This window comes from Mytilus galloprovincialis, chromosome 4 (assembly GCF_965363235.1).
Source record: "Mytilus galloprovincialis chromosome 4, xbMytGall1.hap1.1, whole genome shotgun sequence".
Lineage (NCBI taxonomy): Eukaryota > Metazoa > Mollusca > Bivalvia > Mytilida > Mytilidae > Mytilus > Mytilus galloprovincialis.
In genome coordinates, this window is record NC_134841.1 from 65,902,008 (window position 1) to 66,046,186 (window position 144,179).

The 144,179-nt window shown below is 33.3% G+C and overlaps 7 protein-coding genes and 1 long non-coding RNA gene across 9 annotated transcripts in view; 3 read left to right on the forward strand and 5 right to left on the reverse strand.

The window, feature by feature from the left end:
* The window catches only part of LOC143072717 (multiple inositol polyphosphate phosphatase 1-like), a 6,898-nt gene extending 4,727 nt beyond the window's left edge, over positions 1–2,171 (reverse strand). Inside the window, exon 1 of the mRNA XM_076247810.1 lies at positions 1,347–2,171. Within this exon, the coding sequence (XP_076103925.1) occupies positions 1,347–2,061 (715 nt within the window). The 5' untranslated portion in view covers positions 2,062–2,171. The remainder of the gene's footprint in view (positions 1–1,346) is intronic.
* Positions 2,172–5,737: 3,566 nt separating this feature from the next.
* On the reverse strand, positions 5,738–11,562 carry LOC143072718 (multiple inositol polyphosphate phosphatase 1-like). Its single transcript, XM_076247811.1, has 4 exons — positions 10,695–11,562; positions 9,936–10,057; positions 7,779–7,894; positions 5,738–6,293 (listed from the first exon to the last, which is right to left on the reverse strand). The coding sequence occupies exons 1-4, from the start codon at positions 11,428–11,430 to the stop codon at positions 5,885–5,887; spliced, it is 1,383 nt and encodes a 460-aa protein (XP_076103926.1). The 5' UTR covers positions 11,431–11,562; the 3' UTR covers positions 5,738–5,884.
* Positions 11,563–15,960: 4,398 nt separating this feature from the next.
* LOC143072719 (multiple inositol polyphosphate phosphatase 1-like) lies at positions 15,961–19,866 on the reverse strand. Its single transcript, XM_076247813.1, has 4 exons — positions 19,089–19,866; positions 18,573–18,694; positions 17,655–17,773; positions 15,961–16,467 (listed from the first exon to the last, which is right to left on the reverse strand). Exons 1-4 carry the CDS (start codon positions 19,798–19,800, stop codon positions 16,104–16,106), a joined length of 1,317 nt encoding a protein of 438 aa, XP_076103928.1. The 5' UTR covers positions 19,801–19,866; the 3' UTR covers positions 15,961–16,103.
* Positions 19,867–21,555: 1,689 nt separating this feature from the next.
* On the reverse strand, positions 21,556–31,074 carry LOC143072720 (multiple inositol polyphosphate phosphatase 1-like). Of its 2 annotated transcripts, XM_076247814.1 has the most exons (4): positions 29,941–31,030; positions 27,511–27,632; positions 26,237–26,346; positions 21,556–22,902 (listed from the first exon to the last, which is right to left on the reverse strand). In XM_076247814.1, the coding sequence occupies exons 1-4, from the start codon at positions 30,758–30,760 to the stop codon at positions 22,458–22,460; spliced, it is 1,497 nt and encodes a 498-aa protein (XP_076103929.1). In that variant the 5' UTR covers positions 30,761–31,030; the 3' UTR covers positions 21,556–22,457. The 2 variants fall into 2 exon arrangements, with proteins under 2 accessions (XP_076103929.1, XP_076103930.1); XM_076247815.1 differs by lacking the exon at positions 26,237–26,346 and having other exon boundaries at positions 22,772–22,902; positions 29,941–31,074.
* A 2,555-nt stretch (positions 31,075–33,629) lies between these two features.
* LOC143072721 (prelamin-A/C-like) lies at positions 33,630–48,054 on the forward strand. Its single transcript, XM_076247816.1, has 11 exons — positions 33,630–34,147; positions 36,624–36,756; positions 37,334–37,483; positions 38,404–38,574; positions 39,075–39,200; positions 41,135–41,355; positions 43,291–43,498; positions 44,069–44,188; positions 44,788–44,907; positions 46,189–46,278; positions 47,346–48,054. Exons 1-11 carry the CDS (start codon positions 33,735–33,737, stop codon positions 47,373–47,375), a joined length of 1,782 nt encoding a protein of 593 aa, XP_076103931.1. The 5' UTR covers positions 33,630–33,734; the 3' UTR covers positions 47,376–48,054.
* A 7,719-nt stretch (positions 48,055–55,773) lies between these two features.
* Positions 55,774–71,947, reverse strand: LOC143072722 (uncharacterized). Its single transcript, XM_076247817.1, has 12 exons — positions 71,788–71,947; positions 68,991–69,147; positions 67,882–67,950; positions 66,167–66,243; positions 65,298–65,348; positions 64,174–64,247; positions 63,049–63,168; positions 62,074–62,154; positions 58,915–59,053; positions 58,264–58,346; positions 57,120–57,216; positions 55,774–55,963 (listed from the first exon to the last, which is right to left on the reverse strand). The coding sequence occupies exons 1-12, from the start codon at positions 71,875–71,877 to the stop codon at positions 55,790–55,792; spliced, it is 1,212 nt and encodes a 403-aa protein (XP_076103932.1). The 5' UTR covers positions 71,878–71,947; the 3' UTR covers positions 55,774–55,789.
* Positions 71,948–73,459: 1,512 nt separating this feature from the next.
* On the forward strand, positions 73,460–78,191 carry LOC143072723 (neuroplastin-like). Its single transcript, XM_076247818.1, has 4 exons — positions 73,460–73,639; positions 75,281–75,577; positions 76,260–76,532; positions 77,442–78,191. The coding sequence occupies exons 1-4, from the start codon at positions 73,579–73,581 to the stop codon at positions 77,555–77,557; spliced, it is 747 nt and encodes a 248-aa protein (XP_076103933.1). The 5' UTR covers positions 73,460–73,578; the 3' UTR covers positions 77,558–78,191.
* A 4,106-nt stretch (positions 78,192–82,297) lies between these two features.
* Positions 82,298–96,583, forward strand: LOC143072724 (uncharacterized). The gene is made up of 2 exons (XR_012977284.1): positions 82,298–82,384; positions 94,936–96,583. It is a non-coding gene; the product is annotated as an uncharacterized LOC143072724 (long non-coding RNA).
* The last annotated feature ends 47,596 nt before the right edge of the window (positions 96,584–144,179 follow it).

The following is a 144,179-nucleotide window of genomic DNA, read 5'->3' on the forward strand; positions in this document are numbered from 1 at the left end:
AATGTACTATATATGAATGTTTAATGTTGAGGCAACATTGCCACAGTTTTCATAATTACGGTTGCCTTGGTTTTTGGTTAACTGCCTTCAGCGCTTACAGCGCTTTGATTTGGTTTTCTATCAATTTCAATATGAACATACATTTAGTATGTTATGAACATTCAGTGGTTGTTGTTTGTTTATGTGTTACATATTTGTTTTTCGTTCATTTTTTTGTACATAAATAAGGCCGCTAGTTTTCTGGTTTGAATTGTTTTACATTGTCAGTTCGGGGCCTTTTAAAGCTGAGTATGCGGTATGGGTTGTTGAAGGTCGTACGGTAACCTATAATTGTTAATATCTGTGTCATATTGGTCTCTTCTGGAGAGTTGTCTCAACATGGCAATCATACCACATCTTTTTTTGTAATCAATGAATTTTATAAAAGATTTAATGAGTGGAGAATTTCAGAAAAGGTATCAAAAGTTCACATGAATATTTTTTGCGCTTATCTGTATATTATGAACATTCATTACTATATAAATATAGTGTATTTACTTTCAATTCTAAGTTTACTAATCGATCCATAGCGGTCATTGATATAGTATACAGACCCTCTCTATTTAATAAACTCTGTGACTGCCGTGGATAGTAAACTTGAAAATGATAGCAGATAGAATTCTGAAAATACACTTTATTCTTTGTATATGTATGTTCAAAGTATACAGAAAAAAGTATACAGAAAAACGCAAACCGGAAGTCTAATCAGACTTAAAATTTCGTCCAATGACGGGACAATATCCGGATGCCTTTTTTCTCGTTTTTCTCCAAAAATAACTCAATCTGAATAATCATATGAATGGATGACAAATGGCACTATGCACTGTACCTATAGGACACAGAGGTGTGTTGATCAAATAATTGTGGAAAGAAGAGAAGCGACACCCAAAATGAGGTCTTCTCGTTTAATAGTATAGAATACTGACAGAAGGTGTATATCTTAAGTTTATATTAAGTTAGAAACTAGTGAGCGTCGATATATCAAATACAAAGGATATATCTGAGAGAAAAACGGATGCATTCAACAAATCCATGAATTAAGTCGAGGAACAAATAAGTTTGCAGGATTGTTATTATAACGTATATATTTTAATATTTATATTTTGTCTCTGTTGTGTCCTTTGGAATATGTGTAATTATTTACATTTGTGCATAGAACCTTAATTATAGATTTTTTAATAGAAAAAAGAAGAAGATGTGGTATGATTGCCAATGAGATAACTCTCCATAAGAAACCAAAACGACAGAAATTAACAACTATTATAGTTGACCGAACGGCCTTCAACACGTGAATGAACAATAAGTACCTGTCTTTAAGTTTTTCACCCCGAGTAGTTTCTTTATCTTATCAACTACTGTTCTCATCTTTGTTCCACCAACAAATGAATCATATTCCACATTTGATTTGTCACTGTACGTTCTATACTTCTTACATTTTGAATAAAAACGGAGCCTTTCGTCGTCCACCGTTGGAATTGGCATAGGTGCATCAGCTAGGATGGTTCCATTCAAACTTTTGTGGAAAGCATGAAAACTTTGCTGAGTAACTTCCTTGCTTGTAATGGTATAATCTATAAGGTCCATTTTCCCTTCAAATAACTGTTTGAATTTCTCTCCGAATGTTCTACCTAGAGTTGCCGCTTCTTCATTTCCAAGTGCGGACATGGAATATGCATTTTCTTCTGCAAACGGGATTATCCACGTCTTTAAGAATTTGTGTTTCTTAACTACATCCGGGTTATTATTCATCATTTTATGCAAATTTTTCATTCTTCGTATCCAATAGAGGGATGGATATCTGGCAACATGTCTCATCAGCAGATTTAAGTTTACAATCTGACACACTTCACCATTGTACATGACATTACTTTCGTCAGTTACTGTGTCATTGACGTATCTGTCTTTTGCCCATGAATATGGTGTCATAACATTGAATACTGGTTTCATGAAATTAGTCCCACACTCACTGAGTTCTACCACAACAGTTGCTAAAACTACGATCGACAAAATATAAGATAGCATTGTCTTACTATCCTTGTACGAAAGTAAGCGTCTAACACTATTTTATGAACAACATATTTCTGTGTTGTAATATGACAAGGTAAAGTACTGACAACAGTCATTAATAATCTGCTGTTTTTATAGTTTGTGTTTATTTACTATTTTAAAACTGATGATTTTTAACATGAACTTTAAGGGTTTTTTTTATGAAAAACTTAAGAAACCAATGACGTATAAAGAAAAATAGTCAACACCTATAGCGTTATGCAAAGTGTTATTTTTTTGTATAAAGTAAAGTGATTAATATCTGTAGAAGAAGTATTTAGTTTAGATTTTATACACATATTATAGTTTTTTTACCCTACACGATAGTAAACCTTTCATTTTCATTTTTATTGCTGTTTTGCCATTAGTCTACAAATACAGTGTTATTATTTGAATAGAACTTAATGTCATTTGTCCCAAATTCATTTTTGATTACTGCAACACACACAACCTTTTTTTTCCCACAAAAAAATCAGTAAAATTGACGATAAACATGTTTAACCGATCAATTTACTTAACAAATGTATAGATTAGCGCGGAACGACTTATTTCTGTGTTACAAATCTCAGTATATTGCAATGTACATACAAGTCATTAATAAAATTGCTGGTTTTATAGTTCGTGTTTATTTATGACTTAACATGGAACTACATCATTCTTATGTAAAATTATTTCGAAGTACATGGTTCGGGAATAAATGTTGATCCTTGTTGGATTTATTGAGAATTTAAAATATTTTTTTCTTACAGCTGATTTCAATGAGTATGTAGCTAATATCTTTGCATGATTATCTTGCTTGATAGCTGAACCGTGAAGTCATTGTTAGGTACTATCCTTCTTTCGAATAGCCTAGTCCTACAGACAGATAGATTGGTTATCTGTCGGATTTGTCTACTCCGAAGTTAAAGGAGGTCATAATAAGCTAACCAAGGATATTATCTTTAGCTATATACTCATTGAAATCAGCTGTAAATGTATACATACATGTATGTTATCTTATGTCATCCTGATATTTGTGAATAACTCATATATATGTATACACATCAATCATTTCAATATTTCATATCATTGAAAATTATTGTATCGGTACACATGAAGTAGGTGTCTCACAGTACTAACAGTGCTCACACGGTACAAGTCGTCGTCAAACTGTTTTTTTCTGGAGTAATTTTTTTCAAAAATACTCGAGAAATGCACGACGAAAAAAAGTCAAACTCACTAAGTGTTTGCCAGATTATCATTCGTCGCTGTCAGACTGCTGCCAAAATATGAAGTTCATGCAGTTTATTTTGTCTTGATATCAAAATAAAATCTGTACAAATAACTCTTAACGTGTATAAGTTCTATCTTTTTTATTATTGAGGGGTGAGGGCAAACAAAAATCTAACACATTTACTAAACGTAATCACTTGTTCGTTCGTTCGTTCCTTCCTGATAAAAAAAAAGTATGACAAGATTTTTTGTTGGACGGACAGACCATAATTAAGAAAAAGCAAAGGGTCGCAATCTAATTAAAATAAAGATCTCTGATTCCATTTGAAATTGTTTACCATCTCATCATTTCATTTCCCTTAACCAAAAACAAAAAGTAAAACAAAAGTTGAAGCCCTGTATTATGGGAAATGTTAAAAATATTGGGTCCCGTTTATAAAACAGTCATTAGAACTTTGGACAGAAGTTTTATGTTTTTTTAAATATGATTGTTATTTCTATCTCCGTTTGTTTTTGTTTTTGATTTGTGTCACAAATTAATTATGTGTATATGACAACAAAGAGTGCATTTCTTTCTAACCAATATTTTGTAAACGTTTTGTGGCGTTTGTTGTAGATTTATAAACGCTACAAAAGTAGAAACAAATACATCGTTTTATTAGTGTGTACTGACCCTGTTTGAATATAAATAAACTCATCATAGATACCAGGACTAAATTTAGTATACACGCCAGACGCTCGTTTCGTCTACAAAAGACTCATCAGTGACGCTTGAATCCAAAAAAGTTAAAAAGGCCAAATAAAGTACGAAGTTGAAGAGCATTGAGGACCAAAATTCCTTAAAGTTTTGCCAAATACAGCTAAGGTAATCTTTGCCTGAGGTAGAAAAGCCTACGTATTTCTTACAATAATGCATGTACATGTTGTTGGTAAACAGACTTTTTACAAACGTAAAAACAAATACATTGTTTAATCAGGGTGAAGTTAGAAACAAATGTAGCGTTTGTTCTAACAAACGATGAACGACAAACTATTTTAGCGAGTGCATAGTTTGTCAAAGTTTATGTAAACTTTGCACACACATGTCAGAAACAAATGATCAAAACATGTGCGCGCGCGCATCGTTTGTGTTAGAAAGAAATTATCATATATTGAATCATTGCAATTAGCTCCAGACTCAACTCTTATCATTTACAACCATTAGAGAAAAGCTTGAAAGCGATTAACTGTTCATTCAGTGTTTTGTGGAATTGTTAGTCTTTCATAGTTGTTTTTTTTGCCTTGTCGGTTGTCACTTTCTCCTGGACGTACGAATTTTTAATGTCCTCTTGATTTTTTCTTTTCTTTTAGGCGTAAGTATTATCAGACGTATAATACATTGTAATTGGTGGTGCAATTTGATCTAAAGTGTATTATATCCCGTTCCTGCGTACATCTAAAATAAAAATAATGTCCATATGTATTGCCTGTAAAAGTGTAATTGTCTTTGCCTCGGACCGCATGACTTTTGAGGACTCCTGGACTTAACTCATCAGTATTGCTTACTAGAGTGGGGTGCTCATTTTCGCCACATCTTTCCATGTTTTCTACAGTTTATGTTCAGGTCTAAATGTTTTTGAGGTATACTGATATTTCTATATGAAGATAACTTCAAATGCAAAATATACATAAGCTTGAAAACCGGTTTGTTTTAAGAAAATCATCTGAAAAGTTAGATTAAAGGGTGTTTGAAATTTCCGGATGTTTTGTCAATGGGGGACACATATTCGCCGTTTTTTTACATCTATTTAAAACCAAATAACCGCAGCTTTTAACATTTTTTATCAAATCAATTGCATTATAGATGAAAAGTAGACATTTCAAAGGTATAAAGAATTCAAAATTAGGGCATTCAGTCAATTATTTACTTAGAAATACTTCTTTGAAATCGTGTTTATATTCAAGAAATTGTCCGAAAATCGTTGTCCTTTTTTCGGTCATTTTCGGTAGGAGCCGCAATTTTGTCTCAGTTTAAAAAAATATTATATTTGTTATAAAAATACAATTTACGGGTACATTTCTTCCATTTCAGCCATCCTTTGAAGTTTTTACACCTCAAAATCCTTAAACGGCGAAATTGTGTCCCCGGCGAAAATGAGCATCCCACTCTATTCATTAAACAAAGTTTTAGTATTAATCGTTTTGATACGTTCTTTGCTATTGTATGTTTGCTCGGTTTTGTACTTGAGGCTTCGTTACATATTTCAGTTGTATTTATTAAACTCGAGAGTTATTTTCATATTAAAAAAATGAAGAAAAATATGTTTAATCAAATTTTAATTGTTCATGGACAAATTATTGCTATAAATATAAATTATTGCTATAAATATACAGCAGTAATAGCGGCTTTTACAAGTATATGGTATACTGATTTAAGGCTTACGTGATTAGCCATGATTATAATAACCTTATTTAATATAATACATGTGTGTCATATGTATCACATTACATACTTATGATTTGAGACATTATACAAGTTATACTATTGCGGTAATCAGAGACATTGTACAAAATATACTATTGCTGTAAATGTGTGACATTGTGCAGATTAAATCATCACTGTTATCAGAACTAAGACAATTGACAAAATAGTATACCCTCTGAATCGCACAGCAGAACTGGTATCACAAATCTTATCAAAGTCACATTGTGCTAGCTCTTTATAGTAAGACTTCACGTCGGAGTATGCACATACCGTTCCACCGCAAGCTGGTATATTTACTGGATCTTCATTAACAAATATTTTAAATGCATGTTTTTGATTTGCTCCACATCTGTATAAACTAAATGCAATATTTGCAGAAAACGGCGTTATTTCACTGGAACTGAATTTTCGATTGATATTAGCATCATAGTTTGTTGCTGTGAATGATCCAGAATCCTTGAACAATCCAAATGCAGTGAAGATAGGTAAAATCGTATCTTGATGCCCAAAGAAAATATCTATTGGTGGGATGCTGAAATTTAAAAGATAAAATATTAAAAAATATCATAAAGTCAAATACTAACATTAAAGTTTAATAAACAAATTTATATTTTCATACGTAAAAGAATAGACAATTTTAAAAACTTGAACACTGAAAGATTATCATGTGACATAGTAAATTAACACCGTGCCTCGTATTAGCTAATCAAAATATGGCATTTTAAAGTGAAGTTTAATAAATAAAAAATGGCGCTGTCGCTTGTTACACCATAACAACTATCAGAGCATGAAAAGTGAAATTATGAAGCTCGTAACAGCAGTGTCGTAAATTCTCATAATCTAGTTTTTACATTGTCTTATCGGGGCCTTTTATAGCTGACTATGCGGCATGGGCTTTGCTCATTGTTGAAGGCCGTACGGTGACCTATAGTTGTTTTAAATGTCTGTGTCATTTTGGTCTTTTGTGGATAGTTGTCTCATTGGCAATCATACCACAACTTCTTTTTTATATTAGCTATATTATTGACGTCTTTTGGAGTTTTATGAAGAAGTGCCAACGTGGTCGTCTCTTTTTCAAGTACTAGATTATCTACTTGCCTGCCGATTTGTTTTCAATTGACTATAGTCTTCAAACGATTTCAGGCCATCGAACATATTCAATGCGTTCATGACTCTACGTTCAACTGAATGCGTTAATGACATCCTTACCCTATAAGGTGTAATACATTGATTTTCCCCTATTATATAGTCTTTGCTAAATTTGTTGGGGTTCGTGTTGTTTATTCTTTAGTTTTCTATGTTGTGTCATGTGTACTATTGTTTTTCTGTTTGTCTTTTTCGTTTTTAGCCATGGTGTTGTCAGTTTGTTTTAGATTTATGAGTTTGACTGTCCCTTTGGTATCTTTCGTCCCTCTTTTTGCACTTTTCAAAAAAATGTGTAGAGTTAATCTTTGTTTCAAATAAAGAAATACTTGGCATGAGTAAAGTTTTATCCTGTCCAGTACTATAGAAAAAAATTCACATAACATTTCATTGCATATTATATTTATTCATGAAATGCACATATTTACCCCTGGGGGGTTGAAGGCATATACAAACAATACAATACAATATACACAATGGAAAAATTAACATATTAACATTATAAGAAAATAACCATCACTGGAAGTTAACCAATCAAATGTCTCCCCTTATTCTATCTGTGTGTAAGGTTTAGTCACTATGTAACCTCAAGATTACAAAATATTCTATAGAAATTAATCCCAAATAAAAAAATAATGGTGCTTTAGAATACCCAAGACATATGTTTATGACACAGAAATCTTTTACTACAATAAAATGTAATTACCTACATTCAACTGTCAAATTCAAGGGAATATTTTTTTCGACCTATTTTTGTGTACAACCGGATGTGACATACCATGATATGACACATATACACATAAGCTATCATATGATAAACGTAGTTTTTGTTTCTGTTGGTTGTTTCTAAGTGCGTTTAATGTACAGTACTTGCCTGTTTGGTTTTTCAGAGTTCGTTACAGCGTCTTCGAATCGTTCAAAAACATAAGACGTATAAGGGCATGTCTGCTGCCAGTTGATGGGGTAGCCATATCCCGTTTTATAGTATTCCTGGAAAATTGAGATAAATAAAAGTGTTATTTGTGTGAGAAGTGTGCTTCTAAACTGAAACTTAATTTTGGTTGAATATTTTCCAAATAAGTTTATGCTGAGTTCACACGTAATTCGAATTCGATTCGCATTCGTGCTATAAATTCGAATTAGTTTAATTCGCATTCGAAACGTTTAAGGGCATACGATACAGTTGTATCCCGTATTTACAGTTTGATGAAAATATCCATATAGGCTATTTTTTGCCTGATTAAATCAAATATGTAATAAAAAATATACCTTCATGTGCTACTTTTCAGTTGAGTTAAATGAGGTCGAAATTTTGTATATTTGCTCAAAATTCGGATTTGTGACCGTATTTTCCCTTTCGAAAGAAAGCCATTACTTTTTTGTTTTAAAAGATAAATTACGATAGGAGCTAGGGACCTTCAAATGTTTAGAAGAGACCTTGATCTGGGATACCAAAATAGTATTGTTGTCTAATATTTGCTTTTCTAGACAGCAAAAGGCTTTACACACATGATCTTTTGGCTTTGGTCAAATGATAAATGAAACTTATTCTCTATATATTTTTTGCGACCGAAATGATTTTCTAGATTTATAATCATCTGGAACGCTCATATCCAAATATGTGAATGTATAAATAACTTTACGCGCTTTATGTACAAATTCTATGCAATTGATTAAATGTGTTTAGTGCATTCTTTCATTTTTAACCGGATTTTTGTGACAAAAATGTCGGTTATTGATTTGGGGATGTACGGCGGGCGGGCGGTCGGGCGGGCGGGCGGGCGGTCGGTCGGGCGGGCGGGCGGGAATCAAATGTTGTCCGTGCATTAACTCATGAACCGTTCAACCAAAGCTTTTAAAATTTTAATATGTTGTTACTGACAACTAAATGAAGGTCAAGTTCAATAATGGCGATTTTGACTTTTACCGTTCAGGAGTTATGGTTCTTGAAAGATTGAAAAATGGAGTTTCCAGTCGTGTGCGTGCATTTACCCATGAACTGTTCTACCTAAGCTTCCCAAATTTTAATATGTTGTTACTGATGACAAAATGGAGGTCAAGTTCAATAATGGCGATTTTGACTTTTACCGTTCAGGAGTTATGGTTCTTGAAAGATTGAAAAATGGAGTTTCCAGTCGTGTCCGTGCAGTTACGCATGAACTGTTCTACCTAAGCTTCCCAAATTTTAATATGTTGTTACTGATGACAAAATGGAGGTCAAGTTCAATAATGACGATTTTGACTTTTACCGTTCAGGAGTTATGGTTCTTGAAAGATTGAAAAATGGTGTTTCCAGTCGTGTCCGTGCATTTACGCATGAACTGTTTTACCAAAGCTTCCCAAATTTTAATATGTTGTTACTGATGACAAAATAGAGGTCAAGTTAAATAATGACGATTTTGACTTTTACCATTCAGGAGTTATGGTTCTTGAATGATTGAAAAATGGTGTTTCCAGTCGTGTCCGTGCATTTTCTCATGAACCATTCAACCAAAGCTTTTGAAATTTTTATATGTTGTTACTGATGGCAAATTAGAGGTCAAGTTCAATAATGACGATTTTGACTTTTACCGTTCAGGAGTTATGGTTCCTGAAAGATTGTGAAATGGCGTTTCCATTCACGTTGTTGCATTTACTCATGAACCATTCAATCTAAGCTTTTCAAATTTTAAGATGTTGATACTGATGACAAAATGGAGGTCAAATTTGATATTGACGATTTTCACTTTCACCATTCATCGGTAATGGTTCTTGTGATATTGCCAGGACACAAATAAATATTAATAAATCCGGTTTGCTGTCGTTGTGACAGCCTCTTGTTAAGTCTTTTAATACAACTGGTATTTACGATATTTGGGGCTAGTATATGCAGGGAGTGTATACGCCTTTTTCATAAAATCAATTGGCGTTTTTTATGGCATTTATTTTAAATAGAGCTAAATCGATGCTAATCTTCAATTCGGTAATTATTAAATATGAGATTGCAAACATTGTCGACTAAATAATTAAATGCATATTATACATGTATTACCTCTAAGTCGTCCCAATAAGATATTACTCGCAAATCATCAATATTAAAAAATTGGCACCAATCAGACTGTCCATTCAGACCAAGCTCAAAGGCACATATTTGGTGAATCACAAATATGTCATCTGAAGAAATACAATTCAAATTGAAGAATTTATAATACAAATTTTATGATAAATCTGATATTAGATTCTGTTTGTTTGCTGGAGTGTCCTTATTATATATACTAGTATATTAATTTTTAAGGCGGTCAGTTTAATTGGATATGATACCCGTCGATATAAACAATTGGTAATTATGTAAAAGAAAGTTACACGCGAGCATCACAAACAAAGTCGAATAGTTACCAAGACAACCTGAAAATATGAGTCTGAAATGACAAGAATTTCATCATACTTTAAGTTACAAGAGAACAATTGATTCAATGGAAACAACTTGTCTTAGAGTTGCTCTTTCTAAATTAAACACGTGCCGCTAGAACTAAAGCTAACAATAACCAACCAATATCAAAGTGCCAGTCCTCGTATTCTTTTCTATTAAAAGACCCTTTTTTTCGACCTAATGTCTCATTTTTTATGTATGATGGAAACAAAATCAATTATGTGTTTCCTCGTGTAGTGTAGTTTGATAAGTTGTCAAACATTACAATTACATGTATATGTCATTGATATATGAACGTTAAAATAATACATAAACAAGGAAATTATCAGTAACAATTATAAATCATGGTCTATTCGTTCACCTTAGATGGTCTTTACTTACCAAAATCTATCGATATATTCGAGGTTCCAAGTTTTGTCTGTACTTTCTGGACAATATTACTTATCTTCGAACCAGCTTCAAATAAATTAGCTTCTTTCAATATCTCGTCGTTATCATCAACTTCTTTCATGTATTTTGAACATCTTTCATAAAATCTGGTTTTCGTATTATCTACTTTTGCCTCAGGTGTGGGTCCACTGCTTGGAGATGCTTCATTTAATCCGTTGTAAAAGTTTTTAAAACTTGATTTCGTTCGATCTCTGAAAGATGTTGCGAATTTCACTTGATTAAGTTTTCCGTCCAATAATACTTTAAACCTGGTTCCGAATCGTTTACCTAATATCTTCATTTCTTCAACTCCAAGGGTACTGAGAAGGCCCTGTTGGTTCTCAGGGAATGGATTAGTCCACTTATTCATAAACGGGTATTTCGAGAGAATAGCTGCGTTAGCTGTAAGCTTAGAATGCAAAGCTGTCATTCGTTTGATCCATTTCAAGGTAGGAAATCGAGAACCATGCCTAAGTAATATATTCAGGCCTTCCAGTTGACAAGTTTCCCCATTGAGAATTGCTGTACTGAATTCGTTTTCTTGAATAACGTCCGATATATTCCTTACCCAAAAATAAGGAGTTTTGGTGTTGAATAATGGTTTCTTAAACAGATTATCACTAAGCACAATTGCAAAAAGAAAGCTAAAAATGAATGTTGAAATAATAATTTGCAACAAACAAGCCATCCTTCAGTAAACAAAGGCACTTCACTGACGCATAATATAATTATTTAACATTTGACATATCTCAATTTAATTTTCTTTACTGTATGTTATTGAGACTTTACAATGTAATGTGTCACCATACATCTTGCCTCGAGCATTGTACAAGAAGTTGTAAAAATTACCTTGACCCTCATATATTATTTTGACATGGTGATGGTTAGGCTACTTATGGTTTGCAATGTCTCTTTCATTTTTATGACATCAGCACAGGCCAGTTGTAATAGAAATATTCTATTACGTACATCTGGGTTAATGTCATGATTTGAAAACTAGCATATGCTCGAATACAATCAAATTGCACACCTTTTCCGTTCTCTATCGTCCAATACTGGTCTTACTAACTACTAACATACAGAAATAAGATGTTATATGATTGCCAAATAGACAACTCTCCGCAAATGACAGAGGAACCGATTAACAACCATGGGTCACTGTACGGTCTTTAACAATGAACAAAACAAAACCATACCGAATGATAAGCTGCAAAATGCTCCGAAATGACAAAAGTATATCAATTCAAACGAGAAAACCAATGGCTTGATTTATGTACAAAAACAAAAAAGAAAATAAAAATATACAGAAATAAACGACAACCACTCAATAACAGGATAATGTAGAATTTGGCGGATTTAAACATGTTGGCTGGCACCAAACCCGCCCCTAGCCTGGGACAGTGGTGTTACACTACAACATAAGAAAGTAAACTATTATATTCAGTTCAAAAGGAATAAACTCATCAGATCGATGCATTTAACACCAAAAAAAACAAAACACAAAAGACACATGCACAGAGTTTGAGATTGTATCGAGATTACTCACAGTTACTGTAAACTTGTTCAAAGCCATTAACAACGTGTGAACAATAACTAATTAATATACCTGCAAGGTTCTTATTTTATCGATGTTCGTTAGAATTATGTGCTCTGACGTAGATGTCTGAATATTTTAGACGCCCGCATCTATCTTCCCTATTCGCAACATGGAAAATTCACAGTCTAGTCAATTGCCATATTTAAGAGAATGCCGACATATTCTCTAGTCAGTTGCATATTTAAGAGAATGTCAAAATATTCTCTAGTCAATTGCCATATTTAAGAGAATGTCGACACATTCTCTAGTCAATTGCCCTATTTAGAAAAATGCCAACATATTCTCTAGTCAATTGCCATATTTAGAAAATCCCAACACATTCTCTAGTCAATTGCCTTATCTAGAAAAATGCCAACATATTCTCTAGTCAATTGCCATATTTAGAAAAATGCCAGCATACATGTATTCTCAATAAAGAGATTTCCTTCAATGATATGTGACTGCTAACTGTTTCAATTTCCATTAATTATAATTTTGATCCAAACTTTCACAAAAATGAGAATTTTCTTAGCAACCTTAACTGTAGCATGTGATTTCGTGAAAATACAATATTTATCAAGCATATGCAGCGCTGTTGTGTTACATTAAATTAAGAAGAGAAAAAATAACTCTAGCTATTTTTTTTCTTTTTTGGGGAAATTGTACATATTTGGATTGCTTAATTATTGTTTATTTGTGTTTAGTAGTTATACGATATTTTTTATTTTACACTCTTCTACCAGACTTTAAAGTTCCCTACAAATAGATATCTATATTCCAGACGGTCCAGATCGAGAGCCCAAAGAAATGATTTTATGTACATGAACAAATTCCAAGACAGAAATTGATAAGATAAGATAAGAAAACTTTATTTTGATTTGGCATAGGTACAAATAAGCAACACAAGCTCTAAGGAGCTTTTGACCGAATATAAAAACATATAAATAATATAAAAACAGTGCATTTTGACATATAAAAACAACCTGTAATATGAAGATGTAATCTCACATACATAGCATGCAATAAAAATATGCAAAAAATTCGAATGAAGTAAAAACATGCTTGACCAGAGCAACCTAAAGCACAAACATAATAAACAGCTCAAGAATTATCTGCAAGCAGAACAGCGACATTCCAAACCGTTCCAGGACTGAACAAGACTTTTAAAATGTGAAAAACTGTTTTCAGTCCTGAAATGGTTTGGAAGGCTGTTCCATAAAGTAGCAGCAGCAAATTTGAACGATTTTTTACCGTAACGGGTTGACTTTACCTGTGGAATTTCAAAAATATTTACATACCTGAAAGAATATTTAGATTTTTTTACATTCACCAAATTGTGTAAGCACACAGGAGCTATGTTGTTTATAATTTTAAAAGTTTCTAGAGCCATTGTTCTTATCCGTCTGATCTGCAAGGAGGGCACCTTAGCTTTAAGTAAGAGGTCCTCGTAGGAGCTGGTAAAATCCTCATACACAAAACGGAGTGCTCTTTCCTGCACCTTTTCTAGTTTTTTTGAATTTTTCTCAGTGCAAAAATGCCATGCCAAAGGGCAAAAATTAAAATTACTAAGAATAAAAGTATGAAATATAGTAAGTTTACTAAGTCTATCTAAAACTGAGCCTAAACGTTTTAAAACATTTAATTGCTGTGATGCCTTCCTACAGATTGAGCTGATATGAACATCAAAATTTAGCTGGTAGTCTATTTCAATGCCTAATAATTTTACTGTTTTTTCACAAGTGAGGTTCGAATTTTGAATATGTATAGATGGGTTCTTTTCAAAGGTCTTTTTGCCAACAGCCAAAACTTGAAATTTGTCAGGATTTGCTTGCATTTTATTCACCCTGAACCACTCAATAAGTATTTTTGAATCCGATTCCAGGGTTGAAATTAATAAATCGAAATCTGGAGTACAAAAAGACAAAGTATTGTCATCTGCATAGTTATATAAACTACAATTTTTAACAAAATGAAAAATATCATTTATAAATATGTTAAACAACAATGGCCCTAGTATCGAACCCTGTGGTACGCCTTTATGGATGTCAGCCCAACCACTCAGAACATTGTTGACTTTAATTTGCTGTTTACGATTTGATAAATAGGACTTTAAAAGAGCAACTGCATTGGGGGTTAAATGATCACAGGTAATTCTTAAAAGTTCAAACAATATCAAATATTTTCTCGTAAGGATGTTTTTTTTTCAATCAGCCAGAAAATAAAAAAGTAGGTAGAAGATGTAAATGTATGTTTTCTGTCGATTATTTTAAGATAGAATGAAATTCAAAACAGTGTGGCTGTGGCCATTTATTGACACATTAAATTCATCCATTGACTGGGACAATTTACGTGAACGTTTGTCTGTAACGACCACTGTTCACGACGTACCTACGATAGACATTTAAACTGTGGGGTCACCAAAGGTTTCTTAACGCCTTTAATTATAAAATAATTCGAACAAGAGGCTGTCACAACGACAGCAAACCGGATTTATTAACATTTATTTGTGTCCTGGCAATATCACAAGAACCATTACTGATGAATGGCGAAAGTCAAAATCGTCATTATTGAACTTGACCTCTATTTTGTCATCAGTAACAACATATTAAAATTTCAAAAGCTTTGGTTGAATGGTTCATGAGAAAATGCACGGACACGACGGGAAACACCATTTTTCAATCTTTCAAGAACCATAACTCCTGAACGGTAAAAGGCAAAATCGTCATTATTGAACTTGACCACCATTTTGTCATCAGTAACAGCATATTAAAATTTCAGAAGCTTTGGTAGAACAGTTCATGCATAAATGCACGGACACGACTGGAAACTCCATTTTTCAATCTTTCAAGAACCATAACTCCTGAACGGTAAAAGTCAAAATCGTCATTATTGAACTTGACCTCCATTTTGTAATCAGTAACAACAAGTTAAAATTTTGGAAGCTTTAGTAGAACAGTTCATGCGTAAATGCACGGACACGACTGGAAACTCCATTTTTCAATCTTTCAAGAACCATAACTCCTGAACGGTAAAAGTCAAAATCGCCATTATTGAACTTGACCTTCGTATAGTTGTCAGTAATAACATATTAAAATTTTAAAAGCTTTGGTTGAACGGTTCATGAGTTAATGCACGGACAACATTTGATTGCCGCCCGCCCGGCCGCCCGGCCGCCCGCCGTACATCCCCAAATCAATAACCGACATTTTTGTCACAAAAATCCGGTTAAAAATTAATCAGGAATAACCTTTATGTTTTGATTTATATAATTGATATAAATCAAAACATCGTGTTATTTCTGATTAATTTTTCGAATTACTTTAACAAGGTGTTGAGAACCTTTGGTGACCCCATAGTTTAAGTGTCTTTAAAAAGTACATAGTGAGCAGTGGTCGTTACATACAAACGTTCACCTAAATTGTCCCAGTCAATGGATGAATTTAATGTGTCAATCAATGGCCACAGCCACACTTGTTTTGAATTTCATTCTATTAAGAACTTTCGTTGTATTCAATAGAAACGTGTTTACAGTTATCATGTTCATTAAACCTGAAAGTCCCTGGCAGACTGTAATTGTCTAAACCATTGCTATCGATGGTCCATTCAGCAATCCTCGGTAAAATCCGCTACTATCGGTTAGATAAGGGTACGGATTCGGCCGAGTTGAGACGAATGATCGATGGTCCTTGAAAAAGACGATGAATGTTAATTGTTTGGCAATACTAATAACTACTGAGTACTCATATCCAAGCTGTAATGAATTTAAACCTATGCTGTGTTCTTTCCTATCCAAACGCTGGTTTGTTGGGATCATTTTGACATATCTGAGCAAAATTACAGTCTGCCAGTTTACTGTAGTAATTCTTGAAATCACCGTAACTGCAAACTGTCTTCCCACAAGCTGGTATAATTACTGGATCTTCGTTGACGAACATTTTAATCACGTGGTCACTGTTTGCGTCACATTTGTACAAAGCGACTGCTAAATTCGCCGAAAATGGACCAATGACAGCACCGTGAAATGTTCGGTTTTTATTAACATCGAAGTTGTCTGCTCTAAGCGGTTCAGCATCGTGAAATAAACCAAATGCGGTATAAACTGGAACTATTGTCTCGCTGTGACCAAATGAGATATCTAACTGTGGAACTCTAGAATTAACAATATAAAGTCATAATAAGAAAGTTGCGTAGAAATTAACAAGAGGCTCCCAGGAGCTTGTATCGCTTAAAGGCTTTTCTACCTCAGGCATAGATCACATGAGCTGTATTTGGCAAAACTTTTAGGAATTTTGGTTCTCAATGCTCTTCAACTTCGTACTTTATTTGGCCTTTTTAACTTTTTTTGATTCGAGCGTCACTAATGAGTCTTTTGTAGACGAAACGCGCGTCTGGTGTATTTACTAAATTTAGTCCTGGTATTTATGATGAGTTTATTTACAAGACATGTTTTGTCAAAATTAAATATATACAATTTAAATGCAACAATATTACTTGGTAAATATGTGATGAATCAAGTTATATCATAATATTTTGAGCATTTTGATTCTTGTCAGATTGCAAGATGTAAGACAATTTAAGTTATGCACTTAAATTCTGTGTTCTATTTGAAGCAATGGCTGCCCTTTTTCTCTCTTGGAAATCACAAACTTTATACTAGATACCATAAACATGAATCCCCCAAATCTGGTTGAAATAGTTTCACGAGTTTCAAAGAAAAGGATTTTTTTAAAGTTTAAGATGACGACGGACACCAAGTGATGACTATAGCTCACGTAGCCTAGACAGTAACCAGATGAGCTAAAAGAAATAACTTGACAAGAATCTCTAACTTCGACCTGTTTTATAATTACAAAACATAAATACGTATTTTTTCCTGGTGAAGATAAATACAAAAAAGTGCCTCGGACGCATACAATCTATAATGTGGTTTCTGAATTTTTGAATGGCTATTAAAGGACCTTCAATAAAGAAGTATGAAATTGTCAATTTCAAATAGAACTATAGACAAAATGTCTTTTATAAAAGACTTATTTAAAATAATTCTTCTATAAAGTTGTCAATTTCAAATAGAACCATACACAAATGTCTTTTATAAAAGACTTCCTTAAAATAAATTTACCTGAAGAATAGTGTGTTCCTCCAATTCTAATAAAACATAAATATTTCACTTTCAATCTTGATTCCGATAAAATTCATTAGAATTTTTTACGTGAAATAAACGTGAATTTCTAATTTATGTGAAATCAAAATGTGCGTTCGTCGAAGTTTTATTATAATATATAACGCAGACATATATTTTAAAACAGTTATACAATAATAGACTATTTATTACTTACTTATTATGTTGCAGACTGGCAGTTGAGACGGTATGGTCGTACCTTTTAAACATGTACGAAGTAAATGGACAACTTTGTTTCCAGTTGATAGGGTAAGCATATCCTTTCTCATAATAATCCTACAATAATCAACATTGTTTGAAATCATATATTTTCGTGAAATTAATAATATTTCAAAACAAGTATCTTATTGATTGAAAAGAAGTTATTCATACTGAGGACATGAATGTCCCCAACCAAGCTTGCCTTTCGAACGAAAATGGGACGGACGGAACGACGGATGATAAAGTGTAACACTAAATGCCCTTGAGGCGAGGGGATAACAAGAGTATTCAAATTTCCGACTCAAGAAAGATAAAATATTATACATGTATTTCCCGTTCCTGAGGGAGATATGAAGATTTGTTCACCCAAGAATATTCATATTTCACGAGGGCTTTGCCCGAGGGAAATGTGATTTTTCTAGGGTGAACAAATCTTCATATTTCTCGAAGCTAAGGGAAATGAATGTTTTATTCCACTGCCTATGCTTCGTATACTCACTGGATATACTATATTAATTTGTATACGTTAGTTTTCTTATCTGCTTGTTTAAATAGCTAAACACGGCATAAACAGTACGGATCAAAAGTAAATTAATAGTCTTTTTATTTTAACGCTTGAATAAATTACAGTAATGACTTATCTAACGCTATTTTAATTAAACGAATTTCAAAACGGTATACACATTAACCGCGCGTAACGTCATACTACGAGGTCCCGATCTACAGAGGGGAATATGATGTTCAGAGGAGAATATGATACTCAGAGGGGAATATGTTGTTTTGTTCGACGTCACGTGTGATAGTTTCAACCAATCAAAATATTGATTTCACCATCAAAATCAACATGCAGTGGAATAATATTATAAGTACTTACCTCTATATTTTGCAGGTAGTCAATGACGATGAGGTCATCTACGTCAAACAGTTTACACCAATCGGAATTGTTGAACATCCCTAACTCTAACGCACAAATTTGGTTAATAACAACCACTTCAACTAAAAATGTAGGAAAGGCAAAATCTATAACCTTATTATATATTATCTACAGAAACACGCGGTATAATGACAAAGGGATGTACACATTATAGATATATAATATATATTTTGTTCACACATCTTTGTCAATATAATGGAATTTGATGCGACTGGCATACAAGTAATAGGTTTAGCTACTTTAAAACCAGGTTTAATCCACCATTTTCTACATAAGAAAATGCATAAACAAAGTCATTAATATGACAGTTGTTATCCATTCGTTGATGTGTTTGGGCTTTTGAGTTTGCGATTTTGATTAAGGTCTTTCCTTTTGAATTTTCAAAAAAAGTTCAGTGTTTTGGGTTTTTTAAGCATTTTATACTCAAACCTAATGACTAAATTAACAATTTTTTACCTGCAGACAAGTTGTAAAATCCTAGCTTAGTCTCAACTTTTCTAATCACGTTTGTCATCTTCTTGCCACGAAGAAAGGCTTCATACTCTGTGGTAGTGTTACGGTTGCCTTCCACCTCTACATTGTATTTGTGACAGTTGTCGTAGAATCGAAGTTGTTCGTCGTCCACTTTAGCGTTTGGTTCCTGTGTGTTAGTTTGTAAAGTTTCGTTAAGACCTTCATAGAAATATTTGTAACTGTTCTGTGTTCGGTTTTTGTGAGTATATGAAAAGTTGATATGATTCAAGTTTCCTTGTAAGGAAGATTTAAATCGTCTTGCAAATCGATTAGCAAGTCTTAACATTTCGTATTCACCGACACGACTAAGGGTCCCTTCTTTAGTTTCCGGGAACGGATTGGACCACTGCTTAATAAATGGATACCGGGAAATCACTTTCGAGTCGCTTGCTAATTTTATTTGCAATGCTGTCATCCACTTAATCCATTTTATTGTAGGGTATCTGGCGCCGTGTCTGAATAAAACATTCAGTCCTTCTAGTTGGCAAGTCTGGCCGTTATGGTTTAACGTATTATGTTGATTGTCTGGTATACTTTCAGCTGGATCCTTCAACCAGAAATATAGAGTTTTTGTATTAAACAACGGTTTCATGAATGATTCATTTCCAAGCACAGTTGTACAAAATAAATAAGCAAAATAAGTACACAGCTTCATATTGAAAGGAGATCTTTGTAAGGATATAAATGGCAACGACTGTGCAAAATGGGTTCAATCTGGGACTATTATACTGTCTAGTATAATATTAGTAGTCCTAGGTTAAATATTATCTTCACTATAGTTTTAACTACAATTTAGGATAATAAGCAATATGGGTTCACTTGTGATTCAGTCAATATACTTGTATCTATGGACCATATCTCTAACCAAACATACCGTTTAGTCGATCTTGATTTTTCAAGGTCAATAGCGATTCATATTTATCACGACTATCATTTTATTGAAATTTTAAAACATCATACCTCGGAAACCTAAAATTATTTAAATGTTTGGTGGCTTTTTTACAAAATAGTGGCTATTTGAAATAATAGATTAGAATACTGTGAATGCTTAATATAGCATTCAGTCTAGTTCACACGTATTTCTAACACCTTTGATTATTTTTGAATGATATGTAACGCACCATAAGTTTTTTATCCTGACAAGATTTAGTACTTATTTCAAAAGATCGTTTCTAACAAGTATTCCGCCTCCGGTGCGGGAGTTTCTCGCTACATTGAAGACCCATTGGTGGCCTTTGGTTGTTGTCTGCTCTATGGTCGGGTTGTTGTCGCCTTGATACATTCCCCATTTCATTTCTCAATTTTATTTTGTTTTGGTTTTACCTTTTGTTTGATTTTTCAATTGACTTCACGTTCTCAAGCTTAAAAGAAACTTATCTGATTTGCTTTGGAGAATAAATATGAGTTACCACAGTTCCGACCTTTTTCGATTGTGAATCACCGAATTGTACTTGCCATGAACAACACGATGGGTGTCCATTGGAGTAGGTCTGCTTTCACATTTTGAGTACACGAGATCACCCCCATGCATGTACAGTTGATCCGTTTCGTGCTGTTCCGTATTTAGTTTTCTAAGTAGTATTTTGTGGACTTATTTGTGGCCTTTCGCCGACTATCCCATAGTGTTTTAGGTTTCACTTCCACTTATGAATTTTAGTGTCCCTTGGTAAGATCCACATCTTTAATTTTCTGTATCCGCCATACGAGTTCTAAATCAGGTGCAAGTCCTTATAATGTCTTACAGCAGCTAACATATTTAATGCAACACAATTTCTGAATCGGTCTATTAGAGAATCGTAGGAATTTTATAGAAGGTATATTTTTTATTTTCAACTGATATTTATAGTTTGCTCATATGTTTTGTTGTTACACCACTGCCCTAGATTAGGGGAGGGTTAGGTGCCAGCAAACATGTTAAACTCGCCACAGTATGTATGTGCCTGTCCAAAGTCAGGAGCCGGTTAGTCATTGGTTGTCGTTTGTTACTGTGTATCACATTTGTCTTTTATAGCTTATTATGCGGTATGGGCTTTGCTCATTGTTGAAGGCTGTACGGTGACTTGTGGTTGTTGACTTATATGTCCTGAGGGAGAGTGTCTCAACGGCAATCATACCACATCATCTTATTTATTGGAAGATGCAGTAGTTCTTGGTCTGGGGAATTTGTGATATATAGTTATCATTCACAAGATAATAAGTTGAGAAATTTAGATACTTTAAAAAATCAACCAGTCGAAATCGAATTTGACTGTTATTCCATTCTAAAACACTTGAATATTGTAAAAATCAACAAGTTCTTGATGGCATCCATAGAAATCGTGTATTTATCTGTCGGTTTATTCAATTTCATTTTTTAAATTTTGTATTCGATTTGCAATTATATGTTTAATGAACAATAAATAGCCATTGATTATTTTTTCAGTTTTTAATTTGTATTATTTTATCAATAGTTCCGATCTAATATAATAATGTGCAATAAAATCCTCATGCCATTGTTTGGAAAAATAAAAACTGAATAATGGCCGTACTTCAGCGAGGTGGTTAATGTGGTCATAAAAGCGATATTGATCATTGTTAAAGTCATCCGAACATGTTATGAATAGGAGGACATGAGATGTGGAATATTGAATTACAAAAAAATGCTCTAGAACATTTTTATCATTGGAATATGCATAGAAAAAAACAGATTGTATTACTATAAATCCTATAATAGTGTTTTGAATCAACACTTAAAGGGAGAAAAATACTTTTCATCAAGATCGTTTTCGGTTTTGAGCTAGCATACTACTATAAATCAAACAGGATGTCCACTTTATAGACAATCTCACTGCTACTTGGTTTTGTTATAACCTTTTCCGCGATTATGATATCGCTGATTACCATTTGTCACCGAATGTTTACTTGTAAACGGCAACACGATTGGTGCAAGTTCCTATAGTGAAGCAGGAAATGTTGGATCTTCCGGGGCACTTGAAATTATAAATGTATATTTGTTCCGCCCAACAAAAACTCCTCTGGAAAGCTATAAAAAAAGCAACAATATCCTTATTGAAATAGGGAAATCTGGTGTAAACTAAGATCGCTAATAAAACAAATAAACGTTATTTTGGTGATTATATTGACCATGACTTGTAACCTTTTTTTTTCTTTCTTTTGGAACAAACACTGTAACATTTCTTGTGTTTTGAAGATTTAATGCCACATGCAAAGATTGTATATATGTCTCGGACTGTCTTTATAGTTCTTTTTTCAATATTGCAAAATATATATTTTGCATTACTTTTTTTGTAAAATCAATGATAACTAGAAATATCATTTTAACAGTAGCATTATACAAGATAAATAAGTCAATAGCAATACCAGCAACAAGTCTGAACTCATAATGAAACTGTTACCGGTCATGTTGGTATTAATTTCACATATCTGTTTAACATTGCACTTCGCAAGATGATGGTAATACGTTTCAAATTCTGAAAACAGACAACTGGTCTGTCCACATGCCGGAATAACTACTGGTTCCTCGTTTACAAATAATCGAATAACGTAAGCCATGGTTGTGTCACATTTGTACAATCCAAAACCAAGATTGGCTGAAAATGGACCAATCAAACTTGTTCTAAATGTTCTGTTCTTGTTCATCAGGTAATTGTCTGCTAAAAGTTTCTGTGAGTCGTTGAACAACCCAAAAGCTGTATACAGTGGAATAATAGTATCAGTATGTCCAAACTGTATAACAAAGGGTTCTGGGTATGTCTCACTGAAATGTATCAAGTATAAGTAAAATAGATTTAATTTTAAATATCAGCACTGTTTGACGCAGATAGACAAAAATGTTAGATTTAGGAAATGACAAGATTTCTGTATTATAACAGGCCAGAAATAATCAATTTTCAATGTCAATTTAAAGTCATACAGATAACTGCCAAGTAAGATTTAGTAGAAAGTAAGCATAAACATAATACAAGGCAATAGCAAAATCTAGTATACGGATTTATTTTTCCCATTTTAGAGTTAAGGATGTACATAGGTGAGGTTAGGTAAAAATTAATAAATTAAGAATTTGAAATTGATACTATAAGCTGGAAAAGCATTCGTTAAGGATAAAAATAAGCTTAAAATATTGATAGGTCATGGACCTCTTTTTCGAGATATTTAAGATTTAAAATATGGCGGGAAAAGGCTGACTCGGTTTTTTACCTTATATTTGCATTGGTATTATTTGGGTCTCAAAACAAAAGAAAGAAAATTAAGAATCTTCTAAAATTTTGGTAAATGACCTTTCATAAGCTATTAAGACTTATATGAAAAAATAAATGGGTGTTATGGGGCAAAATATTTTACCTTGCATTATATGGAAAAATCCCAAGGAGTCCGAACATTCGACACGAATTCCAAAACCTCACCTAAGTACATCCTTAATTCCCTTATAGTAGTCATTTTGATGCAAACAAATGAAACAATCACTCATTTTTGTTAAAGTTCCCGTTTATGATTATCTTACTCAAAGTGCTAGTGGATTACTTGCTCATTTCCACATTTATGCAAAAAGTTTACTTGTTTGCCGGATCGTTAACTGTTGAGGAAAACAGTACTCTTTTTGTATTGTTTCAAAATTATATATTGAAAAGTAAAAGATTCACATCATAATATGGAAGCTTTCATCTAATACTTTCCTTGCATTTCATACAGATTTTTACTTTGTATATTTTGCACGTTTTCCCGGCATTTTTAATAATAAATGTTTTAAAATGTTGGTTTTCTTACAGACCCTTGCATATATAAAATGGCAAACAATTACAAAGAATTCTGCAAAATGATGAAACTAAGATCTTTCACTCTGATCATTTAGATTTGTTTCAATAAGTCTAACAGAGTTTGTTAAAAGATCTGATTTTAATTAGATTAAATATGTTTGGACGTCTGTCAGTTTTGACATTTACTTACTAATTTAAAGACGATCGCTTTATTTTTCTGTCTACGACAAATGCCTATTTCAGTGCATTCTGAAATATGACAGAATATTGGAACACCGAAGAGAAATTCATTATAGTGGTAATATGCAACGACCGATTACGCCTAATGTCCATGTGCAAATTACTTGATGGGTGGATTGGTGTAACGTCCAGTTATACAAACCTTACATGTATATAAGATGATAAACTGTAAATGTGGTACCAAAGAGTATGAATGCTGCTTTGTACTAGGCTTAGATTCTGAACTGGATTTTCAATTGCTACGTATTATGTAGTAAACGCCAATGATTAATTCTTTGTATTAACCAAGGCTTCGGATCGAACCCGCACGTACTCCCACACTCGAGTCGATGCGCAATGCGAGGCAATTTACTTGACAAAAGCGTTTCATAATGGTACGCACAATTTCCAATCGCAGGTTTTAGAAAACTTAAAAGACCAAACTCGATATTGAACTTTTCACCTAATATCATTTTTTATTTATATAACAACAAGGCACTGGACGGTATAACTCATAAACCGTGTCCTAAAGGAAATGTCAGCTTTAAATTAAAACCCGTTTGGCAATTTTTTTCATTTCGGGCACTTTTTAACAGAAGCCATTAATCATTCTTACTTTTAAGATTAAAGTGTTTAGCAGTGAAACCGTTTGTTAAAAATGTAGTTGCTTGATGTAGACAAATTTAATTGTTTTCTGAATGCCGTTCCGAGACCTTTTCTCTCTGACAAACATTTAATAAGATGTAATATATTAAGGTTCAAAATGTTTAAGAGTTTCATTTCCTTAATACCGGCGTCACACATTGGCGTATAGACCGACGTGCACCAGACGTACATAGAAAATTGACTAAATCCGTATACGTTAGGTGCAACAAGAGGAACGCTAAACAATCGTTAGACGCGCGCTGCATAAGTTTGAAGTACTTCGAAATGCAAAGGTATACGCTTGGTAAACGCTATAACAGCAGAAAATTTTTATGCAGCATAAAAATTTTCATCTAGCTCTAGCGTTTGCCAAGTGTATGTATACCTGTTCGCTACACGCACGTAATACATACACTACAAGCGCGTTGGAAAACGCTACAGATAAGTTTGAGACACGTTTAGGGCAGAAGGAGTATTATTTACCAGAAAAAAAACTTAGAACGTATAGAATATATTGTGTAACTGATGACAGAAGTCTAAAAACCTTCAGACGTGATTTTATTTTTCTTTTATGTCTTTGGTGGCTGTAAGAAGATTGGTGGTAAAGAAATAATAGTCATATTTCTCTCAACAACAAAAAGTCATTACATACTGACGCATATTAAAAACGCAACACACATTTTGGAGATTTTGTTTTACCATGTGATTGATTCTCACTTTTCCCCATTTATAATTTCCACATCCAAAGCGCCTTAGATAACTGCTTCGTTTAATATAAACACGAGAAAAACAATGATGTTTCATATTTTTGGATACTGTCTGGTGAATTGGGCTGATCAGGCTTCAATTTAGCAGCGGCCCACTCTCCAATGGCCCCTTAAATTTGGTGTGGCCTCACAAAGTTTCTGCTTTTCTTGTATAGAACTATATAAATTGTTTTTAAGCTGTGGGGTACCATTGCCAAATCTTAACTTCAATTCCTGGCTGATATTTTTATTGCAATTCAACACTTTGAAAGACAATAACACACTTACACACATTCATTTATACGCTTGTTATTGACTTTAAGTTAGCTGCCAGTAACTGCAAGTACTCTCAGATATTTACTTATTTGTCTTTTTTGTTGGTGAGATAATTTGTCATCGTGACCACGATAAATCATAAATATGTTAAACACTACAAAGGAAATATAGTGGGTGATGATTGATTGTATAATGCCATGTAGGTATTTACGACCATTGCATATCCATATAATGAACACATGTAGGCCGTTAGTTTTCTCGTTTGAATTGTTTTACATTGTCATTTCGGGGACTTTTATAGCTGACTATGCGGTATGGGCTTTGCTTGTTGTTGAAGGTCGTACAGTGACCTATAGTTGTTAGTGTCTGTGTCTTTTGGAGAGTTGTCTCATTGGCAATCATATCACATCTTCTTTTTCACATTACTAAATTACCTATAGCATATACTCACTTGTGTTGTTTTCCATTCATAACATTTCTGAACATTTTAAACAGCCGTGACGTGTATGCACAAGATGTCTGCCAATTAATATTGTAGCCATATCCCATCTCCCAATAGTTCTAAAGAAGAAATTAGTTTCCATAAAATAATCACTTACTATAGTATTGATAAATTGGTTGGTGTTTAACGCCATTTACAGCACTATCGTGTTATTTCGAGCTGGTCCATTTTCATTAATGGGGGAAGCTGGAGTGCCAGATGAAAACTACCAACCCCCATTTTAAAGGGGTTATAACATATGTCCCTATCCTAAAACATTAGTTGTAAAACACAAAGTGGGTTCCAATCCCGAGACACGTCTGTTTGCAACCGCCACTGTATACTCTGTATATATGTACTTTCAAATCTTATGGTCATACTGTTTTCCTATGTCTTTTTTGGTCAATATGTAAAAAAAATGTGGTATAATTGCCAGTCACACCCACTAACCAAAATGCTGTAGAAGTTGAAACTATAGGTCAACGCGCGGCTTCCGTCAATGAATATAAAAACATACCGCATAGCAAGCTAGAAAAGACAAATGTAAAACAAATCGAACGAAAGAACGTCTTTTTTGTCGCAATTTTTACAATTTTTTCAAGACGGCAAGCGTTAGTTCAATTTATCATGTAAACGGAATTTAGACGGTTCTTTACTGAGTTTGGCAATGATAGCATAGTACGATACAGGAACAAGTCTGCTCTAAAAGGGGCACTATTGGTGGTCTTAAGAATACCTACAATCTGTCGATACATTTTATTACTAAAAAGTAAATCTGATCAGTTTATCATCTCGCACGTTTAGTATTATAAAAATAAGGAGATGTGGTATGATTGCCAAGGAAAAAAGTTTCCACAAAAGTTCAAATGAAGTCGATGTAAGCAATTGTAGGTAACCGTACGGCCTTCACAACAATGAGAAAAAGTAAATATACATCTACCATATTTACCTAAAACTAATTGCTTTATGTATGAGGTACAGCAGATAAATTTCCAGTCAGATTTTAAAACGACCAATAATTTTAATTGAAACCAAATCTGTTATTCTTGAAGAAAAAAAATGTGTGGAAGTGTAGTGAAAAGAGTTGAAACGTCAAAACATTAAATCGAATTAAAAGGACCACCAAAAGCACGAAAAATAGTTAATTTCGCAATTTTTATATGCTTTACTTTAAAGTAAAAATAAGTTCTTTTGTAGTAGTTTGCATTACTATTATAATTACATGTATCATGATAAGTACTTACACGAATGTCAATAAGATAGTCAATGATCAGTAGATCTTCCATGTCAAAGAATTGGCACCAATTTGATTTTTCAAACATACCAAGTTCAAACGCACATATTTGTTGAATGGTAACAACTTCCTCTGTAAAAAAAAAGACATATAATAAAAACGGTCATAAGTGTCGAAATAGTCAAGTAATATATAGTCATTTCAAAACAACACATTAGGGAAAATGAAAAGTTCAGTGTCATGACATATGCATTACTGCGTGTAAAATTAAGGTCTGCTTAAGGTAGATCATAAGTAAATATTTTTTGAGACAGAATTTATACTTAGCCAGAATGAAGATTTTAATATGCTCTTTTCAAAAATATAATAAAAAGTAGTGGTCACCGTGCTATTTTTCAAGCTATGAGTCGTTCAAAATTGCCTAAATTTGGTTAGATTGTTCATGGAAAAACTCATTTGTGTGCGTAAAAAAAAATCTATGAGATAGAATTTTGAAATAAATTGTGAAAAGATAGGTTTTGTAATATGTTTTAAGAAAATAAAAAGAAAAAATGGTGTCACCGAACTCGTTTTCTTGCTACAAGTAAAAAGAAAAAATTCCCTATCTGTCCAGTATAATTTTTTTACTAAAAGAGTTATCTTCCCTTAAATGGCTCGTTTGAAAAAAATGATTTTAAAAGCAAGAAAAATTATATTTGTTTAAATATTTTGAATTATACAATAAATTGCCAATTCTTATTGAACAGTCTAACCATTAAATTGCAAATCTGTCTCCAAATTTGCAGATTTAGGTAAATAACTAGACCGATTTTTTTACTGTGATTGTTCAATCCAAGATGGCGGTATACCATGAATCTAGCTTAACAGCAGCAATTGCAACGTTGTTTCTTCGCCAAATACGAACATGAAGGGACTTTGTGTCATTAAATTATATAACTTAACTCTTCTTTCGCAGTGAACCTGTTCTATTCAGAGTCTGGAATACTTAACGTATATTTCATTTCACATTGGATGTTTAGTTTGGAGGGATACATTTTTGTATGAGAGGGAAAAAAAGAAAAGCCGAAAAAAGTGCTATCTCATTTCTATTTTGTCCGATAGTTTTGATAAATATCCGGTTTCCGATAAATATCTGTTTTAGATTCATCTCTTTACTAAATTAACGAAAACATTTACAATTGCAATGATCTTTGCAACGTCTCCACCTGGTTTCAAATAAATAGTACATGTTGTAAAACACATTGCATTTTTTTCTTTTAAAATTATCGTTCTTTAGTTTGATCATGTTAACTAATAAGAATTATGGTATATATAGTTCTCAACCAATGGTTAGCTGGACATCACATGACGTGTTTGCTTTTTGCAAATTTTTCGAACAAAATCCGACGTCTGACAAAAAGCACTTTATTGGCCACGAGCATCACTGAAGAGACATGTATTGTCGAAATGCGCATCTGGTGCAAGAAAATTGGTACCGTTTATTTTATTACTACCACTGGGTCGATGCCTCTGCTGGTGGACTATTAGTCCCCGAGGGTATCACCAGCCCAGTAGCCAGTACTTCGGTATTGGCATGAAAATACGGATTTTTTTGTGTTATTAAAAGGAGTAGGTCCGGTAAGGACCGATTTTGGCCTCAAATTTCAGGTTCATCTTACGAAAGATTTTGACGACTTTTTAAACACTTAAGTGTCTATTTCATTTGAATCAATTAATTTATGTGAAAGATTTTAACTGATTTAGTCATTAAAAACAACCCGATTCAAGCTCAAATATGAAAAATCTACCAAATATGCCGAAAAATGTCACTTTTCAGATGATTTTTGTCAAAAATGAAAGTGGCCGCATCCGTGTTCATCCTCAACCTTTATATATGTTATGTATTATCATAAAATACAACTTACATTTCAATATTAAGGATGAACATGAATGCGGCCACTTTCGTTTCACACGAAAACTGTCTAAAATTTAGCTAAAATGCTAGAATTGTGAAGATTTCAGTAATTTAGCATGACTTAATGGTGCTAGTACCCGATATATGTGCATTGTGTTGTCAAAAACAGCCCATATTTATGTAGCAGAAGCATTCTACTGTCCAATAAAAAAAAACTAAAAGTTTACGTTTTGACAATTTTGTAAAACTGCTATATTTTGGGGCCAAAAAGGGGTCTTACTGGACCTACTCCTTTGCTGTTACAAAATGAAAGAAGTTATTATAAATTAAGGAATGTATCTCCCTCATGCAAAGCTCTGATTCCTTTCACGGATTTGGCTATACTTTTTGGACCTTTTGGATTATAGCTCTTCATCTTTTATATAAGCTTTGAATTTCAAATATTTTGGCCACGAGCATCATTGAAGAGACATGTATTGTCGAAATGCGCATCTGGTGCAAGAAAATTGGTACCGTTAATTTTATTATCATAATATACAAAATTACCTGGTTCGATTTCAGAAGTTCCAATTTTCTGTCTTACTTTGTTGACGACAGATTTAATTTCAACTCCATTTAAGAATTTGTAAAATTCAGTTAAAGTGTCATTGTTTTGGTCAATCTCTTGTATGTATTTACCACAGTAGTCGTAATACCTCAGTAATCTATCGTCTGTAGATGTTGTATTTGACTGTTTACCAATCACATTCTCTAAACCCAGACAAAACTTGCTTTTGCTTTGCTTTGTCCTATTTTTCGAAGTCGTTTCAAATATAATCTTGCCAGCATTTTTACGTACATTGTTTCTAAATCGTTTTCCGAATCTTTCCCCGAGCTGAAGCATTTCTTTATCTCCAACGGCAGACTGTTGATACTGTTTGCTTTTTGGAAATGGGGTTCTCCAGTTACCTATAAACGGATATTTTGTAACAACAAATGGATCCTCTCTTAGAATTGTGGAGATGTTATCCATTTTTTGTATCCATGGTAGAGATGGGTATCTGGCAGCGTGTCTGAATAAGTAATGAACATTTGTAATTTGACACGAATGTCCTCCATACATAAGTGATCCATCTCTATCCTCCGGAATAGTTTCATTGATATTTTTTACCCAAAAATACGGAGTCATAGCATTAAAAATAGGTTTCTTTAAATTGTCTTGAGGAATCACTTTGGTAATTGAAAATAACATAACTGTCAAAATAATGATATATTCCATTTCTAGAAAATGTTGAATATACACATTAAATTCCAATGAAAGACTGCACTTACCTACCTGATGCCGAGCACATATAAATGTGTAAACTGTAAACATGAACTGTAACATGTGCTGTCGGCAGTTTTAAAGTTGTTGTTTTCAATTAATGTCCCATTAATTTTGTATCATTGTTTATCATAAGTCAGGGATTTTGATACCATATTACTTAAAATATCTCACAGAATGAGATTGTTTCAAAGATAGAAAGATTTTGGCAGAAGTTTGGCTTTAAGTACAGATAATTAATTCTTTGTCTCATTTGCAATCTTACACCAATGATAAATTTACTCACAAAGTGGTACCCCAACCCCAAATATATCTCTTTTAAAATTACTTCGATAAAGATAATCCTATATTTTCAAATGGTGTGATGACTGAAATTAGAAGTAATCCTTCTAAATCTTCAAATCTACATAAATTTAAAAATTCCGTTTCCACGCTTTAACTTAAGTTTTCCTTTTCAAACTGTATAAAACTCAAACATAATGCTAAGCGTGACAGGGTTAGAATTTGGGCTGTGAGTCACTGGCCGTTCTAACGTTATGCCCCTTTAGACTTTGTTCTCTAACTTAAGTTTGCTTTATGTTAACAGTGGCGGATCCAGCCATTTTAAAAAGGGGGGTGTCCTAACACAGAGTAAAAGGGGGGGGTCCAACTATATGCTCCCATTCAAATGCATTGATCTGCCAAAAAAAAGGGGGGTTCCAACCCCCGGACCCCCCCCCCTTGGCCTGATCCGCCACTGGTAAATTTTATGAAACGCAGACAGAGCTCAAATTATAATTTGGGTCGTGTTACTGTCCTAAAGTTATGCATAGGTTATTATACATTTATAAATGAAAACATTTCTGAATTGCACGTTTCCGATTATTTACAGGAAATAAAAATATGTTATTATGACGAACTAGTATAAATATAAAAAATAAATCAGTGCCCATTGAGTTCAAACAAACGTGTCACCTGTAAACCATAAAAAACATAAAACTTAATTTTTTACTTGTCAACTGAAAAAAATATATACGCATATATCTCTTTAAAACAACTTTGATAAAGATATAAATCCTATATTTTCAAATATTTTCAATACTGAAATTTAGCAATCCTTCTAAATCCCTACTTTATATATATATATATAAGACCCTCTCCTCAAGTAATGAAATATATCCTTTTGCATTAATCATAATATCTCGACTTGGTGTTAATTAGAAACACACTATCGGGCTGACGCCCTCGTGAACTAAGCATCTAATACTTTCATCGTATGATGTGCATTGCTACATTGACTCATAACCACGCTCATAACTCTTTGCATTTATAACAATTAAACAGACGAAGTATTTCTTAAATTGCAATTCCGGTGATTCATTTCCTGATATATAGTCAATTCTTACACAATGCAGATTTTGTATGTATATCTATGAATCTCTGTTCCTGTCCTTGTATAGCTGAAGACTGGGAAACAATTTAGAAAAAAAGCCCACCATCTCTTTTAAATAAGTCTTTGTATTATGCGCGAGCGGCGAAAACAGTTTTAGTTTCATTACAATTCGGTCCGTCCGTCCGTCTGTCCATCAGAAAGATCTAGTGTATGAAAGGGAATGATGTGAAATATGGTTTCAGAATGATAAGATGCAATTATTTTTTACATCTGCTGTGCAGTCTCTTCTGGTTTACAGCAGATTTAAATTTTACAACACACATCATTCAAGCATTATCATTATTTGTAAAATAGATCTTTTCCGTTTACATTTTTGGTGTAATTTAGAGCCCCAGCAACTATTATTTTTGTTCGTCAGTTCAACAATAGCCAAATTCTTACACGATTATTGATATACATTTTAAAATGCAAATGAAGGATTTATTTATTAGTTATGGGTGTTTAATGCCCCAGCAGTACAACCTAGAGTACAACAGGTGATATCGAGGGCAGGGAATAGTGTAATGTCAGACCACTGTACCGAAAAATGTTCCAGACCTAGTCAACAAATAACAATACTACAAGATCATACCTCATCTCAAGTTCCTAAAGACTTTAATATAGTTATTCAGTCATGGTTTGGTCTTATCATAGAGACCCTCAAGGGTAATGTCAATGTCGTTGAACGCCCCCGTTTAAATAAAATTTGGTCACGGTTGGAAATTGCACAATAAATCAAATTGTAGTCCGAGTTTGATATAAAATATGCTTATTATAAATACTTGCGGCTAATAAAACAAAACATATTAAGTTGTAATCTCAACAGACGACCATATACAAAAACCAAGAAACTATCTTTTATATCAATAAAGCCAAGTACAAAAGTTTAAACCGTTTATAGCTCCAAGTTAACCGACGGATTATTATTGTGTTGGATTAAAAGTTATTAAAAACTAGTTTGTGACGAGAATTAAGAGATCCATATTGTAAATATATTACCGACCACAATAACTATGCTATCTTAGTAACATCATGACAAAAAGACTGGCCGCTGTGATGGGAGCACTAACTTAGTGTGGACAAATATCTAACGAAATATCAGACTTTTAATTTATACCAAGGATTTGTATAGCCTAAGACTATACAAATTTTTGTTCATTATAATATACTTAATAAAAAAAAAAAAATGCTAAACAATTAAATCGAGCGTTTAAAAAAATCGAATGCAGTTGATCAATGTTCATTTGCATCATCTTTATTTTTTTATCAAAAAAACCTCTTAGTATTAACATGATTAAATTTAACGATCCCCCCTTTTTTTACAATTTCAATTTTCATTATCATTTATTTATAAATAATGAAGGAATTTGTATATTAGAGTATCTTACTATACAAATCCTTGGTCGGGAACTGGTTTTGATTTTTATGGTTGACAAGAGAATGTATAAACCAGAAAGTGTTTCGGTTAATGAGGCGTTAAAATATAGAATGTGAAAGGTCTCGATCACGTGATCGAAAAGGCGCGTAACCCACGCTAACTCGCCATCTTTTCCAGGTGACTTCCGGTTCTACATCTCTGCAACTTTGGAATCGCCTTTTACATTTGTTTTGACAAATTAAATAGCGATGGCAACCAAAACCCCTAAAAGCAGTAAGAAAACCATCATTACAACCACTACAACACAACGGACGTCAACCCCGTCCACATCTGCAGCATCTTCACCCGGCCGGCGTGCGAGGTCTCCATCACCAGCACGCATCTCCCGTCAAGCAGAAAAGGAGGAGCTCTCAAGTTTGAACGATCGGCTAGCAGCTTATATCGACAGAGTTAGATATCTAGAAAATGAGAATAGCCGCTTACAAGTTGCTGTCAAATCAACAGAAGAGACCGTCACCCGTGAAGTATCCAGTGTGAAACACTTGTACGAACAAGAGTTGGAAGATGCAAGAAAACTGCTTGATGACACTGCAAAGGAGAAAGCAAGATTGCAAATTGAGGCATCTAAACTGAAAGCTGAAACAGATGAATGGAGATCTAAGTAAGAATTTGTAAATAAAACATATATTGGTAGATTTTTGAACTGCATAAAACAATATCTGAAGCTTGTTGATGACAGTTCTCCCCAACAAAAATTATTATATGGCACTGCGCTAAGTTTTTGCGGGACAATAAACGTATTTACACTTTTGGTATTTAGCTGAATCTTGCCTCTGAATGACCTTAGATCTACTCCAAATCACCTTTTGACGTCAAGAAACGATCACTTTTAAATTGTGACATCAAATATTTTAAATTATGATGTCAAAGTTTACGGGAACCTGTGTGATTTTACGTAATGGTGGACAAATTTGCATACAAGTGTAAATACGTCTATACACATTCAATATGAATTCGGTAACTTACTCGGAGGAAGAAGAAGAACAAGTTTCTCGTTCAGACAGACTATAGGCTATAGCTAACATGTACTGGACTAGCTGAGGAACCTTAGCTCTTAGGTCCTTATGTTATTTTTTGACTATTTGCGGACCATAGTCTGAAAGTAAAAAATATTTAAAAAAAGGCCCATAAGAGTTACAGTTCTGTCAGGTTAAAATTTTACTGTGATTCGTCAAAATATCCTTATCGTGATTCGTCAGATGTCTCAAATAATTATCGTTAGTTTTGAAAAAAAATAGAGTGATTCGTCAAAAAGGGCTCTTCACGGTTAGTTCGGCCATATTGGATAGGGGGCAGATTTTTAGAAAGAGGTGGAAATAGTATGAAAGTACTTGACTAGCTGTGATCCAAATCTCTAAGGTACTTTGCATGAAGTTCTGATAACTTTTAACTATTTGCCAACCATATAAATAGTCTAAAAATAACATAAGGACCTAAGAGCTACTTTTCCGCAGCTAGAATAGGACATGCTAATTTATGTATCTGTGCACACATTATTGTACAAATCATATGCTGAACATGTCAATTAATTACACTACATGTAGATTGTAGCTGAATATTGTCATTGAGTTGAACATTCAGCTAACCAAACTTTTAAGTCAAAGCATCTGGAAATAATATTTTTGAACCATAAAATGGCCATTTAAAACATTAATGGTGCACTTATAACCATGTGATTGACTTGAGTTATATAAGCTAGCAAGTATGCGATAAAACCCAAGCATCAAAATTTGTTTAGGCCTAAAAAAAAAAGATATGTGTTTCCGGTAACATCATTTTGAAAAATAGGGTCGGTAGGTCGGATTTTTTTTTTTTGACATCGTAAATGAAATCCGGAAAATTATCATGTTTTTTCCAAGTCCGGATCCGTAATTAGTTTCAAAAACCGATCCGTAATTAGTTTCAAAAACCGGAAGTGTGCCATTTGCAATGTTTTTGAAGCACTTGCTGTGCAAATTTATTGGATTTTAACCTATTTGGAATACCTTTTGACATTAATAAAATGTTTTACTGGCTTTCTATGCAAGAAGAAGCAAGAGAGAAAAAATATTATGTCATCTATCAGAAGCCTGTGTCAAAAACAGGGTCGGTTGATAAATTTTTTTTTTTTTTTTTGGAAGATCCAATAAAAAGGTTAGGGTCGGTCGGGTTACCGGAAACACGGATCTTTTTTTTCTCGGCCTTACGGTTGCAGCTGGGTATTTTTGCAATAAACTTGTCACTAAATAATTAATTGTTAAATAATTGCAAACATATTTAAATGGATAATTAAATTATGTAACATATGAAACATTGTCTACAATAGTTTGAAGAGAAATAAGGAATTAGTTCTAGTTTAGGTACTCACAGGAGAAATGAATAGATGAAACCAAAGAAAGAAAAAATATATCAAGAAAAGTTTCAAAATGTTTTCTTATATGTTAAAAACTGACAAAATCTAAATCATTTAGCATATGAGCTATTGACTATGCAAGTATGGACTTTAAATCACTTGCAAAAATCAGCTGGGACTTGCCACTTTAATAAAAAACCACCCAAGTCTCAGGTCTCACCATAAAAATATCTGTTATACAATGTACTAAAAAACACAGAAAATGGAGGAATGAAAATGTAATAGAAGTGAAAATCAAAATTTATATTCCTCCCAAAATATCAACAGTTGCTCCAAAAGTCAGAAAGTCTCCTAAAACATTTCAAAAGAGATTGTTATTTTACTTAAGGTGGTACCTAACACTACAGGGAGATAACTCAATTAAGTCAGCTAAACGTTTTAATTACGTTGTGTTGTTATGCTTCTCAATGATCAAAATTAGTGTTTGTCAAACTACTATGTAACCAGTGTAATTTTTCTTATAAATTGGTTGGTTCAAATTTTTTGAAATTTATATATTTTTGTGAAAGGGTTAATAAAGTAAATACTTTGTCAAAATTTTATGAAAATTAAACGAGCCAAATTAATTTAAGTAAAGGTGTTGGGTACCACCTTAAACATTTTTCTAGATTCCAATTCAAGGTCTCAAAACTCCGTTGAAGTTATCATATCATGGCATATTTCTTACTTTGTGTTTTATTAACAGATATTATAAAAGGGACAAAGAAGCTAAGGATGCAGAAGGACAACTACTTGGTTTACAAAAGGAATTGGCAGACTTGGAAGGTAAACTGGCTGTATCTGAACAACAAAGAAAACATTGGGAAAAGGAATATAATGTACGTAATGGTAACAATGATAATGTATATATATATGAAAATTTGTTTTAAAAAAATATTGTGCACCAGCTAACATGGCTAAACATATGTTCTTTAAGCATAGATATTGTCTAGGGTTGTAATTATATTTCGTTATATCAATGTGAAGATACTACACATCATCTCTAAATTTCTTGAATCTTGAAAAGAGGTGGTTTTGACTACCAAAAATAGCAAAGTACAATTATACATACATGTTTGTAATACAGGTTCCATTGAACCTCTAGATTAATCCTCTTTTTCTTACCAGTTCAATGATTTGATTAGTTAACTCTGCAAATCTAGAGCATGATGTTGCATCAGAACATGTTCCAATCTTAGTAGAATTACTTATATTTGTGTGCCTTTTTCTGCAATATTTGGAGGGACTTAAAAAAAAATCCTTGATTTTAAAGTTTTGAATGCCCATCTTGCTTTTTTTCACGTTTGAAAGAAATGACTGTTAAAAAAATGTGGTTCTCTCTTTTCAGATTCTAAGAAAAAAAATTGTAGTTTTATGTAAATCAAAAGATGAAGTTTGATTTTTTTCCTTTTGCAGAAAATTAAAGGTGATATTGCAATGTTGGAAAGACAGCTTGCAACCAGTAAAAAGCAGCTGGAAGAGGAAACCTTAGCTAGGGTAGACCTACAGAACAGATTACAGACAATGAAGGAGGAACTGACCTTTAAATCACAAATGCATGAACAGGTATATCAAAAGGATTTTATCCAATGTTCACTCAGAGCTAAGACATGAATTTGTCTAATTTTTGCTTTTGACTTTTTGCTTTCGACTCCGAGGTCTCTTTTTTTTCGTGGATTGTCTCCCTTTTATCAAAATTTAAAAAGTTAAGTTTAATAGGCCCCCCCCCCCCCAAAAAAAAACCCCAAAAAACCAATGATCTTCTTTCAGTTGATATTGAACCAAAATTTGTAAATGTCAAGACCACTATACAAATATAAAAAGGTGGAGCATCAACATGACATTGTGACAGCGTTAGTAGTTCTCTTTTACTTTGAAGAAACATATCAGCAAGAATCTAAAGTATAATGTAGACAGTTTCGATTGACTTACTAATGCTACCATTTATAACAACTTCAAAATGAAAGAAAAACCTGCATGTGGTAAAAACAGTTTATTCATCTGGTTATTGCTACTAGAAACATGCAGCCTAGTTCTTTATAGAATCAAACATTTATTTCGGCATAGGTGACATAATGTGGCCATGAAGTCAAATAAAGTGTTCCTATCCTGTTTAATTAAATAAAGATTGGCCTTATCAAGACTCATTGTCTCATTTACAAGTCCAAAATTGTTTTTATAATAATACAAATTTTGACTTTTGTTAAGTCAGATACCAAAAGATACTTTTTTATGCCTGAGCTCTTGATATTGTTTGTCTGGATGTGTTTTAGCAGGATAACATGAAGATTCCCACAAGATTACATGATTATTCCATAGATGTCAAACTTTTAACACCAGATATTTTTAGGACTGCAAATTTGTCATTAGAATATAACAGAATCATAATTGAATTGCTTAAAAGAATTATTTTGTTTTATAGAATTATCGACACTGTCAAGACGGCCTCACTGCTTGTTAACTTACTATTGACTATTATTTTACAGGAATTGAATGAAACCAGAGTCAGGACCACCAGAGAGGTAGAAGAAGTAGATTCAAGTGTGAGAATGGACTATGAGACTAAACTTCAGGATGCATTGAGACAAATGAGAGATGAAAGTGACGAGAAACTGTTTGTTGGCAAACAAGAAATAGAGACAGTTTATGAGAGAAGGGTAAGAAGTTTTTGACATTTGTTTTATCAGTATTTTTTTAATATTATAACACATAAATGATTTTTAAAATTATTTAAAATTATCATTGCATTATCTCCTTAAATTAGATTAAATTTACAATGAAATTTCTCTAGGTTACTTTTGTAAATGTGTGAGGTACACACAACACAACCTGACGAGTTTTCAAAAATTCAAATTCTCCAAAAATCAACTAAAAACAACACATGTATGTTTATTTTTCAACCAAGCATACAGAAAATGGTCAACTACTAGAAGGGACGTGTATAATAACCAAATCAGACTACCTGAAAGCATGATATTTTTTTTAAGGGATTTAGACCCAAAATTTAAATATAATTTAGAATGTAATAAAAATACTGACTATACTTTTTAGGACATAACTTGTTTTATTTGGCCTGATTAGACCTGTAGCATAAATTTTAGAGGACTGGTCATACTGCATCAGGAAATATGTTAATATTATCTCCTTTATCAAACAGATTGATGACCTCCAGTCCCAGTTAGAGAGGACAATGAATGACTCCACTGTTCACAACCATGATGCTTATACCTATCGTAGACAAGTGGATGAACTCAATTCAGAGCTAGCAAGACTCAGGGACCAGGTATGTTAATATATATTTATAAGACATAAACTTCAACTTTGGTGGAATTCGCTTTGTTCACCCACCCACCATTGGAGTGGGTACCTGGTTGGCAAAATTTGTAGTCTGCCCACCTACACAGGAGTGGGCATGCAATTTATTTTCTTGAATCAAAATTAACAAAGGTGTTAACATCAAAAATTGAAATGTGATAGAATGACTCCTTGATTCTTAAAGATGGTTTGGTTGTCTGTATTTATTAACTGTCTTTTTAACAAATATGAATATCTTAATTTAATGTCTATTTCGATAGTTCTATTGCAAAATCACTTCTTTGTCTTCACTCTGGAAGTAATTTGGCCTATTTTCAACTTTTCAGGAATGATTATTTTGGATTCCCTTCGACTCATAGAATATCTATTTTCTTGCATTTTAAGAGTTCCTGCAGAAAATCACAAAAAAACATTCAATAAAATATAATTACAAGTTACAACGCTCAATATGTTAGAAAACATTGAACCCAGAGCAGTTTATTTTATTTTTATGCCCCACCTACGATAGTAGAGGGGCATTATGTTTTCTGGTCTGCGCGTCCGTCCGCCTGTCCCGCTTCAGGTTAAAGTTTTTGGTCAAGGTAGTTTTTGATGAAGTTGAAGTCCAACCGACTTCAAACTTAGTATACATGTTCCCTATGATATTATCTTTTTAATTTTAATGCCAAATTAGAGGGTTTACCCCAATTTCACGGTCCACTGAACATAGAAAATGATAGTGCCCAGAGTGGGGCATTCGTGTACTGGGGACACATTCTTGTTGATTGATAGTAAACTACATATCTGGCTGTATTGTAACTTGTCTTAGCAATAGACAATAAATATTCTGCGAAAAACATTATTAATAAAGTTAACGGTATCAATTTTCTTGCACCAGATTGGCATTTCGACAATACATGGTCTCTTCAGTAATGCTCGAGGCCAAAATATTTAAAATCCAAAGCTTATATAAAAGATGAAGAGCTATAATCCAAAAGGTCCAAAAAGTATAGCCAAATCCGTGAAAGGAATCTGAGCTTTGCATTAAATAATAAGTTAACCCTTTCAACGCTATGCACGGCATATGCCGCGATGACATACGCCGTCCGCCACTGCTATTCGCGGCATATGCCGCGATGACAACGGATTTTTCATAAGGACTCTTAAACCATTCAGTTTTCATTCGGGTCCTCTCTAATTTTTCCTTGTATGAATCGAGGATATGCAAGGTCTCATTTGCGCTTGAAATCCCGGCAATTTTCATTGTAAAATCATGCAGTAGAAGGAAAATTGAAGGTAAATAAAAACAAATATTTTGACAAATGCAAATGGCGGAATTCGGAAACGAAGCTGTAAATATGGAAATATTTCAGCATTTCTATGGCGAAACTGACGACGGATAAGTTAAAAGGTTTCTTGCTATCTCAATGTGTTTATTACATTCAATTTGTGTGGGAAATATGATTTGATCGATCATTACGAGACGTAGAAAAAGGGGGGAAAACGGAAAATTTTGAGGACGGAGCCAATGATTTGTGCCATGATTACATAATACGTTGTGTATGGTGCAATACGCTACGGAATCGAGCAATTGGTGTCTTCTTTATTATATGGCAGATAAAAAAACAAAATAGATGAAGACTAAAAGTAGTTTTTATTCAAAATTCAACACAAATGTAATAAATTACACCTTTTACCTGTTGATTACCTGAAAATGCAGGTAACCTGATAAATAACTTTTTCTGTATCTCTTATAATAAAAAAGATACAGCAGTCTTTAAAGAAATATACTGTTCTAATGAATGAACACAAAAAAAATGCAGCAGCAGCAGCCATTTTTCTATTTTTTTGATTAGCGTTGAAAGGGTTAAGTCACCGAAAATCACAAAATAGTAAGTTAAGACTTTAAATGTTTTATTTTAGAACGTTTCATTAGAAGGAAGAGTTAGAACTTTGGAAGCTCAATTAATGAAGGAACAAGATGATTTCCTAGAAAGATTAGCTCAGAAAGATTTAGATATGACTGCTTTACAAGAAAATCTAAACGAATTAACACAAGAGTACAGTGATCTGCTCGAGATTAAAATCAAACTTGATCTTGAAATAGCCAACTACCGAAAACTGTTGGAAGGAGAAGAAGACAGGTAATTATGAAAATATTATATGCAAACAATGTGCCATGGACACAGCTAAGTTAAAAAGATTATTTAGTCCAACATAAGTGAAACAATACTTAGTTAAAATTTCCTATTATATATAATTTAAATTTAAAACTACAAATGCTAGTGTTACGGTATAGGTCTTTAACTATGAGAACACAATTTAAATAGTAGGTTAAGTTATATTTTCATTAGTTGCTCAGTTAAAGTAACAGAAAAACATTGTAGTGTATATAATGAAGTAACTAACAAGGTAAATAACTTAGTACAATGTATGTCTTTTAGATATTAATTAAAGTACTTTACATTTCTAAAGAATCTTTCAAGTAAAATATCTATTCTTCACATAGTTTGAAAAAGTTACGAGGTCAAACAAAGCATAAGAAGGCAAAGTAAGAGGAAGATTTTGAGACTTATGGATTTGTTAACATTTTTGAATTGGAATAAAGTTAATTTTTTCAGGGATTTTTCTGGCAAACACAATTTAGTTTAGGGCTATTCCAGAAAAAAATGTATGGAGGGTTGGAAGGCAGTTTTTGTCAGCACCCACCAATTGTAATTGAGAATTAAAGTGCATTTATAGTGTGAAAAGTTGCTCGGATACCCATCACCCATGTATTATTAATACAACGTGCCTTCCAACCCCCCCATACATTTTTTTCTGGAATAGCCCTTAGAAATCTTATGATTTGATATTTCCAAAATAAGTATCGCTGTCAAAATAGAAGGTACAATTGTGAGCTAAATTGGTCCTCAAACCAAATGTATTTCAAACTGCATCAAATTTGTAAATATACCATCTCTTTTTGATAGGGAAGTGTTCATCATTTAAAAGATGATAAACCTGAAAATATCTGCCAAGAACCAGAAAAAAGCCTATCATAACATGCATGTGTTTTTATTGTCAGACCTTGTGTCTTTCATTGCAGAATGCGAGACATGGAAATGCTAAATTCAGTTAAAAATTAGTAAAGCAAGCGAAACATTTCAATGTTTCCACTCTGGTGTTAAAATTAACTAAAACTGTTATGTTGAATTGTAGAAAACCTAAAAAAAAGTTTAAAATGTTATTTCAGTTTTGTTTTCTTACTAACCTAAATTTTTCATAGAAGTTTTAACGATTTGAAGACTATTTTTATTGCAATATGTGATGGAACATTTTTTAAAGATATAAATCTACAATTTCATTGTTGAAGGTCCAATTCATTGGTAAAAATCATTTCCAATGATAGCCCACTCTTCAGAGGTTCTTTTTTATGCCCCTGTTGTAGTGGAGGGGGCATTAATTTTTACCCTTGTCCCTCTGTACATATGTCCATCCCAAAGTTAGTTTTCGTTCTCTAACTTTAGTTTGCTTCAACCAAATGTCATGCAACTTATTCAAAAATGCTTATTACCATAAAACACACATCTAGTTTGAATTTTGGTGTTATGCCCATTTACAAATGAAAAATTGCTGAATTTTTAGTTTCCGTTCTCTGACTCGAGTTTACCTCAACCAAATGTTATGCAACTTATACACATTGCTTTAGTACCACAAAATACAAATCAAGTCTGAATTTTCAACCATTTTAGAGTTATGCTCCTTTACAAATGGAAAAATAGGAATCTGATATATTTTCTAAAAATATCAATGATGTAATTGTTAAAATTAATTTTGAAATTGGAGTTACATGTATCTTCCTTTGTCCATAATTGTAGTAGAATCAACAACAATTAAAACCTTATACATGTACAATGCAATGTTCACAGAAAAAATAAGATTAAAAAAAAAAGATTGGTTATGCTCTATTTTGATAAATACAAATTAAAAAATTGCTTTGGTGGTGTTTTTAATTACCAGCAAAGTATTTGCAGGAATAGTTTTTTCATTGATAATCATACCACATTTTCTTAATTTTATATCGTTACCTTTTTCAGACTCAATATTAGTAGTATTAGTTCTCTGTCTCCCGGTACTCCTAGCAGAGGTGCTAAGAGGAAGAGAGTGGCATTGTCAGAAGAAGTAACAGAGTTTGGAGAGACGTCCAGTGGATTATCTTCAACTAGTGAGGCTACCGGTAATGTGGTTGTCAGTGATGTAGATGCTGATGGAAATTATATACAGCTGAAAAACAACTCTGATGAGGTAAATTATGATGATTAGACACTTAAAAAAAACCAGTAAAATTGATATGAATCGTGCAGTATTATATTCTGATTTATTATAACTACTGCAAATTCCGAAATTATTGTGAAAAAAATGTGACCGGGTTTTAAGCAATGACTAAAACTTGCATTTTAAATATTTTTCATATGAATTAAATGATTTTTCTCAATGGCAAATAAGAATTGCATTGTAGTTTAAAATGACTCAATCGAAATAAATACATGGATAATTTCTCAATTTACAGTATCCCAAATTTGATTTCATTTTACACTTTCAATAGATAGAATATATATGTATATTTTTTACTCAGTTTGCCTCAACAGAATCATAAATTATTGGACCATGTTTTGATTTAAAGCAACATTTATCAAACTTGCCCCTCAAAGTATAGAACTCTATGAAATTAAAAATATAATAGTTGAGATCTAGCTTAAGATATATAGATATGAATAGAAGTATATAATTGAAATTCACTTGAAACAAATAATCAAATTTACACAAGCAGCTAATTTTAGAACTTGAATTGACTATGTCAGTTTTTATTGTTAGGATATTCCAATTGGAGGATGGCAGCTCAAGTTAAAACATACAGATGATGCAGATGCTGACGAAGTAGCTCATTACAAATTCCACCGCACATTGCAGTTAAAGGCTGGACAGACGTGTACTGTGAGTAGACATTATTTATTAAATCAATATTGAGATTTTATTGTAGTTTTAATATTAAGATGATAACACTATTTGTATTTCTTTAATTTCTCTTAAAACAACGATAATTTAAAGATAGAGATGGTTGTTGGTTTACAGTGGCAAATATTTCATTCATGTTCAGGATGAATCCATATGAAAGATTTGGCTATAAACCTGCCTCATAACAGACATAATCTAAAACTGATTTTTCAAAGCAGAAAAAAAAAGGAAATACAAATTTTTGGTCCCCGATGCTCTTCAACTTCGTACTTTATTTGACCTTTTGAACTTTTTTTTATTTGAGCATCACTGATGAGTGTTTTAAAGGCGAAAAGAGCATCTGGCTTTAATACAAAATTTCAATCCTGGTATCTTTGACGAGTTTATTTACACTCTAAGGAGTTTTAAAATCATGAGGGAAAGGCCTTATTGTCATGCTACATGTATTTACATGAAGACCATATCTTGCAATTTTATGTCAAACATTTAGTATTATCAAATATCATGAAAGTTGGTACCCACAAACATAAATGAATCCATGTATATTTGTCAATCCTAGACATGTTTTGTATTTAAAGGTATGGAGCTCTGGTACTGGGAAGACACATAGTCCACCAAGTGATCTTGTCATGAAGACACAGAAATGGTTAAAGAGCAAGGATTTGATGAAAGCAGAATTAATCAATTCTGATGGAGATGTAAGTGAGATTTGACCTAGAATTAGAAATGTGCAGCTTTCCACTTTTTAACCGGATTTTTGTGACAAAAATGTCGGTTATTGATTTGGGGATGTACGGCGGGCAGGCGGGCGGCAATCAAATGTTGTCCGTGCATTAACTCATGAACCATTCAACCAAAGCTTATAAAATTTTAATATATTGTTACTGACAACTAAATGAAGGTCAAGTTTAATAATGGCGATTTTGACTTTTACCGTTCAGGAGTCATGGTTCTTGAAAGATTGAAAAATGGAGTTTCCAGTCGTGTCAGTGCATTAACTCATGAACCGTTCAACCAAAGCTTTTAAAATTTAAATATGTTGTTACTGACAACTAAATGAAGGTCAAGTTCAATAATGGCGAGTTTGACTTTTACCGTTAAGGAGTTATGGTTCTTGAAAGATTGAAAAATGGAGTTTCCAGTCGTGTCCGTGCATTAACTCAGTAACCGTTCGACCAAAGCTTTTAAAATTTTAATATGTTGTTACTGATGACGAAATGGAGGTCAAGTTCAATAATGACGATTTTGACTTTTACCGTTCAGGAGTTATGGTTCTTGAAAGATTGAAAAATGATGTTTCCAGTCGTGTCCGTGCATTTTCTCATGAACCATTCAACCAAAGCTTTTGAAATTTTTATATGTTGTTACTGATGACAAAATAGAGGTCAAGTTCAAAAATAACGATTTTGACTTTTACCGTTCAGGAGTTATGGTTCTTGAAAGATCGTAAAATGGCGTTTCCATTCACATTGTTGCATTTACTCATGAACCATTCAATCTAAGCTTTTCAAATTTTAATATGTTGATACTGATTACAAAATGGAGGTCAAATTTGATATTCACGATTTTCACTTTCACATTCATCAGTAATGGTTCTTGTGATATTGCCAGGACACAAATAAATGTTAATAAATCCGACTTGCTGTTGTTGTGACACCTCTTGTTAAATATATCGTTCTCATTCATATGTAGAAATATGTTACACTTCTAAGCTAATAATTTTACAATTGACTTGTATGAGAACCTCTATTGGATGCTTAATTTGAACAAAGTAGGTATTAAGTACATTGTAAGGTTCAATATTTTTATTGAAAAAAATTGACATAATTGAATTTATGAATTATGCTATAAACAAAATTAATTTTAACTTTTGATAAATCTCTGTGTCAACAATTTATTTGTATAGAAGCAGTTGTTATATTATTACATTATTATAATGGCCTGCATTTATAAATGAATTATTTATTTGTGTTAAACAGGAGGTAGCTAGCAGAAAGTTGTCCAAGAGGATCTCTAGAACTTCTTCCTCATTCAGAACCAGTTATGACACAACTGATTCTTCTAGAGGGGTAAGTTGGGATACTTTGCTGTTGTGTTTTTTGTGCATAGAATAAATGATGTTACTGTATCCATATGTGTATTGTACAGAATTTTTATCTGTGACACATAATTGACACATTATACAATACTGTAGGCTCTGAAGATATTTTTTTGTCCAAATTCTTTTAAAATGAATATTATTTGTAAAACTTTTTTTTTTTAAATGTTAAAAATATGATAAAACAAAGGCTTATGAAATTAGAAGAAAACACAATTTGGACTCTTCACAAGTTTTTTTTTCAATGATGGGGTACATACATGTATCAAAGACAGCAATATATGAGAAAAAATATAAATGAAAAATACATACAACTCAAGAGAGAATATTTCAATGATAGCTGACTTGAGCTTTTCTGTATTAAAGTCATGAAAATTCAAATTGAAAAAAAAAAATATGCATGTTTTTTATAACTAAATGGCTATTTTTTTATTATAAAACTTATGTATGTATACCTTTTTCTAAAAAAAAAATCTACAATTTGTCTAAATTTAGTAGAATTTTTTTTTTAATTGCTTGTTTCCAGTAAACAATACGCTGATATGTTTTCAGTATGCAGTAAACTCAGCGTGACCTTCGGTAAAAATCATGCGATCGCTATAAGCATGAATCTGACATTGAAATAAACTATTATGATCTCATTGTACATGTTAAACATGTTCTAAATATCCATGCTTCTTTGTTGATTGTTTACTAAGGTGACAATCAGTTAACTATGGCTTCAAAACAACAATTATTTAGCTGCCATATTTTCACATCATAACAGAGAAAACAAATTTGACAATTATACAATATGGATGCATACAAATGATAAAATCATGCGCGCAAGACCCAAGTTTTAAATGATATATACATGCATTTGTTCAAGGAATGGATAAACATTATTTTTCACCAATCACTTGTTTCATATGACTTTAAGGTGTAGACTAGCTTCATTCATAAATTCCTGTAAGAAAAGCAATATTCAAAAATTCTTATTTTTTATTACACAATAATTAGTATTTATTCATAATTTCATGGTTTATTTTATACTTTCAGAGAGAAAAGGAAGGATGTGCAGTAATGTAATCCTTATATTGAAGTGCTTCATATGTTCTAGCCAGGTTATATATGCAGGGTGCAGTGCTAGCCCTCTACATTGTTATGTTTTATCATCTGTGTCCTTGTCGGGTAAAATGTGTGAAATATCTAGCCCTCGATGGCAGAATACTAAAGTTAGGAATTTAAATACAAATGATTTAATATGAGATCATGTGTCACAAATACTTTTCTCTTTGGGCCAGTATTTTTGATTAGCACCCTGCATGTCACCACCTGACTAGAATACTGATTGAGGACCAGTGGCTCCACATCGTTTATATAGAGAATAGTATACCATACATGTAATGACTGAAGAATGTAGCAAAGATTCTCCCAAAAAAGAAAACCATTAAAGAAAAGACTGAAGAAAAGAACAGTATTTATATATGGGCTGTCTCCGAAATATTGTAATTTACTCAAGATTTAAAGTTGTATTTGAAAGGTTGATTATTATTAGGTTGTAATGAAGATGTACTTGTACATTGTTTAAATTTTGAAAGAAATGTAAAGAAGGTTGTAAAAAGAGATTTATTGAGAATGTTTTGGAAAATGAAGACTGATGAAGGCTTTTTGAGTGTTTCTCAGGGACATTATACCTCGTGGTTTATGGAATGTGTTCATTTTTCCATCAACTTCTGTCCCTTTAAATTTTTTATGGATGACCCCCAAAAAATGTTATTCCGTTCAAAACCTTGAACTTGAATATTCTGTATTGGTTAAGGCAGCAAAAGCATAGAAAACTGGGGCATTAATGTTAGCTGTTCCAATTAAACACATAAATACTACCCAGGGAAGGCACTTTGAAAATTGGTACCCACCTATTAAAACATTTTTTTTTAAAATCACTTGCATTTACAATGTACAATAACTATTTGAAATTTATCCATAGTTAAGATTTTTAAGAATCTTCCCTGGTCTTATACATGTCTTTAAGGAATAACTTTATTTTTTATTTTTTTAGTTATTAAATTTAACTGATGCAATTACTAATTTGAAAAATGAAAATACAAAACACAAGTTACAAAGGACTAATTTAAAAATTATGTGGTCTCTTTGACTTTGTTTCAAAATATTAGGCTTTGTACAGCTACGTTCCTCAGTGATTGCATCTATAATGACTATATATGTGATAATATACTTTGTGTTTTTGTCTTGTGCAATGGGCTTTTTTTTTGTATGATTCATTTGGCATCTGTTCCATTATTTTGAGATTATGCATGGCTTTATACATTGATCTGAGACTTATCTGATCAACTCAATTTTCCTAGTTTTGTTTTTGAAAATGTCTTGCAGAAGCAAGTGTGTATTACAAATGTATCGTTGTTTGAACAAGTCATCTGATACATATCTTTAAACTAAGAATTTTTATATACTTATTGTTTGAATTTTTACTATAAGATATTTATACATATATTTAATAGTTGATTAGTGGAAATGAAAAAAAAATAAGAATCTCTCTCTGTTAATAAATGTAGCTTTTGCTCCCTTCTTTGATGATTTCTATTTCTTTTATTATTCATTCATAAAGATCATGAAAACAAAATTACTTTGTGTTGTAAAAGTTTTGGTGAATGCCAACAAAAAATGTCTTTCCTATTGTCTGTATATTTTTTCTGATCAATAAACAAGTAGACAACTTGTTTTTTAGCTAGCTGTAGACAGCCAGTTTATAAATATCATAAATAGTACTTATGTTCCTATATATAGGGTTATATTTGCATAATATCAACCTGCTGTATCTAATTTGATGTGTAAATATTTTTATTATGTTCCTTTATTTTATTTGTTACTTAGGATCTGTTTTTATACGTTAGTAGTAAATAATTTGTATATTGCCTAGTCGAATATTAGCAGTCAATATAATTACAAAAAGGAATTTCTTTATGTTCCAGTTTTGTGGATATACTTGGTATTGGTGCTTTTCTTGCCTTCTAGTGCTTCTATGTATATAACAGGGTAAAATTTAATTTAAAAGACTGAAAAGACTTTTATCTCACTTGTTGATGGTGACAGTGGCACATATTATAAAACCATTTTGTGACTTCCATATTTATTGATACATGCCTCTCTTCAGATTTTTAAGTGTAGTTAATTTTACACATTTAGTTAAAATTTCATTTAGAAAAGATAGAATAATTGACCCCACCCCATTTGAAATAAAGTATTTTTTAAATATATATAAGTGACTTCATACAAAAAGTGAAGTGTGCAGATTTTTACCATTTCATGTCGACTAATTTGTAGATATTTCTAATCCTTCCACCAAAACAAAATAAAAATGCATTAAAGTGCAATTGAGATAATATAATGAATCCAAAATTTCATATCTCTGAAACCAATCAAAGTTTAAATTCAGTGTAGCTAGGAATAATTAATCTGTAATAACTTTATTATCATGCATAACCACTAGTTTTTTGCATTGCATTTTTCATATAGCTACAATACATATTTGGTGGCACAAACAATGAATTTGCTTAGTCATAAGGTGAAATATGAATTCCATGAATATAGAAACCTAACGTTCAAGACGGCTTTAAATACAGCATTTTTTCACACTGTCTATGATTTGATTAACCGACAAAAACATTGCAACTCCTGAAAAAGTCGAAACTGCACTTAATAAACAAGTGAATGTAATGGCATTTAAAAGGCAGCTTTACAACATACCATCATATCTATAGTTTATATCCACATTCTATTATTTTATTGTGTCGATGCAAATGAAAGAAACTTGAAACATGTTTTTTTTTTTTTAATCCAGATCAGTGTCTTGTGAAGTTCTTTATTAAATGGTACTTCATATGTGAAGCTTATTGTTAGGGTCACATTTTTATTTTCGAAATTATTTAAAATTTAAAACACATTGGGAGGAAAATGTTTTTGTAATTTACTAATAATGATGAAATACTTAATGAGATCAACAATTTAAGTAATATCTAAGTAACAGAGAGCGACAGGTCTTTTTGATAGATTTTACAACTCTTTGAAATTGGGCATTTTCATGTATTATTTCATGTTGTAAATAGGTCATCTTATAAATTTTGTAACCATTTAAATAAAGATTTTTTTGTCCTGGCTTTAGATATTTATATTTTAAAAATAGGCTTTTTTTATTAATCGTATACATGTTCAGCTTAAAAATAAAAGTGATTATTTCCTTAGTTTCATAAATATACAGATTCTTTCTGCTACACAGCTACACTTTGTAGATTCTGTATTTATTCTCTTTTCATAAAAATATGATAAGATGCAGATTGTGAATTCTCTAGACCAGTAATTTCATGGCAAATTATTGGCAATCTTTCAAATTTTTATTTTTGATCATACACCAGTAATCTTGATATTTCTGTCTGTTCCATCAATCATTGTCAACATAAACACGTGTCTCCAAATTGAGTCAGAAATCACTGAACAGAACGGCTTCATATGTGGGAATTATCTTGATAGGGATTAATTGTAACTTGTGACTACTGTTTTGTTTTGTCAAGACACCTATTTCCTGTTTTTATTTGGGGATAGTCTCAGGCATGACAATATGTTAATCTTGTTAACTATATATGTCAAAGGGAGATAATCTTTCACATACTTTGCTTATTTAAAAAAGAATATTATTATTTTTTGTTTGCATAAATATTTCACAAGTTATTCAGATGATTTTGATATTATTTTTGGTGCTGTAGTTATTTTGAAGGTGTTTTTGCTTGAAGAGACATGAGTTTCCTTACAAATAATGGACATTTGACTAAAGGTGCATTACTTTATAAATACTTGTGATACATCATTAATATTTGGTTATCAGTTACATCAGTATTGGACATACACAAATAGGGAGATCTAAAAAAAAGTCTTATAGAAATTGAAAAAAATAATAAAAAAAATAATGTTACAAATAAATCTAACCCACCTAACAATCTTGATGGTAACTTATTTATCTCAAGTGGATGCATAATTTTCCATGTCCAACATCGCATAAAAATGTTGAGTGTTGTAAATTAGTTTGCTTTGAGTAATTCAAATAATGATCTAGAAAAATATAATAATTTTTTTTTACTGAAATCCTAAATCATAGCCAATTGATACTTAAAACAGGTCTAGTTAAAAGCTTTTTTTTAATGATTATTTTTTATGCAAACTATTGAATCACTTTAAGCAACCAAAGGTTTTTCACTTAAAAATAGGGTTGAAGAGCTTGAAGAATAAATAAGTGTCCAAATCAAGACTTATTACGAATTGAGACTTTTTAGTTTATGTATACCAATCGATATAGAAATATATATTTTGCACATATAAATATTTGTGTTGTTTGGAAAAGTTCAAAACTGTGCTACCAAATTGTTGTATATGAACCAAAACCTATCTGGTTGTGACTAATTGACCATTACTGACCATTAACCATGTTTACATTGTGTTTTATCTATTTATCATTTAGTTTTATATGTTCAAGATCAACAAAAAATGCTTCTATTTAGAAAAAATAAAAATCTGATCATTCTTACTCAGTTGTTTTGTGTCTTAGTTGGTTAAGTGTACTAATAAGTATTACTTGAAAAACTTCGATACCAAGTTGTATATGAGAGAGAAAAAATAAGAAGATGTGGTATGATTGCCAATAAGACAACTCTCCAAAAGAGACCAAATGACGGGATAACAACTTTAGGTCACAGTATATCCTTCAACAATGAACAAAACCTGTACTGCATAGTCATGAAAGGCCACGAAAAGACCAAATGTAAAGAATTTGACCAAGTAAACTAACTTCCTGATTTATAAATGAAAATAATGATAAAAAACAAATATGATGTACAACAAACAACAACCACTGAATTACAGGCTCCTGAACTTGGATAGACACATAAATAATGTGGCTGAGTCTAACTTGTATGAAGTCATCAACCCTCCCCAACCTTGGATAGTGGTGCAACAGAACATGAAGAAGAAACTATAAAAAATAGTTAAAAATGGCTAAACTCATCAGATAAATTCAAAGCAGATATGCATCTAAAAAAACACACAAGAGTGGGCACAACAGTTACTTATTTACATCACAACAATAAAAAGACACTTGTGTACAGATCAGAGTGTACTCTCAGTTACTGACAGCTAGTTCAAAGCCAATAACAACTGAAATATTAATCTTAACATATCCACACACTTAATGGATTTAGTACAAAGCTTATTATTTCAGAGGTTAGAAGACCTGGATCCTTCATACTTTGTATATATACACATGGAAAAAAGTATTGCAACACCAAATTGAAATTGAAATTAAAAGAACACTCTTTATTTTTTTGTGATATAATTTGGTAAAATAGAACTAGTTAAACATTATTTAAGTATCACATGAGTTTAATCAATAGATATCGAATCGATAAGTTTTATCTGCACATACAGCTACTGAACCCGTAAACAGCAAAACAGGTGTTTTCATCCTCATTGTTTTCAACACTTTAAATAACCAAGTTTTTAAAGTTATGTGATTGACACCTTGTAATGGGTCCTTGACAACTCTTAACTGCAGCAAGATGGCAGAATATCAGCATAAGAGAAGCAGGGATGTCGATGTAACAACTGCACGTATTGTTGGTCATCACCATTCCACTATAAGTCGTTTTGAGAATAAAAATCAGGCAATAAACGCTGTTAAAGACCTTCCAAGATAATGAAGACCCCCTATACCATTTGCTAGGGAAAATCAAGCATAATGAAGGTTGGTCAGAAAGAAACCCATTGCATACAAGACAATCCTAAAAAGAGAGTGGTGGCCATACAGGAGCCTTTTAATAAGAACTGTTTGAGATCGACTCATCGGTACTGGTTATCGTGCGACAAGACCATTTCGGAGACCCTTGCTAACGAACAGACACACAGTTTTCCGTATAAAACGTAGTGCAGAGCTCGCCAAAGTTGGAAATTAGCATCGTGGAGGAAGATCCAATGTTCAAATGGAATTCGGTTCATCTTCCTTGGCCCGATCGTAGCCCGGATTTGAACCATATCGAGCATATTTGGGACACTATTGGGCGGAAAGTGCGCGAAAGACACCCCAGTTCAAACACATCATGAAATAAACAATGCCCTTCATCAGAAATGGTTGCTGCTACCTTAGCAACAAATTAGTCAATTTATGGCAGGAATCAGAAGACGTTAAGATGCGGTTACCTGTTTGAAAGGAGGCTGCGCACAAAGTACTAATTCTTTGGCGTATAACGAACAACCATGATGTGAACAGTCATCTGAACATTAATTTTGAAATGTCTGACATTGTAAAGTTGGACTACAGTAAAAGTTGTAAAATGCATTTTTTTGTACAAAAAACACTTCATTTTGTTATTAAAATTGTGGTTATATAAATCATTTTTTTTTCAAACATTTTTTGTTCGTTTCAATGCCAATGTTATCATAAACTATGTTTCAATAATATTATACATATATTTTATTATATTTCATCCAAAAAAAGAGGCTGATTTTTCAAGTTTTAAAAAATCAGTGTTGCAATACTTTTTTCCATGTGTATAGATGCCTTATGTTAGTTTTCGTGTCATATATCCATTGTCCTTGTCCTCATTTTCATGGTTCATACTTGAAGAAAGCTTGACATAGGGATAGTGATCCCTCAGCAGCAGCAGCATTAGCTTACTTCTGTGGTATGGGTGACTTCCTCCATCTTGGATTGTAAAAAACAGAGAATCAAAGGTCCAGATTTTCCATCAAGTTAGCAAAATTTGATGCAGGAATGCAGATGTTTACTGTACATTTTCATTTAAAAGTACCAATTTATAAGAATACAACTTCTTAATATTGATATTTTTGCAAATATAATTATTTTTGGTTGTTTTGTTAAGGGGTGGTAACTCTAAAAAAAAGTGCATTTTCTGAAGGATTCGGTATGGAATTTTCCTATTTTGTATTTTAGCCAGAAAAAACGTACGGTGACCCGATCTTTTCTTTTGATATTCTCAAAACAGTGTCTGAAAGCTATCTTTTCCTGAAGTATTTAACAATTCTATCATTTTGTTTAGTTTCTAATCACAAAATGGTGTTTTTTCCTGTATAATCCATACAAAATGTGTCATTTTGTCCCGTCCTGTAGCTTGAGAAAATGCGCGGTGACCTATCATTTTTATTATATTTTTCAACATGTATCAATAGAAACAACGTTTTGGCAAAGTATGAACAAATTCTATCATTTTTATTTTAGACTCCCATACCACCTTAAAAGATTAACATTTAAGAAGGTATAAGACCTGGATCCCTAATACTTTGTATATAGATGCCTTGTTAGTTTCTGTCTTTTCATATGGCCATTGTCCATGACCTCATTTCCATAGTTAAGGGACTACTTGAAAATTAAAATGATGCCACAATTCAAATTTAATCTGTGTTTTGTGGTAATAAGCATTGTATATAGTTTAATAGCATTAAGTTGAGGCAAACTAAAGAGAACGGAAACCAATGTACTTACAGATGGACAAGGGTAAAACTCAATGCCCCCTCTGCTATAGATTTCTAGCATTCTTAATTTCCCTCTTAATATTGGTAATCAGATAGTTATATTTGGTAATTGCGTATCTTGCAAGGTCCTCGTGCCCGTCAGACAGTTTTCACTTGACCTTGACCTCATTTCATGGATTATTGAACATAGTTAAGTTTTTGTGGTCAAATAAATTTCTCAGATATTATAAGCATAAGGTCTATTATATTAGGTGTATGGATTATTGTAAGGTGTACATGTCCAACTGGAAGGTTTCATCTGACCTTGACCTGATTTTCATGGTGTAGTGGTTATACAAAAATGTTTGTGTTTTGGTCTATTTTGCTAATACTGTTTGCAATAGGTCAACTATATTTAAAGCATAGTTTTTGTATGGAATGAATACAAGGTTTAAATTTAGTTCATTTTGGTTTATCTGACCATGACCTCATTTTCTTGGATCTAGTTAAGTTTATGTGATTTTAAAGATTTGTATTTAAGACTATCAACATAAAATCAATAGTAAGTAAAGAAGGCAAGACATTTCAGTATGTGCACTCTTGTTTAATAGCTTGCTTTGCTGTATTGATTTTTCTCTGACATTGTTGATGGCTGTATTGTGAACTACAGTTGCTAACTTCAACATCATTTGATCTCTGGAGGGGAGTTTTCTTATTGGCAATCATACCTAACCACATCTTATATTTAAATTGAAACAAATTCTAGTGAATAGCAAAAATGTGTTCTTTCTGCATGTCATTATTCAACAGTCACCTTTTTTATACACTGTACTTCCAAAATGGCAATACCAGAGAATGTCATAGTAATTTGTTATCATTTTTTTAATTTGACAAATGCAGAGCTGAGACCGTTAGAGAAACGAAAACTAAAAAGTAAAAAAAAAATGTAAATCAGTTAAGAGATTTATATTTTATTGCTGTTTTGTTTTCATTCTATTTTTATACTGTCTGATGATACGACTGACTGGATCTATGACTGCTCTAGGATTTCTATATAACATATGTTTATCTGCACCGTTTATAACTATATGGTTTGCCTTAGGGTAATGTTTTGTCAGTAATGTCTGTTCTGATTTAGCCCAAGCCTGAAACAGAAAATGATTATAAAATTAGGCAATTTATTTTCTATGATTACATTAAAACAAAATTGTCAAATCAATATTCCTAACTGGGCTGGTCTTTACTCATAAAACCCAGGTATTTGCCGCCCTGTGGTGATTTAGTAGGCAAGGTATAATGAATATTTTGTAGCTTATATCAAGATTTATTCAGTACAGTTGTGTTTAAAAACAAAATTTTCCATTTTTGTCTTCAATTATTAAATATTAGACATTTTTAACTCCCCTGACCAGAGGTTCAAGTGAGCTATAACTGTATAGCGGGTTATTTTTTCGCTGGTTTACATTTTTGCATATAGATCAAAATTTCCAATATAAATTCCACTTACTTAAAAGGGCACATGCAAAACTATTGATAAAAGTTTTAAAGTCGCCAAAATAATAACTGCCAAAATATTTTGTATACCTTGTTAAATGAAAATTGCGAAATTTTACACCAACGAAAATAAACAGTATCATCACTAAGTGTACTTCATAGGCGGATCCAGGGGGCCCGGGCCCCCCCCCTTTTGTGGGAAAAATTTGGTTGATTATATAGGGAATCATTGAAGCATGACTGGAGCGGCCCCCCCCTTAGGAAAAGTTCTGGATCCGCCACTGTACTTCGTCTGTCATCCTTGATAAAATTTAGTTATATGTAGGCAAATCTTAAAGTGCAATAAGGTTATCTCGATTCAAATACAAAATAAACAAAACAATGAATATTTCAATCATAGTAATTAGTTTTTGTGAACAATCTCATAAATTTTCTATAAAGTTGTACAGACACAGACTTTTTTGCAAAACAATGAAATCAAATATCCATTAAAAAACAAATTGTCCTCGATCTATGAAAATTGGTTCCCACGAAAAAGAATAATTCCACCGTATCTAGTGTCATAGGCAAGCTCATGACAATAAACACCAGATATTTTGTTTTATTTCAGAATCCTAACAAATTAAATAAAAAGTGTTTAATTTATTGAAAATAGGAGACAAATAACTTCTAGAGTGAAAACACTTCTATGGAATGATTTCTGACAGGCATGGAAAAATAGTACCGGTATTGTCCCCAACAGACTTTTTTACTATCTCATCATTGCTACAACTCAATGGTGTATGCAAGACCTGTATTATAACATACTTTGTTTAAATAACTGGGCATTTGTTCATCATAATAATTTCCATTTATAACTGTAACTGATATATTGTCTGGTAAACTCTTTATCATCCGTAATGTCCTGAAAAGTAAAGAATACACACTAGAATTTAAAAACAAACCAACAGACATCTAAACAATACAGATTGGATTTTATCATGTTTCAGGAATTTTCCAATGTAAGGGATATTCGCTCAGGTTAACTAACGTATTTTGAATCCTATGTAGAAATGACAGAATTTTTTTATTCTTTTTAAATGTATAAAACAGCAATGTAATTTATTGAAAAGTAAATGTTTTTAAAACTGGTTTGTGATTGTGTTTGTGAATGTGTTCAATGGCATTTTGCTAATTTTCATATTCTAATAGGACTTAATCTAAAACACTTCTAAAGATATACACATACCTTTTAATTAACAATAGATAATATTTAAATATTAAGGATGTACAATTTTAGCCAAAGACTGACATCAGTTGTAAATATAAAATTCATTAGAAAACAGGATTTAAATAAACTAAGGATTATCTCCCTTATACCATCTGGTGATAATTTCCAAAAAATAAACAATGGGTGTTTGGGCATCTAAAAATTCATTTCTAGGATAACATGTAATCTAATTAGTAAAAGTTAACAGCAATCTTATACAAATTTTAATCAATGATTCAATAGTATAAAACTTCAAGATATCAAGTCATTTTGTTGAAAAAAGGAATTTTGAGACGTCCAATTCGTATCCAGTCTTTCCTCACCTGATTCTTTTGATTTCCTGTTATATTCTCCTGCTAAAATATTATCTCATCCTTTTATACTTATTGGATTTAATAGATACAAGGTAAAGATTATGTATACTGTTTAAAACCAATGATCAGTGATACTTATAATATTCAGTCCAGAAACAAGAGGAACTGAAAAAACATTTATCAGATAATACTGTGTTCATTACACATGGAATTTCTATCATGTTTGATATACATGTACAAAATATTCTACATGCACGTATGATTTTTACTCAATGTTGAAGTTAATACAGTGACCTATAAATCTAACATCTACATCATTTGGTGTTTTGTGGGAAGTTGACAAATTGGCAATCTTACAACAAATTTTACTTTCATATATATTACTTACTTCATTTGTGAAAAAGATTCATTTACAAAATGGTGTTCATCTACTACTGAGCTAAGATGTTTGGGATGGCACATTAAATGTTTCTGAAATCAAATAAATTTTGTATCAAGAAATCGCACTCATTATAAACAAATTAATTTTGAGAGTTACTAGTACAATCCACTATTTACTCACTTATCACTTGCTTTAAGCTTATTAAAAAATAAGTTCGGCAATTGATAGTTTCAATCATTGAAAAAAATTCTATTTCCCAGTATAAAAAATCAACCATTAATATAAGTAAGTCTAGATTCTTTCAGAAACGGCAGCTTTCACAACAAATCGGTTTAGTTTTTCAGCAATTACTTTTGGATTTGAGACCCCAGTAATTTCTTGTTTTGCTTTAACTAAATAGTATTAATTTGTTAATTTAATCTATTTTATTACAAAGAGCCTAGCTTCTGAGCCAATGTGACAATCTCAAATAAAATTAGCATGTCTCTTTATTTGGCAATTTTCAATTCTCAACTAAAAATATCTAGATCTTAGCATTCGGATAACTGATAAGATAGAAAATAAATACTAACCAAATAAGACCATAAGAAATACATTTTGAATATTTACTCAGAATCATTAATATGTTAATTTTCAAGAAACTATTTTACTGTATACCTGTCTATATTCTACTTTTTCTGGCAGTTCAGCACCTGACATAGGTTGATATAGGAGTCCCAACAGTAATGCAAGTCTTGTTATACCTAGTGCTGCTCCTAACTGTAAAGTCTGATAGGACGGAATCATATAATTATACCTAAAAATAGATAAATTTTATTTATGTGATACATTTTGTAATTTCTTTACATTATTGAAGTAATAAACCAATTTTTAAGACGTTTCGACCCTTGGCCTTCTTCAGTTCTTTATTTTTCTTCACAACTACATGGCTGACATTTTTTTCTTTTTCAATTAACTCACTTATCACTTGGTTGAGATAGGAGTCCAAATAGCTTGAATTAACAAATTAATACTATTTAGTTAAAAAAAAATTGTAAGGGTTCCACGGAACCCAGTGTCTCGCCTACTTTTGCTGTAAATTGCAGGATCAACAAAAATGAGGGAAAAATTCAATAAAAATATTCCGCTTGATACCATGTTTGGATTGTAGGAATCTTCTGTCCAAGTTTGGTAAAAAATCCTGGATAGTTTATGAATCTAATAAATGTTTTAAAAACTTTTACTGCAGACTGGATGTAATGTTAACTGGAAGAAAAACTAAGTCCATTTATAAGTAAAATACAGATACACAGGTACAAATATTAAAAAAATTTCCTTCTAGATACTAGCTTTTGATCATAAACAAGCTTCTGTCTTAGTTTGGTACAAATAAAAAATAGTATAAGAAAGTTATCAAAATTTTTAAAAATTTAACCACAGAGTGAATGTTTTGTTTCCTGGCAGAAAAAAAGTCCATTTAAAGTAAAATATGGAAAAGTTGGATTTGTCATTTTACAAAATTTACTTCTGGATACTATCTTATGATCATAAACAAGCTTCTGTCCAAGTTTGGTACAAACCAAGGATAGTTTAAGAAAGTTATTTAAATTATAAAAACTTTAACCACAGAGTGATGTAATGTTTTCCCGCAGAAAAACTAAGTCCATTTATAAGTAAAATACGGAAAAAATTGAATTTTATTTTCACAAAATTTACTTCTGGATACTATCTTATGATCATAAACCAGCTTCTGTCCAAGTTTGGTAGAAATCCAGTATGGTTTAAGAAAGTTATTAAAATTTCAAAAACTTTAACCACAGAGTGAATATACGACGACGGAATGTAGGATCGCTTAGTCTCGCTTTTTCGACAAAAGTCGAAGGCTCGACAAAAACCCAAGAAATCACTGGGGTCTCAAATTCAAAAGTATTTGCTCAAAAACTTAACCAATTGTAATCTTTTTTGGATTAAAAAAGAAAAAAATGTCAAAGTATGTTCCCTATTGGAATTATTAAAACAAAGGTGATAATTTCTGTCAAATTATGTCTACAGGATGTCAGCATTTAAATTTCTTTAAATTTGGGACTTCGGGATTTCATGTTTTTAAGCCCGGGATTTCAGGATCAGGACCCCTCCTACCCCTCCCTCATAAATACTATGCGGTTTTTAGAAATGCAAAATAATTATTTTTTCTTATTTGTAAACATCTTATTATCCCTAAAAACTGATCTTGCATTTAGATTTGAATGGTTTCTCACAATTCCTTTTAATAACGACAAATAAAACAAAACTCAAACATGAACTGTAACTATACTATATATAAAAATCTGTTGAATATAAAATTGTGAATGGAAATGGGGAATATGTCAAAGAGACAACAACCCAACCAAAGAGCAGATAGCAGCTGAAGGCCACCAAAGGGTCTTCAATGCATACAATGCATATCCTTTTTTTCCCTATTTAAATAAAATGAGGATTATTCAATTTATCATTGTTGATGTCACATTTTATTTTAGAAAATTTAACAAGGACCTAAACTAAAACAAGAAAAATATGTTGTTTCTCATTACTTGACTATAAACCCTGTAAATATCTCTTACCTTAACAAACCTTCAGAAACAGAAAAGTTTCATAATAATATACAGATTGAGAGACTCATGAAAGGAGTGCAAATTCATATATATGTCTTGGTTTGACAATTTGCAGTTTCAGAAAATAAGGAATATGTGTAATTGCATTATTCCTATTTACAAGAATGCACAATGAAATATTGTTTAAATTCATCGCTAAGGATGTTGTTAACCAATCACAACATTTTGGTGTATGCCTTTGAAAAATTATCCATAATGCATCAGATTGTTAAGGATATTGTTAATCAATCACAACATTTTGGTGTATGCTGTTGAAAAAATTATCCATAATGCATCAGAATGTTAAGGATATTGTTAATCAATCACAACATTTTGGTGGATGCCTTTGAAAAATTATCCATAATGCATCAGAATGTTTAGAATATTGTTAATCAATCACAATATTTTGGTGGATGCCTTTGAAAAATTATCCATAATGCATCAGAATGTTTAGAATATTGTTAATCAATCACAACATTTTGGTGGATGCCTTTGAAAAATTATCCATAATGCATCAGAATGTTTAGAATATTGTTAATCAATCACAACATTTTGGTGGATGCCTTTGAAAAATTATCCATAATGCATCAGAATGTTTAGAATATTGTTAATCAATCACAACATTTTGGTGGATGCCTTTGAAAAATTATCCATAATGCATCAGAATGTTTAGAATATTGTTAATCAATCACAACATTTTGGTGGATGCCTTTGAAAAATTATCCACAATGCATCAGATTGTTTAGAATATTGTTAATCAATCACAACATTTTGGTGTATGCTGTTGAAAAAATTATCCATAATGCATCAGAATGTTAAGGATATTGCAAATTAATCACAACATTTTGGTGGATGCCTTTGAAAAATTATCCATAATGCATCAGAATGTTTAGAATATTGTTAATCAATCACAACATTTTGGTGTATGCTGTTGAAAAAATTATCCATAATGCATCAGAATGTTAAGGATATTGCAAATTAATCACAACATTTTGGTGGATGCCTTTGAAAAATTATCCATAATGCATCAGATTGTTTAGAATATTGTTAACCAATCACAATATTTTGGTGTATGCTGTTGAAAAAATTATCCATAATGTATCAGATTCTGAAGCAGGTAATTGGGGATCAATCATTAAAATGTACTGAAAAAACTTGAGATATTAATCAATTAAAAGTTTATAAATATGTACTGCTTTATGGTTACCAATGTTGAAGCCAAGTTCCACCATCTTGTTCAAATAAATCTTCTGATAAAGGGTTGATCAGTACCATTCCTAAAACTTGTCTGAAAATTAATAGTTAAAGTAAAAGTTCAATAGAATATAAATATAGATTATTAAGAATTCTATAAAAAAAATCTGCGAAAGTTTTACCAACACGATTATAGTTCCCTTTAATTATAGTGTATTTTTTCTTTTTTCCCTTTCTCATACATTTCTTGGTCTTTATGGGGTGGAAATAAAAGAAGAGAGCTGAAATAAACTTTTGGATGTTATATTTAACTGATTTGTATATGGAAAGAGTGATTAGGCCAGGTGCAAAAAGGTAATATTTACACTTTTCGGAACATCTCTTGACTTGCCTATAGGAGTATGGATGTGTATTGGCCAAATTTGTATGATGTAAACATACAATTTTTCTGAAAATTGGATACATTTTTGTACATGACTGTACATTACAAAAAGAGACAAAAAAAAGAGATTTTTTTTTTTAATGCAACATAACGTTATAAATAACTGATAGAGGAATTAATCATTGTGGTCTCTGGCCTTAAAGCACCATATATATTTTTTCAGTGAGTGTGAAAATATCTGCTCACACCAGATATGATATTGCAAAGGAATTGTATGACATTCTTTTTGAGATTGACTTTTTTAAGGGCTAATGTTTTAGTGAATTTAATATAAGAACAGATATTTTCACTAATATTTTTAAGTAACTGAGGATTAATTATTGTTTGTGGGATACCAATTTTCATAGATTAAGTGGGTTAAGATGAACCATAGATTGAATTTCAACAAAATTTTCTATAGGCTTGAATGCAGATTTGGCAAAACCAAGAAATCCAGGCAGTATCCACGAAAATTAAATTTTATCATAATCCACGAAAATGAATGAATCCACAGTAAAAACTAAGAAAATTGCTATATGATTGGCACTAAGCATAGTTAGAAATTACCCTTCAAACATCTGGGCATAAAACTGAGATACTAAAGCTCCTAGTTCTGCTCCAACGAGTATAAACGGTTGTGGTTCCTGGCTATTGACTGTCATCAGCTGATATAAATCATCTGCCATTCTGAAATTACACAATTTATTGAACAATAGCCAAGTTATCTAATTTTTCAAAGTTCAATCTATAAAACATGACATGCACTGAAGACATTTTTTTTTGGATAGTAGATTGGAGATGATGACATTAGAAAATTAAATGCAGATCGAGTTTATACCAATTTTTCAATCTAAAAAAAACATTATAAAATTATACAACATTTAACAATACCATTACAATGTACTACAAAAAAGACATCTAAAGAACTACATGCAGTCTACAATATTAGACAGTTTTTCTATATATACATATCAAGCTTTAAATAGTTTTGAGCATATAAAAGATGTAAATTAATTTAACAGAAATAATCAAAGATTTATCATCAACAACCTGACAATTCTAAAAATAAGGAAAAATATTAAGGGAGTTGACTTCTCAGTTTCAAAATAATTAACTTTTCAAAACACTAGCATATATTGATAGGGGATTAATAAATGAGTCAAAAGAGCAAAAACAAGTGAAACTGCGAGCTACTGCTCACTGATAATACCCCCGCCGCAAGTGGATAAAATTACATGTAATAGTGTAAAAATATGCAAGAATTTGGTAAACAGGAAGATGTCGAGTGATGAATCTGAAAACGCATCAACCAGTATAGCTGACTTATATGAACCCTAAAACCAAATTTCAGCAATCCTTGAATTGTAGTTCCTGAGAAAAATGTGACGAAAATTTTCAACTTGGCTATCATGTGTAAAATCATACAAGTGTAGGTTAACAGGAAGATGTCGTTGTTGATTGATGAATCTGAAAACACATCACAAGGTATAGCAGACTTATATAAACCCTGAAACCAAATTTCAGAAATCCTTGAATTGAAGTTCCTGTGAAAAATGTGACAAAAATTTTCAAATTTGTTATCATGTGTAAAATCATAGTGTTCGGTAAATACAACATTTAAATGGCATTTTATTCCATTTACAATATTTTACAAATGAATGCAGTCTACCAAAGCATAGACTAATATCTCACCTTTCTACAGTAAAGGGGAACCATTTATTTTTGTAATTACTTTTGGCATCAGTCCCATCAGCTTCAGTAGCATTCTGAAAAAAATACCATTTATATGTACTCATACTAAATTTGTTTACAGCTAATTTAAGAGTAAAACTTTGGTAGGCTTGCTTGCATTGTTTGTATAAAAGTTAATTCAAGCTTTGTAATTAACATTGACATCTTCTGACAATATATATAGGCATATTTTGACCTGTATATATTATATTTAAATGTGATTGGACGTTATCCCAATTACAATTGTACAATATACAAACAAAGCAAGCTAACCAAAGTCTTGTTCTACATGCATTAGGAAATAAGTTGTAAAATACTTTTATCTCTACATATTCATTGATTAAATGTACTTTAAATTCAGAAATTATAGCGTGTATATACCAGGGATCTCCATGGATGAAAATTGAACGATGGAGGAACTTTCACCATTACAAACCGTGTCTACGCTGTACAGTGTAGCACGATCAGAAGTATTTTATCCCTCCATACAAGGAATGGTGAACATGCTAATTCATTGCTTATTTAGATTATATATATTTGAATTTTCATTATAGAATTATTACAATTGCGATTTTGTCATTTTGGACTTAAACATGATTTTATTTTTTGCGATATTGAGAAAAATCCTGTTAAATTCATATAATTAATTTCAAAATGTGAGTTTAAATTATTGCGACTGTTACCCTGTCGCATTTTTTGCAATAATAAAAACCTCACAAAAATTTCTGAATTTACAGTATAGATGTGTCCTATCACATAAAGATAAAGTTTTGAATTAACGTATTCAATGTCCTTCCACTGTCAGAAACATAAAGTGATGAATTTAAGTGTTATATGTCCTACTGTTGAAAGATTAAGTTATAATTTACCGAGGTTAGAATTCATCAAATCAAGAGGTTTTTTAGTATTTTTACCATTTATCAATGCGATGCCTATAATAAGTACTAGACAATTTATCAAGTTACATTTGTAAGATATGAAAAAAAGAATACTTTTTTCTTACATTAAATAGTGGACAATCTCATAAAAAGTTTTAATATTGTTCAAAAGAACATAGGAAATTATCATATATATATCAAACATACAGTTAAAGGTCTTTCACTAAATCCTAAGCCAGCTCTGTCATATACACATACCTATAACATAAAAAAACCAATATAAATGATGAGAATCTCATAATCAATTAGCGAATTGTATTTGTGTATTTTGCATGATAGAAACATGTGTTTTTTTTCAGGTTTGTTTAATCAGCTTCATTCATAATGAGGTTGCTGATATGTCTTGGTCAAAGTCATTAAGGCAAAGTCAATGTATTTGATGTCACAAAGCTGTAATATGCAATTTTACAAAAGGCTGAGCAGGGTGGTATAGGCAAAGGGAAGAACAATAAATATTAATACACAGTATTTGCCTGTGCAATCTTAAGATTAGTGGTGATTTTTCTAGGTCTTTTTGATTTCAAGCCATAGATTAAAAAATGCTTTTCTAATAACTAAATATGCTTAGCCAATGACAATAATGGGTTAAATTGAAGTTTGCATGAATATGGATTTAAAGTCATCAATGCTTTGAGCATATTTTGACAAAATTGAACAAAACTGACTGCTTATAGTGAAATGTTATTTCACAATTTCACTTTCATAAATGTTTGAAAAAAATGTCATATTTTAATTTTAGTCTGCTTTGTCTGATCTTGTATGTGATCTTAAGACGAGTAAGAAATCAAGTCAACAATAAATTTTTAACATATCCGAAATGCTTAAATATCTATTCAAACTCATACTAATAGGCCATAAAAATTCCCAAAGATTTTTTTCCAGAAAACAAACCTACACTTTTTTATACCTTATTTCTTCTATAACTAGCCATTTTTGTTAAACCAAAATATATTGGTCGCTAATGTCTTTATATTATGTGCATAAAGATTTATAACCCTGTTAAAATGTCTTCTTACTCTGGCAATTTTGGCGACTTGTGGATAAATCAATGACCATACATCCGACGTCATTCCTCCAGGTGACTCAAATATAACTGAAAAATATACTTATTTGTTACATATATACACAATATAAAGATTATACTATTTTCATCAACATTTTAATTGCTTTTCTGTTCATTTTTTTTCTCTCAGAAGTACAATTAATTAATTAATGTAAGATACTGTGAATTTCATTATTATTCATTGGATACTAATTTTCGTGGGTTTCTTGGGTGCAGGTTCAAATGTTCAACAAATAGCATATTTTCAATATTTAGGCTTTGTATAGAGAGATTGGCAAAACCACGAAATCAAATATTGACGAAAAGGGAAGTTCTCAACTATCCACGAAAATAAATGAATCCACAGTAGTTGATATTTTACATATATAAGATAAAGAGATGTAGTAAGATTATCAATGAGACAACTATAAGGGTCTGGATGGGGGGGGGGGGTGTCTGTTATCCTGTAAACATTTAATTTTCACCCCTTTTTTCTCTAATCTTTAAAAAAAAATAACCCCTTTTTTCTATAATCTTCAAAAAATGAACCCTTTTTTTCTCTAATCTTCATTTTTTTTTGCCTGTTATTCTCTAATCTTCATTTTTTAAGGGCATTATTCTTAAATCATTTAACCCCATCCAAACCCTCAACTATCCATTCAACTTCAAATTTGTTGATACATGTATATCACAGTTCATTGATATAATGCTATTTATGTTAAAATGTAAAAGCAAGCAACATTATCAGTACTGTGGTCATAAAAACCTTAGGAGTAGTTGATTTTACTAAAAATCTTGCTACATTTTTTGCAGACTTTGGCAGATTTCATTATAAAAAATAAACCCATCTTTGAAAGTAAATATAACAGGCTATTATTTCAACTTGGAATTTCTTGTGCTTGAAATTTTTAATAAATTTCATGTTTATTTTATAGTTTGATGTTCTGTGCCGCGCACAACACTTTCTATTACAAAGAAGATAGCTCATTTTCAATAGAATGTTCTGTGCCGTGCACAACACTTTCTATACAAAATGCTTTGTGTGGAAAGTGTTATGCCCCGCTCAAAACATAATAAAACAGAATAAACAAGGAATTTATCAAAAATTATAAGAACAAGAAATTATGCAAATTCCATAATTAAAAATAATTCCAAATTGAAATAATAGCCTGGTGTATGTTATAACAAAGCAATGTAGTTAATTTCTAGTCCTGTAAAGTTAACTATTTCTTCCTTTGTGTTTTTTTCATTGCTCACATACAAATGGAAATTAATGTACAAAATTGTCTGAATGCAAAAGTATTACAGTAAAAAACTAAAGGTTCAATTAATTGAATATATGCAAATCAAGAAAAAGGAGGAGGTTTGGTACCATTAAAACTTTAATCCTGCTGCAAATGTTTGCACCTGTCCTATTCAGGAATCTAATGTACATGTTATCGTCTGTTTTAATATGTAGTTCATACTATTTCTAGTTTCTCGGTTTTATATAGATTAGACTGTTGGTGTTCCCGTTTGAATGGTTTTACATTAGTAATATTTGGGGCCTTTTATAGCTTGCTGTTTGGTACGAGCCAAGGCTCCATGTTGAAGGCCGTACCTTGACCTATAAAGGTTTACTTTTATAAATTGTTACTTGGAGGGAGATAATAAATTAGAATAGTGTATTATTTTCTATAGCACTCTAACCAGTTGGTGGTCCTTGTCCTTCACATAGTTTGAACATCTTTTGACCCCATCCTACATCATACAAACTTCCTGAAATTAAAATAAATCAAGATGAGCCATTTGTTTCATACATTTAGCAATGAAAATGTACTACAATGTACCTTTGTTTCCAATAATTCTGTTGTCCCCAAATTATACTTTATCCAATAAGAAACAATTGCGAACATAATACCATGACAAATATAAGAAAATGCTTTGCTGAGCACAGCCTGATAATCCTGGGGAGAACACTGATATTACCATTATACGATCCAAAAAATATTTTTGTGGTTGTATCAAAATACAATAATATACATGTACTAAAGTTGAACCAATTCAGAAAAAATATAAATTATCATTGGATGAACACCAGGTAATCATGTAATGGTTTTTAAAGTTAATTAAGGTATCAAAAATTCCCTTACGAATTATGTCAAAAAGTTAAAGAACATAATATTAATGTTATACATTATCATAACTTCATGTATACCTAGACCAAGTGCAGTTCATTAGTTAGATTAATATTTTTGATATACCTCTAAAACCAAATAAGTAATGTTGGACACACATCATTGCAATAGACATCATATGATTTTTACAATGTGTAACTGTAAATACACAAAATTCAAATGTACACTGCTTTTTTCCTAAAACTTCCACTGGACTTGATATTGATTCACTTATGTTTTACAGAGGATAGAAACAAAATCTTCATTCATGCTGAGTTCTTTGACCTTGAAATTTTTCTATGTAGGTTAGAATGTTTGATCAAAAAGTTCTAGACTGTATGATTCAAGTCCTTCCTTTTAAAACTTTTACATGACCTAATACAATGAAAGACATTCTCTGAACTTGACAAATAAAAAGTACAGTGCAACCTGCCTAATCCGACCCCTGAGTATTCAACATCCTGCATAAACCGACACATATTCATGGTCCCAAAATATGCCTATCCTTGCAGAAAAAACATGAGAGTTCCGACACCCTGCTTAATCTGACATTTTTTTCTGGTCCCCAGGCCCTAGTGTGTTGGATTAGGCAGGTTGCACTGTATATTTAACAAACCAAGTCCAAAACTATTGTAATTTTACCTTTCTCTGGAATCAATTCTCTTACTTCTTTCTGTATTGATGCATAATTCAAAAATGGTGGGATGATAAGAATTAATATCAAGTACTGGATAACTTTACAGATCTTCCTACAAACTCCAGCTACTTCTTTTCTGGAAGCCTTCACACTAGTGGTTGGCTGGAAATAGACCAATAAAATGTATAACTTGAAAGTTAAATGTTTTTTGCTTACCAGCTAAATCTTCACACTCCCCTCAACACTTGTTAAATGGAACTTATCAACTGTATTGTTCAGTGCTCATACATGTAGGAGTATATGTGAAAAGGTCACAAATTGACATTTTTAATTTGAAAATAAAAAAAGAATCAGATAACTTTCACAATACATTAATCTTGATAAACACCAGTATTTATATTTTTGAAATGTATCTATGTAAAAATAAGAAGATGTGGTATGAGTGCCAATGAGTCAACTCTCCATCCAATTCACAATTTGTACTTGTAAGTAAACCATTATAGGTCACAGTAGTCTTCAACACAGAGCCTTGGCTCACAATGAACAGCAAGCTATAAATGGCCCCAAAAACAACTAATGTAAAACTATTCAAACAGGAAAACCAACAGTTAAATCTATATACCAAAAACAAGAAACAATTAAGAACCACCTCAACAAACAACAACCCTGAACATCAGGTTCCTGTACATGTATTTGCTTCAGGGCTTCAAACTTCTTGTATTTGCTGAAAACAGCAAAATATTCCAGCTGAAAGCTTAAGGGGGTCAATTGATAATTTTGGTTGTATAAACTTATTTAATGATCTTACTTTGCTGACTTTTTTGTTGTTAACAGTTGATCTTTATCATTAATAGTAGTAATAAAGATAAAAACCAAATACTGCCAAATTTCCTAAATATTATCAATTTAGTGGCAGCAACCCAACAATGGGTTTTTAGATTTATCCAAAAATTTCATGGCTGATAGAACTTCACCTAATGAACACTTTCACTCCCTAGTCAGATTTTCTCTAAATGCTTTGGTTTTTGAGATATGAGCTAAAAACTGCATTTTACCCACGACAGCCATGTTTTTTGACAAAACAGAAAATATAACACAAATTTTAAATAAAGTACCCTAAGGTTACATGTAAAAGAATATCTGTTTCCCCTCCCCACGGTCTACCCTTTGTAAACAGACCAGGACAGCAGGTTATATTTTTTTTTAACTGGATGTCATACATGTACATGTACATGAGTATGAGTGGTTTAACTTGTCCAGTTGAGGCAACTTATAATTTTTTGTGTTCAATTTGAGTGTTCTTATTTAGATAGTCAATCCTTTTGCTTTCAAGCACTTTTCTAATTATTAGGAATAAAAATAATTTCATTTCTTTTGTGGAAAATAATTTTTTGAACAAGGGCCTATTTCTGACCCGGATGGGGGAGGGGAAACAAAGATATTTTTTTTTTATTTTGGCCCAAGGATCATTCAGCTTAAGTTTAGTTGGAACTGGTTCAGTAGTTTCAGAGGAGAATATGATAGAAATATCTTAAACCAAATGGAAGTCAAGTGATAGCAAAAGTTGAGCTAAAAAAAGTTCAATTATCACTGAACAGCTTGTTTTGGAGAAAATTGCAAAAGAGGGTACATATTGCATGTATTGAACAAGATGCCAGTCACTTAAAATTTACAAACAAAATATCTCAAAGTTTAAAGGTTTACATGTATATTTTAAAAACTATTCACAAATTCTTTCAAAAACAGTGTTTTGTAATTTGTCAAAATGTTAAAAAAAATCATAAAAATTTTAACTTATCATCATGGTTTATTAATGACATATATATTTGTTCCATTCCAACCATATAAATTCAATAAATAGAGAATTAAACCTGTTGCTAGATGATAATATTAAATCTAAAATTAGCCTCAATGTTATAAGTGTAACAAAATTATAATACATGTTAAAATAAATTTACAACATGAATTAATATTTTTTTATTTTTTTTTAGATCTAATGAGGAACCTCGATTGATCTTAACTCTTTATCATCACTGCCATAGATGAAGCTTAAACATATTTTTATCTTTTAACAAGTGGACATTTATAAACTTATTAACTTTAGGTTTTATCCATTTTTTAAATTTTAAATCTAAACAGTGTTTTAATCTTGTGACAGTATGCTCTGTACAGTGTAAATACAAGTTTTTTTTACCTTTTATCCTTATTATTTTGTTTTACTAAAACTAAGTTACATATTTAAACATAACAATTTTAATATTTTATAAATAACTACGCATTTTTAAAAAATTTACCTAAAACTAGGATATTTTTAATGCGGTGACCCTGCAAATAGGGTGGACTTCCGAAGAAGAAGAAGTTACTTCATTGAACTTGAACATATAGTTATGAAGAACACTTTGTCACGTTTGTAAATGTGAAATGAATTGCTTTGAACTCTTGTGACATCAGAGACGGCTGTCATGTCCAGTCCTGATAGTATAGACTGTCCCTGTCTGGACACAGAATACTAAAAGGGATTATACTCATGCAAAAAACCATGGGACTAAAACGTATATCTATAAGTCTCAGAAGAAACATTAAAAAGATGAATACTATATACATAGATATACTTTATATTAATTTTAAAACCCAGCAAAAATCAATTCTAATCTTAAACGGAAAGTATGTTTTCAATTAGTACAAATTATATTGATAAAATAAATGTGAACCCTCTGTGATCTATATTTTTCTACCATTAAAACACCAACTTCTGGGATAATGATAACTTGCTATAGTACATGCAATAGAGCTTTTAAACACCTTTCCAGATTTTAAATTATCGGCTTTATTTTCAGTCGAAGTTGCATTGCTGCCAACGTCTTTAGGACGAATCAGAGTTCGCTTCCTCATGTTAAATTTAAACTTTAAAGATAGTGTTTTGATTGTTGAACATGTGGCTTCCACTTCCGTTGAAGCGAGTTAATTGTCGTGCTTTGTATTAAGACCGAAAGAAGGAATAAACAAAAAGTGAATACAAACCCACCTTTTATACAATCAGTTTGGCATATTGTGGTTATTTTTTTTATAAATATTTTTTTTTGTGCGTGGCTTGGTGCCTTTTCATTAAAATAAATTGATTTAAAATTTTCTTTTTTGAATTTAAAATATTTTTTGGGGGAAACAGCCATTTTAATCAGTGGACCTGAGTAAAGCTTTCGACTGCAGTTACCTCATGAAAACCATGTGTCAAAATTGGTCAAACTAGACATATATATAAAGGTTCACACAGGGCTGTATACTAGGCCCAGTTTTATTTAATATTTTATCAACGAAATGTTTCTTTGTAAAAGACGGTGACTAGCATAATTATGCAGATTTCAAAATCTGTTTTTTCTTTGGCATTTATTATCACATCCTTAAAGGGCACTAATTTAATGGTTCTCATTAAATAAAATGCAGGCTAATCCAGAAAATAACCAAGCCATATATAGCGATTGGCAGTAAAACACAATGAAAAACATAGTCTTCAACTGAAATGGAATCAACATAAAAGGCATCAATTAAATGCAAAGATAAAATAAAACTGTTTGGAGTGACTATTGTGTTGATGCTTGACTTTAACCAACACATATCAAACATATGTAAAACAGCAGCCAGACAGTTAAATATTCTGAAAAGAATTGCATCACACACGAATAAAATGTCAAAAACTACAATTGACAATTTACCATTTTTTCATCATACAGAACCTAGTCACTGCTCACTCTCGTGGCGTTTTTCTAGCGAGTGCAACACACAAAAAACCTGCAAGAACCAGCTGACTACAATAAATCATACAAACAATTACTTGAACAATCTTATTTAAAACTTCAAACACTTGAAATCAGACGCTGAGAACCAAAACATTAGAAACTTACAAAATTGTGACAAAATCCTGTCCAGCTTTTTTACACAATATACTAAATTTTAAAGATAACTCATATGATTTTAGAAATAATCTCACAGTTGATTTACCACGACCAAGAACTATAAGAGAGCAAAGTTGTGGAACGCCCCGACTAACCGTACGGAGCCTCTCAACTTTGAAACTTCCGAAAATGACAAGCAAAATCAAGTTTGATGAAAGGGAAGGAACAACGTGCCCTTATCCCGCCGCCTACGCCAGTGCTAAATCAATTTATATGTGAGCTTTATTTTTTACTATATAAAAAGTCCACGTCTGCTGAAGTATCCTTGACCCATCAACACAATTTCCAAGTTTAATATGGTGAGGTAAAACAACATTTAAATTGACCCCCCAAGTAGAAAATTAAATTAAGGGAAGGTCAATTCCCACAGGCACTTGTTTTCTATCCATGGGAAGATCTCGTAATATATCTGAGGGATAGTAGATCTTCCCATGGATAGAAAACAAGTGACTGTGTCAATTCCCATGCAAGCTGCCGTTATCTCACCATGGGATATTAAACCAAAGTACTAATTACTGGATTAGTACTACAATCATAAATTATTTGCGATTTTATAAACTTAACAATTATAATATCCGTCCTCGTACTTATTGTTTCCGGCTATCGTTAATTCAAGGTTGTCAGATAATGTAAATTAAACACCATGCAAACGAGAAGTCTGCAGTCTCTTCTATGGCTTTTAAGATTATTTACTAGTATTTCAGGTAAGACGATGTTTTTTTAGAAACCAAGTAAATAGTACCGCGACTTTTATATATATATATATATATATATATATATATATATATATATATATATATATATGTGCTCAATTAAGGTTACTGACCTAGAAAAAAACAAGAAACATGAAATCATTTTCCTTACATGGCGGAAATGGCAATAGATCTTATTGACACAAACTGCAAATCATTTTCATTGTGTACTTATGCATGTTATGTATCTCAACTACTTGTCTAATTTTACTTAACATTTTAGAAATACTAAGGCTTTTCTATATCAGGAATATATATTACCTTTAAGTTAACTTTTAGGAATTTTTAGTTGTCAATGCTCTTCAACTTCGTACTTTTTTTTTTACCTTTTTACCTTTTTACCTTTTTTGGATTCGAGCGTCACTGATAAGTCTTTTGTAGACAAAACACGCATCTATTGAATACAATATATATATCATAGAAAATGTTATGAATGAAGGTGGTAAAAATTAAATGGCTGTACTGTAATATATTGATATTGTGTGAACATGTATATAAGTTCTAAAGTTAAATCATTTTTGTCACAGTGAGTCTGGTAATATGAAAAAAAGACTATATATATATTACATTCCTCTTTAATAGAGTGCTACCTTTTATTATAAGAAACGTACATAAATCTCTCTCAGAGTATTCCATTCACTAGTAAACCGACTGAGGGTCCACCAAATTATACTAAATGTTTTTGAAGTAAACTCTTGGTTTAGATTGGGGGGGGGGGGGGCATGGTCCCTTCGCTTTAAACTCTCTGTGAGACTTTATGTTACATGCAAACGAACGTTATTTATCAATCTTGTATGGGAAAGGATTTATATAGGCTGAGCCTTTGTCCAATCCATTTGTTTGAATATTTAAACAATAAAATCTTTAAATTGAATTGAATGGACTTCCGCAAGGAAAATGCTTTATTCCCCATTACATTTTGTATGTTTTTGTCGATAATACAAATTGGAATATCCTGACCGAAATTTCACTATTTGGTACTGTACAGTTTTCCTCTATATTAATTAAGCACTCCGTTATTCTCTATTCTTAACTTTTTAGCCTACTTTTCTAACAAAAAAATCTCACCTTTTTGTCTCTTTTTATCTTGGCGATTCCAAGATTTTAGATGAGAAGCCACACAACCCCAAAAGTTTGTAATTGATTTAATTTATTTTCCAAGAAGAACAGCTAAATATATTTTACAAGCATTTACAAAACGCAGACAATTCATTTATGTAAATAATTGAACTACATGACTCTACTATGAAATGATTTAAAGATTTATATTTTTTAAGTGACTTATAGGTCCAATGGGCCGGGTGTACAAATATTGTATTGACAAATATTATTATTATACTGTATATATACACAATGTCACTATAATAAACAAATTCGTATTCGTATTCGTATTGAATAGATTTATCATTATGTACACATGTAAAGAATCAAGTGTAATTTTATTTGTATTAGACCAACATGAGTATATGTATCTAATAAATACAAGAAATGAAATCGCCATTCATCTGTTGCAAAAACTCATTTACATGCATTGTTTTTATTTTCATCTAACGCAGTCTATAATTTGAGCGTTTGTTTGTTGCTTTTTTTCAGGATCTACTAGAATATTAGAAGGAAACGAATTACTCCAAACAGTTGAAAAAAGTTCTTTCTCTCTGACATGTGAATACATCTATAGCCATACCAATGAACGTTTAATACCCATCTTTAGGAAAAATGGTCAAGAGTTAGTTGGATTTGAGACAAATGTTACTTTTAACAATGCGAGCGCAAGTTCATCAACTGTAAAACTAAATATTTTAAAATCGTCCATAGATATTTCAGACGGAGGAATATATACATGTATTTCAAACGATTCGACGTCCAATGTTACGATTATGGTTCTGGCAGGTACGGTATAACAACTCTTTGATCGAACTACTATATGTTTCAAAAATTCTCTCTTACATGTAGGCTAGTTGTTATTCCAGTACTATAATTATATGTATTATGCATGTATGCATGTGTGTGGTCTTTATGCTCGTTGGACGAAAATTAGAGTTTGCATGCAGTAACTTTGAACAGTTATAATGCAACGGCTTATTCGTTTGAGTTATTTGATTTTCAAGATAACACTTAGAACAAAGATATAGATTGTGTGACAAGAAGCACACATGTATATACAGAGGTCCATATACTTACATAACAGTTCTTCAAAAAACTGGTTATTATCGCGATATATGGACCTCGATATGGACTGACCACAGGACAGTGGTATTGACTAATATATAATATATAATATAAAAAAAAACAATATTAGATCAATGTCTTACAAATATTTTGTTTTGTGATGGACACGAAACCTTTGAAGGACTCGCTCGGTAAAATCTCGCATTTCTACAAGCATCATACAAAAGAGTTGATGTTTTTTTTTCTTCTGACAGTGACCTAACATTGCATTTGTACACGTCATTTTAGCTAACAGAAAATGAAACGGTCGAAAGTTTCAAAATTGTAAACCTTTACATTAAAAAAGATGAGTTAAAAAAATGTTTAGATTATATCAATGTAATGCATCTACCATTTTCTTCAGACAACAGCAAGTTTGACCAATCATACAGTTTTATAGAAGACAAAGATTTAATGTTAGAATGTCCAGTTCCAAGTTTTCTCCAACCTACAGTTACTTGGTACAGAGATGGTGTATCGCTTAACGATGATAGAATAGTATTGTCAAATACACAGGGAAAACGAGATGGTTCACTTCAGATTTCACCAGTTAAAACTTCGGACAGGGGTCATTATACTTGCTCTGCATCATGGAGTATTGGAAGGAAGTCATTTACAACTTTGGTTCGTGTAAGAGGTACGACCATTACAGATAAAAAAAAAGGAACTGCAGGACACTACATCTTTTGTGCGAAGCATCATTTTCACTATAGTTATGTCTACCTCTTTTCATATATATAAGAAGATGTGGTATGAGTGCCAACTCTCCATTAAAGTCACAATTTGTAAAAGTTAACCATTATAGGTCAAAGTATACGGCCTTCAACATGCCTTAGCTCGCATCGAACAGTAAGCTATAAAGGGCCACCAAAATGGCTAGTGTAAAACCGTTCCAACTATATGTTTCCATTCAAATGCATTGATCGTCCAAAAAGGGGGTTCCAACCCCCGGACCCCCTCCCCTGGACCCGCCACTGCTGAACATCAGGATCCTGACCGTTAGAACAGGTGCAACCAAATGCAGCTTAATAAAGTACCCTTGTTTACTTTTAATAAATTGAAAGTACATCTGATACCATTACTCTTCTGACCATTAGTACATCATTAATACAATGTTGACCTAGATCACCCACACACATAAAACATAGAGATAATGTTGACCTAGATCACCCACACACATAAAACATAGAGAAAAAAGGAAGAAATTTAAAGTGTATTTTTTATATTATTGTTTCTGGTTTGATAGAATATTCAAATATCACAATTAATAATTAAGATCAATGGAGAAATAATGAAAAGTTTATTGAAAATACCATTTTATAAAGGCATAAAACAATGTTCAAACCATGCAGGAAAAAATAACAAACGCAGTAAAATATAAATTATGAAACTATAAACAGTCAAATGACCAGCATTGGGTAATGTAGCAATACATAGACAAATGTTCACATTATTCTTTATTTCATTATTGCAAAACCAGCCTTCATGAAAGGTGTAAAGTCTTTAAATGTGGATAATGCAAGTTGTTTTGCTGTTTTTGTTTCAGAAAAATTAGCACCTTTGTGGCCGTTTATTGGAATAGTGCTTGAAGTATTGGTTCTTGTTTTGATAATAATGTTTTGTAAAGACAACAAAAAGAAAACAGAACGGAAATCATCTTGATATTGAAGTTAGCCGACATTGAAAGAGGAAAAAAGAAGAACGTGGCTGGAGAAGGAAAGATAGGCAAACTGAGACGGTAGCTCTCAAATATATACAAAGAATATATAACATCGATCAATAATTTAATTTTGGATGTAACGCGTCTTCTGATTGGCTGACGTTATTTTGTTATCAGCCCATAGACATAATTTAGTCATGTGACCGTGACGTCATCAACGTTTTTTCATGGTTTTCTACGGTTTAAAATGAAATTTAGAATTAAATTATAAGAAATGACTGTAATATTTTTTCTGTCTATTCGAAATAACATAAAAAATGTGGTGCACACGGTTGAATAACCCGCTACGCGCGTTATTCAGTGTGCACCAATTTTTTTATGTTATTTCTTCATAGACAGAAAAATATTACAGTCATTCCTTAAATGAATCTATTCACATATCTGATCGATAAGAATCATCAATAAAACAGCAATAAAGCCAATGATGATGCACCCTCGATCGTCCTTCCTATACATAGTTTGCTTCGTTTTATTTTATTTCTGACTATATACCTAAAATTTCCTAGTGATCTACATGTATATTGAAAATGCAAAATAAAGATATGCTATAGAAAAGAAATTTATCTATTATGACTATATTGTTTTGTTATTTCTGTAGCCAGGCATTTAGCTAGTACAAGACTTGCTATAACATGTTTAAGAAAAAGACATAAATTACGCTGACTCATGTTACTTGTGATATGCATTTTAATAATGTCAAGTTCAAGTTGTGTATAAATCTAAATTTTGAACGGAAATACACAATGAATATAGTTGAGTTTTAACGATTTTCTTTCATTTGACTAATTTTAACAATGTCAACTTAAAACCACTTTTCAGTCTTTTTCTACATGGTGGTGATTTTTGTGAAAAAATCAAAATATTGGATAAAGTTATAAACTCGACAATCTAAGACTCATTCACACAATGTTTGGTTCAAATTCGTTTAAAGTAGTTTCATAGATGACGATTTTTGAACTGACGACGTGCTTCTTTAGTGATATCTTGGAGTGAGCTTACAAAGAGATCTATAAGCCATCGAAAAAGATAATTAACGATAGAAAATATCTGATTGATTGATTGATTGATTGATTGATTGAAAACGTCCAGTGCTGTATAGCCAGTCAATGTTGTTAAAAACTTCCATTTGTTGAACGTCCAGTGACAAATATTTCATGCATTTTTAAGACGAGAAAAATGTTAGAAGGTCAAAGAAAGTAATTAAATGCCTACAATTTATTTTTTATTTTGCAACAGTAAAACAAAATATAATAAAATCTTGGAAATTCGGTTAAACTGAAAAAAAAGTATTCCCTTTTACAGAATTGACTTTATTGATGTAAAAAACTTTGTTAAATTCCTTTACCAATTCTAATTCAAAAGACATTTTTTTGTAGTAAATAGAAATCAAAACACTAATCTCATAGTAATCCGAGTCCAAATATTAAATGCAAATGTCAGTACACTATTTCAATTACATTGGGGGACCACATATATAAATATAGATATATAAGAAGAGATTAATGTGAAATTCATTGCTTTCGTTTCTGCTACATACTGCTCATTAGATAAGATAACATTTTTAATCAAGAACCCACAAAGGGCATCATTTTACAACAATATGGTGCACAATATATTTGAAGAAAAGCAAAACAGAAACTTAATATCACTGCTTATCACATGGATCACATTCTATTGAATAGGAGACCCATTTTACAGTAAATTGTCATTTATTAATGAACAGAGGGAATTATCATTTGATAGAGTAAACACCTTTTCAAAACTTTTATTCCTTAAGCGCCCTATTTCCCTGTTTAATTTTTCTAACTCCCTTGTCAAATTTCTTGTTTCGTCACTGTGAGGGCCACACAAGATTGTATCTTCTCTGTATGATCGGGACATATTTGGAAGAATAAATCTAACAAGTGTTTCAAAACTCTTTTATTAAACAACTTGACCGTCTATTTATTTACAAAACAATGTGTTGCTTCTTGCAAGGACAAATAGAAAACTAACTCACAGTCAAACAATATAAATACATATAATATTGAAGTCTCTCAGATCCAACCGCTGCCACCAATTTTGTAACGTGTTTGGCCTACAAACTGTATGTTCGTATCCGTTTTCACAGAATCTGATATACTCCAATATCAATCTTTTAATTAGCTCAAAACATAACTGCAACTTGGAGGCTTTACTACAAACTTCGTGACCAACCTTTGAACTTTGAAACTTAATAGAGAAACAACAATATTTACACAATTAACTTTGTATTTTAAAAAGTAATCTAAAAACTAAAACGTCAATCTATCCTTAATCCTTCCACTGTCTCCGAGGTCATAACAACGGATTTTCTCAAAAATTATATTATAACCATTCAACAACTATTAAATAAGAACAAGCTTCAAAACATCATAGGTTCCTGAAACACCTAGTTCTGAGACACAGTCTCTCGAGATACCTAGTTCTGAAACGGCTAGTCTCTGAAGCACCTTGTTTCTGAGACAACTAGTTTTGAAACACCTAGTCTCCGAGACAGCTTGTTTTTGTTGAATATATATAGGGAATCACTAAAGCAATACTGTAGAGGGTCCTTTTTTTTATAGCAGGCAGTAGCCCCTATTTTAAAAAGTTCTTGATCCACCACTGAAGGTGCGGTATATAATAAATACTAGCAGTCTTTAAAAAAAACGTCTTGTAGAAAGACGAAATAGACGAAATATTTGAAAATACAAGATTTTGTTTTGTTGTTATTGGCTTTGAACTAGCTGCCAGTAACTGATAATGCTTTCACATCTGCATTTTTTGTCTTTTTGTTGTTGTTACCCTGCCACGTTCATTCTATGTTTTTGTTAGCTGTTTTTATTTCCCATTTATGCACATTCTGTTTTCTGGTCTGTGCGTCCGTTCGTCCGTCTGTCCCGCTTCATGCAGGTTAAAGTTTTTGGTCGAGATAGTTTTTGATGACGTTGAAGTCAAATCAACAAATGTTCCCTATGGTATGATCTTTCTAATTGTAACGCCAAATTGGAGTTTTTACCCTATTTTCACGGTCCACTGAACATAGAAGATGATAGTGCGGATGGGGCATCCGTGTACTATGGACACATTCTTGTTGATCTTTGTATCGATCTGATGAATATACATTTTCAACTGATTTTTAAATATAAAAAAGGTGATGTGGTATGATTGTCGATGGGACAACTCTCCACAAGAGACCAAATGATACATCAAATAACAACTATAGGTCACTGTACTTCCTTCATTAATGAGCAAAGCCCATACCACATAGACCGCTATAAAGGTACCGAAATGACAAAGTAAAAAATTCAAACGAGAAAACTAACGGTACAATATAAGAACGAACTAATAAAATCAGTTGAAGAAGGCTAAACTCATTCGATGGATACAAATACCAATACTACACAGATTGGACGTGGCTGGGTACTTGTATATCCCAACAACAAAAAGACACTAAGTACAGATCTGAGAGTACTCGCAGTTACTGAAACCTAGCTGCACACATTTTTTTCAGAAGAAACCAATAATTGCTTATAAAAGAAACGGGAACTATAATTGTTGACTATAAACCTTTAAATAATTAATATGTGAGATACTCAACCATACAAAACTTCTTATGACTTTTGAATCCAAACTCTGTGATATTCTTTCATTAAATACCGAAACACTATACAAAATGTTCGGGCTCATGGTTAGCTCGGAAGCTTTTATTGACACACAGGGGGCAATTATTGATACTTTTCTTATTTTTGATATCATAAAATGGATTTCTTGATATCAAAAAATGATTTTCTGATGATAAAAAAATCGAATTATTGATATCAAGAAATATTTTTTGATTTCAAAAAATATATTCTGATATCAAAAAATCTCTTATATACTAAGGAATTCAATTTTTAGATATCAAGAAAAAAAATGATGTCAGAAAATAAGGAATAATAGAAGTAAAACGGTGCCTCATGAAGATTTCACAATTGAAATCCACACTAAGAAAACCTACAAATAATTCAACTGCTTATTTCCTCAAATTGAAAAAAAATAATCCTGAACACAATGAAACATTGACAGATCATCATGTCATTACATTGTATTAGAAAGTGCGGACCCATGACGACTTTGGGTCGGTTTTTGTTTCTTACAACAACAACAACAATTTTTATTTGTCAATCAAGACGCCCCGAGGAGCAGTACAATTACAGTTTAAATTAAAGTGTACAAATAATTGTGGTATTTTTTTCCATTGAAATTACAATACATGAAAATAAAAATAAAACTATATTATATAAGAGAAGGGTCTGGGAGAGTCTAGTCTGTTTCCCGGCCGTTATTGAAATTCTTGACATATTTGTATATTCCGAAGGCATACTGGATGTTTTACGGAGGGGACCAACCTAGGGAGAGTCGCACAACAAACAGAGTATATATTCTCAAAGATAATGAGTGAGTGAACACAATCAGTACCATAATTTTTATATGTATAGTTAAAGTTTGATTTATGCGTTCATTTATTACTAGGAATTGTTAACAAAATCAAAATTTCGCGTATATATACATTGATTAATTTAAAACATAAATGTACACATGTGTGCTCTTTTCGATTCCTTTTCGTTTCTATTTAGTCCTTCTCGGTTCTTTTCGATAAATCGTCGGACCGCCAACATATTATCATTGGTTTCCTTTCCCTTTACTTTTATTCCCCTTATCGGAAAACAAAAACAGTGCGAGAAAGTAGACTTGATTATGTCTAATCAGATTGATGCAGTTATATGGTAATATATAATTTAATCAATAGACAATACCTAAATGCTGTTACCGGCCCAATAATATTCTCATTTAGAATTTCTATTGCATATTTTAAAAATGGGCGAGAACATGCCCAGAAATTCATAAATTTTCAAAAAGGTTCCTAGTCCAAATAAATTAATAATATTTTTTTTAAATATTTAAAATAGCATTCCATGACGTCATAATTATTTGGACTAAAGGGTTCTCAGCCATCATTGAATACTTTATAATTGAAGGGCTCCTTATGTTATTTATTTTTTTGAGATTGGGGCTGTAGGTATTGACTAGTCCAAATAATTATGACGTCTGGCTGAGACTACTATAACAGTAGTCTCAGCGTCTGGCAAGGCTATTTTATTATTTTTTCTGGGACGCCTTCCTACGGTACTAACTGAAAAACACAAAATATTTAAAAAATCAAAATAATTATGCATTCACTGTATATTCAAATTCAAATTCAAATTCAAATATTTTATTGGACAAAGCACATATGATACAATGCGTATTCCAAGATATAAACACATTAAACATGACAATTTATGCAAATACAACATAAAGAAAACATTTGAAGTACCAATTATATATATAATATCACAGTATTACATAGTATTATACTTATGGTAGACCAACTGACATTAGATTATTATTACAAGCTTCAAAAGCTTGACTTAAATAACTACATATTTGTCTGGTGTTAACTAGATTTACTGGGTTAAGTAAATAGATCGTTGATTTAATATCATCATCATTATTAAGGTTTTTGAATATATCAAACTTCTCTCGAAGGTCTTTATATAGAGGACAATGTAAAAGAAAATGAACTTCATCTTCCACTTTATCTTTACAAAGTTTGCAGTATCTTTCACTTGCTAAAATTTTTGGTTTGCTATACCTCCCAGTTTCAATTGCAAGTGAATGTGCACTTATTCTAATTTTTGTAAGCAGTGACCTATCATATTTTTTAATATCAAATCTTAAGTAAGCTTTCAAGTCAAATGATGAGCACATTTTACTATAAAATCTTAGTTTACCTGTGTTATTAGATTTAATATTCTCAAGTTGACCCAAAATCTTGCATTTATAAAAGTTTTTCAGTGAGTCCTCAAACATATTATGTGATATTTGAAGTGAATCAAAGTTGATTAACTTTTTTAGTTTATGTAAGGACTGTACCCAGCAAGCGCTCTTTTGTGTATACAGTTTTTTATCTTCAATGAATGCAGATTTTAATAGAACAAATTTTGGGTTGTTTCCAACTTCAATGTCAGTTAATCTAGCATAGTATTTAAACATTAGTTTATATGATATAAAACACACTGGATATAGCTCAAGTTCTGTACGTAAAGCTAAATTGGAAGCCTTACCATGAACACCAAGAGCATTTTTCATAATCATATTCTGAACCTTTTCAAATGGTAGTTTATCAGCAGTGTCAAGATTTATATTAAAATCTGAGATCCAAATTTCAGATCCATAAGTCATAATTGGTGAAATTAATGAGTTGAAAAGTCTTACCCATTTTTCCACTGCAATACAATTAGAATATGGTAATTTTGATTTCAAGGCGAAATATTATGGACCATAATTTGCTATTGGGCTCGTTTCCTATAACGATAGAAAAGTGATAAAAATGTGTATTACTGTAAGAAAAGTTGTAACTACATCTAAAGATGCCTTAATTTTTATCAACATACAAGTGTATGGTACTCTTCCCTAGAAAAAAAAATGACATTAACAAATTTCAAAGATTATACGACCTTATTTTTGTGTCGTTTCTCACGTTACTTTTCGCTTCCTAAGTGCATAACGCTGACTGATTTATAGATAATCGTCACCGGCAAATTGGTTACTTTTGCTTTCAAATAATAAAGAACATCCACCAATAAGAATAGTCAGAAGAAAATGATGAGAACTATAAGTATTGTAGGTGTAAGAACACTAGCGTTACTTTGGTTTCCGATTTCGTAACACAAATTTTAGATGATGTAATCTGCTTTGTTGTAATAGAATTCTTTATAACAATATGCAAATATGAACTCTCGCGAGGTGTTCAAACAGGTAAATCAGAGATGATATACATTCTAGTTTTGTTCTTCGTAATGATAAAGTGCCAGTCTTTTTAAGAATCAGGCAATTTAGGTAAAAATTAAAACATGATTAGAAAAAACCCACCGAGCTAATCATGCTATTTAATACTAACCATCATCCTGAGTTAAAAAGTATTAGTCTTTCGTTTGTGTTTGTCTGGTAATATTAAATAACTTGGTTAGAAAATTGGTTAGAATGATAACAAATTAAAGAGTTATCTCCCCTTATTTATTAATTTCTAGTGCATTATAACCAAATTGTATCTTCTATTACCAGAACAGAAAATGGAAATGAATGTTATTTTTGTGCATAACCACATATTATGAACTGAAATCAATGTCAAATAGGGTGGGTTTTTTTGGTCATGTTTTCACCACTGCCTGATTCTTAGGCAGACTGGCACTTAAGTTAGAAAATGACGTTATCGTTATGTGTTGCATTTCACACGAAACAGAAGTCCAGTTATTTCCTTTTTTTTATTAAAATTGTTTTTGTCGTTAAGTTCTAATAATTTCCGGTCATACGTGAAACATGTGATTAACATGTGATCATGCCCTTACGGCCGGATATATGAAATACTAGGTCTAAACATCGTTTTTGTTTCCAACAGGATGTTAGCAAACATAATCTGTAGACTTGTTTTGTCTTGTTTAAAAAAGGAAAATACAATTTTAAAAGAGATTGCGCCGGGGGTCTTTTATTTTTCTTATGTGCATAATGTTACATACGATCTTGTGTGAAAATAAATGCCCAATGACTTGACAAAAATTGATTTCAGATTTGACAGACGTTATAACACACTTCGTTTCTGGATAACGATGTAACGGGTCCTTGGAAAATTCAATCGACATTACGTCTCTTAACATTGTGCTCGTTGGATTGATTTTGCTTCAGCAGTAAATATTACTGGATATTTTAGGTGAATAAAGATAATTTAATAAAAAATACATGTTAATATACCGTTACACTTGCCCAGGAATGTACAAAGTTGGTATCTTTGTCACAATTTTAAATCATTTTTTTTATTCATGTTCTGCAAACACTTTTCAGAAACGCAATAAACTTGTCAAAGGAGAAGTAAACTTTTACCATGCATGACTTCGTCTTGAAAGGAAGTACTTTATTGATTTTAGCCCACTAAAGTAGGTTAAAATGTGGAAACCATGTAGATGGTGTACAGGTCACAAATATCACATGGTGCCTATTTTAAAGATTTTAATTCCAAGTTAAAAGTTTTTTTCTTTACTGGATTTAAAGAATTTTACATTGCCAATGATTTGGAATAAATTGTATATAACTGGAATTTCAAAACCAAATATAAATACATTTTTTTGGCTAAAACATCAAGATACAACGATTATGGTATCCTGTATCAATGAAGAAAATATGGAAATTTCTGAATAAATTGTACTAATTGTTTTCAAAACAAGCACATATTTAGGAGTTTTATAATACTATTACATTTAAGATGGATTTTAAGAAAAAGTATACTGTTCAGATTATTTTAAGCAGATTTTGCAATAAAATAAAACTAAAAAAATGCTTTCGGTTTCTTATGGTTTCCTGTCACGTTTAAAAAAAACTTGAATTTAACATTGAAAATAGATTTTAAATATTAACATGAAACAAGTAACACTAGTAATGGTGTTCATTTATGTCTTTTGAAATATATTGTGCAAAATAAAGAAAATAAAGATTGGTTTCCTGTTTGGTTTCCTGTTTGGTTTCCTGTCACATAAACGGTGAATCAAAATGTATTAATTTTTTCTTGAAAAACTCAATTGTTCCATTAATACTATTCTAACACCAACACAACCCACAGAATAAAAGTTCAAGTTTTAGAACTTATAAAAAAGGATACAAAAAGAAACCATTTTTAGGCCGAATACCAAATTATGGTCCATATTTACTTCTACGGTTTTACAGCAACAATTAATTATTTGGATGTCTTCTCCTGCAAACGGAACTTGTCAGAAACATATATAGCAGAATCTTCAGTTTGTTGAAGGATTTGTTATCCGACAGAAACCGAACCATACAATAATTCTGATAGTCTATATACAAATATACAAAACATATATTTCTCATGTGAATCTATGACCTTGTCATTAGACCAAACTGTTGAAGTACCAAATAATTATACAATATTACGTCAAGGTCAGGAAAATATAAACTTTTAAAGTTTTTTGTATGAAGCCGAGAAAATGGGGAAGGGCGAGGTTCTACTTTTGACCCCTGGATCCATAACTTGGCATGGTGTTAACTTTAAATTAAATATCAAGTCAATATTTTCAACCAAGGTGGCCGAGTGGTCTTAAGTAGTTACTAATGTAATCACTAGCAAGTCAACACTGAGGTTGTTTTTATTTAATTTTCATGCCCCACCTACGATAGTAAAGGAGCATTATGTTTTCTGGTCCGTTCGTTTGTGACCGTCTGTACCGCTTCAGGTTAAAGTCATAAGAAACCTCAAATAAAAAAAAAATATGCATATGTTTTTTTTTATCACTAAATGGATAGTTTTTATTATACAACTTATGTAAATATACTTTTTTCTGAGGAAAATTCTTTAATTTGTCCACATTTAGAAGAAGTTCACTTATCAGGAAGCAATTCAGGAATCAATTTGCCGACATATTTTCCGTATATATAGTGACCTGAGCGTAACCCTCCTCGTAAAAATCTGGCAATCGCAATAAGCATGGATCTGTCATTAAAATAAACAATTATCTGATTGTACATGTTAAACACATGCTCAATACCCATGCTTTTTGTTATTTGTTTACTATAAGGTGACAATCGGTAAACTTCAGCTTCAAAACACGGCATTTAATGAGCAGCCATATTTGTTAAATCATAACAGACGGAGAGAAAAGAAAATGATGATTAAACGATATATTTGCGTAAAAAATGAGAAATTCGTGCACAGAGGACTCAGTTTGTGATATACAGTCAGAGCTCAGACATAAACAAGTCCATTTTTGTTTTTGACTTAAAGAAGTTAAAACATGTATTTATTATAAATTTTCAATTTTAGACTTATTTAAGTCAGAAAATGACAGACTTGTTTAGGTCTATTTATGTTGATGTAAAAACTTAATATTACTTGGTGGCCAAAGTACACCACCTATTACAGCAAAATCCTGTCTGAGAGTTCACAAGGACTTGAGCTATATATATTTAATTATTTAATTGAACATCCTTACTAAACACAGATGTTTTACCTCATTTAGTGTGGTTCCAGGTGGTTGTTTTGTAAGGTTACATTGTAATTAACATTATCTCCGATTTTTTAGACTCCCATTCATATTTTTCTATTAAAGGCAAAGCATTCTCTTTCAATGTTGTCATTATTTGATTTAGATGCATGACCTTTTTATAAATATGCGTGGGTCTTGAAGTTAACCAATTTTGATAACTTATCGACTTGTAGGAGTCGATAGTTGCAACTTTTTGATTCTTGTCAATTATTTCTTGCTTAACAGTATTTCACTTATTTAAGTCTTGCATTAAAGGGAGAGTCAGACAAATCTTAAAACTTACAAATTTAGACCTCTATGAGTCAAAAGCAGATTCAGACTTATTTATGTCTGAGCTCTGACTGATACATGTATATATACTGGTACATGCATTGGTTCAAGAATTGGATAAACATTATTTTTCACCACTCACTCGTTTCATATGACTTTAAAGTTTTTGGTCAAGATAGTTTTTGATAAAGCTGAAGTCCAATCAACTTGAAACTTAGTACACATGTTCCTTATGATATGATCTTTCTAATTTTACAGCCAAATTAGACTTTTGACCCAATTTTCAAGGTCCGCTGAACATAGAAAATGAAAGTGCAAGTTTCAGGTTAAAGTTTAAAGTTTAAGTCCAATCAACTTGAAACTTCGTACACATGTTCCCTATGGTATGATCTTTCTAATTTTTATGTTGAACTAGATTTTTTTACCCAATGTCACGGTCCATTGAACATTATAGTGCAAGTGGGGCATCCGTGTAATTTGGACACATTCTTGTTTGTACATAAATTAGGTGGTTACTTTTCTTGTTTGACTTGTTTTTTCATTGATTTTTAGGGCCTTTCATAGCTTACTATGCAAACTTTGTTATTTGGTCTCTTGCAGAGAGTTGTCTCATTGGCAATTAACCACATTTTTAGCTCACCTGGCCCAAAGGGCCAAGTGAGCTTTTCTCATCACTTGGCGTCCGTCGTCGTCTGTCGTCATCGTCTCTGTCGTTGTTAGCTTTTACAAAAATCTTCTCCTCTGAAACTACTGGTCAAAATTGAACCAAACTTGACCAAAATCATCATTGGGGTATTTAGTTTAAAAAATGTTTGGCGTGACCCGGTCAACCAACCAAGATGGTCGCCATGGCTAAAAATAGAACATAGAGGTAAAATGCAGTTTTTGGCTTATAACTCAAAAACCAAAGCATTTAGAGCAAATCTTACGTGGGGTAAAAATGTTTATCAGGTCAAGATCTATCTGCCCTGAAATTTTCAGATGAATCGGTCAATCAGTTGTTGGGTTGCTGCCCCTGAATTGGTAATTTTGTGGAAATTTTGCTGTTTTTGGTTATTATCTTGAATATTATTATAGATAGTCTGATAGAGATAAACTGTAAACAGCAATAATGTTCAGCAAAGTAAGATCTACAAATAAGATCTACCGAAATGGTCAATTGACCCCCTAAGGAGTTATTGCCCTTTATAGTCAATTTTTAACAATTTTCATTAATTTGGTAAATTTTTAACAAATATAGTTCTCTATTACTAATGGGCAAAGTTCATTATAGATATAATTGTAAGAACTTCAAACACATCACCATCACCAAAATACAATTTTGTCATGAATCCATTTGTGTCCTTTGTTTAATATGCACATAGACCAAGGTGAGCGACACAGGCTCTTTAGAGCCTCTAGTTTTTTATATCATGTTATCATCATGATCATGGATAAAAACAATATTTGTATGCAAGCTGATCTTTTAAATACATCATTCTTTCAGAACACAGGGCATGCATTTCTAAAAATTAATTCTTTACACTGTCCTTTTTTTTCATGTTGAAATGTAACACTTATCTTGCATGTCTGAAGTAAGGAACCTGTGGGATTTTTTTTTGTTATTTCAGCTTTACTTAAGCAGGTTTTTTGTTGTTGCTAATAGTATATCTTTTATTTTTGCACTGGTCACTTTTGGATCCATCAATGTCTATTTTGATAACTTAAAACTACATTCTGTCTTTCATATGGGCATTCATATCACATATAAATTTATACTGTTAATTGGAAAGTATTAATATCTCAAAATTTAAACCATAAGGAAGGTGTTTTTTTAGGGGGGGCTTAAAAATAAAAATCTATCTGAAGATTACTTATCAACAAAAACATTGGAAAAAATCTCTTTTTAATATAAACAATTTAATATAAGTAATTTAATGTAGTATTTCAGTTGCAACAAATAAAACGAATAACATAATTCTACAATGGTTCTTCTTATTAACAATATGCTACTTTTTAGCTCACCTGGCCCAAAGGGCCAAGTGAGCTTTTTTCATCACTTGGCGTCCGTCGTCCTTCGTCCGTCGTTAGCTTTTACAAAAATCTTCTCCTCTGAAACTACTGGGCCAAATGAAACCAAACTTGGCCACAATCATCATTGGGGTATCTAGTTTAAACAATGTGTCCGGCGACCCCGCCAACCTACCAAGATGGCCGCTACGGCTAAAAATAGAACATAGGGGTAAAATGCAGTTTTGGCTTATAACTCAAAAACCAAAGCATTAAATGCAATCCTGACATGGGGGGTAAAATTGTTTATCAGGTCAAGATCTATCTGCCCTGTAATTTTCAGATGAATTGGACAACCCGTTGTTGGGTTGCTGCCCCTGAATTAGTAATTTTAAGGAAATTTTGATGTTTTTGGTTATTATCTTGAATATTATTATAGATAGAGATAAACTGTAAACAGCAATAATGTTCAACGAAGTAAGATTTACAAATAAGTCAACATGACCGAAATGGTCAATTGACCCCCTAAGGAGTTATTATCCTTTATAGTCAATTTTTAACAATTTTCATAAAATTTGTAAATTTTTAACTGGATTTTTGTGACAAATATGTTGGTTATTGATTTGGGTATGTACGGCGGGCGGTCGGCAATCAAATGTTGTCCGTGCATTAACTCATGAACCGTTCAACCAAAGGTCAAGTTCAATAATGGCGATTTTGACTTTTACCGTTCAGGAGTTATGGTTCTTGAAAGATTGAAAAATGGAGTTTCCAGTCGTGTCCATGCATTTACGCATGAAATGTTCTACCTAAGCTTCCCAAATTTTAATATGTTAATAGTTACTGATGACAAAATGGAGGTCAAGTTCAATAATGGCGATTTTGACTTTTACCGTTCAGGAGTTATGGTTCTTGAAAGATTGAAAAATGGAGTTTCCAGTCGTGTCCGTGCATTTACGCATGAAATGTTCTACCTAAGCTTCCCAAATTTTAATATGTTAATAGTTACTGATGACAAAATGGAGGTCAAGTTCAATAATGGCGATTTTGACTTTTACCGTTCAGGAGTTATGGTTCTTGAAAGATTGAAAAATGGAGTTTCCAGTCATGTCCGTGCATTTATGCATGAACTGTTCTACCAAAGCTTCCCAAATTTTGATATGTTGTTACTGATGACAAAATAGAGGTCAAGTTCAATAATGACGATTTTGACTTTTACCGTTCAGGAGTTATGGTTCTTGAAAGATTAAAAAATGGAGTTTCCAGTCATGTCTGTGCATTTATGCATGAACTGTTCTACCAAAGCTTCCCAAATTTTGAAATGTTGTTACTGATGACAAAATAGAGGTCAAGTTCAATAATGACGATTTTGACTTTTACCGTTCAGGAGTCATGGTTCTTGAAAGATTGAAAAATGGTGTTTCTAGTCGTGTCTGTGCATTTTCTCATGAACCATTCAACCAAAGCTTTTGAAATTTTTATATGTTGTTACTGATGGCAAATTAGAGGTCAAGTTCAATAATGACGATTTTGACTTTTACTGTTCAGGAGTTATGGTTCTTGAAAGATTGTGAAATGGCGTTTCCATTCACGTTGTTGCATTTACTCATGAACCATTCAATCTAAGCTTTTCAAATTTTAAGATGTTGATACTGATGACAAAATGGAGGTCAAATTTGATATTGACGATTTTCACTTTCACCATTCATCAATAATGGTTCTTGTGATATTGCCAGGACACAAATAAACATTAATAAATCCGGTTTGCTGTCGTTGTGACAGCCTCTTGTTACTAACATTTTCCACTGAAACGACTGGGCCAAGTTCATTATGAATAGAGATAATTGTAAATTGCAAGAATATTCAGTAAAGTAAGATGTAAAAACACATCACCATCACCAAAACACAATTTTGTCATGAATCCATCTGCTTCCTTTCTTAAATACTCACATATACTTAGGTGAGCGACACAGGCTCTTTAGAGCCTCTAGTTTTATTTGAGTCTTGAAGAGAGAGCATGGATAGGGGTGGAGGGAGTCAGTTTAGGGTTCAGGGTTCTCACTAGGAATTTTTCATGGTGAGTTCAGTGACTCATCAGCTTTAGAAATGGTTAGTCCCAATAGATTTTGATAAGTTCTGGATGCATGTAATTAATTGTGTCTTTTATACAATGAAATATATAAAAATTAAACTAAAATGACGTGTGTTGGTTAGGTTGTTGTCGAGCCTGCAACTTTTGTTGCAGAAAGCTCGACATAGGGATAGTGATCCGGCGGCGGCGGCGGCGGTGTTAGCTCACTTCTTAAAAGCTTTATATTTTAGAAGGTGGAAGACCTGGATGCTTCATACTTTGTATATATAGATGCTTCATGTTACGAAGTTTCCGTCAGTCACATGTCCAATGTCCTTGACCTCATTTTCATGGTTCAGTGACCACTTGAAAAAAAAGTTCAATTTTTTTGTTATGTTGAATTCTCGCTTATTATAAGTAATAGGATAATTATATTTAATATATGCGTTCCTTGCAAGGTCCTCATGTCTGTCAGACAGTTTTCACTTGACCTCGACCTCATTTCATGGATCAGTGAACAAGGTTAAGTTTTGGTGGTCAAGTCCATATCTCAGATACTATAAGCAATAGGGCTAGTATATTATGTGTATGGAAGGACTGTAAGGTGTACATGTCCAACTGGCAGGTGTCATCTGACCTTGACCTCATTTTCATGGTTCAGTGGTTATAGTTAAATTTTTGTGTTTTGGTCTATTTTTCTCATACTATATGCAATAGGTCTACTATATTTGTTGTATGGAATGATTGTAAGGTGTACATGTCTAGCGGGCAGATGTCATGTGACCTTGATCTCATTTTCATGGTTCAGTGGTCAAAGTTAAGTTTTTGAGTTTCGGTCTTTTTATCTAATACTGTATGCCATAGGTCAACTATATTTGGTGTATTGAAATATTTTATGATCTTTATGTCAGTTGCGCAGGTTTTATTTGACTGTGACCTCATTTTCATGGTTCATTGCACAGTGTTAAGTTTTTGTGTTTTGGTCTATTTTTCTTAAACTATAAGTAATGGGTCAACTATATATGTTGTATAGAAACATTGTTAGCTGTACATGTCTGCTTGGCTTGGTTCATCTGACCTTGACCTCATTTTCAAGGTTCATTGGCCTTTGTTTAGTTATCTTGGTTAATGAAGAGTTTATGTGACAGTTGTAATAAAGCTTAGCTTTATACTTAGGACTATCAACATAATATCAATGATTAGTATAGAAGGCGAGACATTTCAGTGTGTGCACTCTCAGGGGCGTAGCTAGAAAGAAACAATGTGCAAGCAACTCCCGCAGAGCGGAGCGATGCGAAAAACATTTGGGACCCTTTTATGCAGAAAAATGTTTTTTTTTCGGTTTTCAGTCATAGGACGGTTAAAAGAGGCGCTATATGTAGTCAGAACTTATAAAAAAATATGATTGTAAAACTATTAATAAATCTTCTGAATAGAGTAACACATAAACAAAACATATTTGTGATACAGAATTTACTCAAAATCGTCAAAAATCTCCTCTTCGGGTCTAGGCAGAAACAAACTTCTCTATTACTTTGTCAATATTATTCACACTGAAATGCCGATGAATACGCAGTAACTGTATGTCGTTGTTCATTGTTATTTGTTGATCGTACATTTGTTTTCAACATACGTAGTACACTGATAGATCTCCATGGTAGCACTCGCAAGATGTTATAAACCAGCGTACATGTTCGGTATCGAGCGACCTCCCAATTAAATTCGTCAAAATTACATGCCAGGTCAGTTTCGTATGTCTCAGACAATGTTGAGATTTGTTCGTCTGTTATATTTCCTACAACACGATGAAGCAGATACAGCACAAAGAAGCGATTTTTTTATAACACTAGACGCGATTCCCCTCTCCAGTTCCCTTATCATATGGTCTATGAACGCTAAAAATAATGAAACTTTCCAATACTGTGTTTGCAGGGTGATTGGCTCCGGTAGTCTGCCGACCACATCGCCTCGGTATATTTTCAATTATATCGATCGAAGGGACCTGATAATTCTAAGGGAGCTACCATTTGATTTTTATGGGGGGGGGGGGGGGGGTGGCTAGGATGAAATTTGAAAAAAATAGGCAGGACAGGAGTTTTGAGTAAAAAAAAAAGGCAGGATGAGACGCTTTGCCAAAAAAAAAGGCAGGATGACAATTTAGGTAAAAAAAGTCAGGATAAACTAATAAAAAAAAGGCAGGACCGGATAGAGTGAAAAATAAAAATGCAGGACAGAGATTACAACTAAAAAAAAATGCAGGACAAAATTTTTCATCCTAGCCCCCCCATAAAAATCAAATGGTAGCTCCCTAATGCCGATTGGTACATCTCATTCCAAACTGATGAACCGTACACTGTAAAATGTGCTCCAAAACTACATGTCTTAGACTGAGTATTACAAATTCATATCTTGTAAAAGATACAAGTTACTGTCCGATTTTGCCATCATCTCCAATAAAACTTTTATTTTGAAACCAAATGCCGTTATTTAATGATATTTCATCAATTAAAAAAGTGACAACATACGTGTTTCCTTTAACATTCAATTTATAAATTTTTAATTTGCCATTATTTTTTTTTGCATGCCGAATCGATGTGCACGCAACTGCGTGTTAGCGTATAGGGAGCTACGCGCCTGACTCTTGTTTTTATTATATCAATAAAAATCTTCTTTCTGGATTTATCAATTCTTGGTGTATAGGGCCACATTAAAAAATGTTGGTTTGTCAAAACTAGAGTGCCATAAACACGATTGGGTTAGTATGTAGGTTTTTTGTTGTTGTTTAATTTCGACTGTCACTGTTATCTTGCTAGATGTTAAAAAGAGCACTCATATTGTTTTTTTGTTTATATTGCAGGTTGTCAGTTAATTATATAAATGAAAAGGATGAATGTGACACAAAATTGACTGATGTTTATGAGGCTTGCATAGCCTTCTATTCCTTGAAGAAACAAACACCTCCCAGTAAAGACTTAATCGGTAAGCTGATACCCAGAATTTTTGGTGTCAGTTCTATTAACAAATTTGATAAGAGATACCAAAAAAAAATTGTTGTATACAAACATCTTAAAGTGAGGCCTCAAAGGGACAGTCCTGCAATTATTCCAGCTCACTGTTCAACTGTTGAAGAAAATATTGCATATACATTAAGATGCCCTTTACCAACTGTTGTTGATGATGAACAACAATTTTGTGATGTTACCTTTGGCAAAGACGACACATGGTTGACAATTAACAATATAGATTTCAAAACTGGATATCCACTGCAGATAAACCAGAAAAATGTGGATGGTATGCTTAAAGTCATATGTTCCCTTAAACTTTGTACTGGGATTAAAAATCAAGCTGTAATTATTTCAAATGCATTTTTTACGGAAAATTGTTGTATGTCGAATGACCCTGGTAATTGTTACGTAACACAGAGATCAAAATCCTGTAAAATTTTGATAAATTGGACAGCAAAAAGTATTACTTGTCACACGTGTGAAGATTCATATAATAAAACACAATCAAAGAAAAAAAGCAAGGAACCGGTTCATGAAGATGAAGATTCAAATAATAAAACACAATCAAAGAATAAAAGCAGGAAACTGGTTCATGAAGATGAACATTCATATAATAAAACCCAATCGAAGAATAAAAGCAGGAAACGGGTTCATGAAGATGAACAGTCCTATAATAAAACCCAATCGAAGAATAAAAGCACGAAACTGGTTCATGAAGATGAACATTCATATACTAAAACACACTCGAAAAATAAAAGCAAAAAACGGGTTCATGAAGATGAAAATAAATCCCAATTGAACAAAAAGAAAAAATGTGGGCCAGAAAGACAAGTTGTAACAGAAATAACAAATAGTGAAAATTGTATTGAACCTGGATCTTTGGAATCTGTGCCTGGTAATACAACTGTAACAATTCAAAATAATGATAAAGAAGCCTTGGGAAAATCTTGCCCACTTTCAGAAGAGGATAAATCTATTCCACTTTCAGAAGAGGATAAATCTATTCCACTTTCAGAAGAGGATAAATCTATTCCACTTTCAGATGACGATCATGAACAAATTTTGAATTTAGTTTCAAAAATGGATGTTCCCGAAAATTTTGCAATACTATTGAAATCACAACTAAATAACTGCAAGAAAGGTACAGATATTCGTCAGAGAAGGTGGGACCCTAAAATAATTAATTTGTGTCTAACTCTTTTTAGAAGGTCTCCACAAGCATATTATGACCTTAAAAATTCTGGATTTCTTCAATTGCCATCAAAACGGTTACTGCAGTATTATTCTGAGAAACAAACTCCTTGATCCAACCACGGAAATCTTACTTGAATGATGAAAGAATTGGAAAAACAAAACATTTCTGAATTTGGAATACATGGAGGAATAATACTTCATGAAATGTCTATTCAGGATGACCTAATACTTCAAAATCTGGTGATTCATGGAATATTATTGGTTTTGTAGATATGGACACAGCTAACAATTTATACATTGACATAATTTGTAAAAAAAAACAACAACTGAGGAGTGTTATTAATCTGTATGTTGAATCTGTATTTTTTTGGAACTGTCAGACCACCAATTAAATATCCCTATCTGTTCAACCAAATTTTGCAATTTTCACAGCTTTTTAAATATTTTACCTTAAATTTAAAGTCATAGAAACCAGGTATATCCTGAATTGTACATGTATCAACTTACTGTACAAATTTTTAAATAAATTTAAAGCCTTCTAAGAAAAAAACTAAACTTCAAAATGAGGTACTCCAAAAATAACCCCTGGTTTTCTGGAAATCTTAAATTAGTATACTGTGGAGTGCATTAATCTTCAATTTTTAATGCAAACTCATAGACAAGTAAATTTTGGCTCAAAATGGTCTAAATATATTTCTCTTTCAACAAAAGTTTAATTTTTGAAAATTTGTGAGTTAGTTTAGTAAACAAGGACATCAAAATAAAGCACTATTTTGTGTCAGAATAGGGCCACTCAAATAACATACATGTATGTTCTAAATTCAAGGGAGTAATTGGTGGTCTGACACCTAAAGAGACAAACAAATTAATCAGAAATCATTTGTTTTCTTTAGTCTTATTCATTAGTCAATTTATACTTAAAACAGCCTATCAGAGCATAATGTAACTTATATTACAAATTTCATAGCTAAATTTAAACTGACTGTAATGTTACGTATGACTTTGATAGAAAACACTTGAAATTTCAATTTGGACTACAGGAACATAAACTTTCAATATCAAGATCAGTTTTTGTTGATTTTTCCATGTTTGCGCTACTATTTTAAAGACTTTCCACAATTTTTACAATGAGTCTAATAAAAAATCCTATAGGTATTGAAGATTGAAGGAGTATTTACCCCCTTTTTTACCTGGTGTCAGTAATGTGACTATAAACTGATCAAAAGTGTTGTCATGGTCATTTTAATGCTTTTATTTACTATCAGTCAATACAATTTATGGTACAAAACTTTCATTTGAGATTATAAATGGGATTTGTTTGAGTTTATGCAGTCTTTACATCAGGCTATGTTGTCTGCCAAATACATGGTATGACGCAATGATATAAGGGGTAAAAATCAAATAGATTCATTTAATCTTCATGATGACAATTTTTTGGGGGTAGTAAACAACCTATGTTTTAATGTTTAACACCACAGAAACATCTTTCTGTCCATTTATAACAGTTTATAAGGACATTTTTTTTATATGAAAGCATATTGCATGTATTGTCAGGGTGGGAAAAGCTAAAAATAGCACAGATTCTGATTATTCAGGTTTAAGGCTCTTAATTTGCAAAATCTGACTTTTTGCCCCAAAAAGGTTTGAAATGTGGCTACTATCATTTCATTTGATCATTTAAGACAAAACAATCAATTGTTTTCTGATTTTGGGGTTTCACCACATTTCCCTTAAAGGTGTCAGACCACCAATTAAATATCTGTTCAACGAAATTTTTCAATTTTCACAGCTTTCTAAATATTTTACCTTAAATCTAACTTCATAGAAACCAGGTATATCCTGAATTGTACATGTATCAGCTTTCTGTATGCCAATTTTCAACATACCTTTAAAGCCTTCTAAGAAAAAAACTAACCTTCAAAAAGAGGTACTCCAAAATAACCCCTGGTTTTCTGGAAATCTTAAATTAGTTTACTATGGAGTGCTTTAATCTTTAATTTTTAATGCAAACCCATAGACAAGTAAATTTTGACTCAAAATGGTCTACATATCTCTTTCACCAAAAGTTTCATTTTTGCAAATTTGTTAGTTACTTAAAGTAAACAAGGACATCAAAAGCACTTTTTTGTGTCAGAGTAGGGCTACTTTTACATATGTTCTAAATTGAAGGGAGTAATTGATGGTCTGACACCTATTGTCTTAACCATTGTTAACCATGATTGTTGTGATTATTACATGTATCAGCCTCTTTTGGCATTTGAATACAAAGCAAAAGGATCATAATTTGAAAGCTCTTCATTTTATTTACAATATATATACTTGTCTTTATTCCCCCAAACCTAAGTCAGGTATATTACATGGTGGAGGACCTGGGCACCTATATATTTTGTCCATTATATGGTTTATTTAACCATCAGTCAGGAGCAGGGACTCCACTGTATAGAATCTCGTACTGTATCTATCACTTTTTATTAAGCACACTTAAATTCAGTAAAATGATAATATACTAAAGGAGTAAGTTCGGTAAGGGCCATATTTGGCCCCAATTATAAAGTTCATAGTAACAAGCCAATAAAGGTTTTAAGTTGCCTTAAATACATGTGAGCAAGTTAAACAGAACTGTTTTGGTCAAAGTTTAAGTCTAAGACGTTGATTTTTACATCCCAAAAAGGTCAAGGTAAGTGATTTTGGTGAAATTTGACAAAATGAGCTGGATTTCAACCAAATTAAGGACCAGGAAACATAGAGCGTAGGCGTCGGCAAACTTAATATTCAAATAAGACATGTGAAATGTCTTCACAAACATTATTTCAAAAGATATTTGTTGTCTACGTATGCGCTCTATGTTTCCTGTCCAATAATCAATTGAAATTTACCTATTTTCATTGATTTTTTCGTGAAAAATCAATATGAGTGCAACTTGTGACGTCATAATGTAACGTAGAAACGTAAAGTTTTCAACAAAATAACTTATTTCCTATCTAGTCACTATATTAGCTTTAATTTATTGTGATATTGGTCAATAAATCCGAATTTGAAATTTACGCTAAAAAAGGGGGCCATTTTAGGACCTTACTGAACATACTCCTTTTATAAGATTTCGCCACAGCATGTTTATGTTGAAGTTAAAGAGTAACCAGCATTTGGTCATATATATATGTATGTGTAAACATGAGAAATTAATAGACAATGAAGTTTAGAAGATGCATGTTATTTTTTATGATGTATTGTTATATATAAATGAAAATTTGATTGATATTTTTTTTTTTTAGTACGAATTTAACATTTTCAAAAAATATGGGAATTTTTCATTTTTGGGCGAGGATATTATATATCTGTATGTTGAATCTGTATTTTCCGTAACTGTATTGTATTAACCATGATTGATGTGATTATTACATGTAATATGTATCAGCCTCTTTTGGTGTTTGAATCCAAAGTAAAAGGATGATAATTTGAAAGCTCTTTGTTTTATTTACAATATATATATACTGGTCTTTAGTCCCCAAACCTAGGTCATTTATATTAGTCAGGAATTTGCCACTCATGCTCTTCAGTCATGGACAAACTGGCTTCAGATATCCTATTGCATCTTATCCTGCAACAGCGCTTAACCTTTACAACACATTTTGGAAATGTTTGTACTTACAATGCTTATACCAACTCTAAATAAAGCTTTATGTCTTACATGTATGTCTTAGGCCATATAAAAAAGTATGTGTGGTTCCAGTTACATCTGAAAAAAGTAAGGGTAGGTAGGTAGGGATTTTTTTTATTTTATGGGTTTTTTTTACATTGAGTCTATGGGAGCAACACTCTGACTTTAACAGTGCTTAATGAAAAATGACAATAAAATCTTTAGGGTAGGCTATTTTTAAGCCGAAAAAGTAGGGAAGGTAGGGTTACTGGAACCACACATATATTTTTATTTGGCCTTATGTGTTTTAATGGATAATCATGGCAACATGTATACTATTAATTATGTCATAGCTGATGGAGCTTCAACCGATCTACTTCCATAAATATGTTATTTAACCAAATTAATCACAGGGAAAATAATTTTGTGTTTAATGATATCTTTTTGCAGAAGTTACAAAATGTGAGCTATTCATAATATAGATCTAATGCATGTCATTAATAAACTAAGAAATAACATAAATCTAGCAAGCAGTAACACAAGACAAAAGCTGGATGATACGTAACCCTATTTTAAATAATAAACTAATATGGGAGCACTGGATGGAAGCATATAAATTTAATTTTCAAAAGGCTTTGCAATACACCATAGGCTTACAGAGGGACACATAATTCTCACACCTGCATCTAAAATGTGCAATCAATAGGCAGTTCATGTATTAAAGAAAGACATGATTATATCACACAAAATCATACAGTTTCATCTATGGATAATCCAAAGTTTGAGAAACTAAGGAACATTATTAACTTTTTTAACACATGGGAAGAGATAGAAGATAAATCTGTTATGCTAGTCAACTCCAAAAATAAAACAACAAGAGAAACCAGAGAAGACATTAACTACTCAGTAATGAGGTTTATATCTCTTTGTGTGAAATAATGCTAAAGAAAAGCAATAGCATTAACCCAACCCTGAATATATGAATTTAGATTTAGTGGAAAATTTGTTTGGCCAACAAAGAGGAAGTAGGAATGATGCCATCAAAAACCCAACTAAATTCCTTAATCACAGTATGGGCCTGCAAATATGGCTATAATTCTAGGGCAATGCAGTGTTTCCAATAAGTCTTATTCAGAAAAAAAAGCATAAGTTTTTACCGCAACAACACCATGTCCTTTGAATCCCAATCGAAATAAGTCCAACGTGGCTATGAAGAGAGGAATGAATGTGACAATATTGGTAGTCAATCAACTTTCGAAATTTGAACTTTTAATAACAATCTATTGTTGTATTGAAAATGTATTCAGGAAAATGTTTGGTTATTTCAATGATCATAAGAAAACTGGAACATGCTATTTTATTATTTGAATATGCTGAAAAGATAGAACTTCTCTCTAAAACCTGGGACAAGTATATAGTCCCAGCTAAAACCCAGACCGGTTTTAGAAAAGGCTATTCCACGTTAGATCACATTTTCATTATACATTCTCTTATATTTATTTACTCATCAGGTAAACAATTATACATTGTATTGTACCTTTATTGATTTTAGAAAAGCGTTTGATTTAGTCTGTGGGTCAGGTCAAAGGCAAAAACAATATCTGGTAAATCATTTACCGTCTTATACAATTATATAACAACAGTGCTGTACACGAAGTGTCAGTCATTCTGGTGGTCATAAATAAGCCAATTCTAAATAATGGAATGGACTATTGCGACCCTTTAGCCCGTAATTACATTCGAAAGCGTATTGATAGAGAAACAAAAGGTATATAGTCATATGTCTCGCAACGCATAGTAGACGAGAACAAAGGACTGAAATTTAAAATACGGGTGAACATTACGAAATAGCTCATTTTGAATTATGGAATGAACTTCTGCGACCCGTTAGCACCTTTATACACCATTTGAAAAAGCTTATTAATAGAGGAACAAAATGGTTATAAAACACAAAATATGCGCTGCAATGACCATACTGACAGGGGTTACGGAGGACCTAAATGCCAAAATACGAGTGAAAATTAAGAATAGCCAATTTTGAATAATGGAATGGACTGCTGCGACCCTTTAGCCCCTAATTACATACATACCTTACACCGACAAGTTATCATATTGGTATTAAAAGAGGAATAGCGTGCTATAGGCCTTGCAATACAGATGTCCTTAACATTCAAAATAACTGATTTTAGACGCTCCTTTCCTCCAATTTCAAACTTGGACACTAGTCGTTTGTCTAATTCGTTTTCAATCAATCAGTAACCTAAATTTTGTTTTTACAAGGGAAAATTCATTGAAGTACCAATGCTAGCTTGATCAGGCTGAGGCATACCCTTGACCGAACACGATGGAGCAAATGGGTTAAAAAAAATGCAGAAAGAGGGGGGGGGTGCAATTTGGCACACACATTCTTTTAAGCACATTATGTAAGTTTTCTTTTTGAAATTGGAAGTAAAGTTGAACTTAAGATAATTTTCCCATCTCCGGCAGTGAGATTCGAACACGCGATCTTGGGATAGTTCAGCATCCCCCTGCGACACTGGCATGGTCAAGAATATATTGAAATTTAAGTACTTTAAAAGTCTACTACTCAAGAAATGAAAAAAAAATATATATGTTTTTTATAAAGATCCTAACGCAGTTTGTTTTCTTTTAGAAATTATGTGTTCAGATGATATTTTTTTGTTATTTGAAACCTTGTGGTACAATGTCATGCAGAGAGATCCATACAGTTACACACAAGTTATTATCCGGAAACTAGAAAAATGCTTGTTTTTGGCTCCTTTTGGCCCTTAATTCCTAAACTGTTTGCCCCATAACCCTTAAGATAAACCCCAACCTTCTTTTTTAGGTATTAAACATTGTGGTACAATTTCATAGCAATGAAAATACGTATACACAACTTATTGTCCTGAAATTAGATAAATGCTTGTTTTGGGCCCCTAAAACCTTTGGGGCCATAACCCCAAAAAATAATCCCAACCTTCCTTTTGTGGTTATAAACATTGTGTTAAAAAAATCTATTAATTTGCTTATACTAAAGTTATTATCTGGAAACTATCCGTCTTCGGACGACGTGATACCAATATACGACAAACATTTATTTTTATTTTTGCGGTCTTATAACAAAGAATTAATAGTCTGTGAACACCATGTACAAATGTTAATCATGCTAATTATTATAAAAGATATCATGTATATCAAAACAAATTTATAAGAAAAACAAAGGATATGTGGAGTATAAGTAAATGAACAGCATAAAACACAAAATGCCAAGCAAAGGAACAGTGCTTTTGTTGCTGTTCTTCCTCTCAAAGTGCCAAGAAGAATGTTTCCGATGATGTGGTCAGAAGTTCTTACTATGCAGGAGTCCATTGTCATGTGACTTTAATTATAAAATATGGGTGTAAAAATACATATTTTTTTTAAAAGATTATAATATGAGAAGTCTTATAACATATGACCTCGGGGGGCATTATTTACTATCTCTATTTACTGTTCTGATATTTTTTTTACTATCTTTGTGCCAAAATAAAAAATGAAAATATCAGTATAAAAACGTTAAAAATTGAATAAGAATGGGAAGTCATATGTTATAGGACTAATAATATGAGGAGAAAAAATTACAACTTATCCCAGATTAATCTTTCTTGAATAAATATCTTGATGGCAAGCCTTGTCTCATTGATTGTTCATGATTATCATATGTTTTTGTAATCCAATCTTAGACCTACCATTATATTAGCGCATTATCTATCCAATACTCAGTAAATGGCCTTTCAAGATAGTCATGGTCATGAACTGCATTTTGAAGAGCTGCTTTTGGATATATATGGCGTAAGGATATAGCCATGGAAGATGTTGAGCAAAAATTTATTAAAGAAAGAATTTCTGACATGATCATTGCCCCCTTCCAAATTGCGAAACTTTGCTGGTCGTGGATTATCCATGATACTATCTTAATGTTTTCTTTTAGACGAAATATTTTGTGTCTTTTCTGGTGATCATGGAAAATACATTTGTTGCTTTTGAATAAAAAAAAATAGGTTCCCTTTTGACATTATTTTGTAGGATTACAATTAATTATACTGACTTGTGTCATGTGACCTTGGTCTTATAAAAATATTTTGTTTCCATTTTTTTTACCAATTTGGAAAAAATGGGGCATTGCAAATTTTTCATTTCTTAATCATTTTCTGCCTTAAGAACTCAAGTATGTAATCATGATTAGTTTCAATTTACTTCAGCAGTTACAGGGAAACTGTTTTTGAAAGTTAATCAAACAAGACAGAGAACAACTGACACGGGCCCTTTAATGTTGCAAGATGAGCGAAAAAAGTTGATTGTGGAGCAATTTCAACAGATGATAATACATGTACCCACTATTTGTAAAAGTATTTTCAGCACTTTAATTATCGGTAAATCTAAAATGCATGACTTGTTGGTTAACTTTTTTTTTTTTCTAGAATTTTGAACATTTTTACAATACCATTGTAGAGGGGGGGGGGGGGTCATTGTAGAAAAGTCTGGAGGTTTTCTGTGCAGCACTTTTCCATATGTACGTCTCCTGTTTGAATAAAGTGCATCAGCATCATCATGACAGCAGCAACATGTTTGCATGTACCATGTGGTCCTTTCCTGCTGGGCATTCACAGTATGAAAAAAGCGCAAATATCCTATGATTTTAAGTGTTTCAAAAAAAAAAAAAGAAGCGTAAATGTCCTATGAAAAGCGCAGACGTCCCGCGCCGGAATTTACATCTATCAATCTTGATTTTAAAGTTGTATGTAACTGTGTAACCTAGAGGTAGAAGGAATTGTATTACTTGCACAATAATACAACACTTAAAAGCATGCATTCATTAAGGTTAACAAAGCCTTGCCATATGTGTTTTTCATAAATGTTTTGTTATAAAAAAGGCCCCCGTTTTTAAGATTTGAATTATTTCACTTATTTTATGTGGAATTTTATCATTGTTGAAGGTCCTCTATACAAGTGACCTGATATTGCATATATCCACTACATCTGAACTGTGGTGGATATGTCTCATTGTGGCAAACATACCTCATTACTTAGTTTTATGTCGAAAAGGGAAGCCAATGCACTTGTACTTTTGAATGTTAGAAATGATAATTTTTTTTATCTGGTTTGATCATATAAACATTTGCTCAACTTTAGACCACTATGAAAAAATAAATATTTAAATAATGCGCCTTACATAAACCTTGACAATTGGTCCACTGTACGTGTGCACATAAAAATATTGAATTCAAGAAACTATTACATCTAGTTAAATGACAAATGCATCGATTATATTATTTGTTTGTATGCACTTACATGTAACAGAGATTTTCACATGTATTGTTTGAAGAAACTGAAGGAATAATAAAAAAAATGATACAAATTTTGCAGCAAATGTGTGATGTCCCCATGATCATATGCAGTCAAACCCCCTTAGTAGTATCATAAATGAAATATGTTATATGTATGAATTTGTAAGTCTGAAAAAGCTGCAGGCTAAAATTCTATGTGATTCGAACATTTTTCTCCTTTTTCTAATGTCTTGATATCTCCACTAGCCTGTCGATCTTCTGTCATCCTATATAGGAAATACCCCTCTATTTGTTCTGCTGCGAGTTTTGGCAGCATAATTTTATGTGACAGATCGTAACTGCTGGAATCCTGATAAAGGCCACTGTGGATCTAATGGTTCTGGCAATTTATCAGGAACACCCCGGAAATTTGCATTTCTATCATAAGCTATCAATCTGGATTAAAAATAAGATATGGCACAGTGCCTACATTTGGAAAATTAAAATGTAGATATAGAGGCAGATTTAGAGGGAGGTCCAGAGGGCCCGGTGCCCCCATTTTCTAAGAAAAAATTGGTTGATTATATAAAGAATCACTGAAGCATGACCGGAGCTGGCCCCCTCTTAGACAATCAGTGGGCCCACACTTATGAAAATTTATGTATCCGTAATATAGTTCTCATGTATCATATCATTCATATTACTAGGAAAACAACCAGCTTCTCTTTTCCTTTTTTTTAAAAAGTTGGATGGTATAATGAAAACCTTCTTTTTTTCTAATTTTACTTTTGGAGTTTGATCAATAAGCCTCTGTTCATCCATATCATGAAATATAAGAATAGTTTTTACACTTACTTGTGTTTAACATTAACCAGAGATAACCATATTCATACTTAACTATAATAGCCAGCGGGACGGTAAATGTGTTGAAAATGAAATTGAAACAAGAGAGGAAGTCCCAGATGTTATATTGAAATCAACATACTAGTACTTCCCCTAACTGTGACAAATCAAATTAATTCCAACAACAACAGGAAGCATGCCAACTGGAAACTGAAAATAAAAATAAAAAACAACAACAATAAATTGTTAAAAAAAAACCAGGCACTAAATCCTTTGCAATAAATAGGATTCATTATTATGCTTCAGACACTTCAGGTTTTGTAAATTATACTTAGGGACGACATCAAAAGTTCAATGAAGGATAAAAAAACTTAATTCACATAGTTTTTTCACTGACCAACCCCCACCCCTTCCTCCCACCCCCCTCTTAACTTAATTTGGGAAAAATCGATAAACCCATATGGATATATGTAGAAATAAATGTCAGATAAGCAAATCTTGCAGCAGTTCAACCCCCCCCCCCCCCCCCAACCCCAACCCTCAAACTATTTGAATTAAGTTTTTTTTTTTTTTTTTTTTTTTTTTTTTTTTTTTTATCTTACATTGATCTTTTGATGTCGTCCCTTAGACTAGAGCTGTCATCACATATATTGTGTGATAGAGGATGCAGATATATTATAGTAAAGAACTAAAACTATCATGTCCCGCAGGAAAATACAATAATACTTATGCTAGCCTTTTTTCATCTCTTCAATTTATATGACATTTAAAGGATATTAAAATGAAGCTTGTGACTGTTAACAGGTTAATTGCTTGTAGGCGGCTACATTCTTAACAAGGAACGATCTGAGATCATCTGAGGTTTGGTAAAAGACAACAAATGGAAGTTTTTAACGACCTTGACTGGCTATAAGCCCTCGCAAGGTCGGTTGGTAAAAGTAGTCGTTATTTACACATTTATACTCTCACCACTGCTGTTGTGAAAACATGACAACACAATAATTGTGTGTAGTGGTGCCGTTTCAGGTTCGGGTTTATGTTTCGATCTTTGCCTAGATTACCCACTAACAGTATCCCTAAATATTCTATTCTTTATATATTCTACCATATAGTGACCGCCTTTAACAAATTGAAGATTATGCCACAGGAGGAAACTTTAATACAACAAGACATATAGATTGATAAATATACAATTTGTATGAGATACGAAAGAGGCTTATTGAAATGCAATTTACAATGTCATCCCTTAGTTTGTTCAAGTCGGTAATATAGTTCTTGGAAAATAGGATTCTTTCCTGTACTGTGTTTTGCAGGATAGAATTTGGAAGCTGTTTGAATTAGATAATATTGTGCCATTTTTCAGCGTCTGCTTCATATTCCCATTATCTAACCTTCCTTTTGTGTATAGGACCCTCAAGTACAATTTCATATACTGTTATAGAGATCCATTCACTTTAACTTAAGTTATTGTGAGCGACATGATAGAGTTACTCGAAAGCAATTAAATTTTGACATATTCCCCATTTCCATTCTCAATTTTTTGCCGTCGTTTAAAAATTTGAAAAGCAAGCCAATATAAAAAAAGAACGCAAGAAATGTCATAAAACTGACTCAGAATCAGTCCATGCATGAAATTGATGTAGAAAACCCACAAATATAAGATTGATTCTTGCATGGTTGCTTAACGTCCAGTGACAAATATGTCATGCATATTCAGGACGAGAACAAGTTTACAATGAATAGAATAGGTAGGTCTTGTCATAATAGAGGCCATGTGGGATTATGGTCGGGTGGAATTTGGACTGCCACTGGAAAATGAGGGTATATTTGATGGAGACAGAAATTTTGCCTTGCAACAGGCCACCTACGGACTCGTCGAAGAGTTGTTGCAAGGGTTTTTAAAGTGCAAAGAGCGTGGCACTCTCTATACACGAGACATCGGCTTTAACGTCCCCATTCTGACCGGACGTGACTGCGAACTTGGTACATCCCGCACAGCCAAACGGACGCCAGACTTCGGCAAGCGTTTTACTGCCGGTCAGGAGAAGACCAAGTGACCATATTTCTATTCCCCAGTCACCCTTTGGGGCCACAAATAGATCATCAAGATTCAAGGTTCAAGGTTCAAGGTTCAAATATTTACTGTCATATAAACTCAAGTTTGTGACAAATAATATAATAGAAGATGATCAGGAATAAATTTATACTGCTGAGCAGGGTTTCCCCTCAAATTTAAAAAGCATCCTAGAAAATAGCAAAATCTTTAGAATATCAACTTAACAATCCTTATTATGGTTCCTTATGCTTAGTTGTCTAATGAAAATGAAAAACCTTATCAAAACAATATTCTCACTGGAAATTCAAACGTTTCTTTTGACAATCAGATTGATTCTCTTATTGATAAAGGAGATGTAAGAAGCTGGGAATACAATATGAAGATCCAGCTATTAATTATGAATTGTATAACAGTATTCATAGTCTTGAAATTAAACAAGTGAGATGTCTATTGTTCTAAATTTTGTTAAAAATGAAAAGAAAGGAAAATTGATATGAAAATGGCACTGTAAGATAAAAAATGTAAGCATTGTCATCTTTTATTATCATTCATCAATAAATTCATTTTCAGCAGAAAACAATAAGGGAGCAACCATTTAGCTTCACTGAAGGGGGATGTATGTTTTTTTTTGTTGGGAGTTTGATATTTTTTACACACAAAGGGCTGTTACGCTATCAATCCAAATCATTTCGTCAAAATATAACACTATAGAAGGTAAGGGTATTACCAGTAAAATCTGGATTCAGATTTTTTTTGGTCCTCTGCTTGAACATAAAATTGAGAATGGAAATGGGGAATGTGTCAAAGAGACAACAACCCGACCATAGAACAGACAACAGCAGAAGGTCACCAACAGGTCTTCAATGCAGCAAGAAATTTTTGCACCCGGAGGCGTCCTTCTGCCGGCCCCTAAACAAATATGTATATACTTATTAATATAATTATTTTCTGTGACTGTATCTTACATTAATTTGTAGGATCCTTTACTATAGATAATTTAGCTGATCTGTAACAATAACATCTTCATGCCTTATATATCATGTACTGTAGTACGCCGCTAGATTAAAACTGACGTGGAAAGGTAACACATGGCCAGCGAAAGCTCTTTTTTTGAGAGCCCAGGTGGTCGTGTGGTCTAGCGGGACGGCTGCAGTGCAGGCGATTTGGTGTCACGATATCACAGTAGCATGGGTTCGAATCCCGGCGAGGGAAGAACCAAAAATTTGCGAAAGCAAATTTACAGATCTAACATTGTTGAGTTGATGTTTAGACGAGTTGTATATACATTATGTACACAGCCATGTATCACCATCATTGATGGCGATCCGATGGATACATCTGTTGTAGGGTTGTCACTGACTCAGACGTACTTATGAATATAATTATTTTCTGTGACTGTATCTTACATTAATTTGTAGGATCCTTTACTATAGATAATTTAGCTGATCTGTAACAATAACATCTTCATGCCTTATATATCATGTACTGTAGTACGCCGCTAGATTAAAACTGACGTGGAAAGGTAACACATGGCCAGCGAAAGCTCTTTTTTTGAGAGCCCAGGTGGTCGTGTGGTCTAGCGGGACGGCTGCAGTGCAGGCGATTTGGTGTCACGATATCACAGTAGCATGGGTTCGAATCCCGGCGAGGGAAGAACCAAAAATTTGCGAAAGCAAATTTACAGATCTAACATTGTTGAGTTGATGTTTAGACGAGTTGTATATACATTATGTACACAGCCATGTATCACCATCATTGATGGCGATCCGATGGATACATCTGTTGTAGGGTTGTCACTGACTCAGACGTACTTATGAATATAATTATTTTCTGTGACTGTATCTTACATTAATTTGTAGGATCCTTTACTATAGATAATTTAGCTGATCTGTAACAATAACATCTTCATGCCTTATATATCATGTACTGTAGTACGCCGCTAGATTAAAACTGACGTGGAAAGGTAACACATGGCCAGCGAAAGCTCTTTTTTTGAGAGCCCAGGTGGTCGTGTGGTCTAGCGGGACGGCTGCAGTGCAGGCGATTTGGTGTCACGATATCACAGTAGCATGGGTTCGAATCCCGGCGAGGGAAGAACCAAAAATTTGCGAAAGCAAATTTACAGATCTAACATTGTTGAGTTGATGTTTAGACGAGTTGTATATACATTATGTACACAGCCATGTATCACCATCATTGATGGCGATCCGATGGATACATCTGTTGTAGGGTTGTCACTGACTCAGACGTACTTATGAATATAATTATTTTCTGTGACTGTATCTTACATTAATTTGTAGGATCCTTTACTATAGATAATTTAGCTGATCTGTAACAATAACATCTTCATGCCTTATATATCATGTACTGTAGTACGCCGCTAGATTAAAACTGACGTGGAAAGGTAACACATGGCCAGCGAAAGCTCTTTTTTTGAGAGCCCAGGTGGTCGTGTGGTCTAGCGGGACGGCTGCAGTGCAGGCGATTTGGTGTCACGATATCACAGTAGCATGGGTTCGAATCCCGGCGAGGGAAGAACCAAAAATTTGCGAAAGCAAATTTACAGATCTAACATTGTTGAGTTGATGTTTAGACGAGTTGTATATACATTATGTACACAGCCATGTATCACCATCATTGATGGCGATCCGATGGATACATCTGTTGTAGGGTTGTCACTGACTCAGACGTACTTATGAATATAATTATTTTCTGTGACTGTATCTTACATTAATTTGTAGGATCCTTTACTATAGATAATTTAGCTGATCTGTAACAATAACATCTTCATGCCTTATATATCATGTACTGTAGTACGCCGCTAGATTAAAACTGACGTGGAAAGGTAACACATGGCCAGCGAAAGCTCTTTTTTTGAGAGCCCAGGTGGTCGTGTGGTCTAGCGGGACGGCTGCAGTGCAGGCGATTTGGTGTCACGATATCACAGTAGCATGGGTTCGAATCCCGGCGAGGGAAGAACCAAAAATTTGCGAAAGCAAATTTACAGATCTAACATTGTTGAGTTGATGTTTAGACGAGTTGTATATACATTATGTACACAGCCATGTATCACCATCATTGATGGCGATCCGATGGATACATCTGTTGTAGGGTTGTCACTGACTCAGACGTACTTATGAATATAATTATTTTCTGTGACTGTATCTTACATTAATTTGTAGGATCCTTTACTATAGATAATTTAGCTGATCTGTAACAATAACATCTTCATGCCTTATATATCATGTACTGTAGTACGCCGCTAGATTAAAACTGACGTGGAAAGGTAACACATGGCCAGCGAAAGCTCTTTTTTTGAGAGCCCAGGTGGTCGTGTGGTCTAGCGGGACGGCTGCAGTGCAGGCGATTTGGTGTCACGATATCACAGTAGCATGGGTTCGAATCCCGGCGAGGGAAGAACCAAAAATTTGCGAAAGCAAATTTACAGATCTAACATTGTTGAGTTGATGTTTAGACGAGTTGTATATACATTATGTACACAGCCATGTATCACCATCATTGATGGCGATCCGATGGATACATCTGTTGTAGGGTTGTCACTGACTCAGACGTACTTATGAATATAATTATTTTCTGTGACTGTATCTTACATTAATTTGTAGGATCCTTTACTATAGATAATTTAGCTGATCTGTAACAATAACATCTTCATGCCTTATATATCATGTACTGTAGTACGCCGCTAGATTAAAACTGACGTGGAAAGGTAACACATGGCCAGCGAAAGCTCTTTTTTTGAGAGCCCAGGTGGTCGTGTGGTCTAGCGGGACGGCTGCAGTGCAGGCGATTTGGTGTCACGATATCACAGTAGCATGGGTTCGAATCCCGGCGAGGGAAGAACCAAAAATTTGCGAAAGCAAATTTACAGATCTAACATTGTTGGGTTGATGTTTAGACGAGTTGTATATATATATATATATAACTCGTCTAAACATCAACCCAACAATGTTAGATCTGTACATATTTGTTTAGGGGCCAGCAGATCCATATATATATATATATATATTATATAACATTGTTGGGTTGATGTTTAGACGAGTTGTATATATATATATATATAATTTAAAAGTAAAAAACACAAAAAATCACATCATAAATATATATATATATATATATATATATATATGAACGTAGTTTTCAATTTAGACTCGTTTATATTTTTCCGTTTGGGCTTGTATCATATTTTCCCTCCGGTTTATATGATCCGTTCATCCTATATTGACTCTTAAAATTCAAGAGTCTATCTAAAAATGAGGGTACTTTTTATATGGCCTTCCAAATACCGTTTCGATCCCTAACATCACTGAAGAGACATTTATTGTCGAAATCCGGATCTGGTGTACTAAAAAAATATTGACACCGTATGTTTGTGGCATAACATCGTGGCCACAAGTTAATTTTTTTTCTGTTTAGTATTAAATTTATATTAAGATCCATTTTGTTACATCTTGACTGTGATCAATTTTATTTGGCAATCGCCAATGGCAGTCATCAGGGTTAAAGAACATCAGTTGTTCGACCTGTTAGTCAAATGCGTTTTGTTTAAATATACTTTTTCACTTTTTTGGTCTTTTGGAAAATGTTGTTTGTGCTGTTTTTAGACCCTTCTACAACGAAATTTGTTTTACACGCACATGTATAAAAATTGCGGTTTTTATCCAACGCAATCATAGGTTTGAACGTAGTTTTCAATTTAGACTCGTTTATATATATATACTAGTTTAGTGATAATGAACGCCAAAGTGACTGCTGTGCATTATAAAATTGAGAATGGAAATGGGGAATGTGTCAAAGAGACAACAACCCGACCAAATAGAAAACAACAACAGAGGGTCACCAACAGGTCTTCAATGTAGCGAGAAATTCCCGCACCAGGAGGCGTCCTTCAGCTGGCCCCTAAACAAATATATATTAGTCCAGTGATAATGAACGCCATACTAGTTTCCAAATTGTACACAAAAAACTAAAATTAAAATAATACAATAATTATCCACATTATAACACAGTAAGAACTAATAGATTTTACTCATGTCATGTCATATCAAAGAAGATGTGGTATGATTGCCAATGGGACAACTGTCCACTAGAGACCAAAATGAAACAGAAATTAACAACTATAAGTCACCGTACGGCCTTCAACAATGAACAAAGCCCATACCGCATAGTCAGCTATAAAAGGCCCCGAAATGACAATGTAAAACAATTCAAACGAGAAAACTAACGGTCTTATTTATGTACAAAAAATGAACCGAAAAACAAATATGTAACACATAAACAAACGGCAACAACTGAATAACGGGCTCCTGACTTGGGACAGGCACATACATACATATTGTGGCGGGGTTAAACATGTAAGCAGGATTCCAATCCTCCCCTAACCTGGGACAGTGGTATAACAGTACAACACAAGAACGAACTATAAAATTCAGTTGAAAAGGCTTAACTCATCAGATGGACAAAAATGCAAGTGGACGTGGCCGGGTACTTGTACATCCCAACAGCAAAAAGACACTAGGAACAGATCTGAGGGTACTGGCAGTTATCTGACAGCTAGTTCAAAGCCACTAACAACAATAAAAAATCACGCATCTAAGACTAAATTATCAATCCGTACACATCCAGCATCCAATGGATTTAGTGTACAGACGTCATAAACAGTCAGAGAAAAACACGACCTTGTGCAATGTACATTACATACAGTCTGTAGTTAAAGTTTTAAAAAGATTATTAGATTCATAAATCATCCCATTTTTTTTTTACCGAACTTGCACAGAACTTTCTTCACAATCAAAAGATAGTATCTAGGCTCTAGCGAAAAGAAATTTATAGTATCCCCCCCTATTTTTTTTTTGTTGAGCCTGCGACTAATAGCAAAAGTAGGCGAGACACTTGGTTCCGCGGAACTCTTGTAAATTTTTAGCGTACTAGTTTAAAGGGTTACAGTTCACAGAAAGATATATCAAATTCATTTGTGTGGAAAAAAAGAAAAAAAAAGAAAAAAAAAGGAAAAAAAAGACTTATTTAATAATGCAGACATAACCGAATATTCCTTAATTTTAACTCATAAGAAAAACGTACGTTAAAGTTTATACAAATTAATAGATTTAACGGAACACAGTGAAGGAAATAATAAAAAATTGAGAACTAATTTCATGCATTTCATAATTTCAAAAGTTTCAGCATTTTTGATATTGAAAATAACGCTATCGATGATGTCATTTTTTTTAGCATACTGTCGCGATCATTCGGTAACATGATGAAATTTATGAAGTGGATAGCAACATTATAATAATAATAATGGGAATAAAACATCCTTCTTTAAACATTTTGTCGATTATCACTGTGCCTGTAGTGATATAATTATAAATGGATATCAGAACGCGGACGTGATAGAAAGCCTACTTATTAAATTGTTTATAGACGGAAGCTAGTAGGAAATAAGGTGAGTAAAAAGTAATTTAAAGTAACTAAAGTTTTTTTTTTAATCTGGTTCTATCTATTCCCAATTGTATTTTCAACTTAGACAAAATGATCAAATGATGATCTAACATATAAGCGGCATCTTGATCGAGAACGATGAGCGCTGCCATCTTACTAGATAGAATGGAGGGCTATATGGATGTTAAACTTTTCATATTCGAAGAAAAGCTACGATGGAGATACGACCGGGTATAGCTATAGTAAGTTAAGCCAAGATTTACGTATTATTTACGATCATATTAACTTACGACGGCTTTGTGAAACGGCTGTAAAACCTACGATTTATTTACGATGGACATACGATGACACGTAGACTTACGAAGGCGTTTTGGGTTCGATAAATACCTAAAAGGAATTTTTATATTCTAAATCAAGAAGTTGTTTTTCATTTGGTGCGAACTTACATTTGTATATGCAGAATACGTCTCACAGTTTTGAACAGCACTTAAAGTGAACTTTATCATGTTTATAATAATGATATTACTACACTGCAAGTTTCTTTCATTAAGAATCCAAAATTTCGATTAGCGTATAAAAATAAGTTTGTGTTTCAAAGTGTTGTTTTTTTCCATGTCAGATGGAGGTTGAGCGCTCCGACAAACATGTTTTACCATGCCAAATCTTCATGTGATTGTCGCAGGTGGTCGATGTCGTTTTGTTTGCCGTCTTGTTGCATCTGTTTTCCGCTTTGTCATTTTGAAATTAGATATAGGAAGATGTGGTATGTTTGCCAATGAGACAACTCTCCATCCAAGTCACAATTTATAAAAGTATGAAATTTGAAAAAAATAGGCTGGACAGGAGTTTTGAGTAAAAAAAAAAGGCAGGATGTGACACTTGCAAAAAAAAAGTCAGGACGACAATTTAGGTAAAAAAAAGTCAGGATAAACTAAAAAAAAAAAAAAAGGCAGGACCGACTGACTACACAGTATTGGTTTTTCTCATTATTGAAGGCCGTTAGAACTATGACCTATAGCTGCTTGGATACGCCTTATTTGGAGACTATGTTGGATAGTTTTCTTAAATAAAAGTAAAGTAATCTTTATTTAAAGTCGGGTTGCATATATACATAATAACAAAGAACATGAGCTCTTAAGAGCTCTTTAACCGACTGAAATGACATTTCATGCCGTATCAGAAAATTAAGAAGTATCACTGATATATATTATGACTGCATGCCCTCAGTAATCAAGCTACGTTACTAAAGACTTGAGAAATTTTTGTAAGGGGTGGCCTTCTGACTGTTTAAGGAGGACCGGTCCAGTCATGCTTTGACAGTGATTCCCTGAATAATCAACCAAATTTTCCCCACAATATGCAATATGACCCCTTTTTTTTCCTTTATCAATTACGCAATGGAATTAACTGCTTACAAATGTGACCTCCTCCCCCACGTTCCGCTACACTAAATATTTTAGAGAAAAGTTGACACCTACTATTTTCTGCACAGTTTTAACCACATGTCATGTTAGGATTTATTTATTTTTTGCCGGTACTATTCTTTTGTATTTTTTTTTTAGTTATTTTTATCCTAGTACGCATGCGCAGTAGTTAGTAAACACCAACAATCTGATATGGATAACTCAGTGGATACCACAAAAAGAAGAAGAACGAATTTTAAGTATATTTAGGGACTTTATACCGTATTTTGCTAAGCAGATTTTTCATATCCCTCCTGTTCTTGGCTAGATTAATGTCTTTTATTGTTACCAGACGATATTCATTTCATGTCCAAATTTCTCATGCCAATAAAAGTTGACATATTCAAATGAGCGAATACACTGATCGACTCGAGTAGACCGGCATAAATGTTATGATTAAAGTAAATCGATTAGTGTAAAAAAAAAAACACCATCAAAGACCAATCCACTCTGTTGTCAAATATTTTTTTTAATTATTATTATTAAAGACAGTTTAAGATGTTGTACAATTTTATATATTAATAAATGAATGAAATAAATGAAAAGATCTGAAATGTAGAGGCATGTATATATATATGTATCATATGACAAAGCAGAATTAAATTTCAAAATTTTGGTGGGAGGGGTGGTCTAATATGCTCACCAAACCATGGCAGTATGATCAGTTTGTTGATCCTGGCTATTAATTGACAAGCAGAAGAAGCAAAAGGAAAGGTTGATCTTTGATCAATTATGAGATGACAAAAAGATAATTAATCACTTAGGCATTTAAATTCAATGAATAGATTATTTTTCAATTGAAGTAAACATAATTCAGTTATGGTCAGTTAAATCTGGAGCATGTAGCTTGATCAATTGATTTCTAAACAAAAGATTTGTATTTTTTTAGTTCTAGAAAAAAACAAGGCTTCAGTCATTCATGTGTTGTTGTTCCTGAAATACTTTTAAGTATTTACAAATGCTACTGATATGTAGTTCAAAATGCTCTTAGGTAAATTTCATAAATATCATATCATAAATTTTAATAGGAAAAGGAAGTCCCTGTATACCTTTTCTAAACACTGGTACACTCTAAAACAGGGAATATCCCAATTTTTATACGCCCGTCAAGATTTTGACATATAATGGTATACAAATGTCTGGATTTTGTGTGTCCGTATGACCTTTTGTCTGTCCGGCATCCACATGTCGCGCTGTAACTTGAGAACCGCTTATCCAAATTTCATAAAACTTAAGATAGTTGTTTCTTATGATGGTCAATCGATCTGTATACTTTTTGGTGATAATAGGATTTAAACTTTTTAAGTAACAGGACTTTACAACTAAAACAGGAATGTGTATTTTTCACATAATGGGCTGTATCTCAAAAATAATTTCTGATTATTTGATTTAAGGTGGTACCTAACACTACAGGGAGATAACTCTGTAAAATCAGCTAAACGTTTTAATTACGTTGTGTTGTTAAAGGAATATTAAGCTTCTCAATGATCAAAATAAGTGTTTGTCAAACTGCTATATAACCAGTGTAATTTTTCTGATAAAACGGTTGGTTCAAATTTTTTGAAATTTTTATATTTTTGTAAAAGGGTCAAAGTAAATATTTTGTCAAAATTTTAAGAAAATTAAACGACCCAAATTAATTTTAGCTAAAGTGTTGGGTACCACCTTAAACTTCACACACTTCTTAATTATATTTATCCAATTATCTGTTTACTTTTTGGTGATGATTCAAAATTTTATTTTAGAGTCACTAAGTTTTTTGTAAAAAAGGGGGGGGGAGGGGCGGGTTTTCACATGTCGCGCCATATCTCATAAACAATTTATGATTATTGCTTAAAACTTTACACACTACTTGGTTATATTAATCTTAAGATCTATATACTTTTTGGTGATGATTTTAAATTTTACTTTGGAGTTATTGAGTTTCTTTTTTTCACATGTCGGGCTGTATCTCAGAAACTATTTCTGATTATTGCATAAAACTTCTCACACAAGACCAAGGGCATATCATGCGCTCATAGCGCAGCTGTTTATTCGGACTTGAGCCCAACTTGTTACATCTAAACAAAAGGTAGGGTACATTGTAGATAGGTAGGGATTTTTTTTTAATTTTACATGAGTCAATGGGAGCAAACCATTCTAACTTAATGAAAAAAAAACATTAAATCTTTAGGGTAGGCTCTTATAAAGACTAAAATGTAAGATATGTGTGGTAACTGGAACCACACATATTTTAATTTGGCCTCAGTAATATGTTTCATTCTTAAACATCATTCTTACTTAATTTTCAACTTCACCGACTTTTATGATTTACATCTCACTTCAGTTTTTGAATTTTATTTATGTAGTTTATGAGACTTGCTGTTCCCTTATATAAGAGGGTAGAAATGTTCTTTAACTCAAGCATTCTTTTTCTGCTACTACATACTACTGAGTAAGTTTCAAGTTGGTTAAAATTTGACTGATTTGTCAAAATATCCTTATCGCAAATCATCAGACATCTCAAATAACTAGGGTTACCGGTACTGTTATTTTCTATAATGGTGGCCATTCAACTTTTTTTAAAAGAGTTATACCCCTTGAAAATTACAAATTTATGGGAAATGGCCTGGTAAGCGCTCTTACAGGAACAATTTTTAACAGATTGTTAAATGACAGCAAACAAATTTTGGTATCACATTGTCGCTGTTTGTTTTCCAAAGACACTTAGTTTCCAGACAATAACTTTAGTTTAAGTCAATTAATCTCTATACAATTCAAACACAAGGTTTGATACCGCCAAAGGAAGATTGGGATTGATTTTTGGGGTTATAGTCACAACAATTTAGGAAATCAGGGCCTAAAAAGGGGTCAAAATAAGCATTTTTCCAGTTTCCAGACAATAACTTGTGTGTGTAAGTGTACAGATCTTTCTGAAATTGAACCACAAGGATCCATACCAAAAATGGAAAGTTAGGATTAATTTTTGGTGTTACCGCCCAAACTGTTTAGGAATTAGGGGCCAAAAATAATACTTTTCTAATATTTTGTATAAATTGCTTATTTCTTGACTAATTTCAATGGGGCTTTATTCTTGAATTCTTGGGGTTCTACAATATGCTGAATCTAATCGTATATTTAGTTTTTAGAATTTGGGTCCCATTTTAAATTGGTCCTCATGAGGTTCAAAGGGTCCAAAATTAAACTTTGTTTGATTTCATCAAAAAATAAATGTTTTGAGTTCTTTGATATGCTGAGTCAAAGCATGTACATTTTTACTTAGATTTTTAATTTTGGGTCCCGTTTTCAATTTGGTCTACATTTACATTAAGGTATTAAGGGTCCAAAACTAAACTTAGTTTGATTTCAATAAAACATGAATTCTTTGGGTTCTTTGATATGCTGAATCTAAAAAAAATTTTTGATTTTTTATTATGGACCAAGTTTTCAAGGTGGTCCAAATTGGGGTCTAAAATTAAACTTTGTTTGATTTCATCAAAAAATTGAAATAAAATGTATCGGGGTTCTTTGATATGCTGAATCTAACAATGTACATGTATATGGATTCTTAATTTTTGGTTCCATTTTAAAATTGGTCTACAGTAAGGTCCAAAGGATCTAGAATTAAACTTAGTTTGATTTTAACAAAAATTTATTTCTTGGGGTTCTTTGATATGCTGAATCTAAACATGTACTTAGATTTGTGATTATGGGCCCAGTTTTCAATTTGGTCCAAATCGGGATCCAAAATTAAACTTTGTTTTATTTCAACAAAAACTGATAAAGGCTGAGTCTAACAATGTATTTAGATTTTTGATAAGTGGGCCCCTTTATTAAATTGGTCCCCATTGAGGTCAAAAGGTCCAAAATTAATATTAGTTTGATTTTATTAAAAATTGAATTATTGATGTTCTTTGATATGCTAAATCTAACTGTATTTAGATTTTTAATCTGGGGTCCTTTTTTTCAAATTGGTCTACATACATTAGGGACGACATCAAAAGTTCAATGTAGGATAAAAAACTTAATTCACATAGTTTTTTTCAATGACCCCCCCCCCCTCTTAACTTAATTTAAGAAAAAATGATTTACCTATATGGACATATGTAAAATCGATTTTGGATTAACAAAACTTGCAGCCATGTTGACCCCCACCCCCAAACTATTTGATTTAAGTTTTTTATCCTACATCGATCTTTTGATGTCGTCCCTTAAGGTACCAAGGGTCTAAAATTTAACTTAGTTTGATTTGAACAAAAATTGAATTCTTTTTATTTTGGGGTTCTTTGATATGCTAAATCTCGCCATGTATTTTACTTTTAGATTTTTGTTTTTTTGGGCCCCGTTATCAAAGTGGTCCACATTGAGATTAAAAGGGTCCACAACATTAAACCTTGTTGGATTTCATTAAAAAAAAAAAAATCTTGCGATTCTTTGATGTGCTGAATCTAACCATGTATTTAGATTTTGGATTGTAGACCATAATAGGTTAATTTAAATTTTTGAACTTCAATTGGACTACATTCATTTTGTGTCAAAAACCTTTGTTGTCAAATATTTAAACACACTCCAAATTCAGAGTTGTATCAAGCTTGAATGTTGTGTCCATACTTGTCCCAACTGTTCAGAGTTCAACCTCTGCAGTCGTATCAAGCTGTGCCATGCATAGCATTTTATTATAAAACTTATACTATAGGTTAATATCAGTTATATCTCAGACAAGACAATTTAGCTTATCAGGGTCAGAAGGTCCCAATGTGAGCTTATGCCAGCACTTAGCAACCGGTGTCATTGTCCGTTGTCTTACAGATACAAACTGATGACCGGGGTCCAGACATCAAAAGGAACATCCCTCAATCACAAGTTAAGTAATATCTTTATGTAAGTGGACCCTTTTCCAAAATTGTCGTATTAATGTGAAACTAATAAACACTTTTTTTTCTTGCAGGTACAGACTCTGAAGACCTGGGGTCCAGACAGCGATTTTGAGTTACAGCCCCACCTCACAAGTTAAGTAATATCTTTATGTTAGTGGACCCTTTTCCAAAATTGTCATATTAATGTGAAACTAATATATATTTTTTTCTTGCAGGTACAGACTCTGAAGACCTTGGGTCCATGCAGACAGCGACGAAGAGTTACAGCCCCACCTCACAAGTTAAGTAATATCTTTATGTTAGTGGACCCTTTTCCAAAATTGTCGTATTAATGTGAAACTAATATACACTTTTTTTTTCTTGCAGGTACAGACTCTGAAGACCTTGGGTCCAGACAGCGACGAAGAGTTACAGTCCCACCTCACAAGTTAAGTAATATCTTTATGTTAGTGGACCCTTTTCCAAAATTGGACCCTTTTCCAAAATTGTCGTATTAATGTGAAACTAATATACACTTTTTTTTTCTTGCAGGTACAACTCTGAAGACCTTGGGCCCAGACAGCGACGAAGAGTTACAGCCCCACCTCACAAGTTAAGTAATATCTTTATGTAAGTGGACCCTTTTCCAAAATTGTCGTATTAATGTGAAACTAATATACATTTTTTTTTCTTGCAGGTACAACTCTGAAGACCTTGGGTCCAGACAGCGACGAAGAATTACAGTCCCACCTCACAAGTTAAGTAATATCTTTATGTTAGTGGACCCTTTTCCAAAATTGTCGTATTAATGTGAAACTAATATACACTTTTTTTTTCTTGCAGGTACACACTCTGAAGGCCTTGGGTCCAGACAGTGACGAAGAGTTACAGCCCCACCTCACAAGTTAAGTAATATCTTTATGTTAGTGGACCCTTTTCCAAAATTGTCGTATTAATGTGAAACTAATATACATTTTTTTTTCTTGCAGGTACAACTCTTAAGACCTTGGGTCGAGACAGCGACAAAGAGTTACAGTCCCACCTCACAAGTTAAGTAATATCTTTATGTTAGTGGACCCTTTTCCAAAATTGTCGTATTAATGTGAAACTAATATACACTTTTTATTTCTTGCAGGTACAGACTCTGAAGACCTTGGGTCCAGACAGCGACGAAGAGTTACAGCCCCACCTCACAAGTTAAGTAATATCTTTATGTTAGTGGACCCTTTTCCAAAATTGTCGTATTAATGTGAAACTAATATACATTTTTTTTCTTGCAGGTACAACTCTGAAGACCTTGGGTCCAGACAGCGACGAAGAGTTACAGTCCCACCTCACAAGTTAAGTAATATCTTTATGTTAGTGGACCCTTTTCCAAAATTGTCGTATTAATGTGAAACTAATATACACTTTTTATTTCTTGCAGGTACAACTCTGAAGACCTTGGGTCCAGACAGCGACGAAGAGTTACAGCCCCACCTCACAAGTTAAGTAATATCTTTATGTTAGTGGACCCTTTTCCAAAATTGTCGTATTAATGTGAAACTAATATACACTTTTTTTCTTTCTTGCAGGTACAGTCTCTGAAGACCTTGGATCCAGACAGCGACGAAGAGTTACAGCCCCACCTCACAAGTTAAGTAATATCTTTATGTTAGTGGACCCTTTTCCAAAATTGTAGTATTAATGTGAAACTAATATACACTTTTTTTTTCTTGCAGGTACAACTCTGAAGACCTTGGGTCCAGACAGCGACGAAGAGTTACAGTCCCACCTCACAAGTTAAGTAATATCTTTATGTTAGTGGACCCTTTTCCAAAATTGTCGTGTTAATGTGAAACTAATATACACTTTTTTTTTCTTGCAGGTACAACTCTGAAGACCTTGGGTCCAGACAGCGACGAAGAGTTACAGTCCCACCTCACAAGTTAAGTAATATCTTTATGTTAGTGGACCCTTTTATAAAATTGTCGTATTAATGTGAAACTAATATACATTTTTTTTCTTGCAGGTACAACTCTGAAGACCTTGGGTCCAGACAGCGACGAAGAGTTACAGTCCCACCTCACAAGTTAAGTAATATCTTTATGTTAGTGGACCCTTTTCAAAATTGTTGTATTAATGTGAATCTAATATACACTTTTTTTTTCTTGCAGGTACAACTCTGAAGACCTTGGGTCCAGACAGCGACGAAGAGTTACAGCCCCACCTCACAAGTTAAGTAATATCTTTATGTTAGTGGACCCTTTTCCAAAAATGTCGTATTAATGTGAAACTAATATACATTTTTTTTTCTTGCAGGTACAACTCTGAAGACCTTGGGTCCAGACAGCGACGAAGAGTTACAGTCCCACCTCACAAGTTAAGTAATATCTTTATGTTAGTGGACCCTTTTCCAAAATTGTCGTATTAATGTGAAACTAATATACACTTTTTTTTTCTTGTAGGTAGTCTCTGAAGACCTTGGGTCCAGACAGCGACGAAGAGTTACAGCCCCACCTCACAAGTTAAGTAATATCTTTATGTTAGTGGACCCTTTTCCAAAATTGTCGTATTAATGTGAAACTAATATACACTTTTTTTTTCTTGCAGGTACAACTCTGAAGACCTTGGGTCCAGACAGCGACGAAGAGTTACAGTCCCACCTCACAAGTTAAGTAATATCTTTATGTTAGTGGACCCTTTTCCAAAATTGTCGTATTAATGTGAAACTAATATACACTTTTTTTTTTCTTGCAGGTACACACTCTGAAGGCCTTGGGTCCAGACAGTGACGAAGAGTTACAGCCCCACCTCACAAGTTAAGTAATATCTTTATGTTAGTGGACCCTTTTCCAAAATTGTCGTATTAATGTGAAACTAATATACATTTTTTTTTCTTGCAGGTACAACTCTTAAGACCTTGGGTCGAGACAGCGACGAAGAGTTACAGTCCCACCTCACAAGTTAAGTAATATCTTTATGTTAGTGGACCCTTTTCCAAAATTGTCGTGTTAATGTGAAACTAATATACACTTTTTTTTTCTTGCAGGTACAGACTCTGCAGACCTTGGGTCCAGACAGCGACGAAGAGTTACAGCCCCACCTCACAAGTTAAGTAATATCTTTATGTTAGTGGACCCTTTTCCAAAATTGTCTTATTAATGTGAAACTAATATACACTTTTTTTTTCTTGCAGGTACAACTCTGAAGACCTTGGGTCCAGACAGCGACGAAGAGTTACAGTCCCACCTCACAAGTTAAGTAATATCTTTATGTTAGTGGACCCTTTTCCAAAATTGTCGTATTAATGTGAAACTAATATACACTTTTTTTTTCTTGTAGGTAGTCTCTGAAGACCTTGGGTCCAGACAGCGACGAAGAGTTACAGCCCCACCTCACAAGTTAAGTAATATCTTTATGTTAGTGGACCCTTTTCCAAAATTGTCGTATTAATGTGAAACTAATATACACTTTTTTTTTCTTGCAGGTACAACTCTGAAGACCTTGGGTCCAGACAGCGACGAAGAGTTACAGTCCCACCTCACAAGTTAAGTAATATCTTTATGTTAGTGGACCCTTTTCCAAAATTGTCGTATTAATGTGAAACTAATATACACTTTTTTTCTTTCTTGCAGGTACAGTCTCTGAAGACCTTGGGTCCAGACAGCGACGAAGAGTTACAGCCCCACCTCACAAGTTAAGTAATATCTTTATGTTAGTGGACCCTTTTCCAAAATTGTCGTATTAATGTGAAACTAATATACACTTTTTTTTCTTGCAGGTACAACTCTGAAGACCTTGGGTCCAGACAGCGACGAAGAGTTACAGTCCCACCTCACAAGTTAAGTAATATCTTTATGTTAGTGGACCCTTTTCCAAAATTGTCGTATTAATGTGAAACTAATATACACTTTTTTTTTCTTGCAGGTACAGACTCTGAAGACCTTGGGTCCAGACAGCGACGAAGAGTTACAGCCCCACCTCACAAGTTAAGTAATATCTTTATGTTAGTGGACCCTTTTCCAAAATTGTCTTATTAATGTGAAACTAATATACACTTTTTTTTTCTTGCAGGTACAACTCTGAAGACCTTGGGTCCAGACAGCGACGAAGAGTTACAGTCCCACCTCACAAGTTAAGTAATATCTTTATGTTAGTGGACCCTTTTCCAAAATTGTCGTATTAATGTGAAACTAATATACACTTTTTTTCTTTCTTGCAGGTACAGTCTCTGAAGACCTTGGGTCCAGACAGCGACGAAGAGTTACAGCCCCACCTCACAAGTTAAGTAATATCTTTATTTTAGTGGACCCTTTTCCAAAATTGTCGTATTAATGTGAAACTAATATACACTTTTTTCTTGCAGGTACAACTCTGAAGACCTTGGGTCCAGACAGCGACGAAGAGTTACAGTCCCACCTCACAAGTTAAGTAATATCTTTATGTTAGTGGACCCTTTTCCAAAATTGTCGTATTAATGTGAAACTAATATACACTTTTTTTTTCTTGCAGGTACAGACTCTGAAGACCTTGGGTCCAGACAGGAACGAAGAGTTACAGCCCCACCTCACAAGTTAAGTAATATCTTTATGTTAGTGGACCCTTTTCCAAAATTGTCTTATTAATGTGAAACTAATATACACTTTTTTTTTCTTGCAGGTACAACTCTGAAGACCTTGGGTCCAGACAGCGACGAAGAGTTACAGTCCCACCTCACAAGTTAAGTAATATCTTTATGTTAGTGGACCCTTTTCCAAAATTGTCGTATTAATGTGAAACTAATATACACTTTTTTTTTTCTTGCAGGTACAGTCTCTGAAGACCTTGGGTCCAGACAGCGACGAAGAGTTACAGTCCCACCTCACAAGTTAAGTAATATCTTTATGTTAGTGGACCCTTTTCCAAAATTGTCGTATTAATGTGAAACTAATATACACTTTTTTTCTTTCTTGCAGGTACAGTCTCTGAAGACCTTGGGTCCAGACAGCGACGAAGAGTTACAGCCCCACCTCACAAGTTAAGTAATATCTTTATGTTAGTGGACCCTTTTCCAAAATTGTCGTATTAATGTGAAACTAATATACACTTTTTTTTCATGCAGGTACAACTCTGAAGACCTTGGGTCCAGACAGCGACGAAGAGTTACAGTCCCACCTCACAAGTTAAGTAATATCTTTATGTTAGTGGACCCTTTTCCAAAATTGTCGTATTAATGTGAAACTAATATACACTTTTTTTTTCTTGCAGGTACAGACTCTGAAGACCTTGGGTCCAGACAGCGACGAAGAGTTACAGCCCCACCTCACAAGTTAAGTAATATCTTTATGTTAGTGGACCCTTTTCCAAAATTGTCTTATTAATGTGAAACTAATATACACTTTTTTTTTCTTGCAGGTACAACTCTGAAGACCTTGGGTCCAGACAGCGACGAAGAGTTACAGTCCCACCTCACAAGTTAAGTAATATCTTTATGTTAGTGGACCCTTTTCCAAAATTGTCGTATTAATGTGAAACTAATATACACTTTTTTTTTTCTTGCAGGTACAGTCTCTGAAGACCTTGGGTCCAGACAGCGACGAAGAGTTACAGCCCCACCTCACAAGTTAAGTAATATCTTTATGTTAGTGGACCCTTTTCCAAAATTGTCGTATTAATGTGAAACTAATATACATTTTTTTTTCTTGCAGGTACAACTCTGAAGACCTTGGGTCCAGACAACGACGAAGAGTTACAGTCCCACCTCACAAGTTAAGTAATATCTTTATGTTAGTGGACCCTTTTCCAAAATTGTCGTATTAATGTGAAACTAATATACACTTTTTTTTTCTTGCAGGTACACACTCTGAAGACCTTGGGTCCAGACAGCGACGAAGAGTTACAGCCCCACCTCACAAGTTAAGTAATATCTTTATGTTAGTGGACCCTTTTCCAAAATTGTCGTATTAATGTGAAACTAATATACATTTTTTTTTCTTGCAGGTACAACTCTGAAGACCTTGGGTCCAGACAACGACGAAGAGTTACAGTCCCACCTCACAAGTTAAGTAATATCTTTATGTTAGTGGACCCTTTTCCAAAATTGTCGTATTAATGTGAAACTAATATACACTTTTTTTTTCTTGCAGGTACACACTCTGAAGACCTTGGGTCCAGACAGCGACGAAGAGTTACAGCCCCACCTCACAAGTTAAGTAATATCTTTATGTTAGTGGACCCTTTTCCAAAATTGTCGTATTAATGTGAAACTAATATACACCTTTTTTTTCTTGCAGGTACAACTCTGAAGACCTTTGGTCCAGACAGCGACGAAGAGTTACAGTCCCACCTCACAAGTTAAGTAATATCTTTATGTTAGTGGACCCTTTTCCAAAATTGTCGTATTAATGTGAAACTAATATACACTTTTTTTTTCTTGCAGGTACAACTCTGAAGACCTTGGGTCCAGACAGCGACGAAGAGTTACAGTCCCACCTCACAAGTTAAGTAATATCTTTAGGTTAGTGGACCCTTTTCCAAAATTGTTGTATTAATGTGAAACTAATATCCATTTTTTTTTCTTGCAGGTACACACTCTGAAGACCTTGGGTCCAGACAGCGACGAAGAGTTACAGCCCCACCTCACAAGTTAAGTAATATCTTTATGTTAGTGGACCCTTTTCCAAAATTGTCGTATTAATGTGAAACTAATATACTTTTTTTTCTTGCAGGTACAACTCTGAAGACCTTGGGTCCAGACAGCGACGAAGAGTTACAGCCCCACCTCACAAGTTAAGTAATATCTTTATGTTAGTGGACCCTTTTCCAAAATTGTCGTATTAATGTGAAACTAATATACACTTTTTTTTCTTGCAGGTACAACTCTGAAGACCTTGGGTCCAGACAGCGACGAAGAGTTACAGTCCCACCTCACAAGTTAAGTAATATCTTTATGTTAGTGGACCCTTTTCCGAAATTGTCGTATTAATGTGAAACTAATATACACTTTTTTTTTTCTTGCAGGTACACACTCTGAAGACCTTGGGTCCAGACAGCGACGAAGAGTTACAGTCCCACCTCACAAGTTAAGTAATATCTTTATGTTAGTGGACCCTTTTCCAAAATTGTCGTATTAATGTGAAACTAATATACACTTTTTTTTTCTTGCAGGTACAACTCTGAAGACCTTGGGTCCAGACAGCGACGAAGAGTTACAGTCCCACCTCACAAGTTAAGTAATATCTTTATGTTAGTGGACCCTTTTCCAAAATTGTCGTATTAATGTGAAACTAATATACACTTTTTTTCTTTCTTGCAGGTACAGTCTCTGAAGACCTTGGGTCCAGACAGCGACGAAGAGTTACAGCCCCACCTCACAAGTTAAGTAATATCTTTATTTTAGTGGACCCTTTTCCAAAATTGTCGTATTAATGTGAAACTAATATACACTTTTTTCTTGCAGGTACAACTCTGAAGACCTTGGGTCCAGACAGCGACGAAGAGTTACAGTCCCACCTCACAAGTTAAGTAATATCTTTATGTTAGTGGACCCTTTTCCAAAATTGTCGTATTAATGTGAAACTAATATACACTTTTTTTTTCTTGCAGGTACAGACTCTGAAGACCTTGGGTCCAGACAGGAACGAAGAGTTACAGCCCCACCTCACAAGTTAAGTAATATCTTTATGTTAGTGGACCCTTTTCCAAAATTGTCTTATTAATGTGAAACTAATATACACTTTTTTTTTCTTGCAGGTACAACTCTGAAGACCTTGGGTCCAGACAGCGACGAAGAGTTACAGTCCCACCTCACAAGTTAAGTAATATCTTTATGTTAGTGGACCCTTTTCCAAAATTGTCGTATTAATGTGAAACTAATATACACTTTTTTTTTTCTTGCAGGTACAGTCTCTGAAGACCTTGGGTCCAGACAGCGACGAAGAGTTACAGTCCCACCTCACAAGTTAAGTAATATCTTTATGTTAGTGGACCCTTTTCCAAAATTGTCGTATTAATGTGAAACTAATATACACTTTTTTTCTTTCTTGCAGGTACAGTCTCTGAAGACCTTGGGTCCAGACAGCGACGAAGAGTTACAGCCCCACCTCACAAGTTAAGTAATATCTTTATGTTAGTGGACCCTTTTCCAAAATTGTCGTATTAATGTGAAACTAATATACACTTTTTTTTCATGCAGGTACAACTCTGAAGACCTTGGGTCCAGACAGCGACGAAGAGTTACAGTCCCACCTCACAAGTTAAGTAATATCTTTATGTTAGTGGACCCTTTTCCAAAATTGTCGTATTAATGTGAAACTAATATACACTTTTTTTTTTCTTGCAGGTACAGTCTCTGAAGACCTTGGGTCCAGACAGCGACGAAGAGTTACAGCCCCACCTCACAAGTTAAGTAATATCTTTATGTTAGTGGACCCTTTTCCAAAATTGTCGTATTAATGTGAAACTAATATACATTTTTTTTTCTTGCAGGTACAACTCTGAAGACCTTGGGTCCAGACAACGACGAAGAGTTACAGTCCCACCTCACAAGTTAAGTAATATCTTTATGTTAGTGGACCCTTTTCCAAAATTGTCGTATTAATGTGAAACTAATATACACTTTTTTTTTCTTGCAGGTACACACTCTGAAGACCTTGGGTCCAGACAGCGACGAAGAGTTACAGCCCCACCTCACAAGTTAAGTAATATCTTTATGTTAGTGGACCCTTTTCCAAAATTGTCGTATTAATGTGAAACTAATATACATTTTTTTTTCTTGCAGGTACAACTCTGAAGACCTTGGGTCCAGACAACGACGAAGAGTTACAGTCCCACCTCACAAGTTAAGTAATATCTTTATGTTAGTGGACCCTTTTCCAAAATTGTCGTATTAATGTGAAACTAATATACACTTTTTTTTTCTTGCAGGTGCACACTCTGAAGACCTTGGGTCCAGACAGCGACGAAGAGTTACAGCCCCACCTCACAAGTTAAGTAATATCTTTATGTTAGTGGACCCTTTTCCAAAATTGTCGTATTAATGTGAAACTAATATACACCTTTTTTTTCTTGCAGGTACAACTCTGAAGACCTTGGGTCCAGACAGCGACGAAGAGTTACAGTCCCACCTCACAAGTTAAGTAATATCTTTATGTTAGTGGACCCTTTTCCAAAATTGTCGTATTAATGTGAAACTAATATACACTTTTTTTTTCTTGCAGGTACAACTCTGAAGACCTTGGGTCCAGACAGCGACGAAGAGTTACAGTCCCACCTCACAAGTTAAGTAATATCTTTAGGTTAGTGGACCCTTTTCCAAAATTGTTGTATTAATGTGAAACTAATATCCATTTTTTTTTCTTGCAGGTACACACTCTGAAGACCTTGGGTCCAGACAGCGACGAAGAGTTACAGCCCCACCTCACAAGTTAAGTAATATCTTTATGTTAGTGGACCCTTTTCCAAAATTGTCGTATTAATGTGAAACTAATATACTTTTTTTTTCTTGCAGGTACAACTCTGAAGACCTTGGGTCCAGACAGCGACGAAGAGTTACAGCCCCACCTCACAAGTTAAGTAATATCTTTATGTTAGTGGACCCTTTTCCAAAATTGTCGTATTAATGTGAAACTAATATACACTTTTTTTTCTTGCAGGTACAACTCTAAAGACCTTGGGTCCAGACAGCGACGAAGAGTTACAGTCCCACCTCACAAGTTAAGTAATATCTTTATGTTAGTGGACCCTTTTCCGAAATTGTCGTATTAATGTGAAACTAATATACACTTTTTTTTTTCTTGCAGGTACACACTCTGAAGACCTTGGGTCCAGACAGCGACGAAGAGTTACAGTCCCACCTCACAAGTTAAGTAATATCTTTATGTTAGTGGACCCTTTTCCAAAATTGTCGTATTAATGTGAAACTAATATACATTTTTTTTTTCTTGCAGGTACAACTCTGAAGACCTTGGGTCCAGACAGCGACGAAGAGTTACAGTCCCACCTCACAAGTTAAGTAATATCTTTATGTTAGTGGACCCTTTTCCAAAATTGTCGTATTAATGTGAAACTAATATACATTTTTTTTTTCTTGCAGGTACAACTCTGAAGACCTTGGGTCCAGACAGCGACGAAGAGTTACAGTCCCACCTCACAAGTTAAGTAATATCTTTATGTTAGTGGACCCTTTTCCAAAATTGTCGTATTAATGTGAAACTAATATACACTTTTTTTTTCTTGCAGGTACAGACTCTGAAGACCTTGGGTCCAGACAGGGACGAAGAGTTACAGCCCCACCTCACAAGTTAAGTAATATCTTTATGTTAGTGGACCCTTTTCCAAAATTGTCTTATTAATGTAAAACTAATATACACTTTTTTTTCTTGCAGGTACAACTCTGAAGACCTTGGGTCCAGACAGCGACGAAGAGTTACAGTCCCACCTCACAAGTTAAGTAATATCTTTATGTTAGTGGACCCTTTTCCAAAATTGTCGTATTAATGTGAAACTAATATACACTTTTTTTTTTCTTGCAGGTACAGTCTCTGAAGACCTTGGGTCCAGACAGCGACGAAGAGTTACAGTCCCACCTCACAAGTTAAGTAATATCTTTATGTTAGTGGACCCTTTTCCAAAATTGTCGTATTAATGTGAAACTAATATACACTTTTTTTCTTTCTTGCAGGTACAGTCTCTGAAGACCTTGGGTCCAGACAGCGACGAAGAGTTACAGCCCCACCTCACAAGTTAAGTAATATCTTTATGTTAGTGGACCCTTTTCCAAAATTGTCGTATTAATGTGAAACTAATATACACTTTTTTTTCTTGCAGGTACAACTCTGAAGACCTTGGGTCCAGACAGCGACGAAGAGTTACAGTCCCACCTCACAAGTTAAGTAATATCTTTATGTTAGTGGACCCTTTTCCAAAATTGTCGTATTAATGTGAAACTAATATACACTTTTTTTTTCTTGCAGGTACAGACTCTGAAGACCTTGGGTCCAGACAGCGACGAAGAGTTACAGCCCCACCTCACAAGTTAAGTAATATCTTTATGTTAGTGGACCCTTTTCCAAAATTGTCTTATTAATGTGAAACTAATATACACTTTTTTTTTCTTGCAGGTACAACTCTGAAGACCTTGGGTCCAGACAGCGACGAAGAGTTACAGTCCCACCTCACAAGTTAAGTAATATCTTTATGTTAGTGGACCCTTTTCCAAAATTGTCGTATTAATGTGAAACTAATATACACTTTTTTTTTTCTTGCAGGTACAGTCTCTGAAGACCTTGGGTCCAGACAGCGACGAAGAGTTACAGCCCCACCTCACAAGTTAAGTAATATCTTTATGTTAGTGGACCCTTTTCCAAAATTGTCGTATTAATGTGAAACTAATATACATTTTTTTTTCTTGCAGGTACAACTCTGAAGACCTTGGGTCCAGACAGCGACGAAGAGTTACAGTCCCACCTCACAAGTTAAGTAATATCTTTATGTTAGTGGACCCTTTTCCAAAATTGTCGTATTAATGTGAAACTAATATACATTTTTTTTTTCTTGTGGGTACAACTCTGAAGACCTTTGGTCCAGACAACGACGAAGAGTTACAGTCCCACCTCACAAGTTAAGTAATATCTTTATGTTAGTGGACCCTTTTCCAAAATTGTCGTATTAATGTGAAACTAATATACATTTTTTTTTCTTGCAGGTACAACTCTGAAGACCTTGGGTCCAGACAACGACGAAGAGTTACAGTCCCACCTCACAAGTTAAGTAATATCTTTATGTTAGTGGACCCTTTTCCAAAATTGTCGTATTAATGTGAAACTAATATACTTTTTTTTTCTTGCAGGTACACACTCTGAAGACCTTGGGTCCAGACAGCGACGAAGAGTTACAGCCCCACCTCACAAGTTAAGTAATATCTTTATGTTAGTGGACCCTTTTCCAAAATTGTCGTATTAATGTGAAACTAATATACACCTTTTTTTTCTTGCAGGTACAACTCTGAAGACCTTGGGTCCAGACAGCGACGAAGAGTTACAGTCCCACCTCACAAGTTAAGTAATATCTTTATGTTAGTGGACCCTTTTCCAAAATTGTCGTATTAATGTGAAACTAATATACACTTTTTTTTTCTTGCAGGTACAACTCTGAAGACCTTGGGTCCAGACAGCGACGAAGAGTTACAGTCCCACCTCACAAGTTAAGTAATATCTTTAGGTTAGTGGACCCTTTTCCAAAATTGTTGTATTAATGTGAAACTAATATCCATTTTTTTTTCTTGCAGGTACACACTCTGAAGACCTTGGGTCCAGACAGCGACGAAGAGTTACAGCCCCACCTCACAAGTTAAGTAATATCTTTATGTTAGTGGACCCTTTTCCAAAATTGTCGTATTAATGTGAAACTAATATACTTTTTTTTTCTTGCAGGTACAACTCTGAAGACCTTGGGTCCAGACAGCGACGAAGAGTTACAGCCCCACCTCACAAGTTAAGTAATATCTTTATGTTAGTGGACCCTTTTCCAAAATTGTCGTATTAATGTGAAACTAATATACACTTTTTTTTCTTGCAGGTACAACTCTGAAGACCTTGGGTCCAGACAGCGACGAAGAGTTACAGTCCCACCTCACAAGTTAAGTAATATCTTTATGTTAGTGGACCCTTTTCCGAAATTGTCGTATTAATGTGAAACTAATATACACTTTTTTTTTTCTTGCAGGTACACACTCTGAAGACCTTGGGTCCAGACAGCGACGAAGAGTTACAGTCCCACCTCACAAGTTAAGTAATATCTTTATGTTAGTGGACCCTTTTCCAAAATTGTCGTATTAATGTGAAACTAATATACATTTTTTTTTTCTTGCAGGTACAACTCTGAAGACCTTGGGTCCAGACAGCGACGAAGAGTTACAGTCCCACCTCACAAGTTAAGTAATATCTTTATGTTAGTGGACCCTTTTCCAAAATTGTCGTATTAATGTGAAACTAATATACATTTTTTTTTCTTGCAGGTACAACTCTGAAGACCTTGGGTCCAGACAGCGACGAAGAGTTACAGTCCCACCTCACAAGTTAAGTAATATCTTTATGTTAGTGGACCCTTTTCCAAAATTGTCGTATTAATGTGAAACTAATATACACTTTTTTTTTCTTGCAGGTACAGACTCTGAAGACCTTGGGTCCAGACAGGGACGAAGAGTTACAGCCCCACCTCACAAGTTAAGTAATATCTTTATGTTAGTGGACCCTTTTCCAAAATTGTCTTATTAATGTAAAACTAATATACACTTTTTTTTTCTTGCAGGTACAACTCTGAAGACCTTGGGTCCAGACAGCGACGAAGAGTTACAGTCCCACCTCACAAGTTAAGTAATATCTTTATGTTAGTGGACCCTTTTCCAAAATTGTCGTATTAATGTGAAACTAATATACACTTTTTTTTTTCTTGCAGGTACAGTCTCTGAAGACCTTGGGTCCAGACAGCGACGAAGAGTTACAGTCCCACCTCACAAGTTAAGTAATATCTTTATGTTAGTGGACCCTTTTCCAAAATTGTCGTATTAATGTGAAACTAATATACACTTTTTTTCTTTCTTGCAGGTACAGTCTCTGAAGACCTTGGGTCCAGACAGCGACGAAGAGTTACAGCCCCACCTCACAAGTTAAGTAATATCTTTATGTTAGTGGACCCTTTTCCAAAATTGTCGTATTAATGTGAAACTAATATACACTTTTTTTTCTTGCAGGTACAACTCTGAAGACCTTGGGTCCAGACAGCGACGAAGAGTTACAGTCCCACCTCACAAGTTAAGTAATATCTTTATGTTAGTGGACCCTTTTCCAAAATTGTCGTATTAATGTGAAACTAATATACACTTTTTTTTTCTTGCAGGTACAGACTCTGAAGACCTTGGGTCCAGACAGCGACGAAGAGTTACAGCCCCACCTCACAAGTTAAGTAATATCTTTATGTTAGTGGACCCTTTTCCAAAATTGTCTTATTAATGTGAAACTAATATACACTTTTTTTTTCTTGCAGGTACAACTCTGAAGACCTTGGGTCCAGACAGCGACGAAGAGTTACAGTCCCACCTCACAAGTTAAGTAATATCTTTATGTTAGTGGACCCTTTTCCAAAATTGTCGTATTAATGTGAAACTAATATACACTTTTTTTTTTCTTGCAGGTACAGTCTCTGAAGACCTTGGGTCCAGACAGCGACGAAGAGTTACAGCCCCACCTCACAAGTTAAGTAATATCTTTATGTTAGTGGACCCTTTTCCAAAATTGTCGTATTAATGTGAAACTAATATACATTTTTTTTTCTTGCAGGTACAACTCTGAAGACCTTGGGTCCAGACAGCAACGAAGAGTTACAGTCCCACCTCACAAGTTAAGTAATATCTTTATGTTAGTGGACCCTTTTCCAAAATTGTCGTATTAATGTGAAACTAATATACATTTTTTTTTTCTTGCAGGTACAACTCTGAAGACCTTTGGTCCAGACAACGACGAAGAGTTACAGTCCCACCTCACAAGTTAAGTAATATCTTTATGTTAGTGGACCCTTTTCCAAAATTGTCGTATTAATGTGAAACTAATATACACTTTTTTTTTCTTGCAGGTACACACTCTGAAGACCTTGGGTCCAGACAGCGACGAAGAGTTACAGCCCCACCTCACAAGTTAAGTAATATCTTTATGTTAGTGGACCCTTTTCCAAAATTGTCGTATTAATGTGAAACTAATATACACTTTTTTTTTCTTGCAGGTACAGACTCTGAAGACCTTGGGCCCAGACAGCGACGAAGAGTTACAGTCCCACCTCACAAGTTAAGTAATATCTTTATGTTAGTGGACCCTTTTCCAAAATTGTCGTATTAATGTGAAACTAATATACACTTTTTTTCTTCTTGCAGGTACAAACTCTGAAGACCTTGGGTCCAGACAGCGACAAAGAGTTACAGCCCCACCTCACAAGTTAAGTAATATCTTTATGTTAGTGGACCCTTTTCCAAAATTGTCGTATTAATGTGAAACTAATATACACTTTTTTTTCTTGCAGGTACAGACTCTGAAGACCTTGGGCCCAGACAGCGATAAAGAGTTACAGCCCCACCTCACAAGTTAAGTAATATCTTTATGTTAGTGGACCCTTTTCCAAAATTGTCGTATTAATGTGAAACTAATATACACTATTTTGTTCTTGCAGGTACAGACTCTGAAGACCTTCGGTCCAGACAGCGACGAAGAGTTACAGCCCCACCTCACAAGTTAAGTAATATCTTTATGTTAGTGGACCCTTTTCCAAAATTGTCGTATTAATGTGAAACTAATATACACTTTTTTTTCTTGCAGGTACAGACTCTGAAGACCTTGGGTCCAGACAGCGACGAAGAGTTACAGTCCCACCTCACAAGTTAAGTAATATCTTTATGTTAGTGGACCCTTTTCCAAAATTGTCGTATTAATGTGAAACTAATATACACTTTTTTTTTTCTTGCAGGTACAGTCTCTGAAGACCTTGGGTCCAGACAGCGACGAAGAGTTACAGCCCCACCTCACAAGTTAAGTAATATCTTTATGTTAGTGGACCCTTTTCCAAAATTGTCGTATTAATGTGAAACTAATATACACTTTTTTTTTCTTGCAGGTACAACTCTGAAGACCTTGGGTCCAGACAGCGACGAAGAGTTACAGTCCCACCTCACAAGTTAAGTAATATCTTTATGTTAGTGGACCCTTTTCCAAAATTGTCGTATTAATGTGAAACTAATATACACTTTTTTTTTCTTGCAGGTACAACTCTGAAGACCTTGGGTCCAGACAGCGACGAAGAGTTACAGTCCCACCTCACAAGTTAAGTAATATCTTTATGTTAGTGGACCCTTTTCCAAAATTGTCGTATTAATGTGAAACTAATATACACTTTTTTTTTCTTGCAGGTACACACTCTGAAGGCCTTGGGTCCAGACAGTGACGAAGAGTTACAGCCCCACCTCACAAGTTAAGTAATATCTTTATGTTAGTGGACCCTTTTCCAAAATTGTCGTATTAATGTGAAACTAATATACATTTTTTTTTCTTGCAGGTACAACTCTTAAGACCTTGGGTCGAGACAGCGACGAAGAGTTACAGTCCCACCTCACAAGTTAAGTAATATCTTTATGTTAGTGGACCCTTTTCCAAAATTGTCGTATTAATGTGAAACTAATATACACTTTTTTTTTCTTGCAGGTACACACTCTGAAGACCTTGGGTCCAGACAGCGACGAAGAGTTACAGCCCCACCTCACAAGTTAAGTAATATCTTTATGTTAGTGGACCCTTTTCCAAAATTGTCGTATTAATGTGAAACTAATATACATTTTTTTTTCTTGCAGGTACAACTCTGAAGACCTTGGGTCCAGACAGCGATGAAGAGTTACAGTCCCACCTCACAAGTTAAGTAATATCTTTATGTTAGTGGACCCTTTTCCAAAATTGTCGTATTAATGTGAAACTAATATACACTTTTTATTTCTTGCAGGTACAACTCTGAAGACCTTGGGTCCAGACAGCGACGAAGAGTTACAGCCCCACCTCACAAGTTAAGTAATATCTTTATGTTAGTGGACCCTTTTCCAAAATTGTCGTATTAATGTGAAACCAATATACACTTTTTTTTTTCTTGCAGGTACAGTCTCTGAAGACCTTGGATCCAGACAGCGACGAAGAGTTACAGCCCCACCTCACAAGTTAAGTAATATCTTTATGTTAGTGGACCCTTTTCCAAAATTGTAGTATTAATGTGAAACTAATATACACTTTTTTTTCTTGCAGGTACAACTCTGAAGACCTTGGGTCCAGACAGCGACGAAGAGTTACAGTCCCACCTCACAAGTTAAGTAATATCTTTATGTTAGTGGACCCTTTTCCAAAATTGTCGTGTTAATGTGAAACTAATATACACTTTTTTTTTCTTGCAGGTACAACTCTGAAGACCTTGGGTCCAGACAGCGACGAAGAGTTACAGTCCCACCTCACAAGTTAAGTAATATCTTTATGTTAGTGGACCCTTTTCCAAAATTGTCGTATTAATGTGAAACTAATATACATTTTTTTTTCTTGCAGGTACAACTCTGAAGACCTTGGGTCAAGACAGCGACGAAGAGTTACAGTCCCACCTCACAAGTTAAGTAATATCTTTATGTTAGTGGACCCTTTTTCAAAATTGTTGTATTAATGTGAATCTAATATACACTTTTTTTTTCTTGCAGGTACAACTCTGAAGACCTGGGGTCCAGACAGCGACGAAGAGTTACAGTCCCACCTCACAAGTTAAGTAATATCTTTATGTTAGTGGACCCTTTTCCAAAATTGTCGTATTAATGTGAAACTAATATACACTTTTTTTCTTCTTGCAGGTACAAACTCTGAAGACCTTGGGTCCAGACAGCGACAAAGAGTTACAGCCCCACCTCACAAGTTAAGTAATATCTTTATGTTAGTGGACCCTTTTCCAAAATTGTCGTATTAATGTGAAACTAATATACACTTTTTTTTCTTGCAGGTACAGACTCTGAAGACCTTGGGCCCAGACAGCGATGAAGAGTTACAGCCCCACCTCACAAGTTAAGTAATATCTTTATGTTAGTGGACCCTTTTCCAAAATTGTCGTATTAATGTGAAACTAATATACACTATTTTGTTCTTGCAGGTACAGACTCTGAAGACCTTCGGTCCAGACAGCGACGAAGAGTTACAGCCCCACCTCACAAGTTAAGTAATATCTTTATGTTAGTGGACCCTTTTCCAAAATTGTCGTATTAATGTGAAACTAATATACACTTTTTTTTCTTGCAGGTACAGACTCTGAAGACCTTGGGTCCAGACAGCGACGAAGAGTTACAGTCCCACCTCACAAGTTAAGTAATATCTTTATGTTAGTGGACCCTTTTCCAAAATTGTCGTATTAATGTGAAACTAATATACACTTTTTTTTTCTTGCAGGTACAGTCTCTGAAGACTTTGGGTCCAGACAGCGACGAAGAGTTACAGCCCCACCTCACAAGTTAAGTAATATCTTTATGTTAGTGGACCCTTTTCCAAAATTGTCGTATTAATGTGAAACTAATATACACTTTTTTTTTCTTGCAGGTACAACTCTGAAGACCTTGGGTCCAGACAGCGACGAAGAGTTACAGTCCCACCTCACAAGTTAAGTAATATCTTTATGTTAGTGGACCCTTTTCCAAAATTGTCGTATTAATGTGAAACTAATATACACTTTTTTTTTCTTGCAGGTACAACTCTGAAGACCTTGGGTCCAGACAGCGACGAAGAGTTACAGTCCCACCTCACAAGTTAAGTAATATCTTTATGTTAGTGGACCCTTTTCCAAAATTGTCGTATTAATGTGAAACTAATATACACTTTTTTTTTCTTGCAGGTACACACTCTGAAGGCCTTGGGTCCAGACAGTGACGAAGAGTTACAGCCCCACCTCACAAGTTAAGTAATATCTTTATGTTAGTGGACCCTTTTCCAAAATTGTCGTATTAATGTGAAACTAATATACATTTTTTTTTCTTGCAGGTACAACTCTTAAGACCTTGGGTCGAGACAGCGACGAAGAGTTACAGTCCCACCTCACAAGTTAAGTAATATCTTTATGTTAGTGGACCCTTTTCCAAAATTGTCGTATTAATGTGAAACTAATATACACTTTTTTTTTCTTGCAGGTACACACTCTGAAGACCTTGGGTCCAGACAGCGACGAAGAGTTACAGCCCCACCTCACAAGTTAAGTAATATCTTTATGTTAGTGGACCCTTTTCCAAAATTGTCGTATTAATGTGAAACTAATATACATTTTTTTTTCTTGCAGGTACAACTCTGAAGACCTTGGGTCCAGACAGCGATGAAGAGTTACAGTCCCACCTCACAAGTTAAGTAATATCTTTATGTTAGTGGACCCTTTTCCAAAATTGTCGTATTAATGTGAAACTAATATACACTTTTTATTTCTTGCAGGTACAACTCTGAAGACCTTGGGTCCAGACAGCGACGAAGAGTTACAGCCCCACCTCACAAGTTAAGTAATATCTTTATGTTAGTGGACCCTTTTCCAAAATTGTCGTATTAATGTGAAACCAATATACACTTTTTTTTTTCTTGCAGGTACAGTCTCTGAAGACCTTGGATCCAGACAGCGACGAAGAGTTACAGCCCCACCTCACAAGTTAAGTAATATCTTTATGTTAGTGGACCCTTTTCCAAAATTGTAGTATTAATGTGAAACTAATATACACTTTTTTTTCTTGCAGGTACAACTCTGAAGACCTTGGGTCCAGACAGCGACGAAGAGTTACAGTCCCACCTCACAAGTTAAGTAATATCTTTATGTTAGTGGACCCTTTTCCAAAATTGTCGTGTTAATGTGAAACTAATATACACTTTTTTTTTCTTGCAGGTACAACTCTGAAGACCTTGGGTCCAGACAGCGACGAAGAGTTACAGTCCCACCTCACAAGTTAAGTAATATCTTTATGTTAGTGGACCCTTTTTCAAAATTGTTGTATTAATGTGAATCTAATATACACTTTTTTTTTCTTGCAGGTACAACTCTGAAGACCTGGGGTCCAGACAGCGACGAAGAGTTACAGTCCCACCTCACAAGTTAAGTAATATCTTTATGTTAGTGGACCCTTTTTCAAAATTGTTGTATTAATGTGAATCTAATATACACTTTTTTTTTCTTGCAGGTACAACTCTGAAGACCTTGGGTCCAGACAGCGACGAAGAGTTACAGTCCCACCTCACAAGTTAAGTAATATCTTTATGTTAGTGGACCCTTTTCCAAAATTGTCGTATTAATGTGAAACTAATATACACTTTTTTTTCTTGTAGTTAGTCTCTGAAGACCTCTGGTCCAGACAGCGACGAAGAGTTACAGCCCCACCTCACAAGTTAAGTAATATCTTTATGTTAGTGGACCCTTTTCCAAAATTGTCGTATTAATGTGAAACTAATATACACTTTTTTTTTCTTGCAGGTACAACTCTGAAGACCTTGGGTCCAGACAGCGACGAAGAGTTACAGTCCCACCTCACAAGTTAAGTAATATCTTTATGTTAGTGGACCCTTTTCCAAAATTGTCGTATTAATGTGAAACTAATATACACTTTTTTTTTTCTTGCAGGTACACACTCTGAAGGCCTTGGGTCCAGACAGTGACGAAGAGTTACAGCCCCACCTCACAAGTTAAGTAATATCTTTATGTTAGTGGACCCTTTTCCAAAATTGTCGTATTAATGTGAAACTAATATACATTTTTTTTTCTTGCAGGTACAACTCTTAAGACCTTGGGTCGAGACAGCGACGAAGAGTTACAGTCCCACCTCACAAGTTAAGTAATATCTTTATGTTAGTGGACCCTTTTCCAAAATTGTCGTGTTAATGTGAAACTAATATACACTTTTTTTTTCTTGCAGGTACAGACTCTGAAGACCTTGGGTCCAGACAGCGACGAAGAGTTACAGCCCCACCTCACAAGTTAAGTAATATCTTTATGTTAGTGGACCCTTTTCCAAAATTGTCGTATTAATGTGAAACTAATATACACTTTTTTTTTCTTGCAGGTACAACTCTGAAGACCTTGGGTCCAGACAGCGACGAAGAGTTACAGTCCCACCTCACAAGTTAAGTAATATCTTTATGTTAGTGGACCCTTTTCCAAAATTGTCGTATTAATGTGAAACTAATATACACTTTTTTTCTTTCTAGCAGGTACAGTCTCTGAAGACCTTGGGTCCAGACAGCGACGAAGAGTTACAGCCCCACCTCACAAGTTAAGTAATATCTTTATGTTAGTGGACCCTTTTCCAAAATTGTCGTATTAATGTGAAACTAATATACACTTTTTTTTCTTGCAGGTACAACTCTGAAGACCTTGGGTCCAGACAGCGACGAAGAGTTACAGTCCCACCTCACAAGTTAAGTAATATCTTTATGTTAGTGGACCCTTTTCCAAAATTGTCGTATTAATGTGAAACTAATATACACTTTTTTTTCTTGCAGGTACAGACTCTGAAGACATTGGGTCCAGACAACGACGAAGAGTTACAGCCCCACCTCACAAGTTAAGTAATATCTTTATGTTAGTGGACCCTTTTCCAAAATTGTCTTATTAATGTGAAACTAATATACACTTTTTTTTCTTGCAGGTACAACTCTGAAGACCTTGGGTCCAGACAGCGACGAAGAGTTACAGTCCCACCTCACAAGTTAAGTAATATCTTTATGTTAGTGGACCCTTTTCCAAAATTGTCGTATTAATGTGAAACTAATATACACTTTTTTTCTTTCTTGCAGGTACAACTCTGAAGACCTTGGGTCCAGACAGCGACGAAGAGTTACAGTCCCACCTCACAAGTTAAGTAATATCTTTATGTTAGTGGACCCTTTTCCAAAATTGTCGTATTAATGTGAAACTAATATACACTTTTTTTTTCTTGCAGGTACAGACTCTGAAGATCTTGGATCCAGACAGGGACGAAGAGTTACAGCCCCACCTCACAAGTTAAGTAATATCTTTATGTTAGTGGACCCTTTTCCAAAATTGTCTTATTAATGTGAAACTAATATACACTTTTTTTTTCTTGCAGGTACAACTCTGAAGACCTTGGGTCCAGACAGCGACGAAGAGTTACAGTCCCACCTCACAAGTTAAGTAATATCTTTATGTTAGTGGACCCTTTTCCAAAATTGTCGTGTTAATGTGAAACTAATATACACTTTTTTTTTCTTGCAGGTACAACTCTGAAGACCTTGGGTCCAGACAGCGACGAAGAGTTACAGTCCCACCTCACAAGTTAAGTAATATCTTTATGTTAGTGGACCCTTTTCCAAAATTGTCGTATTAATGTGAAACTAATATACACTTTTTTTTTCTTGCAGGTACAGTCTCTGAAGACCTTGGGTCCAGACAGCGACGAAGAGTTACAGCCCCACCTCACAAGTTAAGTAATATCTTTATGTTAGTGGACCCTTTTCCAAAATTGTCGTATTAATGTGAAACTAATATACACTTTTTTTTTCTTGCAGGTACAACTCTGAAGACCTGGGGTCCAGACAGCGACGAAGAGTTACAGTCCCACCTCACAAGTTAAGTAATATCTTTATGTTAGTGGACCCTTTTCCAAAATTGTCGTATTAATGTGAAACTAATATACACTTTTTTTTTCTTGCAGGTACAACTCTGAAGACCTTGGGTCCAGACAGCGACGAAGAGTTACAGTCCCACCTCACAAGTTAAGTAATATCTTTATGTTAGTGGACCCTTTTCCAAAATTGTCGTATTAATGTGAAACTAATATACACTTTTTTTTTCTTGCAGGTACACACTCTGAAGGCCTTGGGTCCAGACAGTGACGAAGAGTTACAGCCCCACCTCACAAGTTAAGTAATATCTTTATGTTAGTGGACCCTTTTCCAAAATTGTCGTATTAATGTGAAACTAATATACACTTTTTTTCTTCTTGCAGGTACAAACTCTGAAGACCTTGGGTCCAGACAGCGACAAAGAGTTACAGCCCCACCTCACAAGTTAAGTAATATCTTTATGTTAGTGGACCCTTTTCCAAAATTGTCGTATTAATGTGAAACTAATATACACTTTTTTTTCTTGCAGGTACAGACTCTGAAGACCTTGGGCCCAGACAGCGATGAAGAGTTACAGCCCCACCTCACAAGTTAAGTAATATCTTTATGTTAGTGGACCCTTTTCCAAAATTGTCGTATTAATGTGAAACTAATATACACTATTTTGTTCTTGCAGGTACAGACTCTGAAGACCTTGGGTCCAGACAGCGACGAAGAGTTACAGCCCCACCTCACAAGTTAAGTAATATCTTTATGTTAGTGGACCCTTTTCCAAAATTGTCGTATTAATGTGAAACTAATATACACTTTTTTTTCTTGCAGGTACAGACTCTGAAGACCTTGGGTCCAGACAGCGACGAAGAGTTACAGTCCCACCTCACAAGTTAAGTAATATCTTTATGTTAGTGGACCCTTTTCCAAAATTGTCGTATTAATGTGAAACTAATATACACTTTTTTTTTCTTGCAGGTACAGTCTCTGAAGACTTTGGGTCCAGACAGCGACGAAGAGTTACAGCCCCACCTCACAAGTTAAGTAATATCTTTATGTTAGTGGACCCTTTTCCAAAATTGTCGTATTAATGTGAAACTAATATACACTTTTTTTTTCTTGCAGGTACAACTCTGAAGACCTTGGGTCCAGACAGCGACGAAGAGTTACAGTCCCACCTCACAAGTTAAGTAATATCTT

Excerpts from the sequence above, each read along its gene's own strand:
- LOC143072720 (XM_076247814.1), bottom strand. The coding sequence starts at position 30,760 with ATGTTACAGTTCATGTTTACAGTTTACACATTTATATGTGCTCGGCAT. Across the intron at positions 27,633-29,940 it reads AACTTCTGAAATCGAACCAG|AGGAAGTTGTTACCATTCAA; the intron begins GTAATTTTGTAT and ends TTTTTTTTACAG. Across the intron at positions 26,347-27,510 it reads ACTATCTTATTGACATTCGT|AACTATTGGGAGATGGGATA; the intron begins GTAAGTACTTAT and ends TTTCTTCTTTAG.
- LOC143072718 (XM_076247811.1), bottom strand. The coding sequence starts at position 11,430 with ATGGCTTGTTTGTTGCAAATTATTATTTCAACATTCATTTTTAGCTTT. Across the intron at positions 7,895-9,935 it reads CTTATTGGGACGACTTAGAG|GAATACTATAAAACGGGATA; the intron begins GTAATACATGTA and ends TCAATTTTCCAG. Across the intron at positions 6,294-7,778 it reads AACTCTGAAAAACCAAACAG|CATCCCACCAATAGATATTT; the intron begins GCAAGTACTGTA and ends TTTAAATTTCAG.
- LOC143072719 (XM_076247813.1), bottom strand. The coding sequence starts at position 19,800 with ATGAAGCTGTGTACTTATTTTGCTTATTTATTTTGTACAACTGTGCTT. Across the intron at positions 18,695-19,088 it reads ATTTTACAACTTGTCTGCAG|TTGAAGTGGTTGTTATTAAC; the intron begins GTAAAAAATTGT and ends CTACATTTTTAG. Across the intron at positions 16,468-17,654 it reads GCCAGTCTGCAACATAATAA|AGTTCCACAGTTAGATATCT; the intron begins GTAAGTAATAAA and ends TGTTAATTCTAG.
- LOC143072723 (XM_076247818.1), top strand. The coding sequence starts at position 73,579 with ATGCAAACGAGAAGTCTGCAGTCTCTTCTATGGCTTTTAAGATTATTT. Across the intron at positions 73,640-75,280 it reads ATTATTTACTAGTATTTCAG|GATCTACTAGAATATTAGAA; the intron begins GTAAGACGATGT and ends GCTTTTTTTCAG. Across the intron at positions 76,533-77,441 it reads AACTTTGGTTCGTGTAAGAG|AAAAATTAGCACCTTTGTGG; the intron begins GTACGACCATTA and ends TTTTTGTTTCAG.
- LOC143072721 (XM_076247816.1), top strand. The coding sequence starts at position 33,735 with ATGGCAACCAAAACCCCTAAAAGCAGTAAGAAAACCATCATTACAACC. Across the intron at positions 39,201-41,134 it reads TAGCAAGACTCAGGGACCAG|AACGTTTCATTAGAAGGAAG; the intron begins GTATGTTAATAT and ends GTTTTATTTTAG. Across the intron at positions 46,279-47,345 it reads CAACTGATTCTTCTAGAGGG|AGAGAAAAGGAAGGATGTGC; the intron begins GTAAGTTGGGAT and ends TTATACTTTCAG.
- LOC143072722 (XM_076247817.1), bottom strand. The coding sequence starts at position 71,877 with ATGAGGAAGCGAACTCTGATTCGTCCTAAAGACGTTGGCAGCAATGCA. Across the intron at positions 69,148-71,787 it reads ATAATTTAAAATCTGGAAAG|CCAACCACTAGTGTGAAGGC; the intron begins GTGTTTAAAAGC and ends GTCTATTTCCAG. Across the intron at positions 62,155-63,048 it reads TATGCCCAGATGTTTGAAGG|ACAAGTTTTAGGAATGGTAC; the intron begins GTAATTTCTAAC and ends ATTAATTTTCAG.